Source organism: Rissa tridactyla, chromosome 6 (genome assembly GCF_028500815.1).
Source record: "Rissa tridactyla isolate bRisTri1 chromosome 6, bRisTri1.patW.cur.20221130, whole genome shotgun sequence".
Lineage (NCBI taxonomy): Eukaryota > Metazoa > Chordata > Aves > Charadriiformes > Laridae > Rissa > Rissa tridactyla.
This window is the reverse complement of record NC_071471.1, coordinates 28,363,306-28,506,115: the sequence shown is the minus strand read 5'-3', so window position 1 is coordinate 28,506,115 and position 142,810 is coordinate 28,363,306. Positions and strand designations below refer to the sequence as shown.

Sequence of the window (142,810 nt, the reverse complement as noted above, 5' to 3'; positions counted from 1 at the left end):
GATTAAAGAAAGGTCATTCTTCAAAGGCTATCATATGTGAGAGGGTCCCTTGAGCACTGGTAGCTGCTGGTACCTGGACAGGGGTGTCCCTCCCACCTTAGCTCGCATAGATTGCACAACGTCTGGGTCTGATATTGCGGGATCTCTCTCTAGCGGGGGAATATTTGCTTGCTCGCCCCGATGCCCTCGCACCTCGGCACCCCCACGGCGCGGAGGAGCCGGGGCCCGGCGGCGGCGGGAGCGGCGCGTCCATTTCAGCACCCTGGCCAGAGGCGCCGGGGCTGCGGGCCGGTGCTCGCCGGGGGCTCAGGGGACAAGGGGACACGGCTGGTCTGCCGTCCGCTCGGTTGGCTCCTACACCTCACGGCTGTGGAACGCAACACCCACGGCTGAAGCCCGCAGCTGTGTAAGCCTGGGGCCTCAGCCACAGGAGTGGGAATCAACTGCCCTCAGTTGCACATCTGGGTGTGCAGCTGCACCCCTGGGGTTTTGGTGGCACCTCTGGGACGCTGGCAGCACGTGCGGGCTCTCAAATGTGCTGCTAGACCCTCAATCTGCACAGCTGGAGGCTAGGATTCCTGGCCTGCATTACAGCTCCTCTAATGTCATATTTTGTGCCCCTGAAATTGTTGTATGTCTCCCACACTCCCGATTCCTGACCTCTTCTCTGATCATTAACAGGGAATAATGTGGTAGTGAAAGATGTTATACACAGAAACATTGTTTAATAAATAATTACTTAGAGAGCGTTCTTTGGCTAATAACAGCTTCTGAGACAGTTGTTGGGACTTTGAGCTAACGGTACCAATATTACAGCTACAGTTTGAGTGGGATTTTTTAATAAATCGGGGGGGGGGGGAATAGGGAGCTCAGACCTCCCAGATCTTTATGCCCCTACTGATTTTTATAATCTGTTGTTTGTGCACCATTATTATACTGATTTCCTTGGGCTGCACTGTGTGTAAATATTTAGCCTTGAAATAATTCAATGATGCATGACTAATGAAGCACAGGAATGACTGGAGAGATGGCATTTTAGGTGAATCACAGCTCATTCCACAAATTATTTATAGACTGCTCTCTCTTTATGATGGGATGTCAGCTACCTGGCAACAAGCCAGAGCATTTGTGAATCATCTAGTAGACTTATTGTGGCTTCTACAGGAGGGCAAAAGAGATTAAGGAAGGCTCACTTTGTATCTTTTCAGAAGCAATAAACAAACTCACATTCCAATGAAAAAATAGATCTCTCTGGTCCCAGCTTATGGTTACTTATAAAACTGCCCATGATCAGAAAGGGAAGTTAATAAATAATACAGCTTTACTTTTGGTGTCAAGTATAGCTGACTAAATAGAAGTTTTAATTCTTTACTCATGCTTTTTTTCTCTCATCTTCAGTCTCTTTATATGACATCGCAGTGCCATTTTACAATTCATCATTTTGGAGTCAACATCAGGAGTACCCAGGGTACTGTGATGAATCAGGTTGCCCTGGATCAGGATGTTCAGCTACCTAAGAAAGAAGGTATGAGTCTATTAAGTGAGAGAGCCTGATGCTGCAAAAATAACAGGGATAAAAAGCACAATGCTTCCCTATGTTCCAGTCACTTTGTAGCATGGAATCTATTTCTGGGTCAAAACAATAACAGATCACTGCAATATGCTGTGCAAGCCGAGGCTGAAATGGGCATACCTATGGCTGTTACGTCTTTACCTCTGTTGTATGATGATCACAAATTGCACCTCCTTGTGTAGCCACTTGTGCTTGTGGGGAATGAAGATCACTTTCAGTCCTCCAGAGAGGTGTGTAGGTGCCGGGTGCGGTGTTGTGCAGTGTAAGCAACAGCCACATTGTTTAATAGAGGCTGAAGGGGGCAGAAAGAATTGCATCAATTAGATGTTAAGTTTTATTAGACATAACTTAATGACACTGGTATAATTGACATTTACATACAATCACGGCCTTTTTCAATCACAAAAATCATGACCTTCAACATATTAAGTGTTAAATTAAGTTCCATTTCTATTAGAATACCTTTCTAAAAACATGGATTGTTTTAAAGTGTGCAGCTGCAAATGTTACATTCACATAATATAGCAAACAATCTTCAAATAAAAAAATAAAACAAATGTTAATACAAAATGGTTATTTACACTATGGTGATCAGCAGCATTATTAACAGAGAGACCTTTGCTCAAGCAGTTGTCTAAACCAGAGTTTTAAGCTTGCATGTGCAGGTCAGGAGCACCCATCAGCTGACAGGAGGAGCACCATGGGGCCCTCTGCCCAAATGAGCTCCAGTAAGCCAGGCTCAGACAGAAATCCCTGCCACAGGACTCAACATTTTCATGCTGAGTAAAATTGAGGAACCCACAGGAAAAGAAGGGGATTCATTCAGGTAAATTATTCATCGAGCTATTCACTTACATCTATAATTTATTTGCTGTGAGACAAGGTGCCAGTCACCCCTTTACAAAAGGCTGGAAAAGGTTCAAGCATCAGTTTGTTCCTACTGAAACCCTACTTTGTACCAAAGACCTGACATTTTTGTTCTGGCGCTCTGCGGGGGTAGTTCTCGCATGCAGTGATACAAAAAAGTGGAAAGGAAATGTCAAACAAGTGGAAAGCTTTTTCTTTCTTTAGAGAAACAAACAAACAAAACCAAAAAAAAACCCCAAAACTACCCTGATTTAATATTTGCTAACAGGACAAATATACTTATTACTGCTGCTGATTCCCTAGCATGGAAATACATAAGTAAAAGCATTCTATAGTATTAGAAAACAGATCTTTCCCTACTTATGTTTTACAGCTGCTTTGAAAGATGTGGCATCAACAGCTGCATTGATTGCAATCCTCTGGCCCCACTGTCTGTTCCCTGTGTGCTGTCCATCCCCCTCACCACACATACCAGGATCTCCCATCACATACTCATGTTAAGGTCAGGCATTTTCTAAACTATCACACGCATGAATAAAAGCTCCAGTGACAGGAGTATTTTCTTCAATGCTGCCTTACACAGTAGGGCAACAGGAGACTAATAGAAAAGAAATGAGTTGTTTGTAGAACAGGATTTTTCTTCTTTCATTGAAAAGCAGAAAAGTGTTACAGAAACGGTGGTCTTGTCTGACCTGTCTTCATCCGCTGGCCACATTTTTACTGACTACAACAAACCCCCCAAATACTTCTATTTATTCTATGTGGATTGTTTGTTTGGGTCATTGTTTTAAATCCAGTGCAAGAATGTCTACAATCGATTTTTTTCAGATTCCCTGTTCTGTAAGTCTGCCACATCACTGACTTTAAAGTAACTACCCAGAAATACAACGTTTGTTTACTTAAAAATCTTTTGGGAAATCACTATTGCTCCTGATGGAGAATCCCAAATACTGCAATTCTAAGGAACGAGAGGCTATTTAGGAGATATTTTTATCCTCTAAAAATAAAGGAATATCCAATTTTCTACAGGAAAATAAGCCACGGGAAGTCAGTCCTCAGTTATGGTTATTTTTAGTTAAGTACTTCCTTAATGTCACTGGGACCATTCTGAAAGCAAGAATAACCAAATCACTCTATTTCCTATACTTAGGCATTACACTACTGTAAATCAGAAAACAAAGGTAACACAAAACATTACTGGTGAGCTTACTTCAGGTCAGTTGACTTCATGTCATCAGTAGTGTTACTAAAAGTCCTGTGCAGTGCTAGAGCACCTTCTTTCCAGAGATTTTTAAAGCATTCTCAAGGTAGTGATGACCATAGCTTCAGCTCACCGCTGCCTGACAGAGACATGGAGAGGCAAGAGCTGATGCTGAAGGTTGTGGTTCCCAAAAACTCACTTTAACCCCCTAAGTGATGATGCGTCCCCAGCCCTGGAGAAACATTTCGCATAGGAAGGATGGGGTTGCAGAAGAAAGAGGAAGCAGCCCTGACTCTGGGCTGATGTTGATTGCAGATAAATCTGTGTGCTCTCAGAGATCAAGAGAAAAGAGGTCAAGAAGTTGTTCCCTAGAAATAAAATCTCCAATTTTACAAGTGCAGCTCTTGATGTTGCAAAAAAGCCCCATTGAAGCCACAGAAATGGCTTGTGAAGCCAGGAGTGGCTCCTTTTTACAAAGGCTTCCAACATCAGGCAGGTAAACATGGAAGAAAATCCATCAAAAGACTAGTGGGATGCTGCAGGCAAGGGGAATGCTTCCTTTGGAGAAGAAAGAAGTGCTCTGAGTGTATGTTACCCGCAGATGAGAAAATTTCTGCCACTAATCCACTTGGTCAGGGCCTTGTTTAGTGATGGCAGTGTCATTACAGCATCTCCAATTCTAGTTCCTGTTGCAGGGCTCGAACTTTTCAAATTCATTTTATCTGTCAGATAAAATACCTTTAAAACACAATGTAGTAAACACATTAGTCTCTTAATCACAGCAGAACAAAATCCCCTGAACTTGCTGAATCACTTGTAACTAAGTAGCCTCCAGGCTACTTAAGCAAATCCTGTTTATTTTGAGGCAGAATATGACAGCACCATGTGATTGCAGGTAGGTCAGCCTAGTGTAGCACACTAACAAATACCCATGGTTGCCTTAATCCAAGGCAATATGTGTAGCAGAGAGACACAAATCACTTGGACACTGCTGATTCTCCGCCTTCAACCTATGCCTCTTTTGTCATTTGTGGATATCTGTGAGAGAGGTGATATTTCCAAACTGTATTTCCAAAATGCTTTCCAGCTTGGTACATGGGGGAGTGATCATCAAAGCTGAAAGCACTCCAGCCTGGAAACTACTAGTTAACAAGGAATAGCTGATGATCGAAAAACTATGAAGAAAGTGAAAGCAGGTATCTCGACAAAGGCACAAGAGAAGTGGATCCAATGTGTACATTTGGCCCGGGGCAGATAATGGTCCACGTGCAATCTGGAGCCACATCTTTGAAAACCTGGGAGAGAATGAGGAGTGGGTAAGTGACAGAGTAGCATTTCACAGAGCCCAGAAGGGCTCATTTTTGATGCCTGAACCAGTCTCAAGCACAAGATGAGATGTCTGTCTCCTACATCCCCTATGGCTGACCCTTGATGTAGGTGCGTTATTCAGCCTGCTTGGGCACCCAGGTGAATCTCCATCCTCCATCATCATCCCTGCGCACGAAGGCTTGTCCTTGGTGAAAGGTGTGCGTTCTCACGTTGCGGTGAGGACTTAGGGATGTTGTGAAGGCCACTTCTGTTTTGTTGGGTGACAAATTGCCAGTCAAATAGGGCAAACCATAGGCTGGGAGGGAGGAAACGCTTGGCATTGATGAGGAGACACATGGTGCTGAAGAAATCTGAGGAAGGAAGGAAGAGTCCTCGCTGCATGGATGGGTACTGCTCTTAGTTGGAGGCACGTAGCTGCAGCTATACACTGCTGCTGCTCCATCACACTGGTTGTAGTCTATTACTTCAGCAGGGCTCAGGCAGTATGTGTTTTTTCCAAGGTCTGAGGACAGGGCACTGTAGTTAGCTGAAGTTTCATCAATGGTGTTGACATCTTTTAATCCCAAAGTCTTCAAGACCCAGCTGTCCACACCAGGGCTGGCTTGTTCTTCACAGGCAGTGAATTCATTAAAGAGGTTCCTTCTAGCTTTGGAAGTGTGTGGAGTTTCTTGAGGAACAAAGCAGTGGTCCTCTTTTAATCTCCTTTTGGTGCTTTTGAGAATAGCACAGGTTTTTTGGCCATGGCAGGATAGCAGTTTCTATTAAAAAAAAAAGAAAAAAGAAAGAGGTGGAGAGACAAGATTAAAATCTGAATTTCTAGTTACCTGGAAAGAACACGTTTCTGATCTCAAATCGTAGGTGGTCAAGATGGTTACTACTGTCCTTATAAAAGATACTTTATCTTCCACCTTGTGCTTAAACATATGGATGTGACTATTTTGTGCCTTTACAATCTCCACAACAACCCAGTCCCTGAAAGAGAAGAATTTGACCATGTCAATAAGGCCTGTGCTTTGACCACATTCTCACGCAGCACAGTGTGAAATGAGAGCTCCCTCCTGTCTGTACGGCGCTCCTCTGTGCTGTGGCTGCCAGCATCATTTGGCAGGTGAGCGGGGTATGGGGGGGAATGTGGCAGCCTGACAAAGCAGGAGGATGTGCAGGTAAGTCATCCTGGGGCAGGTGAGATCCTGGCCAGGGGGTCCTCAGAGCAGCAGACTGGGCAGCTTTGAGCTCGTTAATCCACCTCAGTTGCCATTATCCCAGGACAAGGGCCCTTCAGGCATCCAGGGATGCTCAAAGAAAGGCGGGAATAACAAGGAAGCTCCCTACCATGTCATGAATTCACTGCTCAGCCCACCTCCCGTGGCAGTTTCACACCGGACTCTCCTCCATGTGACACAGATGGGTGGCCATGTCTCCCTGCTGTGCCCAGTGAAGGAGATCTTCTACTGTAAGGAGCCAGGTCTTGGCATGGGAGGGGGGACATGCTTTTCACATCCTATTCCGAGTTGATGGTGTGGCAAGTCTGCTATTTTTTACAGGCCTTTTTACCTCACGCCCAACCCACAGAGCTGAGCAAATAATTAATAGTTTCATTTCATGGGCAAGTCCAGAATAGTAAAAAGTATCTTTAAGTTGACAAGAAACAAGTATCTTTACTTTCTTTTGGAATAGAGACAGGGAATCAAAACATTTAATTTAAAAAAAAACCTGCACATTTAGTTTAACAGCATGTTTCATCAAACTTGAACTCTTTAATTTATATTTCACCTTTAAAAATAGCACACAAATTTTTAATGAATAAATTTGAAAAAAAATTAGAAGATCAGTATTCTAGTGTAAACGAATAAAACATACCATTGGAAGATGACAAAACATAAACCAGAAAGCACTCAAAACATAAAAAAGGAAAATTTAATCCTTATCAAAAGGTATAATTGGCAAAACAGACACATTGAAGATGTGTATGTTCAAATTTGAGCTTTTCACTGAAAAAAGCTTTAGCTGGAATAATTTTACCTTGCTTATAAACTTAACTTACATATAAACTAAACTTAATTATGCCATAGGCTACCCTGTCTCCACAGTCAGAACGTGATAGGATGTCATTCCTGGGGGAAACTGTCACCTTAGACCCATGACCAGCAATTTGGCAGCTCTGTGAAGTTAAATAGATCTCACACTGAAGGCTGTCTGCCTTTTTAGACTTTCCACATATTTTAATGGCGTGTACCTATTCAATCCATTTTTTCTGCACTCGTCTATACAAGAGGTTTGAACACAATACCTTGGCTTTTTCTTCTAAACACTTAATCAGGGCAGAATTCAGGTATTGTCGGAGGTTATTATTTTCTTCGTGTAACCTAGCAAGTTCCTCTTCCTTCTGAAGCAAAGTATCTTGAAGCTGTGGAATAGAGATATTGATGAATAGATGTTGACTCTGTAACTTAATAGCAATCACCCTATGGTACACGCTGCTTGGATTTGATGATCTGTGTGTTTGCTTTGTGAACTCAACCCACCCTCTCCAGCCTCTTGTCTCTGTAAATCTAAGTTGCATGACTGTTTAGTTTTCACTTTTGACTTCCTTTGTTCTTTAGCAAGTGTTTGAGAAGATTAGTCTGAAAAAAATCTTTAAGCATGGCATAATAACAGAAAAGAAATACAGGTAACCCTTTGAACAGCCAGAAACCGTCATGGGCATGACAGCAGCTGCCAGATCTCCTCCTGAGTGGCAGTAAGTATCCTTTTGCACCCATCTCATTCTCATTTATAGTTGGCTGGTGGGGAAAAGGAGGAGGAGCTGCAGACTAACAATTTATGGGGGTAGAGTGCAAAAGGAAGACGCAGCTGCTGTTCTTTATGGTACAGTAGTACTCAGTGACGCCCAATCCTGAACCCTACTGTGCCAGTCCCAGTGCATATACAGAGCTAAGTCCTTATCCCAAGAGCTGAACAGGTATGTTTGATTTGCAGACATCTAATACTTTTCCATGGGAAGCATGGGTATTTGCAGAGACGTTTGCCTCTTGATCATAGCTCTGGAAACTCCCTTAGGGGGAGGACAAAGGGTCTTCTGCTGAGGACCTGTGGCATCCAGTGACCACAGGCTGAAAACCACTGGTTTAAATGAGTGAGGTAGAGCCAAACAAAGAGGTACACTGATGTCTGGAACTAGGGTTTGATTCCAGGGACCTTAAAGTTAGTAAATGTTTCCCTTGACTTCATTGCATCAAAATAACACTCCAAGGATTTTATCAGAGTGATCTCTCTGGAGTTCCTTCATCTAGGACTCTTCAGAGTTTCTCCTGCCCCTTTATGGGATTTATAAAAAAGGAAAGAAGAGAAAATAAAGTAACAAGGAAATGCTTGTTGGTCAAAATGGTTAATTCTCCATGTAAGTAGATAATTCTGGTGGACTCATTTCTCATGAAGTTAATCCTGGAGGATTCAGGAGGACACACACTATGTATTTTTAGTCAACAGCCTGGGGCTCTGCATCATCAGAACCTGAGGGACTCCCTGGCCATGCCCCTGGTCTTCTCCAGCACCAAGGCAGCTGGTGCAATATGTGGTAAGAGGGAGAGATGAATAGGGAACCCCACAACAGTTGTTCCAGCTTCATGGGACAACACAGGGGAGACAAATACCTCAAGCAAGGAAGAAAAACCATCCAAACAAAGTGGTTTGCCACCATTTCCCACATCTGAGCCAGTGGGAGGGAGACGTGCCATAAACCAACCTAGAAGGTGCGATACGTGATACAAAGTTCGGGAACCTCGGGGGAAGAAACTGAGGTTGCTGGGGGGATGCGCTGTGCCTTTACCTGCTTATTTCTGTAGAGCTGGGAGGACAGCTGGTCTCCCTGCCACGCCGCGTCCTGGCCACCGAGCTGCGGGCTGCAGAACTGGCCTGGGGGGGAGCAGACCCCAGGGGTTAGCCCGCTCCCGATTCCTCGCCCAGCCCGGCTGCGGGACCGCGGCCGGGTAGTCCCCGGTTCCCCGTCGGTGGCGGCGGTGGGAGAGCACTTACCCGGAGGCCGAGGCTCCCGCCGGCCCTGGCCGTGCAGCGGCGGCTCCGCGGCGCAGACGGCAGCCCAAGTCTCCTTGGAAACCCCGGCGGGGGCGGACCAGGGGCAGGCGCAGCCCGGGACCCCGGCGAAGTCCGGCTCCGGGCACGGCCGGCCGGTGCTCTGCGGAGGGAAGCGGCCGTGGCGATGGGGCCCTCGGCGGATGGTGTTTCCCTCCCCGCCAACTCCTTCCCTCCACTCGCAGCCCCCGGGCTGCGATGTCAGCTCTGCTCCGGCCCCGCCGCATCCCAGCGCTACGGGCTGGTCCCTGCTCCGCGGGGAAGCGCTCCCCTCCCGCCCCTGTCCCGCCCGGGGTGTGCTCAGGTACCTGTCGCAGGGGAGCCCCGCAGCCCCGCCGCCTGCCCCCGAGAGAGTTCCCAGCTCTTATCCGGGGGTCCGCTCCCCCCCTCAACTCGCCCGGTGGCGCCGCACCGCCCGGCTACCTCTGCTGGGGAGCGCAGCCCCCCCGGAGCAGAGGGGCTCCGAGCAGAGGTATGCCAGGAAGGCGGCTGAGTTTCCTGCAAGCCCTTGGGAAATACTAGGGTCCTGAGTGGGTTTAAGGTGAAGGGAGGACCCAGGCTGTCCTTGGCCAGTCCCTTCCTCCCACCTTGGGGGCTTGATTTAGCTTTAAAGCTGCACAAAGCCAGCAGAGTCACCTCCAGGCTGCTCGCACTCTCTTCTGCCCCTGCAGTTCCGCAGGAGTCCCAGACTGCACATCAGCAAAGCCTGGGGTTGTCTCTGGATTCACCCCTTTTCCCTCCTCCAAATAAGCCCTATCTGCAGCACCTCTGAATCTCTGCAGGGCTTGGAGCCTCAAGCAGGGAATCTGCTCGCCCACGGGAAGGCACAGGAGCAGAGACTGTTCCTGCAGGTAGAGGAGAGCCCTCTTCCTTCCCATCTTAAAGAGGATACAAAACCTACTGCAAGCCCCCAAGGCAAAGAGACCAGCTTCTCCTTTTCTGCCTCCAGGTCGAGAGAAATGCATAGAGCACTTACCATGTTAGTGGCAGGATGAAATGCAGGTCTTGGGAGCACGTTTCTGTTAAAGCCCCAGCGAGGTTTAAATGGCTCTGAAGGAGGGGGAGAGGGGGGAGACCGGGGAGGCGAGTTTAATCTAAAGGAGCTCCCAGTGACGCCTCAGAGCTCTCCTGAAACCCAGCAATCTGATTTGGTGTAAAGCTGTCAAACTTGTGACGTGAATAAACAGCAAACTTGCTGAAATCAAAGTCATTCTGGCCCCACAAATCAACACAAGGAAGGAGGGAAAAGAAAAGAAGGAGAGAGAGGGAAAAAAAAGCCTCCACACGCTTCAGGACAGCACCGAACTGGTGTGTCTGAGTTTCACTCCAGGAAATGAGCAGTGATCCAGGGAAGCATCCCACATGTTCAGAGCAGGGCTGCTGGTGTTGCTGGTGAGGGGTTTTTTTCTGTTTTATTTTGTTTTCTTTTCAAGCTTTGTTTGCAGTTGTAAAATCCAGCAGGAAGAAACAAGTTTGTCCAACATGCCTGGCTGAGAGAGTGGGTTTCCTGCAGCTTCCCAGGGGTGTGTAGAAGCAAATAGGAACAAGTGTGTAGAGCAAATATGTCCACTTCTGTGGACAGTTCTGAGGAAGAAAGTGCAGATTTCAGAACAATACAGTCTGCAATGACAAGCTCCTGCAAACGTCTCACTATATTGGGAACTAGTTTTCTGACAAGCCCCAGGCTTCCAGGAGATCTCAGGATATAAATGCTGTTGACAGTGGTATAAGATTTGCAGGGTAAATGTTGCAAAAGCCATGTGCAGGTGTGTGAAACACAGAGATTGTTGGCATATAGTCACCTCTAATTCACATTAGATTTCCACAGCAATTAAAATCCATGGATAAGCTTGAGTTTTTCCCAGAAAAAAAAAAATAAAACAAACAACTCTGCTGAGGGTCTGTCTTTGAATAGTGTAGGGTATGGTGGGACTAAAGCTAATAGCAGAGCAGTTGTTCAGTCAGTATCCTGCCTCCTGCCATGGTGAGGGCTATTCAGGGAGGTAACCCGACCTGCCCACGGACACAACCTGCAGCCAGCGGAGGGTGAGGCTGGGCCGAAGGCAGGCCAGGCTGGCATATGGGATGGTCTTTCATTTCTCCCCTGGAGGATGCTCAGTGCCGTTACCCCATTAGCAAGGCTCAGGGACAATACAAACCAAGAGGGCCAGTTGCCTTCCATTCTTTTATTACTGGCATATTTCCCTAGGTTGCTGCCCAAGGTGAACTGGCAGCTATGCCAAATTATGTCACTGCCATCTCCCACCTTCATTATGTGTTTTCCAACAGAGATATTTTGAAAAGAGCTCATGCTTCAAATCCACACCACACCCAGCCTTGGGTCACCCTTCGGCTTTCCTAAACCCCAGCTCTGCACAGTACATTTGATCATGGCTGCGATAACCCACTCCCCAGGTGCCAACCCCTCTCCTGCATGGAGCTGGGGGTGACATCTCTTGGCTAACACGAAACACAAGGTCTATGAAACACTTCCAAGGAGCACCAAGGCCCAGCACAGCCCTCCTTGGTTTGGTTTAGTCCCTTTGCCCTTTACTGGGTTGCCTCGAGGTGCTTCCCAGGGTGTGGTGGCACCGGTGGCTCCCTCACCCCAGGCACACACCCCAGGCCAGGACTGCCACCCTGGGGCCCAGCAGCCCGGTAACACACCGTGGAAGAGCCCGGGGGAGGCGGGTAAAGGCGGGACAGGCCGCAGCCCCGAGGCTGCTGGCACCTGGCAGGAGAGGCTCAGGGCCGGGCAGGCGGCCGGACGGCCTCTGCAGGGCCGGGTGGCGAGGCAGGCAACGCCAGGACAGGCTGGAGGAGCCCTCGGGCCCCGGAGCAACCCCCTGCGAGGAGCGAAGGGCTCAGGGAGCTCGCCCAGCCCCGGAAGCCGCTCCGGACGCCGCGGCCTCGGCCTAGGGCAGCCCGAGACAGCGGCCATCTTGGGGCTGCCTCGGAGGCGCGGGAGCGCCGGGCCCGGCCATTGGGGGAGGCGAGCGGCCCCGGCGACGTCATCACCCCGCGCCACTACCCGCTGTTGGGGGGGAAATGGCGGTGGGGGGGTGTTAGTTTCGTGCCTCCTTCCTGCTGGGGGCCGGGGCTGCCCTGCACCTTTCTCCCCGTCCACATGGCCTCTCTCTTGGCGTCTCCAGGCAGGGTGGGGAGGTGCCTGGCTGTCCCTGGGTAGGGTGGAGGCAGGTGCAGAGAAGGCTGCAGCGGGGAGGCCTTGGTGGGTGAAGGGAAGGGATGCCCTGTGCAGGGGCTGCCAGGCTGCCCCTGGGTCGCCTCCTAGCTCGGCTCTCAGGGGACAGAGGGCAGCCATAGAGAGAGGGGAGTTGAGCATCTAGAAGCATGTCTAGGGAGGGACAATGAGCGGGCAAAGTTTCCTTCCCACTTTGTGTGGATGTGGGTGTGGGGAGAAGCATTGCTGGCTCACAGCTGCTCCTAGACAGGGTCCTTCACCTGGCACAATGCTGGTGGTTTGCTCTCTGCTTCCTCTTGGCAGAGCTCTGCATGCTCAGGCACGTTATTTGTCTCAGAGAAGTGGTGGGAGGAGTATGGGCAGATTCGTGGAGTGAAAAGCAGGTATGGAGAAACCCCATGGTCACTCCATTGTTTCTTCCGCACAGCTGGTATCATTTCGTTTTGGGTTTTGACAATGCTTTGTATTCTAAGCTCAAAGAATTCACACCAACTCACAGTACCATGGTTTCTGTGCTGGGGAATGGAAGATGGTACCACCAAATCAGAGAGCCTCGTAGGTTTGGGGAGATGACTTTGGGTGACTTTCTGTCAAGGAAAGACAAAATGGTATAAGAAAGAAATAACTAGTTTTGCAAAATTGTCCATGTATGTCACACATACTGATTCAAGAGCATCAAGTTGTGGTAGCAATTACACATTAATGTATAGTGTAAACCAAAACCAAGTAACAGTCATCTGCTGATTCTTTTCCTGTTTGCCTGAGGCAGCCTCTCTTGGAGCTCTTACTGCTTTTTGTAGTTAATGATGCACTTCTTTAACTGGAAATAAAGTTCAGGGATGAAATGCTTATCAAGACTACAGTATTGCTTCAGTGGAGATTGGATTTCACTTTAAGTGTTACAGCAGCTCTTTTCCAAAGTTTTGAGAACACAGATGTACTGTGGTGTGTTAATTCCCATCTGTTCTTTGAACCTATAATTTCTTCTGTAATTTCAATGATTTTTCTTGTTTAAATGACAGTGATGAAGCTAATCCTTCAGACTAAAAACAAAAACAAAACCCCAAAATTGACAAACTTGGATTTTACATTTTTGTGTAGAAATGACCTTAAAGTTGTGTTTGTACGATTGTGAACTGGTTCTCAGAAGACATGGTACACAGAAGAAAAATAATAATGTTTACAAATAATTTAATTAAACTTTTTTACTGGACTGACTACAGTGTGTGTTGCTTTTCATGCTAACACCTGCACAGGTGTCCAGACCCACCCCAAATCCTCTTCGCTTATTCTGCCACGTTGCTGCTACACTGCTTCTTATCCCCCATAAGAATGGTTACTGTATCAGTGGCAAAATAGAGGCTCGCTTAATAAATCCACATACTAACCTGTAGTCAGGCACACACAGGTATCCGGTGCTTGCATGAATCTCTGATGATGTCTGTGAACTAATGGTGTGATTAGTTAAACCTGATGAGACTAATTTACAAGACTGCTTCTGACTGGAAGTTTCTGCAGATACAGGTTCTGGTTGTTCTCTGATCAGTCTTCCTCCTTGAACGCAGGACTAAAAGGCACTTCCCAAATCCAGTCCCCTGCTGTTGAGACATTCTTAAACTTTTCAATCTCCCTCTTAAAACTAATTAGGTTATTTTCCTTATGTTATTCCCACTGTGAGGCTACACCATACTCTGAGCGCTAGACACTTTCTAGCTTCCAGTCGGAATGTATTCATAGCAGGTATAATCCCTTTTGTCCTCGTGCCAACATCTTGGTTTAGTTTAGACACTTCTCCCTCTGTAGGGTTTAGCCTCGATGTCTTTGCAAAGCGTTGTCACGTATTATCTTTTCCTTTGCTTTTTAGGACAAATAAGGCAGGTTCTTTTACAATCTTCCCCTAACATAAACACCGCGGGAACCCATCTCAGAGAATATTCCAGCTGACATTAACCTGTTTTTCAGATGGATGACCAAAATTACTCAGTCTGCTGTGTAATGCACCAATGTTTTAGAGAAAAGCATCGGCAAAGCTTTTATGTCTTTTATCTCTTCCTGGTGCATTTTATGGTAATATGTACCTTTTCCATCACTCTCTCACACCAGTTCCTAGTTTTGAAATAGTTGTCAGCTGGCAATAAATACACCTGTGGACTTCACTTGTAGTAAAATGTGGTTAGTTGAACTGAGTCTTTAGTGCTGTTGGGCTCCAGCTCTCCTGTGCTGATACTGTCTAGTGCTGGGAAGTTTCAAAAGTATTTAGGAGCAAACGAATTAAAAATATGACTTCAAGATGGAGAAGCTGTAATACACCTTTCTGGGTTTACCTGCGGTTTCTCACAACGAGAGTGGTGAGTCAATACATACAGGCTCTGTCACCTGGGCACAATTCTTGTGGTGGCTTCAGTCGTGTCTTCTGGTTTGAAATGAAGGTACATGGGGCGTTTAGGTATATGTGATTTTGTTTCTGTGTTTTCTGGTACGCACTGTGTGACACTTGTCTCTGATGGATCCCTAAAATGGAATTTGGTGTTACTAGTGCCTAATCGTGTCTGTGTTCAGAAAAGGGTTGTTTTTTTCAAGGAAGCAAGTTGCATTTCAGCAGCAGTATGGAAAAGGATAACGCTTTATAGTGATCGAGAAACTTAATTTGAGTAATGGATATTATCTGGTGGATTTGTATGTGTGTGGTACTATGTAGGCTTAAATTAAATAATGAAAATCCAAATGAATATCTGTCATATTCAGGTAATATTGAATTGCTTTGAAACTATTTGTGGACTTTTAGAAAGTGTCTTAAGGTGCTCAAGGTGGTGAGAATCTATAATCCTTCAGATTTGCAGTTCATCTTCCACGTTTATTCTCTGAGTAGTAACTGTGCAAGGAGCTCATTATCTCCCTATGCAGACATTAAGATTTTTGATTCTTTATTGGACATGACTAATTTTGAACTGGAAAATCATATTGCAATTACATTTTCTCGTAAAAATGGGACTCCATGGACGTGCGGCTGTGCTTTAGATTTATCTGAAAAAGTCAAAGTTTTTATACGTGACCCTTTTATGTATAGAATATCCTTGCAGATGAAATATGTAAGGAGTATGTTTGAATAATGTGTGTGGCATGTATGTATACCACGTGTTGTGTGCACAAGTGCTCACCCATCTGTCATCACCCCTGTTCTGTTAACAGCTAATCTTGGTTCTCTCCTGTGACCGTTGTTTCCCAAGGGACGGAAGATCCCTGCTTCAAAGAGAGATCTATTAGGTAAAGCACAGCTAACTACCCAGGAAGATCTAGGGCTAGAAGAGACTTCTGGGTTGTGTTGTCCCTTCTCCTGCTTTACCTAGGCTGTTGGTTCATAAGGCTTCGGTGCCAGCCTGCAAATGCATTCTCTTGTGACACTGGTACTGCTTTTTACTACTTGACTATTAAAAATATTACTCTAATGTCTGATCTAAATTTATTCATGGAGATTTGTGGCTCTTGTGCCGTTTTGGAACTTTAGCTTTTCCTTTTTCATCCCATGTGCTTGCCATTTTGATGTGCTTGTAAACAGCAATTTATGCTGGTTTTGTGTAATCTTTTTCCTATTTTCTGGGCCACCTGTGAGGCCCTTAACACACCTCTAGTAGATAGACCTCATCTTTCATCAGTGCAGGTGAACACTTTTTTTTCCTGTGGTCCTCTAGATTGCAGTTCATTACACCTCCAGATACAGGAATGGAGGAATCATTTCCTGAAATGGAAAAAGTGCTGGTTTTCTGTAGCGCAGACTATGCTTTTATCATTGTGGAGTCTTCTTTTGAATATTTTCATTAATTCTACTGGGTTTATTAATCCTCTGTCTGAAGATGACACTTATTTCTCTGGTTTGGTGTCCCATGGGCATGTTAACTCAGAAAGCGTCCCAGTCCTTATGTATTCCATGTGTCTTGCCCTTTCCTTTTGAGTGGCTGGAATTGTATCATAAAAAATGAGGTCCTAAAAAGATACCGATCTTGGGTCTGGCTTTTGACAAGCTAATGGGTTCTCCTGAAAACTACAGGTGGGAATCTGTTACTGTTGCCAATCTGATTGGTGTATGGAAGAGAAATATGTTCCGTTCCTGGGTCTGATGTTACACAGTTTTATAACAGCACTTAAATGTGAGGTCTGAAACCTCAGAACATCACCTGCTGACTGTATGGACCCAAGTCAGTCTCTGTATCTTTGTGTTTCAGTTCTCCTGTCGATGAGGAATGGTGTGTCTGATTAGATTTTACAATTCTCTAATCAGAAATGTACGTATGTAGCCCCTGGCCAAATGAGGCCCTTTGTTCTTGGCTGTGACCACTAGGCTTCAGAAGACCAATATTAATTGTGAACAGAAAACTTTTTTTCCCCGAGTTGTGGGGGCTAATTGGATTGGGAGTTTTAACATAAACCTTGATGTAGTTTTGCAGCCAAAGCCTAATCTTGGTCTGGCATCAGCAGCTCGCTACTTCTGTGTTGATGTTCCTCCATCCAGAGGTAACCACTGTCATGCTGCAGCTAAGTAACATTTTCATCCAGAAGAGTGATTCAGCAGCGTAAACAAATGGTCTGAGGTAGTTCCATGGTTAAATAACGTGATAGAAACAGTTTCTCTTGACTATGTTATGAGTGTTGACTGTCACGGTTTGAGGGGAAATTGCTGAGTCTATGAGAGAAAGACCGGTGTGCTGAAAAACCATGTTTTTCTCCATGGTGTTTTCTATTGAAGTCAAACTATTTTGCAGGGAGACCTGCCAGAAAAGTTTAGCTTACGGATTTCATCCAAATTAGGATGAATTTTCATGGGACCAGATGCAGAGCCCCATGTCTAATCAGCCACTGATGTGTGCATCTGCCTGTGTCGTAACCTGGCCTGTGAGCTCCTCCGGTGCAGACCGTGCTGGCAATACCTATGTACTGGGCTTCACCTATTTAATAGTGCTTTTCCTCTTGGCTGGTGCTCAGGAGTTGGCAGTCTGGCTCCTCTCCATCTCTCCTTGGGTGTAGAGCTGGGCACTTTCCATTCTTGGCTGGCAGTTGGGAGGTTTGGCAGAGATCTCTGATCTGAGTAAATATATGTGAGGGCATCTCTTCCTTGCAGAGCTGTATGGCATTGCCTTCTCTAATCAATAATGAAAGAAGAATCCTAGGATGTGTGGAAATGTGTTGGGGGTCAGAAGGTGAAGGATGTTGTTGTCATGAGCTGAGAAAGATGTCAGGTTTTTTTGTGCACGCTATTCAAAGGCTGAGTTAAAACAGTAAGTCACTAGGGAGATATTCTAGTAAAACAGCTCTGTCTGTATACATAAAATTTCCAGCTCCTAGTCCATGCAGGTAGTGTTCGATGAACTGGTGATGAAAAGGAATTAGTTGGCTGGTAATTCATCTAAAAGATTGGCAGAGGATTTTACAGGCTTACACCAGAGCTGGCTGGAGACAATAATCTCTTTTCTCAAAGAATGCTGAGGTCCTGACGCCCAGCTCGTTGGAATGAAACCTGAATGCTTTTTAATTCTCTGTGAGAGATTTTTTTTTCCCCTCTTTGGTTTTTGTTTTTAGGAAGGAACAAAATGTTTCATTGTGATTTTGTCAATGATTTTGATATAATGGATTAAAAGAGTAAATGTCTTCCAAATCCCAAAGCCTTTTAAAAAGAAGAATTCCATTCAAAACACATCAGAGCTGTTTTCTCCCCTGAATTTTTGCTGAAATTTAATTTTAAGCAAAAGTTTACACACTTCAATGGCAGTGTAAGTTCCCTTGCAGCAATGATGTGCAGTGGAGAATAACTGCAAACAGAATTTTTTTTTGGTCCAGTTATACTTTATGCTATCCTGGAGGTGAAAGGGGCTGGGGGGGGAGGTTTGCATCCACTTGGCAGCCTCGTGCTGTGCCAAAGCAGTGTAAAAAGGCCTCAGAGTGAATAAGAAACAAGAGAAATCTGTGGGTTTTAACTGCCTCTGGATGAGAGAGCAGGATTCATCGATGCCTTACTGTAATTTTACAATTCCATTGCAAATTGTAATAGTACAACAGGGGAAGAAGGAAGAAGTCAGTACAGGGCAACAGAGCTTCAGAGAGGAGACTTTTTCCTCTTGGCTCGAGGTTCTTGTGTCTTAGTCACCTCATGTGACTGGAACAGAGACTTAAATGGCAGCTGTTGAGCTACCCAGAAGCTCCCTTGGGTTCTGTTTCACCTTTTCTCTCTAGTAAGGCAGAAATGAGACCATTTGCCATCCACAGAACTCCCAGTGACTGCTCTGTCATCCATGGCTAGCACTGAAGCTCAGCAGCCTCCTGATATGCACGTTGGGACCCTTGCTGACTCAGGTCAGCATTCATTGACTTCCCTCCTAGAGGTGGAAAGGTGTACTGTTTGAAAAGTAGCAGGTTCATCTGAAGTGAATTAATTTAATCTGGGATGCTACTGTTTAGCTGGTGGATGTTGTTTCGTGATGCCTCACGTTTCAAGGGAGTTTGTGTTCGGTGATAGGCCTTTAGACCTCTCTGTAATCTCCAGCGCCCAAGAGATACAAATCTACAAGGAAGACTCTGGGCAAGCACGCCTGGTGCCACAGGCACAAAGGAGCTGTGGCCCTGCGGAATGAAATACTTCACTGGGAAACTGGAAGGCTCTACAGTGCTCATTTCTGGGTTGGCTGCTGACCTGCAAAGTCTCCTCCAATAATTTGCTCTTATCTCTTTGTTTACCCCAAATATGTGATGAGGAAGATACTACATTAGATGTTCTTACTGAGGAATAGCCCTCTGTACTTGCTGGCCTTTTTATTTTCAAGACTAACACTGATTATAAAATTTATTCTTTCAAAGATGTGGTTTGGTACCATGAATTTGGAGGGATAGCTTATTGCTGAAAACGTTTTAGTTTTCATGCATTCCTGGATGTTGGTGTGTTTTGTAGAAGCATGCAAAGGTGGACACTAGAGGGCTTGCTAGCATCCCTCCGTCTGGTCCCACCAGTGCAGATCAAGACGGCTGTTCAGCAGAGTAAATCAGGGAGCCTTCATTCAGGTTCTTATAATTGCATTTAAGTTTTGAGGGGGTTAACTGAGCGATATAGAGGCATAAGGCTCTGCTCACCCTCCATCTCAGATGGCGCTGTGTTAAGAAAATTCTGATATTCCCAAATACTAAAGCTGGGAGAAAGGCTGGTTTGTTTCTGAGACAGCCTGGGGGCAGCAAGAAATTATCTTCCACTTATGAACTGAGCACAGTTATTCACTAGATTATTTCCCTAAATAAGTCCAGGTCTGTACGGTTTTTTCTTTTTTTTTTTTTTTCTCCCCACTGCTTATATTCTTTCACCAGCATTCTATAAATCTAAAAGAATTGCTTAATTTTGTCTAGTGACATAAATCTCTGTATTTGCCCTCACTGGAGCAAATCATCTCCACATCATCTGCAAGAGATTTTGAGGTATGTCTGTGGCTAGGAGCACTCCCGAATCCTGAAAAGGTGGTTGTGGAGTTGAGCATTTCCGAGATTGGGCAGTAGCTTCCGAGACTTTTCACAAGAACAGGCTGGACTTGTCATTGCGTCTTTTATACAGGCTTCTCTGGGGTTTGCTTGAGCCTCAGTTGCCCCTCAGGGATGTTTTGATTTCCTAGGATCTGTGTGTGCACATACCCGGTAGAGAAATGAAGAGGCAAATGCGAGCAACTCCGTTGCAGAGGAGGAGGTGGCAAAATGCTTCTGCAGTGATGGAGAGTAGGCTAAGAAGAGAGAGGCCTGCGAGCAAGAGCAGCCACTTTCTCCTGCAAAGCAGACTAAAGGGGCCAGGGCAACAGCAGGTTTTCTCAGAGGAGGGAGCAGTTATGGGAGGCAGCAAGAAAGCAGGTGGGATAAGCACAGCAGCCTGGGAAGAATCCTGGAGGGCCAGTACTGGAGAGACGAGGGGCTGGTGTGGAAAGAGCAAAAAACAAGGGAAAGGAATTCTTATACAGCTGCATCTTCACAGGCTCCATCAGCCCTGGGAGGACAATAGCACTTCCTCCACCTTGCGGCAACAGCCTTTTCAAGTGTGTCTGTAAGCAAAGAAATGTTGCCAACGGGAGCACTGCAAACAGAATTTGTTTCAGTTAAGCCTCCAGGCAGGTGGAGTGATTGCGCTAGCAGTTAACTACAGGCATTTCAGCATGTAGTTGTGGGTGATATTCAGGTTGCCTGAGTAACCGTAGTCCATGGAGGTGCGAGGACCTTAGGATAGGCAGGCTCTGGATTCAGCTGTTGTGAATTGCTTTTCTAGAAGTCTCCAGCACTCTCCATTGCCTGTAGGGAGTCTGGCTTAATACCAGTCAGGGTGACTATTGCCATGTGCTTTCCCAAATCAGGGGGAATATCTAATCTCAGTCTGGTATCAACAAACTGAAAACACAGGAGTCTTTTTAGTGTGGCAGGTCTGGACCATCACTGGATCTATTGTAACTTGCGCTCTTCAATCATGTATATTAAAAAAACCCCAAAACAACCAACCAAACAAAAAAACAACCACCAAAACAACCACAGCCCAAAAGAAACCCCAAATGGGTATTTTTTTTATAACTGTGTCTTCTGAGGTTCAGAGTGGAGCAGAGATGACCACCGTGTACTCTGCTGGAGATTGAGTTGTTTGCAAGATGTACCCGGTCGCGCCGGTATTTGCTGAAGTAGGCAGCTGAACGCAGTGCGATGTGCAGCACACTCGCCTGGGGAGGGTGTTTCCAGCCAGCCTGTCTCACCCTGGCACTGCTGGCTCTTGCTCCGCTTCACCCACTAACCAGGCTGTTACTTAACAACGTGTTTGACTGGTTTAAAAACAATTATATCGCTCAGTCCCCCCTTCAGCGTGTAACAAGAAACCTTCCACCACAGCGCTGGGGAATAAGAGGCAGAATGGCTTTGAAAGTTAACATGCTGCCAACAACCAGCCTTGCAGCAAAGGGTTAAGCGGGGACATCCCTGTAGACTGTCACTCACCAGACATTTTTTTTTGAGTTGACCTGCTAGGTTTTTTCCCCTCTCCTCCCACCCTTTCCTCTTCTCTTTCTTTCTTTCTCCTTATTCTTTTTCTCGAGTCTCTTTTGATTTCATGCTGGCTTTTTAAATTGAGGATAAAGTTAATTCGCCGCACAATGCGGCAGCTGGAATGAAATACGGCCAGTCGCCCGTGTGGAGGGGAGGGCTCTGTGCTGGCTGGGGGTGGCTCGTTGCATCTCCTAAGGCCACTACGGGCTGTCGCTGATTTATTGATAGTGCCTCTAGCGACAAAGCAAGAAGTTAACTAATTATGAACATATGGTTCAGCTCATGCTTGACTCAGCAGCCACCTTGTTAGCCTGGAGCTGGCTAGGTGTTCAGAAGCAGGAGAAGAGGAAAGTTTTGGGTGGAAGGTGTGGTCCAAAGTCCCACTGACAAGCCAGAGGGGAACTTGATTGATCCTAATCTATTCTTTTTGTTAGGAGGCAGCATGCTGCTGTCAGGAACAGCTTGGTAATAACAGATTTGTGGCCTCTAAGTCCTTGTGGTTATAGCCAGCACGCGACACTCGGTTGGCTCCTTGCATGCTCTGTACTTAATTGGTCTCAGTGGTGGGGTCTGAAATGAGACGGTAGTTCAAGGTGCAACACATGCTATACCTGAAATTGCAGCCTGTGAGCTGCCGCACAGATGTCGGCTTTTCACCAGTGGGCTTACCACTGGGGATCTGGAGCGTCCCTACAGAAAGGGACAAGGGATGTCTGAGAGGACCCTGCAGATTTTCAGTGCTTAATATGGAATTAATTAGAGGAAAATTTAGAGAGTGAGTGTGACTGGTAGAGGAACAAGGAGAGAGACACAGAGAACTTCCTAACAAGTTCATCAAGGTGGATTGCAATTCTGTCTGCATTGAGTGGTCAGCATGTATAGTCTGGACGCAGGAGAGTATTTAATAGGAATTGATACCAGCTAAAGGGGGGAGGAGGGTGTCTCTTTCTGTCCATCTGTTGGTCTTTCATAAGTGAATTGGGCTATGCCACAGGATTCAAAACAGTGTAGTTAGAGGCTATTTTTTTTTTTCATGGGCATACATGGTCTCCAGGAAGAGTGGCTTATTGCTGTCTAACTTTTAAAACAATTTTAGGGTTCTTACAGTTTGCTTAAGTGGAAATGCTGAGCATGGAAAGATGGCAATTTTAATAATAGGCAGCAGAAAGAACTCCAAGGATGACTGATTTGATGCAGCCAACAGGTTATTTTATGACTATCTAGACAAAGCAAAAGTGGTCAGAGAAGGCTATTTGTATACTGGGATGCAATTGTAGGGCCACTGTCAGCAGGTTGACGGAGATGGTTAGTGACCTCTACTAGGCACTGGTGAAATACTACATCTAGTTTTAGTCTTCGCAGCGCAAGGAAGATGTTGACAAACTGGAGAATCTAGCAAGAGGGCCACTAAGCTGGTCAGGAGGCTGGAGCACATGAGTGCGAGGGAGCTGGGTTTGCTCAGCTTGGAGCAGAGGGCTAAGGGAGTCTGATGGCAATTTTCCACTGCTGTGGGGGAGTATAGAGAAGGCAGAGGCCAATTCTTTTCAGACATGCACAGTGAAAGGACAAGGAGTAGTCAAAGCTGGGATGAGTTATATTCCAACTAGATATGAGGGACAGAATAAAACTCAAACATGATAAGCTAGAGAGGGGGTGGAATCACCCTTCCTGGAGGTTTTCATAACTTGCCTGGGCCAGGTCCTGGGCAGCATGATCTAAATTTGAAAAGGACCCTTAGTTTTTCTGTGGCCAGGCTGCAGCTGGAGCACAGCCCAGGGCCTGGGACAGAGTGACGTGGCTCACGTTCTGTCATGCACCGCTGTGCTGGCTGGCTCTCTGCTCCGATGTCGTACCACGATGCACACAGCAATTATCATTGTCATTCCTATAAAGTAATGAGGTAGAACAGTTAATTAGTGGGTAAACCTGTACACAACAGTTTGGAATAAAATTCAAATATAAGCAATAGCTTTTCTTAGCGGAGGCTGCGCTTTAAGCTGCGGTTAGCTGGTCAGAGCAGGAACGACTTTTGGGGCTAAGTAAATACCTGTCCCTCTGCTGTTTCTTATCACCTCCTGTGAGAGGATGCTGCAGCTGAGCTGGGGACCAGAATGTGAAAGGCCCCTGTGAGATCTCACGCCGCTGCTGAAGGTGGTTGGAGCTGACCTGGCTGACTGCACTGCTGCAGGCTGGAAGCACTCATGTAACCTGTGCTTACAGTTCATGATATAGACATGTTAATCTATAGTTAACAGTCATCTAGAGGAGCAGGAGGAATAAATTCTCAGGATATTGAAGTTACTTGTACAGTGAATTTCTGACCAAAGCCTTGCTTTGTGTTTGCCTTCTCTGTCTGAAAGCTTTGCCTGCTTTTGTAACCAAATAGGAATGCTTATTTCTCATTGAGATATGTATGTCAGCATATCTGTTGTGATATATATGTTAGACAAAGAACCGAGACTAAATGTTCAGGCTTAAATTCTCAATAAATTCTCACTTGTATCACTCTAATCGTCTGAAGGAAGCAGCACTTAAACCCAGCATAACACATTATTGGCGTGTCTGCGTGGTGCAAAGCAGCTTTGGAGGCAATAAAAACTGGGATTTGGTGCTTCCCTGTTTCTCTCAGGATCAGTCCCCTCTCTGTGTTTTACCCAGGAAAGCAGCAAAGAACAGTGGAAACCTTCTCAAGGCAGTGTCAGCATTCCTCACTGCAAAAAACAGCCGCTGCTTTGGTTTGTGGCAAGTGCAGGTTATCTCAAAAGATGAGCGACCATGTTCATGAAAATCCAAAGGAATTGGGCTCAGGTTTGAAAGGTTTGGATCAGTCAGTGATTTTGTACCTAACTCAGAAAGGGCTCTGAGGGTGAAGATTAGGATTTAGATCACAACCCAAAAATCCTGTAAATAGTCAGGAACATGCGAATTTGAAGTCCGATTTCAGACTTGCTGCCAGGCAGATGTCCCAGCTGCCAAGTTAGGAGGAGATTTTTCTGACTTTAGTTTGAAGTTGTTACTCCAGGGCAGGCCTGTATCTGAGTGGGAACAGTGATTTGGTTTAGCTGGTGCCAAATGGAAATTGAGTAGCAGTGATCATAGTTTTCTGGGCACCTTATTTCCTCTGACGTTGGTCAAAAGGGGAAAAAAAATCTAAGCAGAACTCCTAGTGCTAACAAATGGGACCAGCACATACATATCAAAGGTAGAGATGCTCTGTAGTCGGTCCCTTCAAAGTGAAAACCTGTGTTCTCTGCAAGTAACACCGTGTTTCTGCTCGATCGTGTGGGGGCCTTGAAGCTTCTTTGCTATGTGAGCGAATAAAATGACTTGTCTCCTGGTGCAGATGTTGCACAAACGTTGCTACACCTGTAATTTTACACTCAAAGACCTATTTCTTTGAGAGCGCTTTACATCACTGTGGACAAACTCTTTAGGTGCATTCCCACTCAGAATTCAACAGTATTTCCCCATCTGCTAATTTCCTTTGGCTTCCCAGCTGAAACCCAGATCCGTGTCACAACGCCCTTATTTCGATACCGATTGCTGCTCCCTTTCCCGCCAAATATAGCCGTTAGGGTGACTTGCATCCTGCTGCAAGCAATATGTCCGATCTTTACCCTACAGAGGTATTGTTTAAAGGGCTCTGAAGATTTTGAACAAACTGGCCTGGCAGGGGGACTTTCAACTTCCCCTCCCTTATGGGCGCAACAGCCTGTGTTTGTAAACAGAGCCTTAGAGGAGTAGTGGGAGCCACTAGAGGACTGTCAGCTAGTTAATTGGATGTCAGCTCCCTGCTGGGGATGGAGGCTAATGAGTCATCCTGCATAAAGGGAATGGCCCTGAGAGAAAGGCAAAGAATTGGACAGCAATAATCACATCTACAGAGGAGCCCAGGGCCCGCCTGTTGGGATAAAGGCAGAGCAGCATTTGGGGACAGAGGGCTTCCCTGTTTGGGTTTTGTTAAATAGAGATTAAGCAGGTTCTGAATTTGTAAAATTGAGATGTTATTGCTGGTGCATGTGCTTAAACATGTGCTCGTATGCCTGGGCAATGGTCTAGTATACAACATATATTCTGGTTGCCTTTGTTTTCTGAAAAATACATAATAATCCTTTAAAAGTAAAGAAATCAAAATGATATGCTAATGGGGCGTTTAATACAATAAATGGCAAAAAGAAACAATAAAAGGAACGTTGCAATCATTACTTCAGGTTAGGAAGTTACTCTTGTCTTGTGAAGAGTCAAAGATTAAGTCCATTTTGCTGAAAACTGTCTTCTAAAATGACGAGGCTTTCATTGAAAACCTAACCTTTTAAAAAATATATGGGTTTTTGTTACCATTTTTTTTGGTAAATTAATTTGGTGTAAATTAATTGGGCATAAATCAATTTTATTTCAAATAACATAATGATTGGCAATATTTATCAGTGTTGTTACATGAATAAATAGCGGGACTTTTATTTACATCTTATTCAAGAGGGAAAACATGAGTGAAAGATTGGATATTGGCATTAACTTGTATAATAAGAGCATATGTTACCATTTAAAACCATTTTGCCAAAGGAAGGAGTAATGAGACAGAAATTGTCCACCACACACGCACACAAAAAGGTAATATAGAGGTTAAAAGAATCATACAAAAGATGGCAGTAAGAAATCCTGGGAAATCATTAGGCCTATCTGCATGCTCTAAAATGATCTGTTCTTTACCTAAACTGTGCTTGGTGGCTGTTTGCCAGCACTTAAAAAAAGAGAAGATTAGAATATTCCTTCCCAATCAATTCCAGTAAACCACTGTTTTTACTGTGGAGATTTTTCTTGATGTTTAACTTAAGCCATGCTTGTAGCAATTTATGTCCATTGCTTCATGTCCTGCACTCCTTGGACACAAAACTAATTCCCTTTTCCCTTTCATCAGCCTCTTCCATAGTTGATACCTTCCTTAAATTTTCTTCAGTGCAAACAACAAATTATTTTCCTTCTCTTTCATGCTATCTAAATCATTTGTCTTTCTAGAATATCCCCACAGAACTTTCTCTAGTTGCTATTTATTATTTCCTGAGCAACCAGGAGAAGGCAGGGAAGGCAAAACAAGACCCGCTCAAAGACAATTTGTTAGCCAGGAGAACGTTGTAGGCAGGAGCTACTGCTCGTTGGAGCATCGGAGAAGTGGAGATGGTGCTGGATACAGCCAAGACGCAATTGTCATCCTTAAAGCTTCAACACTTTCAGTCCTCTGTGGCCCACCCTCGTCTTGTCCTCTGTAGCCCATAAGTAGTGTGCACCCTGATCCTATTATAACTCATGGCAGTAGCACCAGGAAGACCTGTATGCCTCAGTGCTCTTAAGTCATTCAAAAATGGCAATTCATACGGGCTGACAGCCAGCTGAGTAAATGAGGTGTTGGCGTCTCTCCAGATTTATGCAACGTGCTGGATTTTATCAGTGCTGCTCTGAGGTTTTCAGTATAGGCAAAAAAGCAAATAGGCAAAGTGGTGTTTCCCTTGATCTACAGTCCTCTCTAGATATGGTCCAAGACTGTTCTGAAACGGTTGAGGAAATACTTCGTCTAGTTTCTGGAATTGCTGAAGTATTGCATAGTGGCCTGGAACTACAGGACTTCATGGGTAGAGAAACTCTATTTTGAAGGCTGTAGGTGACTCGGTGGCTGTGCCAATCATTGGAGCTCCTGTTTGCCCTGGACTACTGTTTATGCCTTTTAGCAAGGTGGCTGCTTTAGAGATAAAGTTTTCTAATGAACGCGTATGTACAAGAAAAAAGACAGCTTGCAGAGAGCTGGAGAGATAGTGCAGTTCCAGTTACCCAAGGGAGGATGAAGCACCGTGTCACCTCCTTCCAGAGCAAGAGAGAGTCACGTTAGCTGGATGGTGCAGTGTATTTACCTGGCTGCTGCTCGTGTTAGATCTGATCCGTGGAGCAAAATCGAAAGGCTGTCAATCCTGCACCAAATTAAAACAGAATCATGAGAATTAACATGCTTTATAAATGCGGGTTAAGCACACTATAAGCACACTGTAATTACAGTCTGGCATAGTGCAATCCAGTAGCACTGAGTTTAGGAATTAAGTTGAATATACAATTAATAGGAGCTTATATTAAAGGCATTAGTAGAGTTACAAAAGCTTTGTAACAACAGTGTGTGACCCAGCCTTGGACACAGACAATGGGGTTTTGTGTGCTATAATTAGCACGCACAAAACCTCCCCATTAACTCGACAGTTTTCCATTTGTTCTTTAAATAATTGAGCAGTGCAAAGCACTCTCCCCATCAGAGATGGGAGCTGTGCAGTCAGCACGGAGGTGTCAGGGATCTTAACCTTGTCTCCCTTTGGGCAACTTGGGCAGTGCCAGCTCAGTGTCAGTGCTCAGCTGAGATACCTGACAAAACCATTTACCTACGAGGTCAAACTCTGCCCCCACACTGCCTCTGCACGCCTGAGTGACACCAGGACTGGCACACAGAGTTGCAACCAGCCCTCTGAAAAGCTGCACCTCCTTTTTCTCCTCCTTGCTCACCTGAAAGAAGTGGATCTCAGTGCAGAGAAATGTTTTGACCTGTTGCAGGAGCTGAGAGTTAAAGGAGAGGAGCAAATGCAGCAGAAGGGAAGGAATTTTTCTCATACGTGAGCTAAAGTATAAGAAATCATGCATTGAACTGAAGACCAATATGTCAGTATTTGTGATCTGTGAGCGCTGGCATCTTCGAGATCGCTCTGCAGGTCTAGGGCAGAACTGGAGAAGGATTGTACAAATTAAAGGTAACAAACTGCGGAGGTTGTGTGAAGGCACAGATCTATGTAGGACATCTGAACCTGAAGAAGGGGAGAAAAGTAGAACTTGGGGACTAATGGAAAGCCCTTTGGGGGCAAAGAATGTTCAAGAGCAGTTTATTTGTTTTGAGTCCCACATGCAGCTTAAAATTCAGATGACACTTAACACGTGGTCTTTTGAGGGCAAATTATCTATGTGACTAAGGTGGAGTCTGATGGTTAATGATGGGGAAAAAGATTCGTGTTCACCTGCAGTTCAGACATTGTGTAGCAGTGCTAATTAGCTACTGCCATACTCTACTCGTGAGACTTGCATCACTAGTGCCGCTGGGCACTAGTCTTTGGGACAGGGCTGGCAGCACGCACAGCCCTGTGGCAGCCAAGGACGTGGCAGTGCCCTGTAGTTGGTAGAGTTTAAGGGATACAGACCTCAGGTCTGCTCTCTTCCTCCACTAAAGGCTGATTTCTCCTCTTGCATTTCACTAGGATACCTGTGATAAGATTCTTTCCTACGAAGCAGAACTTCCCCTCTTAAGAAAGGAGAGATGGCTGAGATGCAGTAAAATGCCTGACAGGGTCTTTCTGTACTAGGACAAGCATTTCTGAAACTTGGTAGCCAGATACAGAGATCATCCAGAGAGTAGCACGTAGTACTGGCCAGCTACTGACTCTTTATTCCCATTTGCTGGAAGTAAAATACAGTCAATTCCTATCTGCAGGTCTCTCACGGGAAAAACTCTTTTGAGATTATTTCACACTTAGGTTGATACGTTTTTTCCATTAAGATTTGGCTTACACCTAATGCCCCTCCAAAGCCCATATGTATTCTCAAGGGAAGGTCTTCTCTGTCCCTTTTTGCTGTCATTGTGCAATTTTGGGGATAGGCATTAATCACAATGAATCTTATCTCTGCCAAAAATTCCCCACTGCCTGACATTGTGTGTGGACCCGAACAGCGTTGTGCTCACCTGAGACAGAAGTATCTGTTTTCGGCATCAGGTACCTCCTAGATAAGGTGATGCTATGTTTCCTATTTTAAAGAGCATCCTTCTTTTGCACCCAGGTTTCAAAATTTTCCTGCTTGCAGAAAAATTCTGTATATCCAAGTGGCTGCACACAAGATCAGAATCGCTGGATGAAAATAATTCCTTGTTGCTTCCTTTCTTTCCTATTAACTATGCAGTCTGTGCTGGAAGTTTTTATAAAGCACACATTACTAGCGGCTCTGGCTTTCCTGTAGGGCGCTAATATGTAATACAAATGACATCTGTCATGTTTGATTTGTTCTGGTGCTTAAGTTCGGGGAAGAATAGCTCTCACTTGTGATGGGAAGTTTTGAGTGTCTCCCTCTGCGTTGAACTGTCTTGCAATTTGTTATGGTCACTAAAGAGGGCTGTTCTTTGCTGAGGCTGAAATAGAAGTCCTACTAATGCACTAATTGCTGGTACTAAACACAAAGGCAGCACTTCTAGAAGTTCCTGAGCTGCAAATTCCTCACAGCTAGGAAATTATATGGCTGAAGTATCGCCCTGCTCTTGCATTCTTTCCTGGGCATCCTCTACCGGCTGCAGAAGAAGACAGGTTTTAGAGCTAAATGGTCCATTGGTGCTGTTGTATCTACATATTCATAAAGATTGATTAACTTTCACCCCCTTCTCCTCAAAATAAGCACAGATTATCCAGCTGTGTGGTGTCATCTTGCTTAATTTGTCCAATGTTTGACACTTCCCATCCTAAAGGTGGTGGTAGCTGGAGGGTTGGTGTGATCTGGGGTTTTCCCAGCGATGAGTTAGGAAAGGTGACTAAAATAAAATGTTCTGGCCTAGACAATTGGTCACAGTCTTATTGTTATCTTGAATGGGGAAAAAACATAAAACATCAAAATTCTAATGGAGTGACATTTTCAAAATCTAATTTCAAAATATTAGAAAATGTAATTAGACTTGCTTCTTGATTTGGTCCACCCTACAAATCAGCTCCAGGGTGTCTTAGGTTGTGTCCCTATCTGCCGCCTGGTTCTTGGCTATCTGTCACTTGTTACTCCCTGCCCAGTGTCACAGTCTACTGGGGCTCCAAAGGCTCTTTCCTGTGCTGTGCTTATCACCTGGGGCTTGTTTCCTCGTTATTTTTTCCCTTGAAAAAAAATTCTTTCATTACCTGAGCCTCTTAGTTTCTGCTGTTCTACCTTCTGTTCTTCGGTGTTGGCATAATTAATAATTTTATAAAGCAATTTGGCAGATGGTTTGCATGAAGCATAAGCAAATAAATTATTCTTGTTTTGCTTAGAATTGTAGGGGAGAGCAATGTTTGTCTACGTATACTCTGATGGGCACGTACTTTTTATTTGAACGGTCTATGTTTTAAATATATATATATGGACACACGCGTGCATATACCCGTGCTGTTTTATCACACACTTGTGTGCACTCCTGTTGTGTGCCCTGAGTCCAGATAGGTTTCATACACACAATCTGACTGTCTGGTGGTTGCCATTATGCTTCAGAGTATGTTTTCAAAAATAATTTCCTGCCGCATTCCTGACTGTATTTGTAGGCTGAGTTTATCCTCTTCCCTGCTGTTCCATGATCTGCCCCTAGGTTACTAACAACCCCAACAGACAGCCTGGCTCGTGCTACCTGCTGCTTAGATGCAGATTAACTCACTACCAGCCATATGGGCTACCGACTTCACAAATTCCTCTCCTTTTGCTTTCTGCTCTCAGAAAAGTTAATGGACAGTTTGCTGGTAAAGAAAATGTAAAACAAAACCCCAAACCTGGTGACATAATCACCTGGGCTTCACACAACTGGCCCCTCCATCTGCCTTTGCTCTGGGATTTGTGCACATAAAGCAGAATATGGTGCTGTGTGCGAAGCGGGTTCGCATTGGTGACTTTCCCGTATGGCATATGTACTTGTTTACAACACAATGGAATTAGACAAAGGCATTATGCATATATTGCACACACATAACCACGTACAACCTTAAATTCTTAAAAAGATCCCCTAAGGCTTTAATCAGTAGTGACTCTGGTATTGTCATTGGTTGCTTTCTCTGCTGCCGTCTCTGGCCTGGGCACTGGTCCTTGAAAGCTACATCACCTTAAGTGTTATTAGACTGGCAGGCCATGTTTCAAGGTGATTTTCGTGGTGAGTTTACAAGATACATGTTTGGGGAAGGGTGGCTGTGAGGCCATAAAAACAGAGATTTTCAGGAGGTTAAGATGCTGTGACGTAAGGAAGGAGAGGGCTAGAAGGAGGTCTGCGTTACATTACTAGTGTTGCCTCTCAAGATTTTATCAGAAACCTGAGCTCTAATGCCAAGTGCTGACTTCAGGGTGTCCTTTCTAAATATTATTTACTGTCTGTGTTTCAGAGATGGGGAGCCAGGCTGCTCAGGAATTACTGGGCTGAGTCTCAGAAGCGCTCAGGGCCAGCGTCAGCGAGTGTCGGTGATGTGCTCTGCCCCTCTTGTGGTTATGGATCCTGTCCAGGCTGAGCGCGCATCAGGGATGAGTCCTGATTGACTCTGCTTGGGCTTCTTGCCGACCGGGGCAGGTATGGACATCCAAAAGAGATGGTAGCATTAGTCTGTGCTCTCAAAAATGCGGCGTGCTGTCTGAGATGCAGGTGAAATATGCCTTAAGCCACCTCAGGCAATCACGACTCATGAAATATCCTTCTGTCACTGAGGCACTCTTGTATTTAAGACTTCGATTACAGGCACGCTACCTCCGGTCGCTTGTGAATTACAGATTATATCTCCAGTTTGTAGCATGTGTTTATCCACAGTATGTGTGTTCGCGTACAGGTAATCTGATACATATAGATATGTCAGATTATCATATTTATTACTATTGCTTGGCTACTTGTTTTTGCTAAAAGTTGGGTCCTTAATTTATCCCTAGAGTTAAGATTTACCATGCATCCTAGCTTGCAAGCGTTAGCTTACGTAGTCTTTATGTTCCTTTGCTAAAGGACTGAATGGTTATGAAAACGAGGAGGACTTAAGTTAGCGCGCTGATGTGCAGTGATACAATTTGCGTAACTGCTGTGCAAGTTCCAGCAGTGCTGGGTTTACGGGTGTTTATTTTCCTAAGTACTTCTGGAGTGGTTTGTCCTTTGAATATTTTTGGCAAATAAGAAATTTAAAGCTGTAGGAAGAATCAAGTGAAAAATACAATTTAAACTGTTTAAAATGGAAATAGGTGGGGGTTTTTTTTGTTTTTGCAATGTTCTCTGACCTCTGAATAGGGAATATAAATACTTTTACAATCTCTTTGACTTTCCCTTGTGTATTGGACTATAGAAATTCAAATTCTCCTTTTGGACCTCATCCAGCCCTTTGCAGGCTACCATTTTTTGTCATCCCTCCGAAAAGTTAAGTTTTGCTAACATTTTTGGGTTCTCTGAATTTTTTCAGTCTTTGGGGATGTGGAAAAACAGGAAAAAAAAAAAGAATGTTCCCAAAATAAAGAGCATCAAAGTATAGCTTCTCCAATGACAGAATGCAAATTGGCGTAGAATAAAAGAAAACGCAGAGACTAAATTATAGATAGTTCTTATTTTCCAAATGATTGAGGGTTTTTCATCAAAAGACTTCCAGTATTTCTTTTTAGAAACAAAACTCTTTCCAAACATCACAACTTGTGATTACTTTTTGAGCTCTGTTAATGAACATCCAGAGAAGAGGCAGGCATCATGTGTGAGAAATACTAAAGGGAAAAAAAAAAAAGTTGAGAATTTCACCTCAGATGGCGTACTCAACTTGTCTGATGCTTCAGTTCCTGGCCCGAGTTGTAGTTGTTTCTCCAGAAACTAGTAACATAAACATGTGGATTCTGGCTTCAATTTTAATTCAAGGGGATTTAGAAGTGATTTTTGAGAAGTGACGATTGTTCTGAAAGAGTATATCCGTTCTTATAGACTAGATCTTGTAATGTAAGTGCCTTGAAGTCAGAGACAAGTCTGTCTTCTGGTTGTGTGCAAGTTGTTAACAGAGAAATGAGATTAAAGGAATGAGCTGGTTCCCAGGTAGAATCACTGAGTGGTTCTGCTGGAAGTATTGATGCTGAGTCTTACCTGAATAGAGATGGGTAGAGCTATCCCTCGTTCCTGGGATGCTGGGGAACTAAATATCTGGGGACATCATCCTCCCCACCTGCAGATTCTGTCACCCCAGTATGTCATTCTGTGCAGCCGGATGGACTTACACGTGTGACTGTAGAGAAGGATCCTGACTTTTCTGCCTTTGATCTTAATGATGTAAATCCCTCATTTTCATCTCAAAACTAGATTAAACATTTGTGGTGTTATTTAACACGAGTGGGGCTGTCCTTTGACTTCCCTGTCTTGAGCCGAATGCATCTCACCCCCTTGGGTCTGCACGGCTGTTCTGTGTGGTTGAGGAAGAAGGGCAGAGGCGGACCTGGGGGCAAGATAGGTTGCGAAAGAGGGGATAGAAATGTCTGTCTTTAGTCTTTGGGATATGGGATATTTTTATTTAGTTCTAAGGTTTGAAATACCTCTTCAGCAAGGAGGGAAACCCAGACAGTGGCCCCAGGGTACCAGCCCATGGTGTGGCTCTGCAGCCAGTGCAGCAGCCCCCAGAGCTGGTGGGAGCAGGTGTGCATCTGGTTACCCCGCGTGAGAGCGGTGTGTGAAGAGAAGGGGCACGTTGCTCTCTGCTGTGTTCTGCCTGGCTTACATGCACTCTTAGATGACTGATGGCGTGGTCAGAGGAGGGGACATGATGTACAGTTGTAAGGTCCTTGCCTCTCTGATAATACACGTTCAGCTTGAGTCCTCTGTCCCATCCTTGGATAATGAAAATTTCTCAGCAGGATGGTGACTTGTACTGTGGCCCCAGGTCCTTGGGGGTGGGGGGGGGGGGGGCAGGCAAGGGGGATGGAAGAGATTTTTTTGTATCAGCAAATACCTTGGGATTGGATGCAGGATATTTAGTGAGCACGTGCAAGCCGCCATGAGAGCAACAGGGAACCAAGGTCTTAATGAAACCCTTTGACAGGAGGGTAAGGCTGGCTGGCGTGGTCACTGGCGCTTAGCTCTGGTGCAGACGCCAGCCAGGCCCTGCTGAAATAATCCTCTTAGGGAAAGAAAGAGTAGAAAGCGTTTCCATCTGCTGCATGTTCTCTTTGGATGCAGCGTTTGCTGTGTCCGAGTCTTCTGTGTTTCTTCCTGTCTTCTCTGTCTGAGGCATGGCAGGAGATCTTAGGAAGGGAGAAGCACTGAAAGTCGTAGCCTTCCTTATTTGGACCTGGATGTAACCATGGATATGGGAAAGAGAGTAATAGAAGTTGGTCTGTCTCCCGTGAATCACTTTGAGTATGGCCTGGCAGTCCCAACAGCCTGCCTTGCTGCCTCTGTTCTTACATCTCTGCTTTATTCCTTCTTTCTTTCTTCTCCAATGCTGATTCACACTGCTTTTCTCTTGATATGGTTGCCTCCTGAAAGATCTCATGTAGAGTCACTCTGCTTTCTACAAGCTGTCTTCTAAAGCTCTGCTGATGGTTTGGTACGTCTTGGGACTAAACAGATGCTGAGGTTGATATTCCAGGATACTTCAGTTCTGGTGCCAAAATCCTGAATCCTGCCACCTGTGTTTCAATGCAGAGAAGGATGCCCTGATCTAGGTCTGAATTTTGCTGGTGATAATCTGAAACAAATCTTCTGCGCTTTTTTTTAAGAAGGAGTTACAAAACCTGATTTCCTACCAAATTTGAAGAGCCTGAGCAGAGCTGCTCTCTGGCCACCGTGAAACACAGTCCCGGGGTGGTATTCGGTGCCTCAAGACTTTCAAAGGAATGTGTGATACACAGAACCCACGGGTAAGGGTTTGCCATCTTCAATCTAAAAAGACAGATCTCTGCATCTTCAGAGAAAGAATCAAACGTTCATACCTTGGTTTTACTTCCACTTCTGATTTTTTTGCTTAATTATTTTTTTAATCTCTTCCTTTTCTATGTTGCGTACAGTCTTTGACACTTACTTTGTGGCATTATATTAAAAGCTTTTTAGACTAATTGCATCCTTGGTGTACTGTGCGCTTGCCATTCTAGGAGAAGCTGGTCTTAGTCATGTGGGTTTTGGTCTTTGTACTGGCCAGGTCAGGTAGAGGAGCAGCATGTTTATTTCAGTATTAAGCTGTCAGGAGCTTATAGCAATATAGTGTAAGGAAAAAGAAGTTCCTGAACATTATTAAGTCTTTAGTTTGGGATTAGGAGGTTTTAAGACAGATTTAATTAAACAGAGCAGGGACACCTTTATGAACCTGAAGTTGGGGTTAATTCACTCCCCTAATGTGCTCCATTTCTTGATTATGCAGAGATGAAACAAATTCCATGTCCAACCTGGGGAGCCCTGGATGGGAATGTGAAGTTTCATCTCCGGACAGTTCAGCGGCCTGTCAGTGAGGCCATGATTAATAACCATGTCAGGGGACTCTTGGTGATGGAATGAGATGAAATCGAGCCATGTCTGACAGTGAGCCAGCGCCACACAGGGTGCTTTCATGGAGATGGTGGTCCTGGCTGAATGGACCTGATAAAAGAGGCCCTTCAGAGTTTCAGCGAGATGGGGGAAGAGGAGAGTAGGATCCAAAAGTTGTCAGGAGCTCATGATTAATGGAACCAGAGATAGGTGTTTATTTAAATTTGCCTTTGTGCTTGGCATCTCTTGGCCTGTGATGAGCCCCTTTCAGTAAAGTGGTGAAATGGGTCAGATGCAATTAGAGCTTACCCCAACTGCCACCTCCACGGTAACCGAACACAAACAAACCCTTTGCAGAGCTGTCTTGAATTTCTGATGGTTTTTCACTAGATGCTTCCCACTTCTGCTTATTTCTGGACCCCATGGCTCAGTGTTCAAGTGGCACAAGGTTTGCAGATGAGAATGCTGTTTGCATTACACCTGCTAAGCTCTTCCTCTTTAAGCCTCTATTCATACAGACATGGACCTTACATTTGTGAGTTTCATGCCAAATGCATGATAAAAAAACTTAAACATGAGAGTGTTTTATCAGGAGAAATGAATGAATGCATCTGGATACTTGGGGATATTGCAATGAATTTTGTGCTTTGTAGAATCATGTTTACAGAGCTTGAAACCCAAAAGGGACCACCTTGACTTGGACACCATGTAGCTCTGTCAGTTTTCTTCTTTGTTCTCTCTACACTGAGGTTTTGTATGCGATTAAAACAACCTCTCCCAAAAAGCACCGACTTGGGTTTGAGTTACTAGGGGAGGGGGTCCCTGTGTGAGAGACAGTCCCGGTGTTTAAATAACAACAGCAGTTAAAGTTTTCACCTTCTTTCCATTGTTAGCAGTAGCTTCCAGCTTTTGAATGAATGTTGTATGTACCTGGAACCGGAAACATGCTCACACATGGCTGTTGGTCTCATCCCAGTCTTCTTTTTTGGTAGACTGAACCCCAGCCCCCCTGTTTTTACACAGAACACCCTCCTTCTCTGCAAACATCTTTAACGTTAACTTTTTTCCCTTTTGTCCCAAGAGCGCAGGAGGAATTCATGTTGAGTTTCTTGCCTACTGTATTCTCCAATTCCATCTAAGGACCACTGTTGTCCAGAGTATTGTATTCTCCCTCAATTTTGCCTACGCAGGTAGTAAGATGAATTCTGTTTGAACGGGCCCGGCTCCCAGAGGGGTTTAGACCACTTTCTGATGTTTGTTACTCAGAGAGATCTGTAACATTTCAGTATCAGAGCTTTTATGTTTATTACCAGGTTATTGATAAAAATGCTGAGATGCATTGGGCCAATACTGAGCTCTGCAGGATGCTAGGATATTCTCAAGTCAGTCAGTCCACGTTGCCAGATCTTGAGATGGTGCGTTCTTTGCAAACCCAGCGCTCAGCATTTGAACTGCCTTTTGCCTTCTTATATCTCTTCTAGGCTTATTCCTCTGGTTTCTAGGTTTGAACTTAGTCAAGTTGTACTAGAAGACTGATATTACACAAAAAAAGATGATTCTCAATCCAAATACACTACAAATCACAGAATGTGATGAAATGTGAAGAAATGTTGGGCAAGATGAAGGAAAAGCTGGTTCCCTGTTTTGTAGTTTCAAGCCTGTACCTGAAATGTACAGCTATAAGCTCTCTTTTTAAAAAAAAAAAAGTTTCAAATCCTCTGTGTGAACTGAAAGTAAATGAACATGCAAACCAAGTTGCTGTATCCTTTGCAACTGTTTTCTCATTTCTTTTTCCAAGGATCTCTCTAAACCTGATAGGAGTTCCTGCTGTGGGTAGTAGCAGCTGAACACTGAGTCAAGGATACAGCCAGATTTTCAAAATGTTATTTTAGAAGTACTCTACAGTTAATGCACTATAAGCCTAATAATGATGCTTTCAGTCAGACCACTTTACACACACAGCATTCAGGGAAAATTTTAAGTTGGGGAGGAGTCGGGGTTTGGCTTTGTGCGGTATTCTGAATGCAGCTTGGTACAGACTTGATTTTCTTCTTGGTAGTGTTTTTTTTGTTTGTTTGTTTTGTTTCTGGAATACCAAACAGCTTGTTTGTAGCAAAGTTGTAGAACTATTGACTTGCAGATCTGGACTCCAGCCCTGCAGACAGTTAAGGAAGGGAAATAATGCCACCTTATGTCCTGAATTGTCACTGCCGAGCCTGATATTTGGTTCAAGTCAAATGCATTATGAGCAAGGAGTGCTGTGGACTGAGTTCCCCTTGCTTTCTGGAGTCACTTCCGCTTGATCAGAAAGAATATGAGCTGAATGTGAAATGCTTGGTGTGTTGGTAGAGATTTGGCTCCTACTTTGGATGAGTTTGGCAGCATCAAAGAAAGCAAGGAAAAAAAAAAGACAATTCAGTCCCAAAGCACTAACATCTGATTGGCTCTGAAGTGAAGCATTAAAGAAAATTGGTAAATATTCTGGATTTACTAGCCTTTAGAGTAAAGAATTAATTAAGTTGTAAATTAGTGTGATTTAGGTAAACATATCATTAGCAGCTTGGGGTTACAAACATGCAGTCAGTATGTGATCTTAGTGGCTGCTTTCTTCTAAGTCTGGGATACACCTTTGTAGTATTTCTCTAACCATGTGTGTTTCCGCCTGTGCGAAAAGGATTTGGGGACTTGTGGGTGGCAAATTGGTCTATGGCTCCATCCATACCAATCAAAGAGGTGGAAACACCAACTAACTCAAATAGGCTTTGGATCTGACTTTACCAGTGACTAGGACTGAGGGTAGGCATCCCCTTCCTCTTGCACGTCCTCCAGAGAGCCAGCTGCAGACAGTCACCCATCTGTTTGACAGCGAGGAGAGCTTTGTGGGTTTGGGTTTGTTGTTGGGTTGTTGTTTTTGTTTGTTTTTGTTTTTTTTCCCTTGTATGTTTGGTTTGGTTTTGTTTTCCTTCTCCAGGATCATTTTTTCCCTTCCTACCTTTTTTTGAGTGCAGAATCACAACTGACCAGCATGGTTTTTTTCAGTTTTCTAATGCGTCGCTGGATAGCGTGTATAGGTGCACACTCCGATGTGAGTTTATTTGGCCTTCGCTTTCCCTGCCGAGCAGCTCATTCTGAGCATGAGTGAAACATAATATAAGCAAAAAATGCACCTATTTATATAGGAGGAACTTTGTAACTTGTGAGAACAATTTTTATTGCTTTATTGGTTCTTGCTGTATGGAGAAGCCCTTTCTGCTTGCATGTTATTCTGTTATAGACTTGGGAAACTTCAGATGCAGCTGTTTGTTTGGCTGATGTTGACCATTCATACTGGGTGAAAAATAGCAGTGAATCAACATGGTGTTTTCCCCGAGTTTCTAATTGAGAATGACACGGAGGGCAATCTACTGAAAAAGCCATTACTATTTTGCTCACAGAAAGGCGTTGTAAACATACCAAGTGGATGGTGCTGAAGTCATTGGAACTTATTGAAATAAGCAGAAGTTGAATGTGATATGCTTAGAAAATGGATGGACAGGTGAAGCTCCTTAAAGCATGAGGCAAGACTGTTCTTCATGATAAAGACTTGCTTACCTTTGGTTCCAAGGTGGTTCTCCATATTATTCAGGGACATCGGTATGCTGCTCTAAAGAACCTCAGGTGCACTCAGATAGTAAACAGGTTTGAAAAAATAATGCAACAAGAAAATAGAAATACCAAGAAGCTAATGCTGAAGGGTACCAAATGGTCACAGCTACAACTTTGCATGTATGGAGCCTGCAGAAAGTATGAATTTGATGAAACTCCATGAAAGTTTTGGGAGCAGGCATGTGATCACACTGGATCATGGCAGAGGGACTTCTGCAAGGGATGGTGACCTTCAGAAAGGAAAGATGTGTTTCCCATAAGACAATGAGTTCAGTCTTGCAAAGGGACAGGCGTGCACTTGGTTACCTGCTACATGTGCTACATAGGGAAAATGCACCATAGATTTGGTGTCCATCAGCTTTTTTATATTGACACAGTAGAACTTATTAAAAATAACTATGCAGAATCATAGCTTTAGTGGTCAACTGAATGATCTTGCATGATTCTCTGGAATCGAGGCTTTATACAGGACTCTTAATTCAGCAGAACTTCAGAATAGCAGAAGTTGTCCTTCCAGTTACTGTTGCCTGCTCTTCCTTTTCTTTTCCTCTCTGTTTCCTGGGTGTTGCATGTTCAATATCTCACAGCCCATGGAGGAAATATGGTCCTTTCCCGCAGAAATGCGCACTCAAGGAGTATTTCATTTCTCTCAGCTGGTGGAAAAAAAAAACAGGTTTTGATCTTCCTGTTTTACTACAGCACGGATTTGTTTTTCCTCGTACACAGATTGCATGGTAGGGGGTTGCCGTTGTCTAAGCAACTTCTTTGTGATGGAATCCTATAGAGAGAAAGGAAAAAAGAATCCACTCACTCTCCTGCTTTTGTAATCTCGTTCCAGGATTTTGGCATCATCTCTCTGTGTGTCTGTTGTGCAGTTCAGAGAACATTTTACTCTGCCTTTGCTACCTTTATGCCCTCCGTAGGTAACACCTCCTTCTTGGATCAAGTTCATTTTGTTTGCTTTCCTTCTGAACTCTTATCTTCTTGGTTAAATAGAGTGCTGAAATAGTTGGCAAACTTTGGGCATCTTTAATTATCATTAGCAAATTGTTGAGAACACAGTGGACAATTGACGGTCTGGTCTTCAGAGTGCCATTAAAAGAGATTAGAAAAGGCTGTTTGTGTGCGTTGCACAAATTTGTTTGTTTTCAAGCACTGAGAGTATAATGAAAATGTCCCAGCCAGGCTTAGCTGTTGCCGTAGTACCAGCCAAAGCCTGGGACATACGAGTGAGGCATCATTTTTCTGGGTTACCCAGGACCTCTGGGTTACTGAAACTGGCCTGTCTGAGTGGAAGGCTCGCAGGGCAAAACGAAAGCCAAGTGCAGACTGACTGCCCTACCTCTCCTCAAACCTGCCAGGAACGTCTGCATGGCAGTTGCAAATGGATTAGGAAGCTACTTGTATATAATGACATCCCTTAATTTTATAAATCAAAAATGCACAGGGTAGATATCTCCGGTAGATAAAAGTGTCAGCTCCAGCAAAGATCAATAACAAATGTTTCAATTAAGAATGCAAAAAAACCCCAATATGGTCTCAATCATCCTCAAGAGAAATTTCAGTTGGAGGTAATGAGAGCTCAGCCTGTTCTCTCATACGCAGGCAGTTAGGCCTTTTTAAGTGTTTGTTTTGTCTAATATAAAAATATATTCTCATTTTACTGTGTGCAAGAACTCCTCTAAACATTTGGTGTCAGTAATGTCTTATGTCTGAGGAATTTCCCAGGATAAATCTTCCAGCACCAGAGCATGTAGAGAGTGTGTGGTGAAACGAGGGTCAGGAGGATGGGGCCCTGCTGCTGGCCGTAGGTCTTCTGGCTCAGTTTAATTTACTATAGAAAGCTTTTCTGGTTATGCGTGTCAAACAGGAGACATGCTGGGAAACATCCACATCCTTCACACTTTGTAAAAATTCATCTGGCTCTTCCCTCTGCGTTACCTGTGTGTTTCTCACAATGGATTTGTCACTTCGTTTTTGGATTCACACATGAGTTTGAAATATTGAAGTGAAGCTCGACAAAATGTCTTAAATTTCTCACTTTCATCAAAATTCTGAGTGGTTGTATTTCAAATCAATGATACTTCCAGGTTTCCTTGGAAAAGTGCTGACCTCTAGCAAACGCTTATAAACGCGCTGACTTCAAGCTTCTCAAGAAGTCTGGTGGGTTTGATATGATTTCTCCTAGTATTTTGATGAAAATTTCACAGTTGTCTTGGTTGTATGGATATCATCATCCAGGTTCTGCTTAGGTATATATTTTAGTGAAAAGTGGAATTAGCGGATGTCTGGAGAGGATTACCATCTCCTCCAGCAAAATCCACTCTGTGAGCTCTGGTGTTCTGTTTTGCTTAGCTGAGCTGCCTAATATGTGTTGCCACGGTTCATGGTATGAGAAAGTTTGGATATCGGAACCATCTCTCCTGCATTTCCCCACGTGTGAAGTGTTAAGGACTATATTCAGCAGAGATGAGCTGAGAATTTTGTTGGCCGTCCAAACCGCCAAATGATTATGTGCATCTCTACCTGGTATTATAAACAGCACCTGAAGGACCTTCCATATTAGAGACTGAGGGTCTCCTTGCCAAAAGATGTTGTAGAGGCTAAACTTTTACATGTGTTCAATGGAAGACAAATATATCAAGGGTTACTAATCATACAAAATGCCCCTCTGACTCCGCAAGTTCCTGGGATGAAAATAATTGGAGACTGGAGGAATTTAAGGGAGAAGTATCATACATGTGTGCTCTGTCTAGCAACTGTTGTGGTCACTGGTGAGGCTGGGTTGCTTGCTTAGGTAGGTATTCACTCTGATACAATGCAACAAACACTAATAGATTTTATATAAAACTTCTTTCTATTAACCTATTTTTCTCATAGCTTTATAGTCTAGTTATAGTGAATACTGAATTTTCAGATGATTTGGGTATGGCTTGGAATATTTCCATCTAGAGCTGAATGAATCCTTTGAAGCTGCAGACCATTGGACATACAAGTGAATCTATATTTGATGGGAAGTTTTTGCTTCCTCAAAAAGTACTTATTAGTGCAAAAAAAAAAAAAAATACTTAGTGTCCCATGAATTATGCCACCTCTCCTGTGTGGCTGCTATGCTTTGGGCTCCAAGGTGAGTCTCTGCGTGAATCCTACAGCAACAGTTAACAAAGCTACTGTGCCCTAGAAGGGCAGCAAATAACAAATGTTGAGCATTTCTTTTAGTCCCGTTGCCAGCCTAATATTAGTTAATCCATTGATTAAATCAGATTTGAGTAGGATACATGACTACCTATTGCAGTGACAGAGACGAGGGCGCGTTTCCCCTTTGCTGACCTGCTATGCAGGCAGTGTCTTCCAGCAGAAGACCTGAGTAGCTACTGGTCAGTGTGTACTAGCTCTGCTGGGACACCAGCTGCCCTCTGGGAAACCACAGCGAGCAAGATGGTAGAGAAGGAAGAATAAAATGCTTGCCTGGTGGCTTGATGAGATAGTAACAACATACATGAAAATATTTTAAGTTTTCAGTGACTTCATGTGGTTGATTTGGGCAGAGAAACTGTAAGAAGAAGGTTCAACCAAAACGGGTCGAGAAATGAGTTTTGTCCTTTCCTGTGGGTCTTCAGCCCCATCGCTGCAGCATGTTTTTGCCCGCGCTCTGGTGGAGCAGAGTGGCCATTTCACGTGGCGCTGCACATGATGCAGTTCTTCGGTCCTTCCTCTTTTTGACCCCCCTAATCAATTTTTTCCACTTTCATTTGGAAAGAAAGAAAAGGTTGGGGGGGAGGGAGAAGCAATTTCTTTTTAATTGCTTGTTTGTCCTTGTCTATTCTCCCATCCTTTCAGATTTCTCAGAGCGGGGTTGGGGGTGTTTTGTCTCTCTTATTTTCACTGGTACCGATGGGGAAGAATGACATTTTCTGCTTGGATAGAAACCAATCGCTTCCCCAGACCCCCTTGAAAAAGCTTAATTTGCTCAACTAGTCAGTATTCCGTCTTCGTTAAAAAGTCCCAGACTGGAATTTGGATTTAATCCTTTGACTCACGTTTTTCCTTCTCTCCCCTGCCTTCCACATCCCCACTTACACTTCCCAAAGTACTTTCCTCACCACCTTTTTTTATTACCGTGCACTCAAGTTACCCTTAGCTCAGGAGCAAAAAGGACCAAAAAAAAAAAATACCTCACAAACAAAAGCAAATAAAAAAGCCCCTCACCAAAGTAAATAAATAAGTAGACAGAGAAAACAGGCTGCTAGTTCATTTTCTTCTGCCTTTCCCTTAAGGCATGAGGTAATGCCAAACTATTCAGTGTGTGATGCAACTGCCTGATGGACATTCAGAGAATCCCAGCAGTGGCAAAAACAGAGTTTACCCAAGCGCGAGTTGGCAGTGAGACCAATCTCTCCAACAAGAGGCTATTTAAAGCCACAATGTGATGCATTTTTAACATTTTTATTCAGCAAAGGATTTAATTGCTCACTGACAAACTACCTAGACATTTGTGCCTGGGTGTTTGTGACTGGAATTGTTTGCTATCTGTGTATTGTTTCAGAGCTGTTCAGTCGTCAACTGAGAGTCTGAGGTGGGAATGAGAATTTGTTCCCTTAGCACTTGCTGTCTGAGATGGGTCAGGAAGGGGTTTACCCTCTGGTCATGTCTTGCCTCTTACATTTTTCTCCAGTTATTTCTTCCCAGCAACCTTTCCCCTTCTGCCAGCTTGCTCGTAAAGGGTGGTGGTGAACGGGATATGAAGATGTACTTGGCTATATTAGCTTCACCTGGAAATGAGAAGCTGTAGCATGGAGAGGTTAAATGTCTTGCTGAAGGATGCAGAGATAATCTGTGACAGATCAAGGAATAGCCACAGTTTCTGACTTGGAGCCACCAGGATGACTTGACCGTGCAGATGACCTTTACACTAGCTCTGCAGCAGCACAGCCTACCTGCCACAGCTCCACAGGCTTGCTCCCAGTCTGTGCCCCTATGGAGCACGCTGTTACCGCATCCACTGTAGCTATTTGATGATAGCTCATGTATATCCATGCACCTTGGTGTTCCAAGCCTTGCATGAATGTCACTGTATGCCAGAAATATGTTACGTATACTCCCCATCGACGGCAAACTATGATCCTCAATCATCTGTGCATTTCTGTCTATAATTCTTACCTACCTCTGGAAGTCTTGAGGTTGGGTTAATTTTACCACTTAAAAACCACTGGCACTTAAAAAATTTGCTGCATCAAAGTCATGTCATGTTGTCTCGTAGGACTCAAAGACATGTTTCAGCGTTCTGCTGAGCTGGGGCCTTGATATCTACTGAACGTCATCCTTGGCCAGGAGCAGCTTTGTGCAAGGCAGTGAAGGATGATGGAGCTGCACGTGCAGCTCAGCAGCTTTATTTCATTAGAGCTATCCAAGCAGATGAACCTTAGCAGTATCTCTTTGGAGGTGTCAGCAGTGAGCTGGTATTTTCAGCAACTAAAGCACCAAAGTAACCCTTTTGTTTAGTAGTGAGGGCTCATGGGAGGCACTGTATCTTGCAGTGCCTCAGTTTCCCCACCTGCTGAATGCCAGTAGTGATGGTTGTCTTCCTCTGCGAAGCCCTCGGAATCTGCTGATGCCGGGCTCTCTGCAGGCAGGCACTGTCGGCTCCCAGGAGGTCGCTGCGGGACTGACCATCTGTGTGTATCGGAGATGGGAGGAGAGTCCAAGAAATCCCAGGCAGTCTCACTCCCGGTAGCCACCCTCTCATCACAACACAACTTCTGGTACTCTTTGCTTAAGTATTAATTAACAAATGAGCCAATCCAGAAGCACTTAAATGATTGGCTTGGGTTGACTGTCCATTCCCTTGAGGCTTCTAGGCTCTTTTTTTTTTTTCTTTTTTCCTTTTAAATCAAGGCAATGTGTTAAATGTGGTGACTGTGTTGACATTGCACAATATAGAACCACCCGCTCCTGTATGGGGTCCTTTTGCTGCCTTTGCATAGGACGTTACTGCAGAAACATGTTGCCGAGACGTTGCCCTCTATGCCATCTCGTTGCATGGCAGGAGTCCAGGCCAGCACCCGGGAGTGAGTCAATGTATGAGATTAGTTTAATCCTCTCTCAGAATCCTCTGATGGGGAGGGGAAGGACAATGACCTAGTGCCAGCGTTTATTTTATCCACAAGTTCAGTTTGAAAAGGGAGGAGAAGGTGGTGGTGGTGGGGAAAGGAGAGGGGAAAAAAAAAAACCACCTTCCTGGAGTTCATTGGGTCTGGAGTGGTGCCAAACCCAGGGGGCGGCTACCGAATGGGGAGTGAAGAAAAGCAGGGAAAGAAGAGTGGAATGATGATTAGAAATCACAAATGAAAGAATCCTGAAGAGGGGGGGAGAAGAAAAAACAACAAAAAACCCCTCTGCCTCTCTGAATGTCTGTAGGGAGGAAAAAATTCCTTGCCTTTTCTAAGAGTCCTATTCATCAGCAGATGCACTTGCTTGGCTGCCAAGGGAAAGGAGCACCCTGACCGGTCCTCCCCTCTCTCCTTAGGAGGCACCTACTGGCTCAACCTTGGTCTGAGAGGAAATACTGTCTCTCACTGCTGAATCTTCTTTTGTGCTCCTGTTTCTCGCAGGGATCTTTGGTCTCTGTCCCGTTTTACTCCAGCCGCACCCTCACTGGCTCTCAAAGGTGGATGCATACATCTGTAGGCAACTCTGAGATTGCTAAAGACGCCTTCTCCAGTCTGCTTAGCAGTGCAGAATCACAGCGTGTAGGTAGATGCCTTCTAAAGCCTCACCTGTGCACTGCTGTCAATGGGGAGCTCTTCTATGTAGACCAGACCCCTCACATGAAATCACCAATGTGTAGTATCCAAATCCAGGTGGGACTCCACATTCTGTGAGCAGTCCTGGATGTCTGGGCTGTTTGGATGTTTACGTGGTCAGTAAACTACAAGCCTGGGTTGTGTGCCTGCAGATGCTCGGGCTGAGCGCTGCCTGGAAGAGCCATGCTTGCTCCAGCAGGGCAGGAGCACGTGCTGGGCTGGGTGCACCACGGCTCAGTCTGGTAGCAGATCATCTGGGCTCAGCTCTTCCTTCTGTGCAGGTGCCAGGAATGTGAGCAGTCATCAAGAGAAGAGCCAGTGGTGCACCCAGGAGGAAGCAGGTTGCAGGGCACTATCCACAGCAGACTTCAGAAGGGAGTTTAAGTGTCTGCTTTACAAGGGGGCTGCTTGTGGCCCTGCCTCTGCCACAGGAGCCTGTTTAAGAGCCAGGAGACATCTCCTCTGGTCTTGGAGCTATTTCCGTGCATTTTGCTCATATTTCTTTTCTACAGGACAACTGTCCTGTACACAAGCCCCGAAGGACACCCAAAGAAAAGCGCATCTGTAGCCTTCTGGGTTTAGCAGCATTTTATTTTTCCTCTTTATGTATCCTCCCAGCTCTTTCAAGACCTTTTAAAATAGGAAAGAGCATTACGCATATCCTGCTCCCTCCTTTATGCAAAAAGCAGCTTTTAGGTCGGACTGCTTTCCAGCTGGGCAAGGCCCACGGTTCCCCTTGGAGGTCCCAAGCCCCACGTCTCTCTGCTGCGTCTGACCCAGCCAGAGGTTCTGTCTGCAAGGTTCTCTGCTGGTGAATGTGCTCGTTTGTTTCTAAAGACAGATGCTCTTTTTTTGTTTCAAAACACACCCAGGCAAGGTTCACCCTCAGCTTTATGCTTTGGCTTTATGCTTTGGCACACCCCTTGGACATCTCTGCCTGCTCAGCATCCCATCTCCTGCCAGGGACTCAGCTGGAAGGTCTCAGCATCAGCAGCCAGCTCCCATCTACCTCTCCTCCTAGGTGAACCTTACCTTCCCGGTTACAACTTCCGCAGGAAAACTGGATTCTTATTTCTCGGGCAGCGAGACCACGCAGTTGGCATGCACAGAGCAATGCCTTCTCTTTGCTTCCTCAGGCAGTTTTGAAGGTGCCTCAGGGCAGTCTGCCTGTGTAGGTGGGACGTGACCCTCAGCGCTGTTATGCCTCATCACCGGCATCGGTGTGTCCCTTGGGAAAGCTTCTTGCTGTCCCTGTGGCTTCCCAGTCCGTGCGCCGACAGCCCCATCTTGCGGCACGACCTGAGCTCGCCCCGCGCGGAGCTCGCCAGCCACAGTCGCCCGCGGGTCATTTCCAGGAGCGAGTGGGTTTCAAGAGGACAATCTTTGTCTCTTCTGTGGCCTTAGGAAGAATGATCAAGCCTGGCAGTCCTGGGGAGAGAAACCCCTTCAACGGCTCTGAAGGCACAGGCTTGGACCCCTGCAGCAGCACATGGTGGAGGGGGGGGAACTCCTTAATATAGCGTATAAATGCTCCCGTGCCTTTTTCCTGGTTCCCCCAGTAACACACATCCCATTTTCTTTGAAAGGATTGCGAGGAAAGAAAGGAAGGAATAGAAAATACATTATCCAGGAAGACTATCAGCTAAAGGTAAAATACATTCTAGCCAGTGGTGTAGAACCCCAGGGGAGTGCAGATCTCTGTGTGTAATGTGTGTGTGATTTTTTTTAAAAATTATTTTATTTTATTTTTTCGACCAGATGTGATGTTTGGACCTGAATCCAAATCCGGATCTGAATTTCCTCACGGATCAGGTTTCTTTTATTCTGGGACCCCATTTTAATTTGTGGACAGTTAGGGAGACAGAAACACATGTTTCCTGGAAGCAGTCTGTGTGATGCTGGATCCTTAAGTATCAATAGAAATGACTGAAATACCACATGTGAGTGTTAGTGGACATGGTAACAATTTTGGAAAACTGAAGCCTTCTTCCTGGAGTGCTACAAAATGTAATTGTTTAATCTCGTAGGGCAGAGTAACTGTTTTTAGAAGCTGGAAGTCTAATTGATGTAGACCCTTTTTCCTGCTGTTCTCACCTTAGCGTGCTATTTATCAAGCATGCTTATTGCATTCATTTTTGCCTGTTCTTTTAAATTACTTTTGACTACTTTTTAACACATCACCAGGGCTTTCAGAGTGGCGGAGCTGCAGTAGAGTAAGATACCTGTTTAGTGGGAGAATGATGGAGGGGGAAGACCCCCCTGCTCTGCCCAGCCCCTGATGATTGCCCTTGCTGTGTTCCTTCTGATGGCAGCAGAGTACCAAGTTCCACGTATTGGCAATTGATGTCATTTGGGAATCAGGAGTGCAGGAGCTGCGTAATCCCAAAGAGGTTGTAGAGACTTTGCTACAAGCAAACGAGTTCAGGTGTACTTGACCATCAGAATCCAAACCCAGTGCCCCAGGATCCGCCATCCCCCGGCGATGGGGCCATGTGCAGTAATACTTAAACCAAGCGTGACAATACAAGACACAGTTATCCTGGGTTTTCAATTACTTTGCAGGAAGCTGTCAGGAAATAAATATTCCTGGCGCAGACCACTAAGTCTAGAGTTTAATTCCTCTGTATATTTTACTAACGTGATCTCAGATTATAACTCTGCAAGTGGAAATCCAGGGGGTGAAATCTGCTGTGCAGTTCCACGGTAAAGTATATGTGTGTGTGAAAGGGGTGGGGAGAGAATCCTGTGCGGCTTTCGCTGCTCAGCTGTCCACTGAGATCTGGCTAGGGTAAACATAGGTTTAAATTGTGTTTTTTTTAAAAAAAAAAAAAAAAAAAAAAGAAAAAAGTGATCAGTACTCAAACCTGATTCACTGTTCTGTATCTTCTGTAGGAAAAGCATATTCATTTTGCCTTACATTTACATAGCTGCGAAAATAACATATATTAAAATATAGATCAAACTGTATTAGAGTTTAACAGCACTTCCCAAATTATGGGCTCATTTTGCATACGTATAACTGCTAAAGCAAAATTCCAGGCAGTGAGGAATCACGTGCAGTATAAACACACAGGTTTGTTTTGGGGACTGATTTCAGATGCAGCCTTTACACGCAGTCAGGGTTAAATCCTGCACAAAAATCAGGGAGTAGCTTAATACAGGTGCTGTTATTTTGTCAATAACAAGCTTCAGTTATTATTAGCCCTCTCGCATGAGGGATACTGAGGCAGGGGCATAAGTCCGTTGTGTGCTAAGGCAGAGCAATGGTCTGCATTAGCCATGGGAAGGACACTGCAGCTTTAACCCTGCAAACAACATTTTGGATGTTTTACCTCGTAGATACGTCCAACTGGGGACTGGTTAAGTATCCAGCCCTATTTTCCTGCTTCCTTGCTAGACAGCCTACTCCAGAATGGAATAGTAGTTACAGCTGTGAGTTAATTGGCCTTTTCTCTGTGTGGCAATAGTCTATTGTAACATGTGTCACTTGTATCAGTTTCAGTAACACAAAGCATAATGCTTTCTTGGCCAGTTAGGCACCGGCAGACCTTCTAATCTAACACGGTAATTAAGACTTTGCCTCCATCCAGCTCTGGGGAATGACGGGGTATGAGCTCTGGGGCTGGGTGCAGGTGCTTTATTGCATACTTAGTTGATGAATGCCCAACACTATTTGCAACCACTGTCTTCTAGCGCTGTAATTATATTTAGGTTGTTACAGTGACTTACTGTAAGTCTGGTCAAGTATTGCAAATGGGTGTTAACAGTCACGTTGCATTTTTGATCGATACCTTAGATTTTGAAACACAAAGTAGCAGACAAATGCTGTTAATGTTACAGTGGGGGAAACTGAAGCACCACAGGTTTGTTTTCAAGATTGCTTGATGTTGGTCTCACTTGTAAAAGGAAGATGTCTGCACTCTACCATGGCTCGTGGAACAGAAACATCCACATTAGTGCCTTCAGCCACCCAAACCAGCGATGTGTGGAGATACAGCCGAAGTCTGAAAGATGAACGGCCAGACTGTCACAGTGCTGTGCTCGGGCAAATAAACCATAAACCCTGGTGTGTCTCTGCTGCCCCACTTCTGCTGTTGCTCCTGGTGGTGGTAGAAACTCTCTTAGCTCGGCCACCAGTTACGTGCCCCAGTTTGCATGCAGCATCCCTGTGCTGCTCACTACAGAAGGAAGAGAAACTTGGTCTCATAGTTTGGGTTTGGTTGTGTGTTTGTTTGTTTTTTGGTTTTTGTTTTGTTTTGTTTTTTGTTTTTTTTTTTTTTTTTTTCTGGTAGTGCTCTTTAAGTAAGCCAAGACCTAAGATCTTAAAGCATGGGTATTTAGGTTCACTACTTCTTTATCTGGCCAGGAACCAGCCAGTTTTCCACTGGGCATCTCTCCCTTCCACGAGAGCAAAGAAAACCAGCAGCGCAGCACTGCACAGTGTAGGACCATGCAGGTTTATTACTTTGGCATCTGTCCTTGATGTTTGCAGGCCTGCGCAAAGCCAGACAAAGGCACGTACGTGCTTAAGGGCTTTAGAGGGTCAGCATTGCTCAGCAGAGGCGGGCAGCACATTTACTGGGGAATTGTTTGGATGCTGGTTCTTCCGAGTGCAGGAAACACAGAGAATACTGACTGGGTTTGGTTTTGTTTTTAAAACAATCTTTTGCACATGCTTAGTGAAACTCTGATGCTCATTTAATATTTATTCAAACAAGCTGCTTTTGGTGTGACTTTTCTTTCAGCTGGCACTGGGATTTGTTCAGCTTTCTGCCCTAACCAGCTCTAGAGCCCATCCCCCCAATTTCAGCAACAGCACAATTTTTTTGTGCATAGGTACTTAACCAGGGTCTGTCCCTTCTGATACATTATCGTGTCTTTTAGCCACACACCTCCGCCTCTCCCACATACAGCAGTTAGCAATGGGTTATGTCACACTGGGTATGACAGTGAACTGTCTGCCGCAAGTCAGAGGGGAGACCCACCTGTGTGGTTATTAAGTCTTTCTCAGGCGCCAGAAACACTTGTGGGGGATTCCTGGCCCGGGCCAACAATAGCGGGAGTTCTGCCATTGACGTCAGCAAGGCAGTAATTTCACCGAAGGTCCCTAACGAGATGCGATGGACACAAACCAGGACTCTAGAACAAATTGTTCTGTATCCCATTACTCACCTCCCGCGCCAGCCCCTCTCCATGCGCAGCACATGGCAGAACCTCAGGATATTCTGCAACCCATGTGTACGCAGCATATCTTTCCTAGAAACTGGAGATAACTGCAACATCTTGGCTGAGTGACATCCCTTTGCACTGGGCCTGTCCTTCAGGCTTCTGTATCCTACGGAGCCCTCTGTACCACGCTCCGTGGTTTGCCTGCTGTTCCTTTTGGGAAGCACAGCTGCCAGCTCAGGCTGGGACAGTGTTTACATGCCCTCCTCTCTGCGACACCTGCTTAGATAACCGAGACAGACCCATATCTTCCTAACCAAAAAAGCACAAGCATTTATTTGAAAAGCAGGTCACTGGGGAGTGTTTATAAGGGGTCATATGGATTCTGAGCGGTTATAAAGCCCTTCCTAAAGCTCATTAAGAACCTGCTGCGCAAAGGGAGTCGCAGCTCTTTGACAAATCATCTCAGGACTGTCACACAAAGGCAGCTTAATCTGAACTGTCGTATGTTATTTAGGCTCATGAGTGATGGAGGAAGAGAAGTTCTGGAAATGAGAAAGGGTATTAAGCCAAGGGAAACCATGTCCTGGGCTTTTGGCCGGTAATGGGCTTAAGCATAGATCATTTGAATGTCAGGCTGTTAGGCTGGCGTTAGACCTATAGGCTACTTAAAAATAGGAGCATCTTAATAATTTAAGAGAGTATCAGAATCAATATGTGTGAAGCGATCAGAAATAGGCTGGTATAATTTCAGGAGCCTTCTGCTGCATGGCTGGACTTGCTGCAGGAGGAGAGGATGCAGGATATTCTTAAAAACTGAAAAACATCTGTAATGACTTACTTGTGGAAAGATTTTCACCCTGTATTGAATCTGCGTATATAAGCAGACATATACTCTTCTGTTCTGTTGGCACCAAAGGAAAAATTGATTTCTTTAGCGCAGACAGAGAACTGTCTATTTGATTTAAGGTCTGTTGTTGGGAGTGATAGTGTTTGCTCCCTACTGTTAAAATACATGCAGGCAAACATAGAATTATGTGGTAGACATGCTAAATGTTTATTAGTTTTTTCAAGGCTAACCACAAAGAGAAAATGAAAAACAGAAGGGGAATAAACTCTTGTTCTTCAGGCTTTCCTTTAACTAATGGGAAGAAATAGCTCTAGGCTGGTTAGTGATTTGCTGTCTACAATGGAGGCCCCAACCCAGCTTGCTGGTCGTGGTTCAAATTAGCCTTGAACTGATCAGATCTGTCAATTCCTGCTCTCTTTACCTGTCTCTCTTCCTGCTTGCAACCCCGTCCTCACCATATCCAGATAGCGGGAATGCACTTGAGAGTTCCCAGATGACCACCATGTCACACCCTACAGAAATCTGGGACAGTCCTTCATGGTCATCTTCCCAAAGCTGCTACTCCGGCTCAAAGAGCTACCTTTACTTCTGCACGTCTGGGCATGCAGGTATAACACCTAAAACTTTCAAAGTGGAGACCAAGAGTGAAATACAGGTTCTTCAGGTGCAGAAAGTGCCTAGATAGCTTGGATGTTTTTCTTTGCTACATTGGGATCTCTGACATATGGCTCCTTGCTGGATGTTCCTGCTGCCATCTGGCAGAGGGAGATGGTGCACATATGTGCATATGGATACATGCATATACCAACACCATCCCTTTGCAACAATAATGCTTTGTTTTGCACACGCAAAATCTTCTGTAAGAGGTGGTGTGCTTCGCATTTCATTTTATGTAAGTCAGAACAATTCATGACAAAGGGATCAAGAACCTAATGGAAAAATCAGTGTTGGAAAATGTTTATGTGGGAAGGGTTACTATCACACCAGAGGGCTGTCATTGCTTAGCTTATTAGATCCGCTAGTGCTTGGGAGTGATGGAGTGCTTCACCAGATCAGGAAGATTAAGGCAGATGAAAGGTTCAGGTTTCCCCCTTTGCTCATAGGTGAAAAACAGAGGAAAGAAATGCTTTATGGGGGGAGCAGCAAGATGAGAATTTGCTGCTTGCCAACATCAACTCTGAGAGGGATTTGACCAAAATAAAGGAGCACTCGCACTGGCAGATATTGGCTTTGCATTGGAGAGGAGTTAATTAGAAAGACAGAGCCAGCCTTGCAAAAATCATATCTGTGCTGTCATGTACACCAAATAACCCAAGAGAGCGTGGTTTGTTTCCGTAATAGTGACTTATAGGGCCAAATAACACTTCTTCAAACCTTTGGCTAGCAGCCATGAAGTCATCTTTAAACAGATGCTGTCAACATGAAAAATCATTATATATATTAGTTTGGAGATATATATCTATATTAACATTCCTAATGTGTATTACTAAAATAAACTCCTTTTGCTTTTTTTCTTTAAGCCTCACTGACTCTTTGCCATCTCTGTGGTCTATTTGCCTCAACCCAATTTTGTTTCCAAAATTTGACTAGTCAGTTCTCCCTCGATCCACAAGCCTTTTCAATGACAGCATCAATAAAAGGAAAAATGACAATTTTGTTGCCATGTAATCTCATGTGGGACCACAGGTACGTTTGGAGGCATTTTTCCCCTAACTGCAGTTTCAGCTTTCCACACGTTAGGAATTTTTTTCAGCTGACTCACTACAACGCTCTTTTTCTGTTGTTTTACCACCTGGTTAGGTGACCATTACTAGGTCTCTCTAATGTAGTTTATTCTAAATTACTGGGTAGTCATTACTGGGTTCATAGTATCATTTTATCTAGAATGCAAATGAGCTGTTGTGGGGGGCTGTCTTATTCATTTTGTGTCGTTCCCTCCCATCCCCTGTCGTGTGTGTCCCTCCCACCCCCCCTCTTTTGAGTGTATTTTCTTACTGAACCGCTAAGTCGAAGGCAAAAGCTACCTGGCAAAGGATATTTATAAAAAAAAAAAAAAAAAGCAAGGCAGAGCTTTGAGCTATTCAAAGCAATCACAAGCAACACTTTCTTTGGCATCAATTCAGGTAATTGTTGTGACATGTTAGTGACTTATAGTGAAAAAATCCAGGTCTGAGAGTGAGGGTGATTAGATAAATGTATGTTTATGATGGGAACAGACCTTGTTAACAGCTTGTGGCATTTATGTTCCTCTTAGATCACTGGTTTATGATCAGAAGCTCTCCAGTGGGAAACACAACTGCAGTTTCTCAATATACACCTGACAACACTTAGTTTCAATGACTCTCTCTGGCTCTGCTGCAGACTGTGTGTTTGCTTTTGGGCACCTCACTTGATCTCTTAGTGGTCCGCTTCCCATAAAGCAGGGATCTCCGTACTGTTTTGTTAGCTTCTGTGGAGGATCTGGGGAGGCTGGAGTGGATTCACCAGTGTGAAACAGCAAAGAGTATGTGCAAATAGCTGTCTTGTGTCTAACTGCAATTCCCAGCAAAGATTTCTTACAGAAAGGCAGCAAAGACCAGGTATGGGTTAACAAAGAAAGGTCTGGTATCTGCAGCAGTGCATGTGTTTGGATGGGATTGACCTCCTGGGATTCCTCCTGGTGCTTGTTTAATCTTGGATTCTGCGAAACCAAGAGTAATAGTGATGAGCATAATGATGCCATGCCCCCGGGTTCTCTTACCGTTACCATGAAGCAGTTCATAAATGGATTGCCTTGACATACTGGACTTTCTTCTTGGAAACTGAACTTGTCACAGGTTATTTACTATCATTAATTTTTTATGCTTATTTGAAACTCTTCAGTCACTGGGGATAGCCACAGATTTAAGAACTCTGTACTGCCACAAACTTCTTCACAGCTTGATATTATTCATATCCTGGATTTGGGGTAATATCTACCTTTAAGAACAACAATACGTGAAGTCAGTGAAATGCAAACAGTGATTTCAGCCATTGGGGAAGAAAATATTAATGAACAGTCCACGAACTCCCAAAGCTTTGGTTCAAGTTTTGGATAATGATTCGGCTCTGTCTTCTTTCTAACTGAATGCGCTCCCACCCTGATTGTGACGTAAAAATCAGATAGTCTCAGTGGGTAATTTTTGGTAGAATAAATTCATTATTGCTGTAGTATCTGATTGATTCGGAAAATAATTAAAGTTGGCCTCATGATTGGGTAGAGACAACACGAAAGGCTGTAAATCAGCAAGACCCAAGAGGGTCTTGCACTATCCATTGTCACTTTGGTTCTGACCACACACACTCTTGTTCTTATTTTATTTTTTACTACGATTATGTTTTTTTTTTTATCTCCAAGAGTTAGTTTATAGTTTCTGCTTTGTAGTCATTGTGATGAACTTGCTGAAGTCCATATTGATTTCAGATTTTCTGCATCAGAGCTGCTATCTCAAAGACACTCAACTACCTTTCTGTCTTGGCATTATATTACAAAGCTATATCTATCTTGGTGGAAACTCTAGTAATGTGAATAAGGGGGGGATAACATGTTTGGAGAGTGGATAATAACATCTTCACACCAAGAAATTAGGAGCTTTTTGTTCCTTAAATAATAATATGGAGTTGTATAAACTTAGCCTGTTCTTGTTTATAATCTTCAAATATTTTCTTGTACCTCTGTAATGCAGGAAAATCTACTATGATACTGTGTCAATATTAATAAAATGCATCTCTAGTTTTAAGAAGTTTTCTCTATAAATAATTATCATTTTTTTATTTTTAAACTGAGGAATGTGATGCCTTGTTAAATAGCCCTTTCTGATTATTGCTAAATTCCAGGGACTGGGGCTGGTACTGCAAGACCAAAGGGAAAAATAAAAAGCATTCTTAACTAAGAATCTGAATCCTTGGTTTCCCATGGTAGGCATCAGAGGGAGATCTACAATACTAGCCCAGAATGTTTGTTTTATCATAAAGCATAAAAAGAATTTTTATTTGAAGGAAAAGTAATTTTATCTATAAACAAATTACTTCTATAATATCTTATAATAAGAGAGAAAATGGATATCAACACTAGAAAACCCACTAGATCCTACACGAGTTTGTGTAATATCTCATATGACCGTAGAGGCTGAAGACCCTGGTCTTCCACCAGGGGTAGTGTCCCGTCGGTCTGAGTCATGCATTTGAAGAGATTATCAAACTACTGTCTTTGATCCTCTTTTAACTTCAGCTAGAAGGGATTCATTGACTCCCTTGGCTCAACCACGGTCCTGTCTGAAGCCTTGAGCCAGAGTTCAGCAAGGTTAATGGAGTTCTTTCACTTGGCTTAACAATCTTTGAATCAAGCCCATCAAGATGGCAAGATGAGGTGTCTGCCACACAATCCACAGAAGTAAATAAATATGCCTATTAAAAAAAAAATTAACAAAAGCTTGATTGAAGAATAAGTTGCGAAATACAATCGGTATTTCTCCATGTTTAGTTGTGTAACTGTCAGGGCTGTTCTTGTTCCTTTAAGCTTTGGTACAATCAGTTCCTTGTATGTTATCCAACAGATTTTAGGGGATTATAGGAAGTTTCAGTATCAATAGACAACATCTGGCTTTCTGACATTCACGTCTGCATGAAGTAGGATTTATTCTGCAATTCAGGAGCATCATTATAATATTTGTTTCAGTATTTCAAAAGTGCGTGTCTGTTCATCCTCAGTAATTCTTCAGGGATATGCGCTGTTTTCACTGTGTTTTTCAAGTTGCTGTGGTAACAAGGACATATTCTGCTTATTATTTTCCATGTGCCAGATCTGTGACCTGGCTATTGGCCCAATTCTATGAGGTATTTAATATCGCCTGAAAGCGTCAGAGTTCCATCAACTCACATGTAAATTAAAAGTTAGCGAGGTCATTTAGTCAACCTCACTGTTGTGAAAATGGTTATATGCCTATGGCTTCCATGGGTATCTTCCATGGAAGAATACAAATCTGATGCGCTTCTTTGGCTGCAGGTACCTGCCGAGTGATGCAAGTGTCAGCCAGACCCGCTGAACAAGATGTGGGAGAAATCAGGTGGAGTTGTCCTCTGTAACAAGAGAAACAGAGGGAAATCAGCTTCTACCTTACTATCTAGAGGTATTTTGTTTTTCCAGGCCGTATCCCATAATTTGTACCTATATTTCTTGGGCAGAATACCAGAAAGGGTAAATGTCAACTGGGCAGGTGTTGCTTTGTGTAGGATCTCTGCAGTTAGAGCAGATTTGAAACACAGAGGTAGGCTTCTCTGAGTGTTGTCATCTTTCACTATGTGGCCACATGATCATGGAATCATACATGCAGTAGCTGCTCAGGGCGTGCAGTGCACAGTGGAATAGGCACTTGTTCGAGTTGCCCCATTCCCTTGTGTTGCTGTCACAGGTCCCTTCTCAGTGATGTAGGGTTCACTACCTGAAGTTGTGTGGCAGAGCTTCCTGGGGATTAAATTATGCCATACCTAGGTGCACAGAAAACTACAGAGAGTCATATTCTCTAGAAATTTACACTGATTCCACTGTGTCCTGCCAGCCACTCACTGCCTGCTCTTCAGGGTAACAGTTTGCTACAAGACCCACCATCTTTGCATACAGTCAAAGTAAGACTGAACCTGCAACTGAAGAGTGTTCTGATGTTGCCTGAAGAATGTTATTTTGTTAGTGTTGCTGCCCCTTCCTAAGAGAGGCTGAGAACTGGCTCAAACCAGACTGCACTGTACGCCCATTTGCTGGGCTAGAGTAAACTGGAGAGAGCGCAGTATGGATTCATGCTGGAACTAGCAACTTCTAGGAGTGCTGCCATCACTTTTTACTTTCTGCAAGATCTGTTGAAACTTCCAAGTTCAAATTTTTGGAGATTCAAAAGCGATGGCTGTATTTTGGTTGAGAAAACATTGTCTAAAATGCACCTTTGAGCAGGCCATTGACTCATAGGAGGGGCAGGCACACTCTGTATAGTAGGGCTGGACTTCACAGGGAGCTCTCAGGTGCTAAGTTCCAAACATTAAGGAATATACGTAAATAATGAGGTGTCACATACCATTTAGAATATGCTCTAAATACTGGCACCAGACAATTCACAGCACCAGACAATTCATGGCCTCACATAACTTTGTGTTGTGATAAAAGCATCTGACTTCTGACTGATATAAATCACAGTTCTCTTAGTGCTTGATATAGGAGATTGTAAGTCTGAGCTACGCTTAGATGTGCATATGCTACAGAATGAGCATTATGAACCCAAATCTCACCAGAAATCTCAGGCTTGCTTTCTTCCCATTGATGACTTACCTGTGCAGAGGAGCTTTATAGTGCAAGGTGGAATAATGATTCTCAGTTATGTGAAGCTCTCCTATATTTCCCTTTCAAGGTATTGCACAAGTACTTTGATATAATGGAAAATCCAATGACAGAAGTTTTGTCTTGCAGAGGAACTGTCAGATTGAGGTCCCATCTAGTCCTGTCTAGTCCATGGCCTGCAATATGTTTATCTTTGAAGTCCAAGAAACCCTGCAGTGAACAACCATGGAATTAGCTATACACAGCTGAAAACTTATTTGTGTTATGATGTTAATTTCCAAAAAGTATCCTTTCCAAGGTTTGTTAATGCAAATCTTCTATTAATCTTCATTAGAACAGATTCAATGCTTTCAGGAGATGTTTAAATGAAGGATACCTTAAAAAAATCTCATGTTGGAACAATTAGAGAAATAGTTTTCTGATAAAAGGATACACCTGAATGTTATTTTTCATTATCAAATGAGAAAGGGGAATGTGGGCTTAGTATTTGAGGTTCTGGGAAAAAGTTAAATTCTGCACTCTCTTGTGCTTTGGGCTTCTTTTGTGGTTATGGGAAAATTGCTTGGATTTGGATAAATGCTCGCATTGCTGTGGCTCAAGAAATTACTGCATGTCATCTGAGTCGTGGTCGTTGTCTCGATGCAGGCGCTCAGCGCTCTCTTTATGTAAGGCCATGCTGCCTTAGTGAAGCTTCCTTTATTGCGTGCTAAGCTAAATATTACTACTTTGAATTGGCTGAGAGGCGAGAGCTTTCATAGAGGTGGCTCACCCAAACCGGGTGCTGCATGGTAGCTTACTGGTGCCTCTGGTCTCTCTGTGTGAAATGTATTTTGAGCATGAGTTCACGTTTGCTATGCCATGTGGCTGGAGCCAGATGCAGTGGAGCGCCAGCCTGAATATAAGGCAAGGTTGTGCCCTGTGTGCCTTGTGTTTCTCTGTCCATGTGAATCAGTTGAACTTCAAACTGCATCCAGAGCATGAGTTGTAGCTGTGTGGCTGATCGCAGCTTGGCCTTGAGTGTGAATCCTTTCTTTGGTTTTCCACCTCTAACTTGGGGAAGGTCACATATCCCCAGCAAACAGCTGAATTGTGAGGATAAGTGCATAAAACGTCAAGATCAGAGAACTGCTAAAAGTACTCTGTTGGTATTGCCGTGAAAAATTCATGCCATGCCCATGTTAGCTTATAGGCTAAAGAGCAGGTAGGAGTCACTCCTGGAGAAGTTTGGATCAAAAGTAGAGAGTTTTGGTTTTTTCCTCTGATTTTCCATACTAAAACTCTGACTTTCCACAGCCACTAACCAGCACCAAGCATTGGCACACAGAGATCATTTTATTCAGAAATGAAGGTGAATGCTTTGAAAAGAGAGCACCAGCTGCCATGGAAGGGAAGAGCAGAACCTGGATTTAAGACAGAATTGGCTGTGTTTGTATCTAGTCCAGTGTGTTTTATTGTCATGTTCACTTGGAGAAAGCATTGGATTGGGATACAAAAGCCCTGAACTGCTTCATTAACACCAGAGGATCCATCAATCGAGCTGGTCCTGCTCAGTCAGACCTTTTACATACTGTAGAGGGGATAAAGTCCCTGTGGTGCCTGAAAGGCATACGCTAGGGAAAACTGTTAGGGTTTTTCGTGACTCAGGCAAAGGCAAACTCATTCGTGGGACTGTTTTTGCTCAAGGACCTGGATGTACTTGGTGGGCGATGCTGCAGAATAAAGAAATTCAATGTCTACCTCAAGGAAATTTAACCCTTGGTGAGAATGCTCAATCCTGAATCTGCTATAATAGATGAAATTCTGTAATTACAAACTAAATGGACTTAATGAACTTTTGCATATAAAGATAAATCATAAATAACTGATCTGTGTATGTATCTGTACATGTATTTGTATATATTTGACAGATAAGAAGTATTAGTGACCTGAGCATGATGCAAATGGTATGGAATAAGGGGCGGAACGCCCTGGTTTGGGGGGAGGCAGAGCCAACTCTGCTCAGTGGGAGGCCCTGGCCCACACTCGTCGCTGTGGCAACCAGAGTCAGCTGACCTGGTTGGGAGGCGGGGACAGGTCAGGTGACCCAAACTGACCAATGGGGTGCTCCATCCCATCCGCCATGCTCAGTATAAAAGCTGAGGGACCGAAAGGTGGGCTCTTCTACAGTGGCTCTTCTTCAATGGGCTGCTTGTTCAGTGGCTCTCTTTCTTCAGTGACTGACATTTGAGGAGGACCCCGTCAGCTCATCTGACTTTTGATCCCGGTCAGTGTGTTCCAGTTCCCTTTTGTCACTGAGTCCAGTGTGGAACTTCCCCAGTGCCTGCCGGTGGCATCTCCCTGGGAGCTTGATATGGCTTTGTGTATATTTGTATGTATTGTATCTATTGCATTATTTCCTTTTTTTTTAATTATTATTAATAATTCATTAAAGTAGTCTAGTTTTTTCTAAACTCATAACTCTATTTCTCTTCTTCCTCCTTGGAGCGAGAGGTGGAGGAGAGCATCTATCATCTTGTCATTGGCCAACCTGGCCCAAACCATGACACATTTATTGGCTGTTCCAGACCAGGTACCTGATCTTAGGTGAGTCACATAGAATCATAGAATAGAATCATAGAATCTTCATGGTTGGAAAGGACCTTTGAGATCATTGAGTCCAACCATATACACACCAAAAAAAACCACCAAAAAAACCCACCAACAAACAATCTACAATCTCTGCCACTAGAGGATGCCCTGAAGTGCCACATCTAGACGTTTCTTAAACACCTCTAGGGATGGTGACTCAAGCCCCTCCCTGGACAGGCTGTTCCAGTGCCTGACCGCTCTTTCAGTAAAGTAATTCTTCCTAATGTCTGATCTAAACCTCCCCTGCCGCAGCGTCAGACCATTTCCTCTGGTCCTGTCATTATTCACCTGGGAGAAGAGGCCAACACCCACCTCTCTCCAACCTCCTTTCAGGTAGTTGTAGAGGGCAATGAGGTCTCCCCTCAGTCTCCTCTTCTCCAAGCTAAATACGTCCAGCTCCCTCAAAAAAACGCTAACCTCACAGGTGGTGTTTCCGCCCGGTTTCGAACCGGGGACCTTTCGCGTGTTAGGCGAACGTGATAACCACTACACTACGGAAACGCCCTGGCGCCCTCGTGTCTCTGTGTCCCGTGGGTAATTACATGCCACTGCTGTAAAGCGCTGTGAGACTGTGAGTGTTAGGTGTGATTCAGTATCTTTATAACAAATATACAGCACACGTTGCTTAGCATCACAGGTACTGTGATTCCAAAGGCTTGGCAGGCTGCCATTAGAGGTCACTGTAGCTCTTCGTGTACTGCACATAAAAAGCTACTCAGAATCACAACTATCATTGCTTATCTTCCATTTCAACGTATTTCATGGGTGTTTGCATAGGAAAGAATGGGATGGAGCTAAATGATACATAAGTTAGCTGAGATCACGTCTGGGAAATGCACGTGTTGAATAAAGATCACCAGTCTCCCATTTGGTTTCCTTAGTGATACTACAAATAGCAAAAGCAAGCCAGAGAAGATTGCACGAGAGTGTTAAACCTGTGCTTCTCTCCGGTCATGAGGATGTGAATCTGTCCAGTTTGGCATGCAGGTGTAGTTTCAGAAAAGCATTAAACATGACCATGAGAAGAGAGTAGCACAGATGGTCCTAGCTACTGCTGAATCCCCTGGGCTTGGGGCCTCTTACTCTGGACATACTCCCGTCTCTTCTGGATTTTGAGATAAACAGCGGAGTTTGTTGTGATTTGCGTTTGCTACTATCACATAAGAGAAATGGATAAATAATACTTTTGAAACTTTCCAGTAGGGAAAATGAAGGGAGAATGAAAAGGGGAATGGGAGAATGAAACACGAAATCTGCAAGAAATGAAGCATGGCTAATGTGGTTGGTGCCATACAAATTCCATGTATTAAACAATCTAGGTCTTAAGGAGGTTACAATACAGTGATGTGAGCAATTGTTGTTATAGTACTATTTGTACCAGTTTTTGTTGGCAGTAAACTGTAGTCAAAGTTTCCTCTCTTTACTTGAGAATGTAAGACATAATTTCTATGAATGTGTGCTTTTACTGTTTTGTATGATAAGCAACTGTATTGATCAAGAGGCATTTATTTTCTGCTAGTATAGCCACTTAGGGATGGGGGGGAATGGCATGGAGTTGATAAAAATGTTAAAACAGTGACTTCAGATAATGCCCAAGCGGAATAGAGCACTGATGTGTTATTCCAGATTCAGGGGCATCCACTATGGGACTGTGTAGCCCCGCATGGGTGTGCCCTCAGTATGCCAGAGCATTTTTCTCTCTGATGTGAATGAGTGGTGCTAAAGACGGTGCTGATCAGTAGAGATGAGTGTGGAGAATAAAAGTAATAGTGCTTGATTGGGTAGAAGCAAGCAGCTTGTGATGAGATGAATTATGCAGAGCCAAGTGATAAAACTCTGGGATCTTCAAGAAGAGATCCTGTGTGCAGAGCCCCAAGATGGGCAGTGTCCGTAGGTCAGATCAGAGTGAGCCTGATTGCATCCCAGTTTATAACAGCACAGAGGGGAGAGCAACGCTGTGCAGCACCACTGTGCCCCAAGCTGATCTATCATTTATATCACACTGCTTCCGTGTTCTTTGGGTTCTTTGCTGTTCCTCACGTTTTCTTCTTGGTGGATAACGTTCATCATCTCTTTGTTGTAAGACTAGTGAACCTATTACTGAAATTCTAACAAAGATTTGGGAAAACCAATGAAGTAAAGAAAAGCTGCTAGTGCTTAGTATGCTTTGCAAGCACACTAGTTTGGAAGGTCATTGCTAACAGAAGGAATTATTTTCCTCCTGTCAGTGGTCTGGCTGGAAGCTGTTAATGTCATGCAGCCCTGTGCTGGCCCGAGAGAAATGAGTGGTGTGAAACCTGCCAAGTTTTATTCAAAGGGTTGGTGTTCCTATCAGAAACCTTGCCACCCTAATGCACTTATGGGAAGTAATGAAAAAGGAGGGGGGAAAAGAATTTTTATGCAGTCATTTATGTGTGGCTGGGTTTTTAGCTAATTCTCTTTTTTTTTTAAATGAACTGAAATATCAACAGTGCAGCCTTGGATGTTCAAACATTGGTGATTATAGGATAGCTGTACTCTGGCAATGCAAATACAGCCCAGGTGTATTAGGCGGGTGACCTGACCTAAAACATAGGGATGTTTTAATGCTGCTGTACAAGGTACTGGTAGTAAACGATATCTGGAAATGGGGCTGCAGTGCACAGCAGAAAGGCTCTGGAAGTTATTTGAGTACAGGCTGGCAGTGTTTGGGATGGGGAATTACTGGGACAGGAAAGGATAACGAAGGAAGACAGATCTCAAGAGGAACCTGGGGCAGACTGAGAACTGATGCTGGCCGGGTACAGTTGCCAGTTGGGACACCAGCTCCTCCACTTGATCTGATCAATCTTCTTGAGCGACCAACTAGGCAGAGTAGGCTGGATGAGAAGACTGACCCTGTGGTGAAGAGCTTGAGGAACAGAGATTGGGCCAGAACCCAGGTAAAGGTAAGACTCTGAGAGGGTATAGAAGAGCATCATTACAGGGGCAGGAGGAGTTGGAAGCATGTTTGAGATCCCTGTGGTGTAAATCATTAATGATTAATAACTTTCTTAGTGTCAAAAGGCATTTTTCAGGTTGGGTTTCTCCATCCTGTGTTCTCTTTGTGGCGCTATGATAAATATCATTCCCTTGACCAAAGTGGGAAGTCAGCCTTGGATAGACCAACAAGACGGGAACAAAAATAGGAGGTGTGCAGTTCTCAGTTAGCCTGCTTTAGAGATGACAGCCTGTACAGAGTGAGTGTCCTCTCTGAGGCTAGTAGAGGTCTGTTTGGGCTCGGGGAGGTCAGTTCTGTAGGTCTGAGCAAACAGCTTGGACTATAAGTGGAAACAACCTCCCATGTTCTTTGTCACACAGTATCTAAGAAAATCTTACCAGAACACACTCATGCCATGTCGTTCAGAGTGCTGCTCTACTTCCCCTCTTCACTCGTGGTGCCTTTGAACATGCCCCAGACCTTTTGGCAGAAGACCTGAGAGATACTGCAGGAATGCCTCTGTGATGAGCTCCTGCCAACCCAGAGAAACAAGGGATGAGAGAGCCACCACGGTCAGAGCTGGGCTGAGCAGCTACGTTCTCTTAGACTGTAGAAACAGGACAATTTCCCCAGAACCCTGCAACCCAGCATCATATTTAGATAGTCTGCTGGGCTTCCTGTACACCCGTGTATTCTCACTGAGCATCTTGAAAGCATTTTGGCCAGAACCACAGGTAAAAGTTCCCTTCTGTTACTAATATTCTTTTTCCTGCATTTTAATTTAATTTCCTCTATCATTCCTTCTTTTTCCACTGCACGTTTCCCCTTGAAAGCTAAGATTGCACAAACGGATGTGTGTTCTTCCTCCCCAAGTGCATGTAGCCTTTTCTCTGCCATTTGAAGAAATTAACATTTGGGCTGCAATTCCCATTAATGTAACAGAGTGAAACCGACCTGCTGTTAGAGAGAAAGAAGCTCTGAACTCCCTTCCTCTGACAACAGATCTCAGGGGATGAAGAGAAAAAGACCCAGAAGATGGTAGGGAAATCTGCTTTCTAAGTAGCAGCTATACACAGGGTGTGCTGGCTGCTGATGGAGCCTGCATGTCCAAATCCTGCTCGTGTGCTTAAGCCTTAGCCTTGCCATTAGGTGCTTTGCTCTGAAGAGGCATGCAGTGCAACCCCCGCCCCCGCTGATTCTTGCTAGGGTATTTAGTCCTCTACTGGTATCATCCATAGATGTGTGACCCAGACGGATGAGCTAAAAACTTCTGCAAATCAAACTGTGTGTGCTGACACTGTGTAGAGTGGAGGAAAAGGAAAAATGAGGGGATGCCTTTTTTTGAGCTCACCTCTCATGTTGAGTGGTAGGAGGCGAGCAAGCAACTTCTGCTGTGGTTGTTCATGTCCTGGTTATCCATGTAGGGCATTTTGTATCTTATCCTACGGTTGCAGTTTAGGATTTCAGCGTGGACAGAAATACGTTACATACCAGCGAAGAAATCTAAAACAAAGAGGAGGCACACAAGATGAACAGTGAGCAAAGAGGAGGTTTGCTGCTTGCTAGTGCAATGCTAAAGTATAATTCTGGTTCCCTAATCTGGTAAAACAAATTAATTTCTGACAAAAACTGTGCTTGAAGAGCAATTAAAAAATAGAGGTTTTAAACAGTTTAAGTTCCATAGAATCATGTTCCAGTTAAATTATTCTTAGCAAAGTGAGTCCAGTTATTTATTAAGAATAATGTTCGTGAGGAAATAACTTGTCTATTTTTCCTCATCTATCTGTTCTTTCCTAGTATGCTTGTTGTTTGCCAAATAATTTGGACAAGCACATATGTAGCATGCTTCTGCTTTTGTTCGTGCAAGCTGTTCCTCGTTTGATGTTTGTAGCATATCCAGATGATAGAGTATTTTCCTTCTTTCTGGAAGAAGTGACTGAAGTGTTGTGAAACTGGGGCACTGTCAGTAAGGCTTACAGAAGAACATGTTAATTTGGATGAAGAATAAGACAAAGTCTCCAAAGAAGACCACGGGTTCCAAGCGTTTTGCCTACTGTGTCCTGTTAATAGATCAAGATCTGAAAAGTCACTGGGGACAACGGCGGGTGGGGGAAAGATGCACATGCTGTGCTATGCAACGCTTATCTAGACTTTGTCTTCCAGTAAGTCGTTACCTTCCTGCTCTCTAACAGGACTGTGAAAATCCATCTGGTTTTTAGCTATCTGGCCAGCTCTGGTTACTAAAGATAAAAGCCATGTATAGGGCAATATCTGTCTTATCTGAATGGTGGATCTGTTTTGCTTTGGGTACTGGAGGAGCTAACTCATGAGGAAAGTATGGAAGACTTAAGAAAGGACATGGCAGGTGATTGATTACAAAGTGGACTTAGACAGTCTTTTGCAAGGATATGGGAATTTTCAGACAGTCCTCCTATGCTATCTCATGTCTTGCGCTGAGAACATGAGGGCTGTGTGTTTCTTTTCAGTCCCTTGTGAGGTAGCTCAGGTTAATGACATTCCATTTAGGAACTCATCTCCTTCAGCTTCGGTTTCTCCTGAACCTTTATGTGATTACTACCTATTAGCCCCTATAATGTCCTCCTTTTGCTTTAGCCATTCTTTTCAAACCTCTGCTGCTGATGGTGCCTCATGATTGTTACATAAAAGGGTTGTGTTCTCTACTCTTCTCCATGGTGAGAGCCTGTGTGATCCGAAATATTCTCCTGGTTCCCCTTTCTGTATGCAGCTGGTAGATAGTGCTGCCTTTGCCAGGTGGAGGAGATCGGCACCTTTCACATCACACAACATATTCTCAGCTGTTTTCAAAGGGTGGTTCTTGGTGCTTTGTGCTGGCATTTCAGCTGGGGACTGAGTTCAAGACAGTCTTGCACATCTTCATGGTAGGCAGCAGTCTCAGGCTCCTGCAGCGCTTACCCACTTCTGGGCAGAATTCCAGTTGTATTTGCAAGATACTCTTCGCTGTGTCAGGCAATCAGAGGATTTTGTTTTGAAGGATAGGTAGGAAGATACTGAACAACACAGTCTTTGTGATTGTTTTATACGATGTGTATTCACGTAGTTTGAATTTCAGTATCTCAGCAGTTCATCTGAAAATTGGAAGTAGGCAGAAAGAGCACAGGAGGCTGCGGCATTGAAAGGAAAAAATGCAGAGCAGAATTTCGGCCTGCAAGATAGCTGGATTCAAAGTGTGTTTTTCTTTTTTTTTTTTTTTTCTTTCTTTAGAATAGGAAATGAATCCCAGATTCCAAACCGAATTCCTCATGTAAATCAGCAGTAGCTGTTAAAGCTGAATGGGTGTAAACAGGAGCAAAACTCGTCCTTCAAAGTTCAATAGGAATTGTGGCTAGTGAGTGCAGTTTGTGAAAACGCGGGCTTCCTGATATATCAAACTGCTGCTCGCTGTTGCGTTAGCCCTCTCGGTTTCGGGGACGGACACCCCAGCGCAGTCTAGGTCTGCAGTTCATAAGGCCTGGGCATTTGCAGATCCCAGCAAGCCAGAAAGCAGGATCTGCAAGGAGAACAGAAAAAAAGAATTGAGAACCAAAAATAAATCTCATAGTCCAGCTGGCAAATATTCCCAGGCCACAATTGTCTTTGGCACCTCTCCACCCCCCAAGGTCTCCAATGGTTCTGAGGCCCCCACCACAAGAAAATCAAGGGTTTAAAAATACAATAATTAGAGAAAATCTTGATGTCATTTGGGTTTGGGAGTCTTTGGAGGTTAGTGTTGTGTGAGTGTGTTTGCACATACGCACTCTGTTTTGTTGAAGTCTGAACTGTTCAATTACTGAAACCATCTGCCCTGGGGCTGAGGAAGGGTACTCTCACCTACATCTCCTCACTCTGAGGGTCTGGGAACTGGTGGGATGAAATGGTGCTTTTTGGGGGAGGACAGCTCAGGTGACAAGTCTCTCCCCTTGCTTTGTGCCAGCTCCCCCTTGCTTTGTGCCAGCTCCCCCCTGCTGACCTGCAGGGTTCTGGTACAAAGCTGGTGGTTCCTCTGAAGGGGGGAATAAAATGTGCGTTATGTTCAGCTTCACATCATGACATAGTTTGACCCGAGGGAAGTTACTTGTGGTTGCCTCAAATGTTCTGTATCTAGGAGCAGAGAAGTAATGGGGAGACCTGTGTCTGTATGTATCTTAATTTTTGGACCAAACCTGGGCAATACGCTTACCGGAGCCTCACCTATGAAAATAGGAGACAGCATCCACAACAGGACTGTTGATGTGATCTGTTGGTGATCGAGTCTCGTCTGCAGTAAGGATCTGTTCCTTCTCCATTCCATTTGCATCCATTATACACAAAGCAGTCTTGCCCCTGCCTCCCCATCCTTTCCAGACTGGACGGGGTAAGCAGTTACACTGAGTTTGCTCTCACCTTTAGGTTTCCAGAAGGTGCCTAGAACGGACTGTCCAAGCAAGTAACAGATGTGTCCCTTCTCTTTGGGAGGCCCAGGACTTCCCAACACAGTGGAATGTGATGCTGTTGTGATTGTTGTGTTTCAAGAAGGGTCACTCCAAAATGGTTGAGTTGAAGGCTGCCCATTATAACCTTAGCTGATTAGAGTTTAGGATGGGGCAAATTAAGTATGCAGAAATTAAAATGATGATATGGGACAAAATCACTTCCTCTCCCTCCCATGTTAAGGAGAGAATTCCCTTTAGACTTCTCTAGCATTGATTTCAAACAAAGTATTCCAAACCTGGTCTTCCCTGGCAGCAGCCTGCCATCCCTCCTCTGCATACCTTATTCAGGAAGAATATGTCTAGTTCAGCAGTTATCTTTTCGGCTTCTTTGGAAAGGTATTGAGAGTACAGCAGATACAGCTAATTCTTCTGTACTGATTCTTTTGAATTAATTCAACTGTTGCAGATACACTGAATCTACATCAGACAGCACCTGACAGTTTGTAACTAGCTAATTAAGAAGTATCAGCTAATACACTTTAAAAAAACTGAACTGTCTTATTTATGATAGTTTTCTCCCAGTTTAACAATTGCTTTCTTATCACTGGATGAAGCCTCATGCCTTACTCATCCTCCTAAAACCGACTAAGGAAGGATTTTCAAGGGAGTCTTTTCAAAAGAAAGGAGACAGAAACCATCTCTGAGGAGTGACAAGGTACAGCAAGCTTCTACCCTAAAAAGGAAAGTTTCAGAAACTATCATCACAATGCAGGATTATTACAATGGACATTGGTTTTCAGTCTGTCGGGGTTTGCTCACAATAAACTCTTTATTCTCCGTGTTCCGTGGCCAAGTGGTAGTGGTGCTGACTGGTGTATACGCTGGAATAAAATAGTCGAGCATTCTTTGGGAAGGTAGAGCACTGTGCAGCGTTAGCACACTGCTGAACCATCAGTGTTTCTGCACCGATGGAGTGAAGGGACTGGAGAAGAGCTAAGTTCTATCAAATACACAGTTCCTCTTTCCTTCATTGCAGGTGATGTATAGATGGGACCAGATCTTCAATTCTTTCATCTCTTGCTTGTATGAGCTTTAAAACTTTCTTGCTTCTTTCTTTTCGATGGTAATAGTAGTCACCTGCTGGTAGTTTAGAAAAGCCTTACAGCACATAATGGCTGACAAAAGCCCAAGCAAGGCTAGATCTTAGGGAATACAGCTACAGCCTGAGCTCCCCATTTCCCTGCTCCCTGAAGGGGAGATGGCCAAAGCTGCAGTCTCATTCTTTATGAGCAGTACTCAGATATCAAAGGGCAGGGAGGAGAGTGAGTAGCTGTAACCCTTCCTGCAGAGGGGCCATGCTCTCTGCTCCAGTGAGGTATAGCTCCCAGACCATTGCCCTAGAGGTTACATAGTGCTGGCACGTCACATCTGGGTCGACCTTGGAGCAGGTCATGGAACAGACAGCAAAGATGTGCACTGGGAACCCCGGTGTACAGACTGTAAGTCAGACAGCTACCTACCAAATGGTCAGGATTAGTTTTGTGTCTCTCAGGAAGGGAGTATTTCCCTCGTGGTGCTCACTTCCGCATCACGTGAGAGCAAGGTGAGCAGGTCTTTAATGTGCCGTCTTAGTGCTGAAAACCTTGCCCTGCCTCCTGACCTCATCCCTGCTTAGCTGCTGTGTGTTGCGGGATGCTGTCAGCTCATCTGTCAGATTGGAAGATGACAGAAGAGATAACTGAGCACAGCGGAGTCCCTTGTGGGTGGTATGGATGGGGACAAACAGTTGTCTCCCAAGGCCGTGGGGAGCTGCTGGGTTGCTGTAGCAGACCTCTAGGAGAACGAGTTCAGCCTTTGTTGCTGCTAATGGTTACAAGCAACTGATCTCTCTGTGGAAGTGCCATAAATGAAGAAGAGTAATTTTGCTATTAAAAATACTAAAATCTTCCATATGGAAGAAAGAGGTTTTGTTTTGTTTTGTTTTTAATTGCTATTTATTTTTCTCATTGTGCCCTAAATATACATAGTACTGTCCAGCTGGCTGAACCACAGAGCAGAATGAAATATATGCCCCATCTATAAAGGCACAGACCTATAAAGTGCAGATGACAGACTGAAGTCTCAAATCTTTGCTCCATTCACATATATGGAAGTTTTACCGTTGGCTTCAATGAGACCAGAACCAGGATTTGGCTTACATGAAAGGAGCATTAGCCAAATGAGCACAAGCACATGAGTCAGATGTTCTGGGTTGGTTCCTGCTGTTCCCACTGTTTGGACAATTTCTTCACTGTTCTCTGCCTCAGTTTCCCTTATTTATCAGTGCATAATAGACTGAGGATGTCTTAATTATTAAGTTAATTAAAGTAATAAAACTCACCCTGCATCAACTACTGATTTTGTAAGAGGCTTTTGAAACTTCACTAGAGGTGCACTTTTGCTGGCATAAAACCTATTTGTATCATAAGGATTATCAACTCTGTCTATGAGTCTCTCTGCTCATTCCCAACAGTTGTGTTTACAAAGGGACCGTGGCATCATTTAAACTGTAGGCATCTAGGTACAAAGAAGCCACAGTGACTGCTTTGAATCGATGTTTGATTTTTCTAGAAAAGGGATGAAAGTAAGGAGCTTTTCATTTCCCCCATGGATTGTAGGTTGGTTTTGAGAGGTGTCCAGCTACAGAAGCGCTGCAGACACAGCTCCAAATAAGACGGGGTCACCACTGCAGGGATTTTACTGTGGTTAGGACAGGCACCATTGTGACCATCTAAGGACTTAAATGCATACGCGTGGCTTACTAGATAAAGCAAAGTGGGAGAAGCCACTCGGTGGATATAACTTGGTGTTATTTTTGGATGATCCTAGCTTCTTTCTCAAATGCCATCTTTGTGCTTAGTGGATGGTTTATCTGACTGTATTGCCATGGTTAGAGTGCAATGCATAGGACAGCATCGTTTGTGTTAATAATAATAATTAATAAGAGGCCGGTATGGTAACAATTGTTGTCCCTTGATTCAGGCACAGCGTCTCTACTGTGAAGATAGAAGGGTTTGTTCTGGACTCCAGAGGCCTTGTGTCACTTTTCAAAAGCTTTATTTTCTTATTTTTTTAGCTTTATTATTTCAAGATCCTAAAGTCTCCTGCCAGGCTTAAATTATCTTTTTTATATTTTTTTGGCTTCCCATTGAAACCATCCATTCATCCAGTTTCCATAAAACCCCTAATAACTATTTTAAAGTTTTTGTTCTTGGCTCTTTCCAAACCTATAAATACTGGTTTGAAAACCCAAGCTGAATTCTGTGCAAATAATCCTCGCTACCACCCCTTCTCCTCTGGTTATAAGTGGGGCCTTTGGTATTTTCCTTCTCAGCACTTGTTAGTTATCAGCGGTCCATATGCCTCTTGTTTGGGGCGGGGGGGGGGAAGTAGTTATGGCATATGAGTAACCTGACAGACGATATCTCAGAGATGTGATGGTTGCAATTACAAAGGAAAATAGCAGCAGGTAAATTAGTTACAACGCAGTTGCATTCCAAATGTGTCTTTTCTTCCTGCCTTAGCGTAATCCCATCTTTAGCATATGTGTGCTGGTTAGTGAGCACCCCTGAGCAGGTGGTTATGCTTGTCAACAGCCCTCAGCTTCTGTGCGGCAAACCCAAACCAAGCCCAACCCTCACTAGCGAGTGCTGCTAGTGCATGGGGAAAGCCCTGAGAGACTCACAATTTGCCTCATGAGATCTTCCACCTTGTGAAATGTTCTGGTGAGAGGAGAAAGCATAGCCGTGCCCCGGGGGGCGCTGACCCGTGCTGCTGTGTAGCTTGAGAGACAGCGTGGAGGATGAAACAGTAGAGAAGTACCAGCAGAATATCAGTGCTTTGGGGAGATATGGTTGTTTAAAGATCTGGCTTTCAGATGAGAAGCCAGTCCTGATGTCGTTTCCTGGGAAGCAGGACTTGCCACTGATATCTAAGATGATGTCTGCTTGTTATGGGCAAGTTTTGTTGTTCTTGTCAGAAAGCAGACCCTTTTATGCAAAGCTAATCCCTACGAAGTTTCTTGCTACCAGTGGTGGTATGGAGCTAAATTGTCATGCAGAGAACTCACACGGACTTCATGCCAAGTCTATCAGGAGAGGATGGAGGTTCACTCTCTTGTCTTTTCTCTGTGTTGTGTTGGCTCTTTGTGTTGTGTGGGTCCTGGGATGTTGGGTCCTGATGGCAGTGGAATTGCCTTGTCCCAGCTTATGCAGCCACAGACACTAGATTTATTGCAGCTAACCAGAGGCAGCTCTTCACTTCGCAAGTGCCCCAAGCAAAGTGAATCAAATCCAAGGTCAGATGTCCATCTCATGTCCTTCACAGATGTTCAAACCAACTGGCATCACAAATGAAAGGCCAGACCTAGAGCTGTTGAACTCAATGGGGGAAAAATCCATATGTCTTCAGAAGCTTTGGATCCTCACAAGAGATAAAAGCAAATCTTTCAATATACTTTTTCTACATAGATGCACTGAGTGGGGCCTCTGGCCAACATCTGAAAAACCAGGGCCTAAAATTAGGTCCCTAAAATACCAAGAGCAGTGAGTGGTTCCAACTGATACCAAGTTAGGAAAAAGGGCCCGAAATAAACAGATTCCTCAGTAACCAAGATCCTGTTTTTGAGACAAGTGTTCATTCTCACAAATCAAAACAACAAGAAACCAAAAAGAAAAAAGAATGAAAACATCAAATCAAATCCCAGCAACCCGATGATACTATCAGCCAAAGCATGTCTTACTAGAATGTTTTCCAAAATTCCTCAGGGAGTACCAGTGAGCCATGAAGAGGATATTGCTCTTTTCTGATTGGGGTTTTTTTGGAACACACCACACTTATTCATGTGACAAATTTGTTCTTCTGTTAGGTCATGTATCTGCTGCATGGTTCGTTTCTCCTTGTGAGGTTTCTTCCTTTTCCAGGTTTATGCTATAAGATACTTATTTTTTTTAAAGCATTTTTCTTGTCATCTTTTTGGCTTTGTGGTGGATAGTGTGATTATTTGTCTTATTTGGCAGGTAAAGGGAGGAAGCAATTAGCAGCAATAAATAGTCTGTCAAGAGGATAAGGTTGATATCCAGGGACTATCTTACTTTGATAGGTGCGCGTACACATTGTTCAGTGCAATCCTGTTCCCTGGATGAAATTGTTGGGAGGACTGAAATATGAATGTCAGAAAATGTTAATAGGAAAGACGGCAATCCTGAGAACACTTCCAATTTCTTTAGAAATAGTACTTTGATCTGATTTTCAGCCCTCTTCTAAGTTTGTGTTGTTCCTTTCTGCATATGATGAAAGTGGCCATGATATTGTATTTTATTATGTATTTTCTGTCTCAATTAGGAACGTATACTTTATCACTTCAGGATGAACGCTTCAGCAAGAAGGCATAGGAAGTTTAACAAGATGTTAGGTCTTCTTTTTTAATTGTATACACAATTGTTACATTGTCTTGGGCATCTAGTTTGTAGTTATTGATGTACTTAAATTGCTGTATTGTCCCAGCACCCTCCTTGTCAGTCGAGATCTCATTGTTTAGTTGCACAACCAGAAGACAGTGTCTGATCCAAGAGATCATGTACCTGCTTGACTCCACACAAAGGGAGGGAGGACTCATACCAGCCTGACTGTGTAGTTCCCCAAAGTAAGTATGTGCAACAGTGCAGGCTGCTTTGGGCATCAACCGATTTTTTGGTATGTATCTGTAGAGAACTTAGGAGACTGAACGTGATTCCTGGCTTAGTTCTCATGCTTTTAATGCAGGATGAATAAGTAATATTGCTAAGAATATGCACCTTGAAATCCATGTGTGAGGAAGCATATAGAGGGCACCCTGAAATATGGAGCAAAGAAGAAAGGTGTGTCTCTGTGGCTTTTCGATACCAGAAATAGAAAGTCTTCTCAGTTCTGCATAATCTCATTTCTAACAAACTTTTTTTCTGTTCTTCCTGTTCTGACCATGTGAGTTCCCATTGGGTACCACACCACCAGACTGCCCTGGCAGCTACAGACAAGGCAGATGAGAACATAACTGAAGCACTCCTGGGGATGGCGAACTGCTATACAAGGCCAATAGAGAATCTGACCACCCTTATGAAATGCAGCAGGAGCTTCCTTTTTTGACAAGGCATCTGAATAAGGGCTGGGTTTCTCCTTGCACTGCAGTCCCTAATGTTGCATGTCCTCTCTCTGTAACTAGAGAATTCACTAGTCCCTACAACTGGAGAAAGGAAAGATGCTGAAGCTTCCGGAAGCTCTACTGGCTGCTTGCTTTGTAGTCTAATTTAGAGGGAGGTGGTCTGAAACTAGAGAGACTGGCGCTGTTGCAAAACCCTAGGTAGACCCTGACATAGAAAAAGGGCTTTTTGCAATGCTCTGCATAGCAGAGCCTTTTCCATTTGAAGTTCAAGTGCAGTCACAGTGGCAGCAGTGACTTGTTCTGTCCAGTGTCAGTTTATGATGGAATATAAATGTAGTTTTAAAAATACATATCGGGTTTAAATGCAGCTCAAAATGTCAGCATATTACTCTGTGGTCTTGCAACAGCAGTGTTCTAATAAAATCATAGCCCTTCAGCTTCTGGAAGACAACACAGAGAATGATACTCCTCTGGTACTGTAAGCTATATTTTCCCTTTACAGCTCTGGCAGGTTTCTTGAAAGTTCAGTGATATCCAGGCAAAACCAATCTTAAACAAATCTGAACTCTGCCTAGAAAGGAATCCTGATGTTACCTATATTTGGAGTTTCCTCCCTCTAACAGAATGCTTCGATTGAAGGGTTTTTCTTACGTGTGTGTGTGGCGAGAGGTGTTACCTTCCTCTCTTCCATCCCCATTCAGGAAGCATGCTATGGCCACCTTAGTAAGGAGATAGTTCCACAGGCAACCAAGGCACTTGTACGTGTACCTCAGCTACCATGTGGGGTAGTGCACTCCATCTGTCTCCATGCTGGAAGTCTTAATGGTGCCTCCAGTGCATTCATAGTGCATACTTGTGGATACCACCTCTCCCTCAGACCCTCTGCACGTACCTGACAGCAATACTAAAACAGCAGAACAGTTGTGTGACTCTTCAGTGGCTGTCTGCAGGCACCCTGTTACTCCAAGGTGTGTGGGTGCTCCTCACAACCACCGTAAGCTTAGAGAAGAGTACTGAAGATGACCAGATGAACAGAGTGGCTCCTTTATGAGGGCTGATGGGACAGACTGGGACACTTTAGCCTGGGAAAGAGACACTGAATGTGGCGATATGAGAAAAGCTAACAAAATTATGGAGCGTGGTACCACAGCTGTTAACCACTACCTCTGCCCAGCCTTGAGATTCAAAAGTCGTCTCTCTTTCTGCTTCCTAATATCTCTACATTTTCTGCCATCTACACCTTCTTCCCTCTCAGCTGGCAGTAGCATTCTTTCACCAAATAAACAGGCAGCTGTCTGGTGATGTTGATTAAGTCCTAGGGCAGTTCATGCTCCCTCTTTATATTAATTCCCTCTGTAAATGTCCTGCTCTCTTTTCACCATCTGCTTCAAAAAAAGGGTGAGAATTTTCCACAGTATGGATTTGTTGCCTGGCGCTCTCCCATTCCTGCCCTCTCCCTCTTCCCCTGAAAACATTGCTCTTCATCAGTGATATGCCTTGAGTGAGCTGCCCTCAGAACCTAGAACGTTGGGATGAAGGTTTTTCCATCCATGGGCCATTCGAAGTCACTAAGAATCCAGTATAAATCCTCTCTTGGTTAGGTCTTTAGGTCAGAGTCCTCACAGAGAAGGAAGGAACATTGAAAACCAGAAACTGAAGTTCCTGTCTTCCCCTGCAGGTTGCTGGAATTACTATCTGATTATAAAAAGGCAAATGTGCAAGTCATGTAAATCACATTAATAATCGACTCTTACGTGAGACTGATATTGCAGCTGCACAAAGTAGGTTTCTTATAATTTCCTTGGTTTCCTGTCAAGGGAAGTGCTGGATTCTTTCTCTTTATGTGTTCAAAATGGATGCTTCTGCTTTAGCCTAGCACAAGTTAATGGATGCTGACCTAGCAAAATGTAAACATTACCCGTGGAGATCAGCTTGCGATCTGGTGGTCTGATGCTCTAGGAGTCTCTTAATTCTTCAGAAGTTTCTCTCCACCTTCAGTAATGTACAGGCATTTTCCTGTTGACATCCAAGCAAACGTTGTGAGGTTTCCGTAGACATAACTTGTTGGGTTTAGTTTGGTTCTTTCTTTGTGTGGTATATGAAAATTAAATACAGTAAGAGCTGGGTTAAATTTTTCAGATCTTAAAGCTGATTAATGTGAAAATAAGTAAGTTTGTTTCCACAGAGGAAGGGAAAGTGTATTTTAAATCATTGCAGAAAACTTTGCATTATTTCCAAAATTTGGAACTTGCATTTCTTTTCCATTAAAAATAATCGCAATTTGAGGAAGTTATCAAAATTATTAGGCTACTAAAAATCCTGTGAGCCTTTTCAATGATAGGGCTATTTGCCTGCCACAGCAGATTACAACTTTAACTTCCAATTTACTTTTCCCTTCAGCTGCTTTAAGCATTCCTTGGACTCATTCTCTCAGTCTTTACTTTTATATCAACCCCAGTTTATCCTGAGATTGCAGCATTTCTTTGTAAAACTCCAGTTAAACACTTTGGAGTGTATCACTGAGGGAGTGCCGCACGTGAAGGATTTGTGCCAACTAAGATATGCAGTAACTCCCTCTGAAATAATTTATTTAACTTTGTTCAAAACGTAAAATGTATGTCTTTTTCTGCTGCTGGCATCATTGTGGCCTATGTATCAGCTTTCTTCTGCGAAGGTAACAGACACAGTGTTGATGAGTCAGGCTTCAGTAGACCTATGCTGATTCACACTGGCTGAAGATCTGAGCAAATTCAAAGTCGTGCGGCATTCCGAGTTGGAGCAGGAATCTTAAATCAGAGGTCTTTTCCATCTGTAACATGTGGGTATGGCGAGAGGGTTATCCATTGGAAGGCACATGCGGTGTCGTAAAAAGATAAGTGCAGCTCAGTTCCTCTGTCTTGTGGGTGCTGTAGTTAGCAGAACTCCTAACTCAAATGCCATGTTGTCTTCTGGATCCAGAGGAGTCGTGCAGACTGGATGCTTCTGTCCCTATAGAGAGGGAATGTAATGTTTCCTTCCTTTCTTCAGAAGCCTTGTCTCCATCATCAGCAGCGAGGAAAGACTGTCCCTTTGCCAAGTAGAAAAGGCAAGTCACCACATCAGCTTTTCAGCCTGGAACCAGTCCTGGAACTGGTGAGGCTCAAGCTCTGGTAAACCAGGAAGCATAAGTCATGCCTTCATTGCTCCTGAACGAGGTGGCAGCCAGTGTGCCAGCTTCAGACACTTCCCTGGCTTTCTGTTTGCTTTCTGCCACATGGGCGATGTCTCTCCTGTAACATTCACATCCTGTGTGTATTATTGTCTGTCTGTACATGTAGGTACCCAGACGTGCGTCTGCCTTCCAGAATTCAACACGTTCCCACATGCTGTCTGCCCAGTGCACTCCAAGCCCGGGGCTGCAGGGAGGTAGCCCAGCTCAGCTTAGTCTGCAATCGGAGGAAAGTTAAACTGAACCAGGTCACCCTGTTGTAAACTAAGAGTGCGCAAACAAGAAATACCACAGTCAGCTTAATGTAGGGTTAACTTAACTATACCCAAATCCTTTGACTGTAAGGCTGTCAAAGGACAGGAGAGGGCCTTTCTCTTCTGTTTATACAGCTCCTGTTACGGCAGGTTTGTGACCTGTATGTGGGACCACAGTGAGTGATAATCTAATCCTGTGTTTTGCTTAAAACTGCAGCCCATCTCAGCTCAGGTGCAGTATTTCTCTGAAGCTCAGAAGCTAGGGATAATAAAATACCTCATGGTCCATCTTCCTTGGATTTCGTGAGTCCCTGTAAGCCTGATTACACGGGGTTTCCTACCTTGTTGGTATATCACTTCAGGTGCTAAGGCTTTCCCAAGGTGCACATGGCCATGGACAAACACAGACCAACAAAGAGGTGCAACAAACCATCTTCATTCCCCTGCCATGGAGGTGGAGCAGAGCTTAGCTTCTAATGAGCACCTTGCTCTTCTGCATCTGTCATGCAGGCAAGATTGGCTTGTCACCTTCAGTTTTCTGCACAAAGAAGTTACATCCGTGTTGCCCATTAAAGCCCGTGTTCTTTTGTGGAGGCAGAGGAACCTATTCTGCCCTGCAAGTTACATTCCTTTGGAGTACAGGAGCACTAGTGTGAAAAACAGGGCATAAACAAGCCCAGAATCAGATGGCGACCCCACACAGTGGTCATGGGCTAGGGCTTGCCAGCTGAATACATGGCAAAGAGGGGGCACAGTCATAGTAATTAATTTATTGCCTCAGGGTGGAATAGCAGACTTCCTGCACTCACACATACACAGAGCCAACCCCTTTTTCCAAAAGACAGTGTGCTCACATTACACGGTGTTCAAAACTCCTTGCTGTTCCCAGAATATTTCCTTAGCTCGTTTGTCCAGTGAGGGGCACAAGGGAAAGCAATTACTGCGGCAAAGGTGGAAAATGGAGGTAACGGTTCAATCTAATCACCACCCCACCATGGAGAAAGCTACATCTCTCCTAACCACAGAGGAGGTGTTTAGTGCTCCGGCTCAAGGCAAATATTTCCTCATCACTCAGCAGCAGTTAGGCAGGATGTGCCAAAGCCCGCCAGGTCTATAAGCGTGAGGAAAACAAGGGCTGCATGGAACTGTCATCAGCAACAACAGTCCTAGAGTTTAGGCTTAGCTCTTCTCGCTGTGCTAAAACAGATGACAGGCCACATTACACAGCCGCAGAGATTGAAGTTGAACAGACTTGAGTGCGGAGCTGGTGGCTGATCATTGCGTTTAACTCTTTGAAGATTGTAAAGGACACTTGCACGCCTCTTGCTAGAGCCTGGTAGGCACCAACAAGCCATCCCTTCCAGGGACAGGGGTGGCTGGTGCAGAGGGTCCCTTCTGCAGCCCCGATGGATAAGATTCCTCTACAGCTGTAGTTGCACCGAGCTGCTAACTCAGTGCAAAAAGGGGCAGCCTTCCATAACCCACTTTCTCTTGGGATGAGTCCCTGTTCCTATGGAATGAGGGACCAGTCTGGATTTGATGTCTATCAAAGTCTTTGCGTCTAGCTGACAGAAGGGAGATAAACCGGGGCAGCCTGATCTCATTCAGATCAGCTTTACCTCAGTCAAAGTTGCTGGATTGATTCTCATGATGTTATTCCCTGTTTGCACTGAGGTCACGACACTGCATGATGGATTTATGCCATGAACAGGCATGACAATTATTTTCCTCTAAGTGCTTGTGTTTGTAAAGCATTACCAGGTGGCAAGAGGAGTTTCTTAGGAGACAGTTGCTGTAGCCTGACCATGTTTTAAAAAGATAAATGTGTTGACAACTCCAACATGCTATGGACTGTGATCAAACTCCTACCCCAGATCCAGTGGTGGGGATCTTGTGTATCCTTGGGATTACATTGCTTCAACTAATGTAATGAGTAAACCGAATGCACTGTGAGAGCCTGAGTTCAGACCTTAGAATGAAGATATGGACCTCCATTGCTCCATTATTTTAAGTGTAGTATAGCTTTTGCCTTCAGAAACGTAGGTCTGAAGGTTATCAAATCTCGCTTGCGCTATTATAGACAATTGCAGCAGTTCTTACTGTTCATGAACTAATCAGAACCCAAAGCAGAACTTTGCTCAGACCAGCGTCCTGTGTGTTGAACTGTGTTTCTGCTGGCCAGCAGTAATTAGGTTCTTTACAGTACTGCTACTACTAATTACTGCTGGCCAGCAGTAATTAGATTCTCTGGATCAAGTCCAAGAGGTAGTACTTTATTAATGAGTAAATTGCAACTTAAGTCCAATTTATGACTAAAAATTTGATGTAGAGCTTGCTGAAAGAAAACCATCCAGGTTGAGTCTTCAAGAAACTTCAGGATGAAACATTGCTTCTGTGCAGATTGATCTATAGATTTATGTACGCTGATGCCAAACTGCACTTTCATATAATGACTCTTCAGCGTGGATGCTATATACTGGCTGTTGGTACCCCGTATGCAATTTTCTCAGACATGTTTTAATTTTTAAGCCCCTAAGAAGTTATTAAAAAGATCACAATAGTTGCAAAGGAATTGTACAAGGACCAATTAAAAATGTTAGTTAGATATTTGCTATGTCAAACGTCAAGTCACATACTTTTTTTTAATTAAATCAGTTTCCAGTAGAGTTCATAACATCATCAATGACCTAAACAGTGCACCTGACAGCTTGCCTGCCATCTCGAGCTGTAAATCTGGGTAACTAATGGTATATCGAAGAAGAAAAGGTCAATAAATGCAGAAATGTGTGGAGGATCTAATCTTTCCCTGGCACTTGTTATTCCTCCCTTTTCACTCTCCTTTCATTTTATAATCTGTCACATTAAACTAGTCACGCTTGGCAAGAGCCTGTTCAGGACAAGTTTCCGATAAAGCTGCATCCGTTCTTGCCACACAGCATCAGATGGGCAAAGGCAATACGTGACTGCAGATCTGGGAACACACAAGGGGAAAACTCTGTTCTGGAAATGTAATTTAAGGAGGAGTCATAAATACACGTAGCTGTATTAAATTTGAGAAAGACGTGGAAGAGGCTACAGAAGTCGCCCATCTCTTCACGCACAATTAAAAAGGCTTTTGATTACTTTGGGTTTGTTTTGAACAAAACTGCTACTGTTGAGAACAGAAATGTCTTAGGCTTCTGAGCAGTAGACCTGGTAGTCTTTCCATCTGCCAGCACATTTTTTCCCTGCGGTGTGCTTAACACTTTGCCCAGTCCAGAAAGAAATGACTCAGTCAAAAGGACTTCCTCCGTCTCCCTTGGGTGATTACTCTACAGCCTATTAGGTCTCCCCGTTTGGAAATGTTTCCAATATCATTTTCCCTGTGCTTATTTTTAAAGCATCATTCTGTGACTAGATATTATCCTGAACAATGCTCTGCCATCATTAGGGCTTCCATTTCTTCTGTACTTGTCTACGGTTATCCTGTCCCCTCCAGCATTTCACTGGTGTTTAGTTGAGCTGCAGATGTTTAATGTATTTAACCTTTCCTTGTATGCCAAGCACAGGACTGGCACCGGGATATTTATACACCATTAAACAAGGGTGGTGCCTGTTAAATGTAATTACTTTCTTCTGATGCTTTCATGGTAGAGGTTGTGCTAGAGAACAAGGGCAGCTTCTATTCTAAACTACATGGAAAAGGTGCAACTGCTAAACAAGAATGACTTATAAACAGACTATATATAGTAATATATTAATTTAGTATCCAGCCTTGATTTAAGTCCACAGGGGAAGCAGTTAAATTTAATTGATGCCGACCTCTCAAACAAAGATATTGCATGTATGTGTGTGCATGAGAAATTCCAACTAAACTGATGAATGTTATCAGGTTTACTAGGATTCTGTATTTTAACTGTAAAGAATATCTCTAAAACCACTAGAGTCTTTTAGACTGTGGGAAACATTGCGAATGTTACCACACTATGTCTGGATGCATAATATGTATGTGTTTTTGTATCTCAGCATATTTGAGTTTCTTTGGACTTTAAGATGAGCTCTAAATCCCTTTAGTATAAAAAGCTCACTTCAGGGATAGTTGTATAATCGCTGTATTGTATATTACCCTAAATTGCTGATATGTACGGTCTACTTGAACTCCAAATATATTTTTTGAATTAAAGGTAGAGATGGTAGCTCCGTCTCTTATTAAAGTTGTAAACATTTAGCATTTACCTATTTTTGGTTGCTTATAAATTTTTGCCCGTGCCAACTCTGTCTGTCGGACACAATATGATATGTGTATATAAATGTTATGATGATTTCAGCGAATTTTTTTAGGAAAGGAAAATGTGATATAAAAGTGCAAGAACAGTCATACCAGGTCAGACCAGCCGTCTGTCTAGCTCAGGATACTCGCTCTGACAGTGGCCAGTACTGCGAGCATATTTGACACTTCCTTCAAATATTCTCCCAGCCTCCAACAATTTGTGGCTGAGGGATTTTAGAAGCAGACACAATATTTTGTACCTAATAGTCCTTAAGGGATTTTCCTTTGGTGACTTTGTTTTTGTATCTGTGTAAGCTTTTGGCATCTAGAATGTAATTTGGTGAGGAGTTCCACTGTTTAAATACACACTGGCTGAAAAGAGGTCCTTTCTGGTTTTTGAGCCTATTTCCTGTCTTTTGCAATTGAAGATCCCAAGCTGTTATATTGGAAGCAATCATTTTGAAGGCCAGCTTCTGCCAAACCCCTCTTGGTCCGCATTTTGGAATACAAACAGTCAGCTCAGAGCCCCTTGCTATGTAGGCAAATTGGAAGTATTTAAGATTGTTTCTTCCCATATGCATTACTTTGCATTTATTGACAGTCAGTGTCATCTGCCCTTTTTCTGGCCAGACACTCCATCTTGTCACCTTCATCTGAAATTTTCCATAATCATTCCTTAATACTTTGCATATCTGATTATTGGTAGCAAACTGTTTTGTCACTATGGTCTTTCTTTTCTAGATGATTGCATAAAGCTTATTTTTCTCCAGTTAGCAATTTTAACAGTTTTCTTTGAGCAGCTCTAGCCACTCCATATAATAAAAAAGAGGAAGTGGGAGTCAAGATTGTCAGGAAATTGTGTATTGCTATGCCCATGAGCATCCCAAAATTTCATGGGCCGTGTAAAAGGGAACGTAGCAGATGCTCAACAACGATTAAGGAAACTGGGGACGTTCAGTTTCACCTTTAAAGTTTCTCCTTTATTTAAAGGGCTGACTTTAGATACCAAGGGTCAGCAGATTTTGGCTGAAGAATTAAAGAGCAGACCCACCACTGACTGAAACTGCGAGTGAGACTTGCTTAGAAATCAGTAGGGTGTTGTATCAGATGTAAAAATGATGTTCCTGGGTTAAGAATGAATAGAAATTAGTCCAGGAATGCAATTAAGTGAATGTCTAACTGTACATGCTTGAGTAAATATTTTCAGTGGGGATACATATTCTGAAATTGAAAACCGTACTTGCGTGCTTTGCCGGACCCCTTGAGAAGTTATATAGCTGTCTGTAAATATTGAATATACATGAATTGTTTGAAATGTATGACCAATTTGAAAATAACCTATTTATCAGTGTGCTTCTGGCTGTCAACCTTGACTGATAGTTGTTTGCTTCTTTTTCATACATCTCTCCCAGATTCCCAGTGAGCTGCAGAATTTTGTGGGTCTTCTCTGGGCTCTGGTTTGTTCCCCACTGAAGTTAATAAGTGGCAAAGCTCATCAAAAAAGAGTATCAGCAGGAACTTTTTTCTTTTTTTTCTTTCAAAATAAAGTTTCTTAATCTTCTCCATTCCTTCCCCCTGTTCCTCTCCAGGAGATCTGTTCCACACAGCCCATGGAATTTTGGCTTCTCATTTATATTTGGAAGAAAAACAAATTTCAAAATGTTGGAATTTCTCACAGATCAGAAATTCCTTGTTCCAGATAGTCCGACATGAAAGGATCCCAGTGGCTTCTGTGGCACTTGGCTTGCCTGCGTAGGATTGTCAGGCAGAATTAGCAACACCTGGATAAAGGAGGAGGGACTGCACGGCAGCACACCCACCACCTTCTGCCCTAGTGGTGATAACTGAGCCTCCTCTTCTCCGATCCTGTGTTAAATCTGTTCCAGAATAATAGCTCCTTTGCTGAGTCAGTTTAACCTTTCCAGCTGCAAAGGTAGTGGATATCTTTGTTAGAGATGGGATTCTCAGAAGTTCCTAAGAGGCAACTGTCAGCTCTCAGCAGCTTTCACTGGGACACTTCAATCCTAGGCTGCCAGTAAGAGGGAATCCTGAAGTGTGCCAGGAGGCATTGTTCCTTCAGATGATAATTTTTCCCCAACTTAAAACAAAACCCAATAATAACAGAAGTAGGAGATTCCAGTTATTAGAAAAGGAATGAAAATAGTCCGAAGGGTCTCCTTTTACAGTCCCAGCAGCTATTGTTTCGCCTTTCAGTGTGTCATTTTTGCCCTCCACTCATCAGTCTCTTTCTGTTAAATTTCTTGGGAGAACAGAAGAGAGACAAATTTCACTGAAGTTCAGTAGAAACAGGGATAAGGGGAGGCAGGAAGCTTGTTTTACGTGGGATAAAAGAAGCAGAATATAAATTACCCGAGAAGAAATGTGTAGGGTGGCAAGGCACAGGCAGGGGGTGTGAGGGAAGTCCTGATGGGGTTTTGCTCCTCTACTGCTGCTGCGTCCTTTTGATACTGATTGTGACTCTGCACACGCAGAATTCGAGTGCAGATGGGACATGGGTCTTCAATCTCCAAAGCACGCATCTCTTGTAGTCATTTCCATGAGAATGAAGAACACGTAACAAGCTACACTTTCACTGTTTCTGACTTTTTGTCATCTTCAGTAGAGGACAATCAAGGTTTACCCTTACACAGATGAGAAAGGCACCAGAGCACATTGTAAAGCACTTTCTTCCATAAATGACAATGAATTACCTTTTCTGTGTTGGAAAATAATAATTAAAAGAGGCCTAGCTGATCTGATTTGTTTACAGCACCCTTAGTCCTATGACAAAGTCAGTCACAAAATGTTCTTACTGAAGTTGAGTAGTCAGGAAGGAATGATAAAATACTGGGTAATGGACAAAAAAAGAAATAAAATTATTTTCAATGTGTCTTCAGGGACAACGGATACCTCAAGGTTCAGTACTAAAATTTAACATATTAAGTTCTTGGGAGACTGGACAAATAGGAAGCTTGCAGAGTTTTGCAGATTTAACTTTATTTTATTTGGGTTAGTCATAGCTAGGGAAAACTATGACTAATTTCAGAGGGGTCCAACTCAATGGGGTCTCAATTCAGGGACAAGGTTCTGAAGTACCAAAGTAATGCAAAAATAGGCAGTAGGCAGTGGAAATAATTGGAGAAGATTTAGTTGTAAGAAAAAAGGAATTCCTCAGCCTTGTGTCGGTAGTGTCTCACGATATACCAGCACGCACAGGATCTCTGCTGGGCAGTGTGTTCTAAGTTCTGTTCTCTTAAGTCACTTAGTAACATGAGTCTCAGAAGATTAGGCGTTCTTCGTAGAGCCCTTTGGAACCCACGAAATCCCTTCCGCAGGGACTACAGTGCTCCTGACAGCCAGGTCCATGCTGGCACCGTCCATGTTCCTTGTGCAGCCACCCCGTGTGAAGGAGCTGTGGTGCCACCGCTGACACTTGCTGGAGGTTCAGGAGAGGCAGTGTCTCATTTGGAACACCACCAGCCCTCGTTCAGAGCATGCTCACGTAAGTGAAGTCAATTAGCTTTCTGCCTGCGAAGGGTGTGGACCTGTTCCCTTCAGAAACAATTTTTATTTGGTTGGGTTTTGCCTTTGTACTGCAGCACGCTCCGATCATCCCTTGGTTACGGCCGTTAGGGTATTTTGCTTTCTTCCGTGCCTCAGTGCTTGCAACTCCTGCCTGCAAACTGCAGGACCTGGGTGATGCATTCATTGGGGCTTTAGCTGTCCCCCAGAATCACACAACTATGTGTGAGCAAGGACATACCATTCTCATTTCTGCCCTGGCTTGCTCAGCCCTGCTATCTGTTTTGGGCATAAAGCCGTGCAGGCAGCAGCAGTGTGACCACCTATTTAGCCAGAGGTGTGGAAATAAATGGAGGTTCCTCAGATTCCTGACCTCACACATAGGGAACATAAACATTTTGACCTTCTTGAGCATCTGTGTCAAAGACTTAGCAGCAGTGTGTGAAGGATCTTGCACAGCTCTGGTAGTGAAAAGGAAATCAATCCCCTACAGTAGCAACTTCCATAAGCATTAAATCTAACTTTAAAAGCGCTCAGGGAAGAGAAATCAAGGCAAAAAACAAGTCCGATTCCCACAGAGAGGAGCTGAGGGATGGTGGAATGAAGGTATGTGCCTTTCAGAGCCTCAAAGCAAGGAGCAGAAGAGATTCTTTGGTAACGCCTTTCAGAAGCCCCTGACAGTATAAACACTGTTCATGGCACCCACCAGCCTGGCTGACTGCACTTGTAATGGGTCTATCTCAAAGCTGTCCCTGAGTGTGTGGTGTTTGAAAGGGAGATGAAGGAGCTTTCACAGATAGAGGTGGTACACCTCGTTGTTTCCCTCTATTCTTGTGTGGATTATCAGTGGAAAATGCCACTGCTGTAAGGCAGAAGCTGCTTTATATGGCTTAGTTCAGGCTTCAGTCTGCTTTCATCCAGGACTAACTCCTTGAATTTCAGTATTTTTTTTTTTTTTCTAATTGACACCAGTACAAAGGGGAGAAAATCAAGTGATAAAAATCTCTTCCAGTAAGCGATCGTGGAGCTGTCTTTGCCATTAAAGTCTTTCTTCGCAGCAGGGTCTTAAGAAAGTTTAAGGAATGCGTGTCTGTCAATTCAGGAACAGGCACAAGTCGTCTAAGCGCCTTCCTGAACCACTGCCTTAAAATAACTCCACCAATGGCCACTTGTGCAGTGACATTTTGGAAATGTGCACCGCCTTATTAGAAAACTCGACTGTGAATACCAGGCAATCTACTGCGGTTCCTGGGACGTCAGCCCAGAATCCCAGCAGCCTTCCCATCTCAGCATAGCTCAGAAAGGCAGCTTTTAAATTAAAATCCTCATGTAAAATAATAGACGTTGCGAGATGGGAAGCCTCATAAATTGAAAAATGTCAGTTGGTTTTGCAGAGGTTGCTTACTTATTTTCACCTCATAAACATTTCAGAAGGGATTCTAGCACTTTGTTAAACTGCTGCAGTATTGGAGTCTTCCATGTTTATTTATACGCACCTAGTAAACCCCCTGAAGTAGCCAAAGGGCCTGGTTTCAGCAGGCCCACGGCTGGTAACTTGGGCTTTTCATTTGTTTGTTGTGCTGGATTAATGTTCTGAGAGACAAATCTGAGCAAAGTGTGCTCATTAAATGCAGATGTTTGCTCGCCGCGGAAATGGGAGAGCCCACCAGCTACCCTCTCCAGTCCAGGTGCACTTGTCCAAAGAAGGCTGATGGTTAAACGCCCAACTTGGTGTATCCTTCCTTTTGCAGCTGCAGCCAAATCTCTCTTTTCTCTTCGGAGCTATTGGCTTGGCTATAGACTCCATCCCGACAGCAGCATACCTGTCACACTTGGCCCAGGTGGGTCTAGCGCTCTGTGCAGGACTTGTAGAGAACTTGTAAGGCAGGATCCCAGCCTGACATAGGTTGGCTTGGCTTCCAGCTGAGGTTATTGGCCAAACTCTCAGCTGCTGGAAAGTTTAGTTGATTTAAAGTCATTGTGAAAATCTGTGCAGCTCTGTACAGTGATTTGTTTCCACTTTCGGGGTATTCGTGCTCACTTCCCCCACTGGAAACTTGCTTAAGCTGGTGGAGTAAAGTGGTGTTTCCTCTGATTTCAGCTGCTCTCAGAGTCCTGTAATTCTCCTGGACCATATCTTCATTTCAGTTACACCAAAGTAAATGATACTGAGGACAGAGAAGCTATTAACACCAAAATAATCCTGTGAGATAAAAGAAACCTTTTACTTGTTTTTGTGACTTTATCCTTCACCCTGTGCTTGTGTGTCCATCACTCTGTCCCCGTGGAGGGGGATCAGCCCCAGTTTTCCTGCCCCGAGCCTCCCCCCTGTAGTCAGCCCTCTGACCCTGCCGGCGGGGTTCGCTCTGGAGCTCGCTAGCAGTGGTACTCAGGGTAGCCGTGCAGAACATCCCCCCAAGCATGTTTTCTAGGTAAAATCCAGTGGTTAAGCTTTCACCCGGTGAAAGTTGGCATGAGCCAACAAAGTCAGCGCTTTTGGGCCAGTGACAGGGAAGATAAGTGTCACGGGCTAAAGCCGCAGTGCAAAAGGTTTTCACATGGGTGTTAAGGGATGTGTTCGTGACAGACCCCAGGCTAGCTTAACCATCTGGACAACATCTTCTCCTGCATCTGTGGGTGTTTTTTGTTCCATTATTTTTGTTGAGCCATACACCTCCCTCATCTGGAATATCTCCATTGATTTTTTTTTTAGTTAATTTCTCAGGCTTTTCATCAGCACTAAAGAACTTTTAGTTCATTGCTCATGATGCTGACACTACCTCAGCCCTGCAAGAACTACAGCAAATAGGCCAAATACAAAGTTGGGGGAGGCAAGAATATCCTCCATTGGAAATTTTGGGGACAGATTTTGCAGTCCTGTTTACCTGTGCAAATCAGACCTAATCAGTGTGTAAGCTGGCCAGAAAAAGTGTCTGAACACGTGGGTGTGCAAAATAAACATGACTTTCATTTCGCTGGTGCCAGTGGGAGGTACTGAACAGCATAAAAGGAGAAGCGTAATGCAGGGTACGTGTGTGGGGATGTAGCTGTATGAAGAACAAGGGAAAATAAATCCTGCGCAGATTTATGTTATCTGTGGATCTAGCTGTTGGTATTGTGGTGAATCTGTTGTCGCTACCACAGCCATCTGGAGCATGCAAAAGGGGTGAAGCTTGTGATTTTTAAAAAGCATTTAGGAGAATTTCCTTAGTTCCTAGCTCTTTGGAGGGCAGTTTCTAAAGCAGTGCTTGTTGTTCATTGTGGGAGGGGAAGGAGCAAGTGACCTGCACCTTGTCTGCTGGGAACTCCCGTGCTGAGATGCTCGCCCTGTTGGCGTGCTCTCCGGAAAGCTGCTGACTTTCAGTGTGTTACAGTGGCTTTTCCCAGTCCTGTACCTCTATCCTGCCAGTCCTGTAATCCATGTTTGCCCCTCAGATTTAGTGTCCATCCTTCTGCTGTGCTGAGGACTGACTGCAGTGCAGGGCAAGGAGCATTCCCTCCCTCCCGCAGTAGGTGTGAGCTCTGCTGCCCGGGCGGAAGGGGAAGGGAATGTGTTAATGGCTCTGTAACTAGAAGGGTGATATTTCCTGGCAGCGCTTTTAGGTTTGCTTCCAGAATGTGTACAGTTATCATTTATGCTCCTTTAAATTCTTTCCTTTTCTCAAAAGAGGTCGGTGTGTAGAAAGAGAATTTGGATTATCAGGCTGCTGGCACTGGCCTGCATTTTCCACTGTGTGTGCTTGGAATACAGTTTGGTCTTGTGCCTCTCCTGATTTATTTACCTTTTCACTTCCCCTCTTCCTGCTTCCCCCCCAGTAAGCCGTTGGATTTCTCTTTTCATGACAAATATTTTAAATTTTATAAGTGAGCTATTAAATCACTTTTGCGATTTCTCTAAAAACCTTAAAATTGCACATTCCATCTCCTGAAGTGTGACGATCCCAGTGAAATGACCAAGACATTTTAGTGCTTGCGTCCTCAGAGCACTCAGAAGACACTGAATTTGGGTCCCTGCTACTGCAACAAGAGCCTTGAAAATGTCAGATCTAATCCTTAATCCAGAGGTGTCACAGCTGTCAGTCTAAACTGGTCTGTTTGCAGGTGGGGAAGTGCTCAGCACACAGTGGGGTGTCACACCCTGGATGGGTATAGGATGGGCAGCACCTCCTGGCTTTCCCTGTTGCTGCCATCTCTAGTGTGCTGCAAAGTCAAGCTCTGACTGTAGCAGGCAGCGAGCAGTCAAAAGAGAAAAAGAGGAGCAAAGGGACCATGATAGTGGCCAAGGGGACCTTCCTTCAGGCGTTTCTGTTCAGGGTTTCCGTACCCTTCAAAACAGAATGTGGCTGAACTGGACAGGGACAGGACAGGTCTGGATCAATCTGTGTTGTAGAGCTTCACACAAAAACGTTCTTCAACCCCTCTGAGCTTGGACACCTGTGGTTTGAGTATCACTGCTCCTGGCTTAGATATGCAAGTCAAGTATTGCAATTTGAAATTCTGCATTGTGGATTCAAATCTAGCCCCAAGCTATGGCGAGCACCAGTGATCACCATTTCATAGCCAGCTGATGGGTGCTGGGAAATGAGAACTCCTAGCCTGATCTTTTTGAAGCATTGCTAGTGTCGTGAAAAAGGCCACCCTGGTCTTTTATTTTCAGAAGGAAATGATTTTTTGTTACAAAGATAATTATAACTATGAAGTCTCTGTGGCGCAATTGGTCAGCGCATTTGGCTGTTAACCAAAAGGTTGTTGATTTAAGCCCAGCCCAGGATGGGTTCTCCCCTTTCATCTACCTATGGCAAGGGGGTTGGAACTAGGGGGTTGAGTCCTTTCCAACCCAAACCATTCTATGATATCGGGCTGTAGAGTTTTGACCATGCAAGGCTGTCTGTTGTAAAATGTGTTATATTTCTGCTGCCAGTTCCTAGCACAGGGGAGAAAAGGGGTTGTTCCCCGCACCCCCCAGTGAGCCCAGGGCTTGGGACTGGGGAGGCAGTAGAAATATTTCCATATGAAATGACCAGGGATGCTTATGATCGGATGATGAAAAGTTGTGGTTCCTGGGAACCAGTCCTGTTTCAGAGCAAGCAGCGGAAATAATGCTGCTTCTACTGCTGTTTTGCTCTAAAAGAAATATTAATGTAAAAATAGAGTAATTTAGAAATAACTATCTTCCTCCAGCTAGCTGTCATGGCAGCAAAAGCCCCATAATAGAGCCAGTCCTCAAGCCAAGGCTATTTCTAAACCACTTCTAGTTCGTGGAAACCAATTTGCAAAATTTTGAGTGGTTTGGGAATAAGAAAAGTCACTTTACAAATCATTGTCTGCTGCAGGAAAAGCAATTGTCATGGATCCAGAGCATAAAAACATGATTTTTTTTTTTTTTTTTTTTTAGTGTATCAAGTCATGTGACAAATTAGAGGGATACCAACTAACATAATTTCAACACAGTCAAACAGCTCATGCTCTGCTTGCATGGTGATTATCCTCTCAGTTTACACATATCTTTGCACTCCTGTGGTGCTTTAATAACATCACTTTAAAACCCTTACATTTGGGTAACATGAGGAGCAGCGAATACGCGCAGCACCTACAGTCGTCAGTCACTGTCAGCTCCGGGCTGAGGTTTCCCTGCTTTCGAAACATGTGGCTGTACGCTTAGCTTAAACTCCTTTTTCTGACACCGGGAATTTCCCAGAGCCCCCAGAAAACAACCTGGGAGAGTCTCTGGTTGGTGTGTCCAGCTGCCTGAAGCCTTGAGAGCCTGTGCAGACAACAGGCGAAGGGAGATGTTTGCAGTTCAGTGTCAAGTGCTGTTCGTTAACCCTGGCTGCTCCCGAGGGGGTGCTGCTTACATTGCGTTGTCCGAGTGGCAGCAGAGCGAGGGACTTGCTTGAGATGGAGTCGGGGCGGGGGGGGAATCACTGAATAATAAAAGAAAGCCTTTGGTCTGAGGAACTTACAGGACCAGGTGGAAAAAAGGGATGGAAGAAGGGCAGGATTGAGGTGCTTCAGGTCGTGGTTGCCTGTGATAAATGCCTTGAAGAAGAAGGGTCTGATTTTTCTCTCCGTTCTGCCTGTGCAGCCAGGCTTCGGTTTCTTTTGTGCTGTTGTAAATCACAGACAGCTCCACTGACTTCAGTGCAATGACAGCACTCTCTGCTATCAGGGCTGCTGACTTGAGAGCAGTTTTTCCACTTATAACCTGGCTGAATAGAAGCCAGTCCTCTATCTGGGATGGGAAGACCAGGAATGGCTGGTAGCTGGATGTTTTCCCATTGTTGGATCTCTATTCGGTCTAGTGAGAACCAAATTCATCTCTCAATGAAACGGGCGCTCCCTGCTCCTGACAGCATTGGAGGTCTCCAAGCATTTTGTGGGATTTACACCAGTGGCATTGCTACGTGGCCAGTAGTGTCTGTGTGCAACCAGTCCCGTGCTGCTCAGCAGCCTGGCATGCCCCAGCCCTATGGAGCCATGGCACGGCACCACCAAGGGCAGGTTTTCTGCCCCACTGGGTGAGCAGAACCAAGGTATCCGTGGCAGCGTGCAGGGTCTGTGGCTCTTTTTAGCGGCAGCCTTAGCAACCCACCTCTTTTTTGTGTTCAAAACGTTCCTTGCGTTATTTATCATGTATTGTTACTATTTGTAATTTTATTAGAGTATTTACAAAAAAAGTCAGCCACTCCTTCTGTGTTTGCCTTGAGCACATCTGATGTGCAAGGCACTGAAAACCTCACAATGTCATTTTTTTCCCAAAGACAACTAGGCTTTGCTATGGTGAGGCTGGGCTGTGGGGAGTGTAGATGCTTCAGACCCGTGAAGGATCCTATTGTGACGCAATGTCCCATCTTTGTGACAGTAGCCCAGATCCAGATCCTCTCCTGTCTGGTCACTGGAGTTTTGTGCTTGGTGGCAACGTGCTTGATTTGGGGCTGCAAGATGGGGCTTGGAGTGCTTAGTCAGTATTATCTGCTCCGTTTCATTCCACTGGTTGGTTGGTTGGTTGGTTTTAAATATATTTTGGATGCCTAATAATTCCAATAAGAAATTTCTAAAAGAACATCAGAAAAGCCATCCACGGTATTTAAATCACTATGTTAATGCGGCTGAGCTCATGCGGCTGAGAGATTGCAAATCATTTTCAGATGCCGTCAGCATCTTTTTTTTTGTGCTTGTCTATGTCCTCCCATGACCATTGCTTGGAGAGCCATGTACACACTCGAAGGATTTGCTTTGAGGGGAGGGCTCAAATATCAAAGTGGAAAAAAAGCATTCAAACCTAAAAGCTGACCATAAAGCCCAGCACATCATTTTCAGAAGCAGAACATTATTGTTACTCTGCTGACAAACTTCTTTTGAGGGCAGCAGCACGGTCCAGCACCATTTTAGATTTGTCTTGAAGCCGCACGTAACCAAAATAAATATATGGTTACATAAGAAACTATATTACGTTCTTGCTCCTGGGTTCCAAGTCTAATTGTAAAGTAAGCACAAATCCAGTATGTCTGCCCTTACGGAGGTAGAGGGCCAACCTCCTCCCACACGCGATCCAGTTGGTTCGCACCTGGGGCCGCCCAAGTGGAAGGAAGGTGGTTTTGTCCCTTCTTCTAAGCTCGTTGTGTAAGATGCGGAGGCCCTCTGTGGAGGTGAAGACAAGGGGACAGGTAGGGAGAGGCGCTGAGCAGGCTCTGGAGAGCAGCCACGTCCCAGGGAGGGCAGCACGTGGGTTTTGGACATAGCCCAGCTTGGTGTGAGTAACTGAAGCCCAGAGGATTACATTGCTCACATGAATCAATAATGATTTATACAGCTTCATTAGTATGCCAGCAGCAATGCCTATAGTTAAAGTGACTTAAAGCTGTGCATGGTACAAGCCTGCTTTCTGTGGCGTATGATTAGAGAAAGAGTTATGTTGCGAAGCTGTGACAAACCTGCACTTTTAGAGCTAGGCTTTGAAATTTGGCAGGGGATAATTGTACTTCTTTGCCCCTGAAAGTGTGGTGAAAATATATGAATCATTGTTTATTTCCAAAGTGCTTGGACACTGTAACTTCAAATGGGATAGAAAAATAAACATTCAGGAATCCAGTTTGCCTCAGAGCAGAGATCCTCATCAAAGACAAACCTTGGCCTGCAGAGGGGAAGGATCTGGCCGTGTGGCTGGCACGATGCAGAGAAGGACAAGGAAATATACAGCAAGAATAAGCAGGCAATGTTAGGAGCTTGAGCTTTCTGAAGTTGGCAGTCTCTCAGTTTTAATCAAGCACAAATTGTTCAGTTCCATGCAGAAGGGACTGGATAACGTTCACTGCCCTGCGCTCCCTATGGGAGCAAAATCAGGCTTTCCTCCTGGCTTCTTGGCTAGGCTAGGATACAGCAGGCACAGAAGGAAAAAAGCTGGTAAGATGAAAGGGCATTTTCCATGTCATAATGTTCTGAACAGGACTTTATAGCCCCTGGCAATAGGATACTACACAGTGCTCAGTGTTCTGTCTCCGTTTCTAGACCTGTAGTGTAGTAGAATAATGTGTATGTGTGTGTAAGCTCCTGAAGGAAGGACACTGCAGCAGAGAAAGTAAATTAAATAAAATATGAGGCACCTGGGCAGCAGGACAGTGATTTCTATAAGTGGAAGTGAACCCACATGGAAGTGAACATTGTCAATATGAGTGACCATGTGCTGCCAGAGGTTAAGATAGTTACTTATGAAGGACAAATGAAAGTAACACCTCAGATAACCAAAGTTTGAAATCTCTTTACAAAGGAGGCCACAATGCTACATCAACACTGTGGACAGTAGGGTCCAGAGAACTGAATCTAAGGTCATCTAGTCAAGGCAGAAGCGAAGCTGAGACTAACACCATGCACCTACATAGGAAAGCAGCTTTTAGAAGAGATCTGAAGATCCTGGTGGACGAGTTGTCCATGAGCCAGTAGTGCTCTTGCAACAAACAGCATCCCAGGCTGCTAATGTGTGCATGCACCTGGAGTGTTGAGCTCCCCAGAAAAAGAGAGGTGTGGACCTACTGGAAGGGCCACATCTTGGAGCATCTGGTATATGAGCAGAGGGTGAGAGAGCTGGGATTGCATAGCAGGGGTGATCTTATCAATGCGTATAAATACCTAATGGGTGAGTAAAGAAGATGGAGCCAGACTCTTTTCAGTAGTGCCCAGTAAAAGTACGAGAGGCAATGAGCACTGAATGCAAGAAATTCCATTTAAACATCAGAAATTTTTTTTTTTTTTTTTTGACTGTGGCAGTGGCTGAACAATGAACAGGCTGCCTAGAGAGGTTGTGGGGTCTCCATCCTTGGAGGTATTCAAAACTTGAGTGGGGAAAGCCCTGACCGAGCTGCTGAAGTTGACCCTGCTTTGAGCAGGGGTGTTGGACTAGGCAATCTCCAGTGGTCCCTTCCAGCCTCCCCTGTGCTGCAATTCTGTAACAGAACACAGCTCTCCTGAATCCCAGGGTAATGTTTGCAATAAAATGGTGACTGGGATCCTGGACATCTGCTCTATTTTGATTAGATGTTGCCAATGGAAATATATGTTCAGGTATTGGGCTACACACGCGCAGATGGTCTGTGCGTGTGTGTGGATACCTGGAGAATCCCTCCATATGCAGGCAAGCCAGCGCATCTGGACAGCCTGCCAGAAGAAAATGTGAAAAATTGCTGAATTCCACCTAGACAGAATTTCCAGCTGGAAAAGAGGACGTGTCTGGGGAAACCTGGCCATAAGCTATTCCTGCCTCCAGGATCTTGCGCTAAGTCCCTGTACTGTAAAGTTTCTCCTAAAATAAATACTCACCTATTCAAACGAGGTCTTTGCACACCAAAAATGGTATATTAATCACTTGATTATATAGTGCGTTACTTGCTATTCATCACTCTTTATAATCTTCCCTTTAAAACTTCTTGGCTATTCCAGTCAAGGGAAAGAAATGAGAATGCGTAGTTGCGTTTATACATAAAGGCTTGCTGCTTTTGTCACACCAACACATCCAGCTTGTGTGGACACAATTAATTCATGCAATTGTGCCACTGGTTTAGTTTATGCACATTGCTTGAGAAAAATAAGCTGTAAGAAAAGAGAAGTTAGCCTGGGGGTTATTTGTACTGCTTTTCTATTACAGCTATGTCATATAGCTAGCTAGCTATCTGTCTGTTTCACTCCTCTCTGCAGTACCATGACTGCAAAATACACGAATGCAAAATGCTGCAAGTTGGGTGACCTCCCAGGGAAGAGAGGGAAGGAATAATCGAGCATCTGACGATCAGCGCTCAGTAATTTGTTCCTGTAACGGTACGCGGATCGACCCTAATCAGCAAATACCTTCCTTCTGCCGCATACAGAAGTGCTCGGTCTGTCAGATGATTCATTTGCAGCAAACCCAAAGCAGCTCTACCCGCAATGTGGCCACCTCTAGAGGGCGGTGATTGACTGATTAATGCTTGTGCTGTAATTGAAGATGATTACTGGTTTATCCTGGATTAATCCAGTTGCGATGCTGCAGCTTTTTAGCAAACTACAGCTTTGTTGCAGAAAGGTGCAGAGTCTACCAAGGAAAGACTTCTGTCCAGTTGAAGTGATAGAGGAAACGTGGCCAAGTAATGTAGCAGAATTTGGCCCAAGCATTAGAATGAATTTACAAACTGTCATGAGATCTTTAATTCTTAGAAATACCAGAGATCGTTTCTAGAACAGCAGTTGTTTGGGCTGTTCCTTGCAGGAACCAATCCATAAGTACATTTAAGTACATTAAGTACATATTAAGGAAATCAAGTCAGTCAGCATCAATTGCTCTAACCTCCCAGGTTTACACTAGCAGCTTGCTCTGGTTGGCTTCCAACACAGAATGGTCCCATCCCAGAGATGGACTTGCCAGGAATGGGGGGACGGTACCTTTCTTATTAACATAATTTAGTGCAGGAATTGCTTCCAGGGAGAAACAGCTGCCCAGCCTCACCTTTCACATGACTTCATCTTCCTCTACCTGCATCTCGGGTAAGAAACCAGCAGCAACATTTCCTGCAGCACCCTCTGAAGTTGTGAGCGGTCCATGCGTGGCCCTGCCCAGCTCACACACCACTGGTTTCTGTCTGAAGAATGTCAGTCACCTTCTCCTTTTCCCCCAGACCATTGTCATCATTTTGCTGCCTAGCTGCTTTCTTTAATTCTTCCATAGCCTTTCCCCTGCTGCCAATGAACCAGACTCCCATTTACTTCTCAGCTCTGCACAGAAAACGGTGATCGGTTGTGTGAAAAAAAAAGTGTGAAGTCAGGACAGAGTTTCAGGACAGACACATTTTTTCTTCTTGTGAGCATGTCTTTGAATTTAAGTTGCTGCTGTGCATTCAGTGCTGTGCTACGTTACCACATTGGTAATTAGCTCTGGAGCTGAAATATGTGCTCCGCAGCCAAGATGCACACTTTGCTGCTCTGTGCTTTATGTGCCATGCTACAAGGGTTCATGGGTCAAAAAGAGTTTATTTCAGTGACAGGCGACATCAGGATATGTGTCTTTGACAAGGGAGGCAGTGTGAAAACACCAGCACCTCTCCCTCGCTTCCCTCTTGGCACAGAAAGATGGGGCTGGTTCTCAGTTTGTTATCTTTATATTTAGCATTGACTCCAAGTAGCGTAGCTAGAGGGGATGGAAACACAATCCACTGATTTTAATTGATGTGTTGCCAGTCTGAATTAGGATCAGGCTCATATTGGCCCAGAATTATTACTATTTGCTTAGTACTTTGAGACCCCTTTGTATGGTTTCATTGCCTCTCGTCTGTTAGCCTGTGGACCCCTGTATCCATAGCACAAAAGGCCCTGTCACTCTTCTTGGCCATCTTCACTCCTCACAGCCATCTTGGGCTGGGAGCCAATGGCATGGCACAAAAGATAAACTGTCCTTTTCATTTCCAAACACATCCTTCTGCATCATAGCGTGACTGTTACAAAAAAAAAGCTTGCATTTCAATAAACCGTCCTTGTTTGGGATTTTTGCTTTGTTTTGCGAGTGCTTTTTATGGATTCTTAGATGTCATGACCCAGCTCCTATCACAAGCACTTAATTCTAGCACAAAGGACTTTTTAAAAGTACATATATAGAAACTGCTAGTAGGAAGCCTAACATTCCTGAAGAATGTTACTGTCTTCAGTTTTATATGCTACCTTCACTTAGTGGGTTTTGCTTCTCAACATCTATGTAGCTGCAAGGAGTCATCTTAAATGGAAGTGACACAGCAAAAGCTACTTTGATAGCTTGCAGATTTTAAAATGACTGTCTTAACATAGTTTTTCCTTCCAAGGTAGAACGTACCTTTAATTGGAAAACCTGTGTGCACATTGTTAATGCAGGGTCTCTTTTCCGTAGTTCTGTCTTACAGTGAGTCATCTGCTCTCTGGCTCTCTATATCTATATGAAAATAGGTGGAAATCAGCTTGGTTTCTGAAATTCCCTCTTATATATTGACTAAAAATTTGTGGTGGTTATTTTAAAATGTTTCCCCTTCTTTAGACAAGATATGAGCATACGTGCACAAAAGTGATGTTGGACGTTCTCCCTGAACCAGTCACGGAGCTATAAAATGCTGGGTATTGGTTAGGCTGGTGGAACAGTAATCCACTTTCAGACTGGTGTTAGAATTGGGCCAATTTTATCAGGAGAGTTTATTGTCTCAAGAAATAAAAATAGATTGAAGGCATCATAATTTGAAATATGTCAGTTGTTTATCTCAGAGCCACATGAATCAGTATCAGCTGAGCACCTGACTTGTGGAGATCAGCTCTTTATAAAAAAATAAAAATAAATTAGGGTTTTCATTTGAAAAGAAAACACTTCTTGGATTATTTCTTGGAATTTGGGGGCAAAACTTTCAAAACTTAAACAAAAAATCCACTTTTTCTAGCTGCAATGTTGGCTTTATTTCCCATGCTAAACCCAGTACTAAACTATTTCTAATGATGCACTGAAACTCTGAATAATCGTAGCAATCAGAACGTATCAAGTCACACGCCTTTACTCCATGCCAGCTCAATTAAAAATTCATGATGAGAGGTCTACTACTTTGTCCACGATGCTTTCTGGACCCCGCACTATTCTTGTTGATTTATAAATGACAAATATGCAACCTTGTGTGAGCAATCAGTGATCAGTGGAAAGGGTGATGTAATTTGAAGAGGCTGGAAGGTGGAGTTGCCTTGGGACAACTTAGAGACAGAAGGGGTTGACTTCTGTGACTGAGACCACAGTGACGTAACAGTACTGGTACATGTTTTAGTGGAAGAAAAAGATTAAAAGTATGGTGCAGCAAAACTAGCAAGTGCGTGTCACCATATTCATGTGTCACCATATTCCTGTGTTATTCCTAAGGTTTTAAAGACGAGGTGTGACAAACCCAAATATAGTTTCCAGAGGCAAGGCTGACGAAGAGCAAGATTGCTCAACACTTACACAAGTGAACCCTTGCTAACTCCTGCTCTCTGAATAAGAACTTGTCTATGAAAGGAATTAAGGAAAACATTGAGCTAACTCAATTGATTTGCAAAAATATTGAAAGAATTACAGAAAATAATTGCAAGAGCATGAGGGCGGCAGGGAGGCAAGCTTGTCTTTCTCTTGGATGGTAACAAAAAGAGCATCATGGCTTGTATCCTTACCTCCTCTGCTTTCTTTGGTTTTGTCTTCATAGTTGAGAAAATCACATTATGTTTGTTTATTCATTTATGGTTGAGACAATAAAGATTCCTTCCAAACTCTTGGTTGCCCTAATTTAGTTATATTGTAAGTATAATTAAACCACAGTAGCATTGAGGATGTCTGTTCCTTGTGCAGTCTGCCAGCTAAGTAACCACCATATACTTTTTTCATTATCTGGGAAGCTTCCTTAGCCTTCTCTAGAAGTTGTCCAAAAGGTATCTATAAGTTCTTGCTAAATCTAAGTCAATGCAGAGCAAGAAATTAAATGTTAACACTAACACTCTATTCTTTTTTTTTTTTTTTTTTTTCCATAAAAAAACAGTGTGCTGGTAACATATGTTCTATTCTAAGGTCAAGTAGCAGTCCATGAAGATGGCTTATTATTCAGATACGAGTCTTTCACACCTAGTCAGAGATGATGATAGTTGTGTCTATCAGCATCCACTTCTGAAATCCTTTAGATTGTATGATTTTGTAGGAAGAGAACGGTGATAAATTCATTTGGAAATAGAAAAAGTGTGTATTACTTACCTAACAGGAAAAACTACAACCTCACAGTAGGTCCAGGTGGTACAAAAGTGGCTGGAGCTTTGTTATAGGATCACCAATCATTGGAGGGCCTAAAAGCGAATTTTAGCACCAGGTCTTAGACATCCTCTTCGAGTCAAAGATGACGACAACATGGCTGCATTTCTCTTCCTGCTTTTTCTGCAGCCCACCACCACACTCACTCTTGTGAGGTGCTAAGCTTCAGTTGGCTGAGTCTTGGCCATCCTCCAGGCTTCACCCTGCGTTGTGAAATACTGAAATGCCTACTTTACCAGCATTCGGTTGTCTGTCATCAGCTTACTCACTGTGGCACAGGCCATGCCTCCTACCAGCTTCATCAACGCTAAATGTGGTGGCAGAATGGAGCCTTACAGAGGTCCTGCTCTAAAGAGCTTGAGGTAGGACTTGGAAAAACCTCCCAACAGGAGTAGATGCCTGCGAGTTCTGCCTTGTGTCTTTCCAACACAAAAAAAAAAAAAAAAAAAGAAACTGAGCACGCAGAACTGCAGTGGCTGGTCAGCAACACCTCCTGGTCATATGTGGCAGATGTACCCCATAAATCTAATAATATCTTGTGGTTAGATCATAGTTCTCTTTTTTCCTGAGATCCTGCTTACATGTTTTATACAGATCAGGCAAGTACTGCTGTGTCCTTGGACTTCTAGCAAGAAGCCTCCATTTAAACAGAGGCAGCACTGTAAAATGGAGCATAGTCCAGTTCTCCTCCAGTGGTAGAGTTTTTAGCTGTGTTTCAGCCGTCTGGCATTGTTTAGCTCTGCTCTTTTGGTTCTGCTGCGGCTGTAGTGTCCACAGAGCCCATTTGGACCTCTACAGCTGCCATCCCTGTCCTGTTTTGCCCTGCAATGGACAACAGTCCCATCCTGCCTGCTCCAGCCTGAGGTGGGTGCGCACGTGGCTAATGCGTATTTCTGCAGCGCTATGCTAGGCCATAGTCCTACACCTGCCTGCACTGAGAGATGCTGTAGAATTACTTGCTTTGCCTCTCCTTGTTCTCTGGGGCTGTACATCTGTGTTGTGCTCATGATCAAAACCAGGCTCTCATTCTCCATTGACTTTCCCCACCCCCCCCATCTCTGATACCTCAGTCAGGGAGTGTGGCAAAAACATGCTTTGCAATGAACTTTCCTGATTTGGCACTTTAAGTCAGCTCTGCAAAATTCTGTGGCCATCTTCATCTGGGAAATGAGCTGTGTGATAATATGATTAAACTCTTGTCTTTCTCTAATCACTCTGATCAAGACAGATGTTGAAATCAAAGCATTTGCTCCTTGGCTGGCAAATTTTTCCCACTTATTGCAAAGCTGCATTTGAAATTTGCTTTTACTGTCAGTTGCTTGTAGGAAGAGCTTTTGGCAAGTTGGAGTGAAAACTATTTTGACAGTACTGTGCCTATCTGTTGAGAGAATAAAGTCACTATGAATTAACTGTTAAGGAGCCTGCACAGGTTGGAATTTTAGACCCCCAAATGGATCTACAATTGCTGTGTGAATCAATTAAAAACTGAGATTAAAAAAAAAAAGAGGGCAAGAGAGAAGATAGACGTATCCTAGTGAGGCAAACAGGGGAAGAAATAGGTCTTCTGGTACCGCCAGGGAAGAGAAGATAGGCAGCTTCATAGCTCACTTTACAATCATTTCAGTAACTGAAATGAAGTGTCTGAAAGACTTAAGTTCTTGTGGCTTGCTTTACAAAACACACTCCTTTTCTAATGCTTATCTCACAATAGTGTTGGTCTAGTAAAAATGCACTAATTAATTTCTTCCTGATGTTAATGCCGTCCTTCTAAAGTTATTCCTGTTGTCCCAAAGAAATAAAGCTCAAAAAAATAATAAATCAGGACATCAAGTTTCTGTATTACAGTTTGCAAAAGTGAGAGGTTAGAGGAATGGTGATGCTGCTGAAAATCTTTCTACTCCCATGACTGTCTGAATCTTGAAAGAAAAAAGAAAAAAAAAAAAAAAAACAAAAACCAACACAAAACCCTAGACCTTTAATTTTAACCTAATCATCTTGATCAGAGCAATAAATATAACAAATGTGAGGCAAGTATGTGTGTGAGAGTGCAGGACAGAGAAAGGTTTAGGGCAAGGATCAGTGGAAAATCTTTAGAAATGATGTAAGAGAAAGCAAAGGCAGGGATTGGAGTTTGTAGCCTACAGCAGAGACTATAAAAACTCTGAAAGCAAGCTGAACATTAGGGATAAGTTAGGGGGAAGAACATAGCAGGACTATTAAGGTTGGAATTGCTTGTATCCAATGCAAGGTAAGAGGAGTGAGGACAGAGATGGGTTGGGGATGTTTTGTGTCTTCTGCTCTGTTTACAGAAGCTTTCTTCCCTTCTGTGCTTTCTTCCTTTTATTTTTTTTTTTTTTTCAAGTTTTTTTGCATTAACAGGCATGCACAAGGTATACACATGCCCATGTCTGACGGGAAAAGCACAGCTTCTTTTTCCAGTTTGAGATTAAGATAATAAGATGCCTATCACCTAGTATTTTTGCTACTAAAACTGAACTAATAATATTCAGTGGAAACATTTCCTTCAGTTAATCAGCCAATATTTGAACAAGATGTGTCAGTGCTTTTTACCACGGTGACTAGTTAGTTTCATGCTTTTGCAGTGCTTTGTAGTAAACTGCTGTCTGTATATATTGTTATGGATTTTCCTCTGTATATGTTATTGTCAAATGCATATTACTTCTTAAAATAAGTTGAAGAACTATGACAGAGTAGTTCCTTTGCATTACTAAATACCATATGTGGTAGACAAGTTGGCTGCATATAATATATTTTAAAGCACAAGATAAACCATTTAGGAAAATAATTTATGGTTCTGCAAAAGGGTTTTATTAGATAAGTGTAGATCCAGATTCTGCCACGTTCCTACAATAATAGAATAACCCTGCAAAAACATTCCTACACTAACAGAGTAATTATCATTATCCAGTGATCTGACTACTTCAGCTTTGTACCACTGTAGATAAAGGCAGATTCTGATTCAGTGATAATCATTGTAATTTCTCCATTTGGAGTTCAAAACTATTTCAGTGGGGATTTTTTGCCTCCCAGACTGGAGTTGTACAAGTAAATACATGTGAATAACCTTTGGTTTAGATGTCCAGAGGCTACAATAAAGTTCAGAATCCACTAATTTTTGAAGTACAAGCTCACAATGCCTTTAGCTTTCCTTACGTGGCTTTTCAATTCGGAATGGCTGTCCTCTCCTGGGGAGTGCAGAGCTGGAAGCAGAGGAACCGCGGGGACATTTTGTGCCCCTACCAACTGATTCACTCAGGAAGCCTGGAGCAAATTATTACATTTATCTGTCTCTGCCCACCTGTATTCAAAATGCAGCTCAACTTACTTTCCTTGTAAAATACTTTGAATATCAGGGAGAAAAAACCCAAACAACCACGCAAATCTATGGTGTTAATGATGGGAAAGCAGCAAAATATATCTGGCTGGACCAGGTGTTCTTCATTATTTACAAATACCTGCTGCGCTGATTTCAGCAGATTAGGGCTGCATTTTCACTCTTTGAGTGAATGACAAGTATACTTCCCTGGGCTTCTTAAACAGCAAATTTAAAAATTTGAACCATACAACAGTTGTAAGAGCTGTCTTGATTGACCCTGCCAAAGATTGCAAGTGATTGCAGCTTTCCTTTTCATCTTAGTCAGCCCAGAGAAACAGATTACTCCCTAATTTCCATTTGCAATGCATCTTCACCAAGCAATTGACTTTGCTTCTTCAGTTGATATCCTTGATCAGAACATTTAAGTGTTTATCCAGTAAATCTGCATCGGTGTTTGATTCTCTTGTTAAGAAATTCCAATGCCATTCTTGTCTCCTAAGAGCTTATCTTGAAGGCATATCTTGAAGGCTATTTTAACTGGCCTTTAAATGGGCTATGTATTTATATAGATAACATATTCTGATAATACACTCTTCATACCAGGTATGAAGAACTTCCACGTATCACTCCAATGCTGTTGGGAAAGGAGATGATTTTTCTAATATAGAAAAACACAATATATTTCTTGATTTTTATTGATAGAAAGGTTTCTTATTTTTACTTTAAATGCTGAAGATGGCACTCTAACAATGAATAGTTTTTAGTTCTCATGCTAAAGATGAAGGAAGGAAGCTAAATGTAAAGTTGTTAGAAATGTTAAGAAAAGTTGTCATGTTCAGTCAGTGTATATACGTAAATAGTATAGGGTTGAGAGTCTGTTGGCAATGAAAAATAGTCTAATAATGTTTTGTTTTCCATACACTTTATCGTGTCCTAATTCAATAGTTCCTAGGCTTCTAGATGGGTTTTACCACTTCTGTTTGTGTCTCCTGCTTCATGGTTTCCTACTTTTATGGCATTGAAGTGAGTTTGGGGTTTTAAATTTCTAAAATCTGTAACTAAAAATGGTTTTATTAGACAGTGTAGTCAGTTTTGCAAGGTGTCCAACTTGTCTCCTTCCTGCCCATTCTAAAGAGAAGCTTCCTTATTTGTTCTGCATGGCCATTTGGTTTCATGCTCTTTATTCAAATGAGATGAGGACAGTGACTGACTAGTCTTCCACAAGTGTTGGTGCACGTGTGACAGTTAATTGTTTCTTGATTCATGCTTGTGTCTGTTAAAAGAATGCGTCCCAGTAGGTCTGTGTTCCTTTGTACAGTTTCTGTACTCTGCATGGGAACTCGAGTGCCACACTTTCAGCATTTCTTCGTACAAGCCGTGCGATCTGTGTGCTGCTCCCGCAACCTTTGCTCCTTCCATGGGCAGGGTCTTGACTCTAGTCAAGCCCTGCAGGGACTAAGCCATCGTTGAATCTGTTTTATCTGAGCACAGATGGTAGGAACAGTTGTATACTTGAGCATCTTCTGACCGCATTTGCGTCTACAAAAGGTGCAGCTATCAACAGCTGAGTCAGCATTTACAATAGATACTTCAGTAAAATACGGGCAAAGATGACTGTCGTGGTCCTAACATGTTTTCATATCACCAAACACTGGAAATTATATCGTTACAGTGAACACAGTTATTGAAATGAAAGCTTTGAAAAGCAATGACTAATCTGAAGTGCCTTCCTGAGAAATCTTATGGGAGCTTCATTTCAGAAAGTGGAACATCCTTGGCCTTGAAATACTCTCAGACAAAATGTTTAATGTGGGACACAGAAATACCTAGACATTTTCTCAAAATCACTAGTCTTATGCCTCTTGCATAACTTCATGAATTCTAAGTTCCCTCTGTTTACATCAGATGAAACCTACCTGCATCTATTTATCTACATAGTCAGGAAAATGAAAATAGAGGGAAGTTTATATTGTAGAAGTTGACAGTGTCAGTACCATATATCTCATAAAATACATGGTACCATACATCTAATAAAATATATGGCATTGTTTAAAAATCTACACCTACTCCAGAAAACACATTATTAATAACACAGAGTGTGTGACACTGCTTACATTTCATTTTGTCACTAAGTCCCATGCTTCAATGTCTTGCTTCAGTATCTTTTTAGAAAGCACTATGTAAAAAGCGTTCCATATCTCGTCTGTGGGATGAGAGCAAAAACACCACTCTAACCTATTTTTGGACTCTGCTTTTTTATTTCTAAGGGTGGGATTTTTTTTGATTTTTCTCCCTTTGATATTTACATGACTAGAAAATGATACTTGAGATATACAGGGTCCCTTAAGAGCTTCTGAAATCACCAAGACTGCTGGTATGCGTATATTTTCAGCTTTGTGGTAACGAATACGCTCAGAGTATCCATGCTACAACTTTTAAAAGTGGAAAAAAATTGTTTCAGCCAGAGCGGACTTATTCTCAGAGCTTTGTACAAGCTATTTATAAATTATTCTTTTGGTAAGATACTCATCCATCATAATTTTATTGGCCCTAAAGTAGAGTCCCATCAGGTGTCCAATCCAAGCCTGGTGAGGCCAGTTATGACTCAGTGGTGCCTTTGATTAAGATAGGTAGCAGCAGTTAATATTCTATTTTGTGGCTTTGAAGCAGCAACAGAATATCTCAGAAATGGGCTCGCAGACACAGCCGTGATTTCCCCCAGCTGGTTGGAATCTGTGTGGTGTGAGAAACCCTCATGGCTACCAGGTGATGGAGGCTCGCCAGTACCATCCCAGTGCTCATATAGCAGAAGGACTGGAGTCCTAATGAGTGCTGCCAGGAGCTTCCCAGTGCCTATGGGACAGTCATGCCTTGGCTCTGCATCGGGTCAGTATCAGAGCACGCAGCACAAAAACCCAAGGGTTTCTAGGCTCAGCCACAACGTGCTTATTGCAAGAACAAGGTCCTCATTTGCAGGTGAGCTCCGGCATGTCCCCTGCTGGTGTTGCAACAAGCCGAGCAGAGTCATCAATACAGAGTGGCAGCTGAAGTGAAAGATTACAGTGCAAGGCATGATGTCTTGCCTCAGCTCTCTTGCTAACAGGCCAGCAAGAAAAATAAAGCTCTTGTGATTTATACTTGCGGAGTAATCTCCACAGTAATGTGAAATATGATAGTTCAAATGGGTAAGAACAATGACAGCTGTTACCATTTTTGACAGGCAATGGGTTTGGAGCTTGGTGATGAATTGCACGCTGTCTGGGGTTTGTTCAGCCCACTTATCTTCAGGATGTCATTTTGGGTTTTGTTGTTGGTTTTTTTTTTCTTTTAAAGAAAAACATCTTTTAAGTCCTTTGGTTTGATGTCAGACACTTAACAGTTTCTGTTTGGTAAAGAATTTTGTTTTCTTGTGATCTTTTCTTGGAAAATGGCTCTGCATAGATTCCTAAGAAAAAGTTTTGAATGTTTATCCTGCTTTGATAAGGTAGAATAATGTTCTCTCTTTTATCTTTAATTTTATTTTAATTGGACTTGCAACAAAGATACCTAATTATATGAGGAATTTTAGTTTTGACACATTTCAAGCTCAAATATCACTAAACCACATAAATATGTCTGAATCTCAGACTTGCAGTTGCATTTAGTGAAGGGTAAACCATATTTTATGTCAGATAACAACAGACCCTGAGATATGAAAGAAATGGAATTATACCCCCATCCCTTGACCTAGCTCTGTGAAATTTGTGATGAAGAGTTTTTTCAGAAGAAAGCTGGAAATTCAAGGTTTCTCAAGAAAGAAGGTGGCTGTCAGAGCTTTGGTTGTTCTCCTTCAGTAACAAATACTGCCAAGCTTTGCTGTAGGTCTCTCTTGGAATGGGGCAAGGTAAAACGTGGATGGGGTGAAGCAATAACCAGGGCATGGCTGGGAAGGCCCCTTTTGGCAGGAGGGCTCTGCTTACCCAATTGCAACAGATGAGCTCAAGGAGAAAAAGCAACGACTGGTTGGAACAACAAAGAGCCTATGACATGGCTGAAGGTGGAAAGCAAAGTGCCAGACTGGCAGAAGACGTGTGTTTACATAGTCCTCATTGCACTCTTAGTTTTGCAAATGCTTTTCTAGAGCTAAACTGCTGCACTAGACCAAACCTGCTTCTTTCTCCCACCTTGGTCACAGTACCATGTGAAAATCAGCACAACAGGATCTTGCTGGACTTAAGTTTTGCTCCCTTTTAAACCAGTGACATTGCTTCTTAGCTACTTATTTCCATGGGAACTAGAGCCAACCTTTAAGTCCTTGCAATTTCCTCTGCTTCTAATTTCGCTGGCGTCAAGTTCTGACCAGTTAATCAAATGTCTTTTGTGTTGCAGGTGCCTTAATGTTTATTTTGATTAGTGTACCAGTTGCTATTTTTATCTCTTTGGTCTTTGGGTTGAATGAATACCAGCATAGACCTTAAATCATAAGAAACATGTGTTTTTAACCTTGCCATTTATTTTTATGTCTCTGTGTCCAGATAATCAGGATGTGGTTACCTGTGAAGGTAGTAGACGACTACTTCAAATTTCAATGCACACCCACATACAAAAATATACATTGTAGAGGGTTTCAGCTTTAAAAACATCCACACAGACCCTTGTCTGATGTTAATGGCTGTTGCCATCGGACTGAGAGACAGCGGTACCACCTGGCTTACTGCTTTGTCTTTGTCCTTTGATTCCAGTGAACTGTGTCTGCTTCGCCCCTACAGAATAACCAGCAGCTTTCTTCCTCGCTGCTGATCCCTCATGGACAATATTGAGGGAAAAAAAAAATCTATAACGGGGTAACCAAATAACAGAAACACATGTAAAAGCCAAGCAAGAAACAGAGTTTCAAGAAACAACACTACAAATGTCATATCTTCACTTCTTAAAACTGGACTCCAAACACTTTTGTGGCTTTTCTCCTTTGCAGGGTGGGGAAAAAGTACAAAGCCAAATGTTTTTTACCATGTGTTTTCTGCCTGATCGAATGGGAAATTTTCTATGCAGAGGGTAAAACAACTATCATACATCACAGAAATGTATTTATACACTCTCTCTATCTCTGCTTTTGCCAAGCAGAGAGTCAGCATGATCAGGCTTGAATTATAATCTGGGGCAGGACCTGGAGAAAGAGTAATCAGCAAATTAGCAGATGCCTTTGGCACTAGAGGTCCCAGCCCAGTTCTCACTGACATCAGTTCTCCAGCTGTGGGACATGGTCAGAACACCACCAGTCCGAGCAATGGATTCCTGTGTCAGTTTTTCCCAGGTGTGGGAGATGAATCACTTTACCCCAGGATCCCAAGAAAATCCTGGAAGTTGTGGATACCATTAACTCACGTTGAGAACTGGTGAAATGTAGCCTTGCTTTCAAAATGTTGCTGGGGAGGTGCGTGATTTCTGTAACAGTTTCAGGCACCTGTCGAGCACGCGAGGAGGTCAGGGTCAACCCGGGTGGCTACAAGCCAAAGTCCCCTGCTTACAAGCGAGTGTCTGGTTCATCTGCTTTTAATGCAAGTTTGCATTCATCACTCTTACCACTGCAAGGACTGGGCCGTTGTGCAGAAGAGGAATGAAAAGATCCACAGGGCTGTAAAAGAGCAAAGAGGAGGGAGCTGATTCTGCACCCAGAGGTGAAGGGCTCTTAACTGGCACTATCTGGGATTTACGGAGTGGCTCTGTAAAATAAAGCATATTAAGAGCCATGGGAACAGAATGTTCCTTTGCTTGCACTTCTTAAAGACCTTTGGAAGAAGGTTTCTCCGGGAAGTTGGGAATGCATCTGTGAAACCATTAATAGATTGTTCTCTTTTGCAGATGCTGCAGTTCCAGCTTGTCGTGGTGCATTTGGCCCTTGTGATTACCCTGCTGCAGTGGCATTCTAGCTCAGTGCTCCTCGCGGAGGCAGCGCCAGAGGTAGGTGAATGTTTCTGGTCGTTGTCACATAAGGCTGCTCTTCCACTGGTTATTCTTGGCCACAGAGTGTGGAAGACACCATGGTCTCCAAACTGTGCCGCAAGGTCAGTATTGACTCTGTGAGGGCAAAGCAGGAGCAGGACAACTTCCCCAGTGAAAAGAATGATGCAAATTGCATGTCTCTGGGAAGACAGACAGAAGGAAGTCTCACTCACATTCACTCAACCTCTCGTGAAGCACCGTGGGATTTTCTGTGTGTTAAAACATTGTCCAGTGACTTTGGATAGAAAACTTCCCGAAGAGGGGAAGGAGGTGATGGAGGGGGGAAGCAAACTCTTCTAACACTGAAAGGAAGGTTTCATTTTTCTTAAAGATAAATAATAGCAGGAGAAGTCTGCAGCTTTCAGAAGCCATGAGGAGATCCCTGAGAGAAGACCACCTGCACTAAAGTTACAAATTAAAGGAGACAGAATAGACCAGGAAAGGGAAGGTGCAAAATAACTTGCCTAAACTTTGAAGGAAAGCAGCAGATGAAATGGAAGAACTGTCTCACGTTTCATCCAGTATGATATGCAGATGTTGCACCTGAAAAGGCTTCTAATGCATTTTCTTTTTTCATGTCATCTTGACATAAAGCAGGTCTGACAGGAAAGGTATTTATGTAACGGTTTCATGCCATAAAAATATCAGGAATTTAAAAGTTTTACCAAAGTAGGACTGTTTGGCTGAAGGGTCTTTACATAGGTTTTTAATATCAGCTTAAAGTTAAATGCATACTGAAGAATACTGATGGATCCTTCTGCCTTGCTCTCTGTCTTCAAGTGAGCGTGCCCTAATTGTACAAAATAATACTTGTTATAGAAAATAGGGCTTGGGGGAACCACTCCCCACAGCAGTGCTGCAGCGGCTGCTGTTCCGGTGCCACAGGGGTCTGGTATCCTGTCTCTATCAGTGACAGATTTTTGTGAAAAAAATACAAGAACATCTTCAGAAACTTCCTGATCCAGAGACATGCACTGGACCAGGGCATGTTTTAGCTGCTGATGGGCCTGAATTTGTCTTTGAAACAGTTAAAAATCTCGGTATCCATGACGTCCTTTGGCAAACACCATGTGCTGTGTTTAAATGTAGCTCCTTATATTTATTTTAAATCCACCATCTGGTGACTTCACTGGGTGGACTGGGGAGCTCTTTTTCTTCAGGAAAAAATTACTAGTCTTTATTCACCTCTGTTGTTTGTAAGTTTACAAACCCTCCACTTTATCCCCTGCACCCCACACTCATGTCTCTGCTTGTCTGTGAAGTCGTGCTTTCTTCAGTGGTTCACCATGGGAAAACTGTTGTCTACTTCTGATTGTCATTTTAACTGTATCTTTATAATTCTCTTATATCCTTTTTAAGACAAAGTAAGCGGGACTGCACAAAGTACTCAAGAGCAGAGGCTATTTTTTACCTTATAGTTTCAAGTGTTATTGTAGATATTTATCCCCACTAACCAGAGGGGAGAGTTCAGCCTTTTTTAAAGGCATAATTTTGTTGCAAACCTCTATGAAAGTTTTATAACCCTGAAAGGGAACAGAAAGGATTGTTCAGTGCACTTGAGGCTCGTAAAAAGTAAAGTCAGATGACAATATGAGATTCTGTACAAAAGAATTAACAGTGCGACATCATTTGTATGATCATCGTGGGCATATGCTCTTCCTTACGTAAAGATCACAGTTTTATACACTCCACCACCAGTTATGCCACCCATCAGTAGTGGGAAATGTCGTCACCACAACTATGGTATGGACCCAGTAGATACAGGCATATTACATCACCCGTGCAATGGCTTGCTTTACATTTGTACTGAACTCACTGTGTATGAATAAGAAAGTTAGCGGTGTGCTTCTAAAGATAGAGGAAAACCTGCTTCAAGGCATACAATAAAAGTTTTGATTAGAAATTTTTCTCTATTTCCATGAAGATGAAGTGGAGCAAGACAGCAAACATTTCGTCTGAAGAGAGAATGATTTGAGCTTGACGCCTGCTTTCATAGACTAGCTGCTGCCCTATATTTTTCTGTCATTTGCAAAGCAAATATTTCACTTTGACTTGTTCCATTTCTCTCTTGATAGACTCCAATATTCTCAGCTATTCTGGATAGCGAAATCTAGTTTGGTTTTGAAAAGGTGTTAAGCCTAATGTCATAACCAAGGTTCAAAATTCTGTGTTAAACCAGCATACTGTTTTTTCCTTTCCTCCTCCCCCCATAGTGTTACTGCATAAATTCTTTAAATGTCAGTGCTGAGTAAGTTTATCTTGGGATATTTTTTGCATAACAATTCATTAATTTGTCAGCTTTGTACGGAAAGTTCTGTGTAAGTTTTCATTACTATTTATTAGCATTAAAAAGTGAAAATCAGTTTTCTGAAAAATATCAGGACGGATATTGGAGTCTGGTAATGGTGACTGCATTTTTAAAAAGGATTAAATTACTCAGCTCATGCTATAACTGATACTCATCACACTGCTGAGAGAGGGATAGTGGGCTGGTCTACAAAAACAGGCTTTGTGAAGCAATACATTTTGATAATTCTTGTAATAATAATGAAGATGAGTGTAATTCTATCAAAAAAATATCACAACCTTTTATGGCAAACTCCTGTGAGTGGAAAACGGCCACGTTTCACAGAAGGAACTTTGTTTTAAAGCATTGGCCCAGGTTTAGCATCCTAGTGATTCTGTATTTATAGGACTGCTGCTGTGACACTGGTTCAAATGGTTTTTCTGGAACTTGGGCAACAAGCAAACACCTCCCCTTTCTTTTGCAGCCTTTGGAACCTTCTGCTGCTCCAGGCATGGGAGCACATCCCACTGCCAGTGAAGAGAAGTCAGCCACCAACCTGGCAGCCAAACTATTCCTTCTTGATGAGCTGGTGTCTCTGGAGAATGAGGTGACCGAGACCAAGAAGAAAAGAAGTTTCCCAGGATTTGGCTCCCCGATTGACAGGATTTCTTCAACCTCTGTGGATGCTAAAGGCAAACAGAGGTAAGTTCTTAGGTGCTCCTACCAGTGATAAAGTTGGCAGAAGGCCGTTGGTAGGTGTCCTGGAGACATATGGGTTAGCTTTAGCCACCAGCACATTTACTGTTGTTGTGAGGTGCCTCTTATCAGCGTACCAGATTCTCTACAGAAGCCATTCTGGTTGCGTGGTGTGTAATCCTTCAGCTGTGATGAATAATACATGCACTTGTTCATTTATCCCTACGGTGCCATACAGCTAACAAAGGACATTCAAGCATAGGCATTTTTAGTGCATTTCTTTCCACTGATGTGAGCTAACATTCAGTTCAAAACGGCCTTTTTGATCATGAGATTATTTCAAGCAAAAATATGCCTGAGGTTCAAAAGCAGAGGGGCAGGGCTAGGTGTTCCCAAGGCTGGGGTGAAGAACAGGTATGGTGTGCACGTCTTGAATAGCAAGATGAAGAACACACTGTGAAAATGGGCAGACGGTTAATACAATGGGCTTCAAGACCTTGGTCAATTTATGATAAGCCAGGGTTTGATCAATACAGCAGTACAGCAATACCGTCAGAGTACAGGTTTGAAAATAAGCATGTTTATAACAGGGCTGAGCAATGACACTTGATATGGCTGGGGAGAACCAGTGAGCTTGGGGTAAAGCTCAAGGGGCCATTTGCTATATCTGAAAGAGCTTAACTGTCTTGTTCCCTTCTTCTGGTAACTGTCTTCTTTTGGATGGAATCCCCAATGCCGCAAAGTATTTAATAACATGCTTAAAGCTTAATCTGGAAGTGGAAAGTATTCACAAGAGCCAGTCAACGTTACAAGTATTTTTTTTCAGGCAGAGTTTTGCAATATTTTCTTGTTGTTTTTCCATTTATCCACCCGGTCTGCTACTAGGACTTTTTGACTGCAGCCAAAAAGTGATAAAACACGAAATTCTTAAAACCTTGGGTAGAACTATTCTGTTCTGTATATGTCTTCAAGAGATCAGGATCAGCTCATTCTCTGTTTGCTTTTTAGCATGTTTTCCCTTTTCAGGGGAAGAAATACAAGGTCATTTTTGAAGCTGCAGTGCCTTTTTTGCAAAAGTACGTGGTATTCCCCCTTTGTGTCACGCTTTTTGGGTGGAAATCTTGTTTCATTCTACGTGCAGTACAAGAGAAAAAAAAAACACGGAAAAGGGAAATTGTGGCGAAAATTGTCTAAGTTTTCTAACAGCTTCTCTCTGAACAATGAGCCTCATGCAAATGAGCGACACACTGCACAAAATTCCTCCTTTCCCAGCTTCATCAGCACAGTTGAGATTGTCACTTTGGGGGAGCTGATTAGCTTTGGAGTTTGGGGTTGACTCATCTGTTAGAACCACCTGAGCTGCCTTGATCACCGCACTGGTAGTCAGACACTACCATCAGCACAGGCCGCAGATCAGATGAGCGCTGTGAAGCAGTGGAAAGGCTCTGCCTTTTGGTGGAAACAGGCAGAGGCTGCTGCCGTTAGGGGAAGAAAGCAGAGGACTGAGCACCCCGTCACTGTCGTGCACACAGTGGATAACGGCCCGTTCCTGTACCAGCTGAGAGGGTTACCTTTAGAGACCAGAAAATGACTTTTGAAGTGTGAAAGCTGTTAAATAGATTCAGCCCCCTGGATTAATACAGCGTGTGTGGTGCCTGGCAACACAGCAGAAACTTTTGGAAAAGTACAGTTGAAATATAAGTTCACTTAACACATCGTTGTGGTACCCAGCAGTTACAGGAGGGTCCAGATCCTAATCTTGCTCATCAACGTTGATTTATAAAGCTTTGAAAGCATGGGAAAAGCATGCAAGAACACACAAGTCTTCAGAAGATGTAGAAAGATCCATAGACAGACGGAAAGGAAGAGATTCTGGGAATCTTAGAAAAGGATGTTTTAAATAGAAAACATCACTCTGTCGCCAGTAAGTGCTGAAATAGGCACAGTCTGGTTTGGAAGATGGGAGGGAGCGGTGACTGTCCTGTCGTGGCTCGGGATGGCCGCAAGAGGGGAAGCTCCGCTGCACAACCTGCCTGCTCAGCCTTTCCCCTTGGCACGGGGTTACAATTTCTGTCTCTGTTTAACTACAGAGCACGGCGATGCTACAACTAATGATGCGGAACCCACCCCCGATCCAATCTGGGAAATTAATTCCCCTGTATATCAAGTCAGGCTCAGTATGAGTCCAGCAGCCTGTCCCCACCTGCCCCCCACCAGCTTGTGCCTACACCTGGGTGGGGAGTAAGAGCGCTGGCCTGGAGGGAACAGACTGAGGATCAGGGATCAGCCTGGTGCTTTCTTGCCCTTTGCTTAGCGCAACAGTGCTGGATGATACATAGGTGTTTGAGGAAGGGACAGTGAGGGCTACAGAAATGTTTCCCCTTCATCTGCGATGTTCTGCAGCTGCTCCATCATGACCCCTGTGGTGCTCCCTGCGTACGTGCTACACTGTCAGTTCCTGTTTCTTCACCTCATCTGAAAGTAGCTAGAAAAGGTGCAGCGTGAAATGGGCTGCTGATGCTGGAACGATGCTTCTGGGCCCATGCCCGAGAGGTGTGAGGGAAGGAGACTGCTCGGAGGAGACCATGGACTAGACGGATAGTCCTGGAATGGTGTGCAGAGCCTCCAAAGCCACAGGCTGAGTGAGCACGGGAGTGCTAGCAGTTAAAGTTGGACTCAAGTGCACCATAGCACGCTCTCCTGGTAGTTACTTTGTGTTTGCAAACTTAAAGAACAAAATTTCTTATTTATTTTCCTTGACAAGGGCTGATAGAGAACAGAGTTTGTTTTCCAGGGTTTCTCTTGGACCTGCATTTTTTCTGGCAAGTATTTCCAAGGGCAAAAGTTGAGGTTATTCTCAGCTGCAGAAAATCTCACCGTTTTCACAATTAATTAAAATAAAACTTCTGCTGGTGGAAAAAATGCTCAAAAATCCTGAATTAAGATGGGAAAACTTCTTTTTTGTATTAAAAAGAAATCATAACAAAATATTCCTGCAGAGAACTTCTTTCACACTTTCCTCATGCCCTCATTCATCAAATCATCAGGAAGTGTACCATATGGAGGAAAAAAAAACCAAAACAAACCCTCCCATTTTCTATCTCATCGAAGGGTTGCTACTATACAATTTTGAGAACAGTGCATTTCAGGAGACCCCATAGGAAAATCCTGCTAGGGCTCCTCCGACGTGTCCCCTCGGTTACTGTGCGACACTTTCTACCTCCCTGCTTACCTTGGCCTCAGTTGGCCCTGGAGATTTCGAAGACCCACGCTAATGGGTCACTTGAACTATATGATGCTACGCACAAAACAATTCCTCTTTATACATGCGGTGTATCTCCTTTCTTTTATGAACAGCAGTTAACCTGAGAATTGTTTGCTGCCAAATAAAAACAGGGATAGTGGATCAATGTCAGCCAGTCTGTAAAATGGGTGCAATCTTGCCTACTCTTTTGTAAGACATGTGAAGCATCTTATTTTTAAACACTCGCATCTCTGGCTGCTCCTACACAGCTGTTCTGCCTCAACAATAAAGTTTTTAGTGGGGTGAATGGAGGAATCACAGATGTAGTAACATTTTGATTATTCCTATGATGTCTTTCCCCCATTCTTTCCCTCCTTCTTTCCTTTTTTAACCCATGCAGGAAAGCGGTTGAGCTGCCTAAGAGACGGTTTGGAGTTCCTCTCGACCGAATCGGAGTGAGCCGTCTCGGCAACACCAAGGGTTAGCAGTTCCTGCAAGTAAGCCAAAGTACTCCCGGTGTGGGCAGGCTCAGAGAACCTCCCCCCCTTCTCAGTTATGTGGAGGTACTCAAGTCATGCCAGTAGGTCTTGGAAAAGATGGTTTGGGGAATGACGGCTTCTTACAATGTAGATTGTGACCGTCAATTTAGTTTGAATGCCCTAAATTAGAAACCCCCTGCAAGAAAACAAGTATTTCTAACATTTTCCATCTCCCGTAGATCACCTTACAGTGTGTTTTATCCAAGCCTTGCATTTCTGGTATGGGAAAATGTAATGTTTACTGATTTTCTGCCTACAGGTACTTCTGCTCGGAATGATTGATGCTGTATTGGAAACATTTCAGGAATACAGAAGATGCATCACAGCATGTCTTGTCATTGACTAATGATTCAACACGCAAGGAACTGACGTCCTGCAAAATCTGTTTCACGTTGCATTTTACAAATGTTGCATTTACAAATAATAACAAATTCAGTTCATCAGGTCAGAATGCTCTGACAGTTGTGCACTGTGCCACTGATAGGAGGGAACAGAAAATATGTATATAGTTTAGTTGCATGGCATTTATTTCTTAAACTAGCAGAAGTTCATTATCCTAGCAAGGACTGTTAGATTTTTTGGATTGAAAATAAAACTTCCGGAGATGCCAACAGCAGTCCATGAAAAGCAGACAGTTTGCTTTGCACGTTTCTTTCAAGAAGGTGTTTGTGTGGTAGATGAAGGGAGGATTTAACAGTTATGGGACAAACCTAGAATTATTTGAACTGCTGTTTGGGAGAAGATGTCTACTGACTTCACTAGGAGTTTGAATAAGAACTATGACAATACCTTAGTATTTGTCCTCGTGATTTAGTAGTCTTTCCCTTATCTCTGCACCATATTTAGACATGTTTTCATCGTATGGCAGATCCTGAAATGTGGTGAGACTTCTAGTTTCCTCCTCTAAGCTGACGAATACATTTCACTCCTCCCTAGGCATAACACAGGATAGCATCCAAATATGAAGTCATCTACTTCCTAAGCCATCTGCATCATATGCCTTATTTTAGCCTCTTGATGAGCGCATGGGGCACAATCAGACGTCCAACTCTTAAAGTTCAAGAATTTCTCACTCTGGTAAAATGTAAACATGTCCTCTCCACTTCAGAGTAAAACAGGTTATCTTAAATCCTGTTTCATGCTTTTCACTTATTTCCAGATTATAAAATATAGCTGAAAAGAGCTGTTTGCTGACATCTCAATGCTCAGATTCCTAGCTGACATTTTCTAAACCTCACATGCTTCTTCTTGGGCTTTGATCGATGTCAGCTAAATTCCTTGGATTGCTATTCTTAGGTATAAATCAACCTTAGAATTACCAAAGAAGATCCATTGAGAAAGGGATTATGCAGCACTAAGAAAAAAAAAAAAGATTCTTGCCAAGCACCCTGGGTTAGGCAGCCAGTAAGGCTGAAGATAGGACGTAAGTGTTAATTTCCTGATCTTCTGTGAAGCACAAAGCACCTGGCTGTTGGCTAGCAAAATGGGTGAAAAATACAGTCAGCTTCTCAGTCAGCTACAGAAAAGGAGTTGGGAATTCAATGAGTCTTTGAAGTTAAAGTTGCTCTGAGGAGTAGCTTTGGAGCAATTGCTCCTGTTCAGGCCATGGTGGGAGGTGAGGATCCCTCTCAGAAGGGCAGGTAGCATCCAATACATGTCTGAGAGGGGCAGTGCTCAGCCATAGCAGGGACCTTTCCCATTTTCCCTCTTGCTTAGAGCCCTGCCCTGAGACCAGGACTGGCCCAGCCAGAGAAACTTTGCAAAAAACTTTGCTTTTCTTGACATCTCCGATATAGGCTAATGCTGCTGACAGCAGCTTCACAAACCAGTGAATCCCATCAAACAGAGCACTCTCTAGCTGAGTTAGGTGAATTGTCATGCTTGCCGTGAGGGGAAGCACTGCAGATGCTTTCCAGACCAAGATCTTGAAAGCTGTAGAAAGAAAGAAGAGCTGTAAGTCCATGGTCATCTTGAGGTTTTGCTCCCTGCTTTTCCGCTGGTCCCACTGCTCGTTTTCTGCCTTTAAGCTTGCAGGTGAAGGCTCTGAGAGCTGGATTGAGTGGGTGCGTGTAGACTGGCTGATGCGAGACAAGATTTTCTGTCCATGCTAGAAGCAAATTGGCAAATGCAGACAAGCCCAGACCCTGTCCTCTGCAGTGCACTGCCACCACCTATGCCGAGCCCGCCCTGCGGTTTAGTAAACAGTTATCTCATTGCACTGAGCTCATCCAGCTAGTCTGAAAATAATCTGCTTGTAAAGCAGCCATATGTATGGGGCAAGGGCAGATTATGGAAGTGTTGTAGACCTGGCCATTTATACAGCTGTCTGTCAAAAGCAGCACGGACAGATTCATTGCCTGACATATTTGGGGAGACTCAGATCAGAGGAATCCAATGCTGACACAGCAGCTTTGCAAAGGCATTGCTGGATCATAAAAGTATTGTAACAGTTGGCAGGTGTTAGACTGGGCTTCCAAATAAAGTTGGGTTTTAAAGCCTGTAGTTGCGTGCAGAAATGCCCTCCATCTGAAGGGTGATGTGAAAGCAAAGCAGGACAGAGGTGTCTGTGATGGTTTCGCTTGGGACTGGGAGATGGAAGCGTCAGTCCTGCTCTTGGCTCCCACCTCACGGCATGGATTACTTGGGAGAAAGCAGCAGCCTTTCTGTTCCTCTGCTCCATCCGCCGCAGAGCACACTGAGACCTCCTGTGGCTCAAAAAGCGCTCTTTAAAATCCATAAATTGGCAGATGCTCTTTAAAATATGATGGTGTCTGAAAGGCTGAAACCCACAATTTGTTTTCATAGATGATAGCTTCAGTCAGCATGCATAGCATGAAAGTCAACAAATGTGAAATGAGGATATACTCCAGCATCCGTTGCACGCTAGATTTGCCCTGTGCTGGCTGTTTGCAAATCCATTCAGATGCCTGTGAGGATTTTATGCTAATAAATCAACATGGTCTACTAGAATGTCTAAGGGAAATCCCTTTAATTATTGCCTGTGGGTCATTAACTTTAGCAAGAGTGACTGCCCAAGCATGGGTGAGGTGTGAGCAGCCATGATGTGGAGGTGGCACCTGAGGAAGAGTTTCTGTTCTGCGTGTTTAGGAGAAAGGACAGGACCCCTCCAGTGACATGCTGAGAATGAGACTAGAGAGCGCATCCCCGCCTTTGCTCCGAATTAATAAATGAATTGCATTCAACACCCATTCATCACTCCAGCAGAAGCAGCTAACACAGCAGCATATAGTGACTGTGAGGAAATAGCCAGGTAATTTGGGTACCATAAGCTCTTAAATAACTGCTGATAGGACATAGCACACCATGTGAGATAAAAATCACTGCTAAGCAGCATGGTGCATATCACTCCAGGGAATTCCTGTGTTCAGGATCAGAGCAAGCTGTTATATAGCCACAGACCCCATATTCCTTTTCCTGACTCACTGATGAGTTGTCACACCAGGTCAGGAAGGCATGGCTACAGCTAGCAGGTGACAGATGGAGCCTGCTGCTCCAGCCTTTCATTGCGCTGGGATTTCCTGCAAGCCGAAAGAATCTGAGCTGAACACCAGCTTGGGGCACTCAACACAGCTTTTGTAACACACCTCCCTTTCAGCTGCAGCACCGAAATCTTAAAGAAAGAGAGACCCTTCTCTTGGCAATAGGCTATAATTTTCCCTGAATTTGGTGCTGTTGAGAGGATATGTGAAATTATGCTCCCGCATACCTTTTCACTTCCACAAAAGCAACAGAAAATGGTAAATGTGTTTTGGAAATAGCAAAGAATTAATGTTAACAGCAAACTGTATTTTGCATGTCATGAGACCTCACTGATATAATCAAGCTGGTTTTACTCCATAGATGCCAGCTTTGGCCTGTAATAGGATGAACAGATCTCCTGTTAATGAAGTACATACAAGGTACTGCTGTGGTGTATGCACATCTTGCCGGAGCCCAAGGCAATTAATGTAACATGGTAATTACACCTTTGGGAGAGGTAAAGTTTTGAAGAATATGTAGCATGCAGGCTACAGTTAAATAGCTCAACAGGGCTGGAGAGACAGTTCAAATCCAGTCAAAATCAGCCCACACATTCACAGTGGCTACCGGATTCTGCTCTCATTTACACCACTGGAAACCCCAAAGTTACCATCAGTGGCCTTTAGATTTATTCTGAATTTACACCTTTGGGAACATGGTTTGTTATTTTTGCAAATAAATGTAGGCAACGTGACTTAAGATGAACATACGTAGGAACCACTAATGGATTGTAATCTCCCTTTTGGACCGGTGCAGACGTAATTCTGCAGTAGAAAAAGCCAGCTAGCATCTGCTCTGAGCAGCCAGGCGAGCCAAAAAACTCTTCTCAAAGCATCTCTTTGGGTGAGTAGGTAGAAATCAGTGGGTCTGCCCCAGTCCTACGAGGACGGCAGCCCACACATATCCATGGGGAAGACCAAACTCTCATTCCTAGTTCTGGTCAGAAGGAAGTGCCTTTTCCTCAGGCACGTTAAAACAGGCCTGTGTTGTTATAGCTAGGTGTTTAATGGGAGCCTTTTTTCCATTGTAAACTTCTCATGAACCATTGGGTAACAAGACCCTACATCAAGGGAAACGCGGCTGCCCCTTGGGCCTCTGCAAGAGGTGAGAAAGAAAACAGCACATGCTTCTGTGCAACAGAAAATCTTTATTGGAAAGATATCCAAAGGATCCAGACTTCCGTGCCTGTCTTCCCACAAACCTACTGTATATGCTGACAGGACACAACGGGGAACAGCTGTGGCTCAGCAAGCCGAGGCAGGCAGCCCTTTGCCCTTCCCATTACACCCAGTCTGTCTTCCTGTCCCAACAGCGGGCCTTAGGTCATCACAGACCTGCTCGTAGGAGGCGACGGGAAGCCCAGACACCACCATGAGCAACGTCTGCAGATGTGGGCAGAGGCCCAAGCTCCAGGGAACTGAGTGTTTGGTGCCTGTGGGCACCTGGTGAGAAGGGGAAGAATGTACAGTGGCAGCAGACTGAATGGCACACGCAGGACAGCAAGGAAAGTTGGGAAGCATCTTCCAAGTAGAAGATCATGGCAGGTTAAACCTGGAAGGGAAGAAAGCTGGAGAGTGGTAGCGGGCTACCTGCCACCATCCTTGTAATATTTGGCTGTGGTGTGATGGTGGAGGATGGCATCTGAGTTAGCAGCACAATGAGAGAACAGAACAAACTCTTAACACAGCAAGACAGTTTGGGGAAGGGCTCATCTTCATCCTCTGGTCCTCGCAAGCCTTCATATGCAGTATTTCCAAAAGCAGGCTGGGAAAGGATACAAGAGAAGGATGTTAGCATCCAAGGGACTTTTTCCAGCTTCCCGCTCTAGCCCTGCAGTGGGTTTCAAAAGCCCTGTGTCTTGAGAGAGCTGGGGTGTGAAGCCAGCATTGTGGCTTCTGGGCACATCTCAATAACCAGCTTTGACTTCATATAACACTTTTAGAGGGTGTTTCTTTTAGCTGCTTATAGTGTAAAGAAGGGGTCTAAAAGTTGTTTCCGTGTTGCTTGATTTACAAGGATTTGCTCCTCTTTTTGCTTTACTTCAGCAATATCAGGAATCAGCTTTTCCTTTCCTGTCTACTGGCCAGCAGCGTTGCTGCCTCAGAGATGCGTGCAGGGTTTTTCACCTGTGGCTGACTGGAAGAGCAGGATACTGACTTGGAGAGACAGGATCTGGTCCTTACAATTTTTTTTTTTAAAAACCCAGTCACTCTATCGGTCTGCCGCTAACTGTCATCCAAACAACACTCATCTCTGTGGGATCTTCTAAGAAGAACAGATAGGGGAAGGATACACATTTTGGTGCTGGAAAAAACAGCTGTACCAGCAGCATTCCCTGTTCTTTGAATCCTGTGTGGGTCTCCCGTTGTCGAGTATGAGAAGAGATTTCTGCCCGATTTTTGAAAGCGGGATCTTGGGAGGAAGCTTCTACTGAATCAGCAGTGCTCATGCTGAGACACGAGCTCCTGCCAGACTGGAAGGACTTTAGATGAAGGCGAAGGTTCTCTGCTTTAATTTCTGGCAGAATGATTTAAACCTGGCAGAGGGAAGTTGTTTTATCTATGTTTGAACCTTTCAGACTGGTGGGGGCATGAATTAGATTAGCCAAATTAATGACAGCCTCCAGGCTTGCTTATAAATTGCAGATTGCCTAAGGATCACCTCAGCACTTAAGCAAGCCTCGCACAAAGGGATTTTCTCTTGGCTGTCTGGCAGGTTGTCAGCTTGCACATGCACAGAGCGTGTGGGGTAAGGGCAGAACGAGCTCTTTTGTTTTTAGGCGAGATCCGTCATCAGTGACTTCTGGTTTACAGCTGCCAGTGCTTTGTGGAGGAACGCACTGATAGCCAGCGTGAATGGCGTTGTCCATGCGCTTGTCAGGAGCAGCCTTGCAGGAGCACTGGTGCAATATGCCCCTGAGTTGCTGGATACAGGCTGGACAAAGCTTGGAGACCAACTGGGGGACCTAGCAGATCTTAGCTCCCTGCATTCTTGGTTGATTTCCACATCCTTTTTAGCTGCTTTTCAGCAGCACAAACAAGCTCTCCTTTTCAGTCTGTAGGAAGGCAGTGACCTTGGCAGCGGGGAATGCATGCACTCCACATGCCTCATTATGCCTCCAGGACTAGCTTTGTGCCCAGAGCGAAGTGAGGATTCCACTGCGGGGACGTGTTCCTACAGAACTCACCTCCTCCAGGACAGGCACTAGTTGCCCATATAGCCCCATGTTCTGCTGTGAACGGGGGGATGAAACGCTGACTGCCTCCAGTGGGGTCCTTGGTGAGCAGACCCGGTGGATCTGCCCTGACAGCGGGCAGGGCTGGGTACACAGTCCTCCTCACCAGCTGCTAAACCAGCCAGCCATTAATAAGAGAGGGTCAGGACTGCTAGAAAAGCTGCCAACCTGTTTTTTCAGCATATTTGGGGCATGTTTACTGTCCCTGTCTTTGTTGCACAAAGGAAGCCCTGGAGATGAGAGCTGGACAGGGTGGCTGCAGGGCTCTAACCCAAAACGTACCGCGTTTTTTGGGCTGGGATGCGGAGAGACTTTCCAAGGCGTAGGCCACCTCTGACCCTTCCTCAGTTGAGAGCTGATCCTTCAATTTCTCCAGCTGTTTAAAAACAAACACAGCAGTAAACAAATGCCCCATCATGCAGGAGGTACAGGCAGCCTGGCTGCCAGCAGCACCACAAGGGACAGGATTTTCCGTGGAGCAGGATCATTCCAGGAGGATCTGCCGTGGAGCACGTGCTCCTTCACTGAGCCACTTGTTTTGTGGCAGCACCACAGGGTGTAGGCACCCATTCCTCTTCCCCTCCACCCCAGGGTGCAAACCCCTGTGGAGAAGAGGCTGTGTAGAAGGATATTGCACTAGTAAGAGTCGAGTCAGTGCTGGGGCAGGAGGTCTCCAGGTATCCACCCACTGCAGCAGACAGCATCGCTTCTCCACTGCTCTGGGTTGTCCCTCCCCTTCCTTCCCCCCAGCCCTCGCTGACTTCCCTGGGTTATAATGCGGAAAGTCCACAGTATTTCTTCTCTATCTGTAGCTACTCTTTTCTAGTAGACTGGGAGCATCTGTGGCCATCATCTAGACTTCTGCTCTGGCAGCATTTCTGCCAGGAAGCCACAGCCTCAGCACTGGAGCAAGGGGCTAGGGTAGGAGCTGGCAGCCTTCCGTCTGGCATGCCGCACTGTGGATTTTCAGTTTGAAGTGAAAAGTGCCAAGTGGAACCCAGCAGGACCTTCAGGATCCATGCAAACAGCTGGACCTGGCTTGACAAAGGGGAAAAAAGGTTTCCACTGCCTGCGGGGTTTGGGGCACGGTGGGGCCCGTATCAAGGTTGCTGCGCACCTTTCCCTGTTCCTGTGAACGCGGTGTGGGATGGGGCTTCCTCTTGCTATCTGTGTCTGTGCACGCTCCACACAGCACCACAGGGCTCTGACCCCGGGCAGCGCCTCCCTTACTAGTGAAGAGCCCAAATGAAAATCAGTCTGGATGGAGTGTGCAGTGGCTATCCCTCTAACTTCAGCCCGTTATCAGATGCATCCAGCTGCTGCAACGCCTAGGAAGGCAGCAAGACCTCCCCTTCTCCCTCTCTTTTCTTCCATGGAGATTTCCTTTGGCATCTCTTTTTTTCCTGTCTTAGCCTTTGCTAGCCTTTCACTGGTGGCAGAGGCAAGAGCTGCCTCAGCCTTTATTGCACTGGTCTATAGTCTTACTTGCTTCTTATCTTTTCCAGCTTGCACAACTATTTAGCCCAAGTTCTGCTTTTCCCTTTGTGTGATACACGCTTACATTACAGCTGCAGAGTGAAGAGCAGCAGGATGTAAAGACAGAAGAATAGGGCATAAAGACAACATGCACAGTTGTTTAGCTATTCATGCAACAGTATGTATATATGTGTCTCTGCATTTGCTCCTCTCACCTGTTCAAGCTCTTCAAACTTCTTTGCCAGCTCCCAGTCTGCAAGAAGGGAGAGAGTAACATCAGCGTCTGCATTGCTTCCCAAGGTTCAAATCCAAAACAGTTTCTTCATTTAAGCTCTTCAGTTGTTGACAAAAAAAGACCTAGTTACCATTTATTTCCTGATGGTGATCTCCAAATCTGTGGTAGCAGAAACAGTGGCAGAAAAGTGTGCTTTTTCTACTGAATTCTATGGGACTTTATCCTAATTCTCCATTACAAGGGAGGCTTCTTCATCATTCCCCAGGCTCTAGGGGAGTTGGCCCAACAAGGTCACATACTGTGTGATACCAGCTCAGGTGAACCTCTCTGCTGCTTTTTGATTTTTATCTTGGTAACAGCAAATCCCTAATGCTGGCTTTTCTGTCACTGGCCTTTTATATCATAGAAACATAGAACCACAGGGTTGGAAGGGACCTCTGGAGATCATCTGCTCCAACCCCCCTGCCAGAGCAGGGTCACCCAGAGCAGGTCACACAGGAACGCGTCCAGGCGGGTTTGGAACATCTCCAGAGACGGAGACTCCAGCACCTCTCTGGGCAGCCTGTTCCAGTGCTCTGCCACCCTCAAAGTAAACAAGTTCCTTCTCATGTTTAGGTGGAACTTCCTATGCTCAAGTTTGTGCCCATTCCCTCTTGATCTGTCGCTGGGCACCACCGAAAAGAGCCTGGCCCCATCCTCCTGACACCCACCCTTAAAGTATTTATAAGTGTTGATAAGATCCCTCCTCAGTCATCTTTTTTCCAGACTGAAGAGACCCAAATCCCTCAGCCTTTCTTCATAAGAGAGGTGTTCCAGTCCCCTAATCATCTTGGTAGCCCTTTGCTGCACCCTCTCCAGCAGTTCCCTGTCCCTCTTGAACCGGGGAGCCCAGAACTCCCATTTATATGAACTCCCATTGCTTCCTTTAAGACTTGTTTATCCTCACGTCACCCACGCAGTCAGAAGTCAGAAGACACAGATTTAGCCTAGCATAACTTATTGCTTTATAAGTAAGCAAACATCAGGGTTGGCAGAGTGGAACAACAGGAAAAGTAACATAGCAGTGAGTGCACCGACTCCACACTTCTAAATGTTAGGGGAGCACGGGGGCCTGGGGACCAGCTTCATAGATCAGACTTAGAGATCTCAAGGTGGAGCAGTACTATACTAGATGATTGTCAAAAAACTGTGCAGATGGATGAACAAACTGCCCTGAGATATCCCATCCAGGACAAGGGGAGAGTTAGGTGCCTGTGAATGGGATCTAAAACCTCTGGCTGAATTGGACTAGCAATAGGGAAGGCTGCAGGAAGGGATGGGGGGATTTCAGTCTCACTCCTCTTGAGGACTGGGGGACCTTATTCCAGATTCAAATTGATGTCAAAAACAGGTATTTTTCTTTTTAATAAGATAGATGAAACAATGGAAAGCACCGTGGCAAAATGAGCTCAGTCAAAACTGAGTGACTGGACTACAGCAGTTCTCCTAGGAGGGGAACGCAAAGTGATCAGCTGGCTTTAAGTGCCAGTTTGAGAAAAAAATGCACTAAAATAAGTAGAAGAGCCAGAAAAGAGCTAAAGAATGTCTCTGCTGGGCCCCACAAGAAAGCCAAAAACCAGCCCTGGAGCTGCCTCCTTTGTCTGCTCTTAACGTGGCAGCAGGCGTTGGTCTGCATCTCCGAGGGGATTTAGGATATAATTCCCCTTGATTTCAGATAAGACTTCAGATAAGATAGATAGGTTTCAGATAAGACCGCAGCACACTGACACATTGCCAGACTTGGGCTTTTTTTTTTTTTAATGTTTGAAACTGAGCAGGAGGGTGCCAAGAAAGAGCTGCCTCCGTCTCAGTTGAAAAATCCTGAGTATTTTCTGACAGATATTAATCCAACAGAAAAAGTAGCAGTTCCTAAACAAATCTATTGCATCAGGGCTCGGTTTGAGAGACAGGATGGGGACGAGGATGGGCTGGGAGTCAGGAGGTGGGGGCTCTGTTCCTGGCACTGCCAGCAATGACCTCAGGCAGATTCCTTTTAAGCATGTCTTTACATATCCGTAAGACAGAGGCAGCCAGGCCTGCGTATCTGCAAGTGAAAAGTGCTGCTTAAGAGATTATTATTATTATTTTTTTATTATTATTATTATTATTATTATTATTATTATTATTATTATTATTATTATTATTATTATTCTACACATTTTTACCTCTTTCAGAGTTTCAAGTGCCGATTTTGGCTCAGCTTTCCACAAACCATAAGCTTGGCCAATGACTGCTATGAATAGGAAATGATCAGCGGTCAAAATTTGGAACAGATTATCTCAGGCAGGGGGAAGGAAGTTAATTTATGGATGAAGCCTTGAGAAACTGCCTGCTGTAAATCCTCTGTCTGTGCTCTGCTCAGAGATTCATTATATTCAATTGTCTGGCATAAAATGCAGCCTTTCCTCTAGGACTAATAAGTGCAATAATCCATAAACCAATCATAAAAATGTTATTTTTTGAATGCATCCCCTTTGCAAGAAGAATGCCTTTGTTAGTATAAGGACTTGATTTATTTGTGTTTGTTTATTTGTCCCAGGATTGTCTAACCACTGCCTCACTGCATTAACAAGGGGCTGGAGAAGAGCACTGAGTGATTTTGATGAATGGATTTTCATAATAAAATTTTTGCCGAGCCCTATTCTCGACTGTTTTCACAGGAAAGAGCAGCTTCCCGCTCTGAGACCACCACATATGGTCCAAACCCTCCCCAGGCTGTGGTGGCCGTGGGAATAGCTGACCCCTGTAATCCACATGGTGCTTGTGATGGCTGTGCGTATTGTCATGGAAAGCCCAAATTTCTCTTCAGCGGGTCTGAGTTTAGCCACGTGTGAGTGGCTTTAAATTTGGTGTCTGTTCACAGAGCACAGACAGGAAAAGCCTCCTCCTCTTGGCTGTGTGGGAAAAGCCCGTTGTCTCAACTTCTTCCAGCAGTAGCGGAGGCTCTGGCTTAGACAGGAGCTGCCACCACCCTTGTCCCAACTTACACCTGATCCCAAGGGATCTCAGCCATACGATCTCTGCAAAATCTTGATGCCGCCGCACTGCCCTGTGTGCTCACAAGATGCTGCTGGTTTTACCAGCAAGACACTGAGCTGTGTCTCAAAGGCGCATGGGGCTGTACCGGGTGTGGGTGGAGAGGTGACTCCCAAGGCTGACCCATGCCCCAGGCATAGCATAAAACGTCTCAGGGGTAGCAGAGGCACAGGGACTCAGCAGCATCTCTTCTTGCTATTCTGTGGACAAACATGCTCCCTTCCCAGCTCGGTTCCCTTCCCAGTTCAGTGCTGAGTGTCTGAGGATCTAAGGTACATGGTTTTGGGCAGTTTTACGTGGCATTGTAAAGGCAGGTCCAGGATCCTCGTGATGGAGAACATCTGACATTAATCATGTGTAGGCACCATGCTGGATGCTTCCACTTTCTGAGCAGCTGGTATTTCTGAGGAACCTGAGGAGCAGGTTCCTTGCATTCATGCAAACACAGATTCAAGAAGCTGAAATCTCCCATCCCCTTCTCTTACCAATATTTTCCGGTCTCCGCCATGCGAGTTTCTTATTAAGAAGCAGAGTCAGCAGTGTGTCCTCATGATTTGTGTCTTCTCTCTCCGGAAGCACTCGGTTCTCTGCAGCACATAAAACACACCTTTCTCAATCTCCAATGAAAAAAAAAGGGTGCACCCTCCAGCCCCCAGCATTAAAACAATAATGAAGAAGGCGAAGAAGTGGAAGGGAAAAGTCTCCTGTCAGCCCTTTGTCAGGGTGGAAGGAGTCTGGGGGAAGAGGAAGATGTGTGAGAACAGAATGAAATGTCCAGGCAGTGAGGGCTGCGCAGTGAAAGGCTGCAGGATGGGGCAGCCATCCCTGCCAGCTCTGGGCTGCTGGCCAGTCTCACTGCAGCCTCATCAACATGGCTGGCTGCAGAGAGACGGAGACATCACCTTGATTTAGAGAGTCCTGACTTCTTCTGCAAGGCAGATGTAGCCGATGCCTCTGCAAAGCCAGACAGCGACCCACGAGATCCTCTTCTCAAAACTGCAAATGTTCCTCCCACTCAGACCATCCACCTTCCCGGGGCCGACAGAGGTGGGAACTCGCTCCTCATGAGGGCTGATGCGTGGGTACCACAGCTGAAAAGCCCTACAGCCCCACAGTCTATTCTCGCACTTACTCAGCCTTGGGGCTGCTATAGCTGATTGCCAGTGGTATTAAAGGATTCTTCCTGAACAGAGCCAAAGTGTGGAGGAGTTTAAAGCGAGCGTCTTTATCCCCAAGGAAGCCTCTTACAGTAGCTGTAGGCCACACAGAATTTTTCTGTTTTCCAGGAAAAACCTCCCCAAGCTGCTGTGCTAAAGCAATTTGGACCTCTCTATGAGGCCCCTTTAGGGAGCTTTCTCAGTGGTTTTGCTTTAGTGGTTGTGGCTATGCCCTCAAATGAATGGTTGTGAAGGTCAAGGGTTCAGCAGAAACCAACGGACACAGGGGATGGGACTAATCAGAGCTCCGAAGGCTCTGAGACCCACCCAGCTCTGCTGAACAGATTTCCAGAATTATCTGAAACTTGAGTATTGCATTCAGTTTTGAGAATGACAGAATGGGAGCCACACTTTACAGAGAGAATGACCATTCCCCAAAATCTTTGGTCTGAACACTCCTACGCTACAAAGCCCTAGAAGATGCCAACGGAATCCATGGAAAAAACGAGGAAATTATGCAGAAAGGCTTATTTTGTCTTCTTCCGGGATCTTTAGGGCTTCCTCTCACTCCCTTCAAGGAGGTGAAAAAGGAGAAAATGGTCTCGTATAGCCATCAGCCCTACATAGCTGTGACGGGATGAGTGCAATTATTTTTGATACACTTGAGACAAAACATTGTACCAGATGAGTTTTAAGGATGCTCAAGAGTATGTGGGAATCAGCTCCGTTAGCTAAAGTCACATAATCAGCTCCGTTAGCTAAAGTCACATAAATCTGCAGAAGCGGAGGGGCTCTGGCCAAAGTGATGCTCCAAGAATTTGCCCAGCCTCAACCCTGCCTCACGCTGCGGCTGAAGCCGCTGATCCTGATTGCGATCTCTGGAAATAAACCTGAGGGAATTAGCAGAGCTACACACTATGTAAAACTTGCAGTTAGCGTGGAGTGCTGTAAACCTCATTCCTAAGTCTGGAAGACAGTTATGATTTTAAAATAGCTACTTTTAGTCATTTGGGGGATTTGCTACAGAAAAAAAAAAACACCCCATAAACACTCTAGTAAAAACTAAACAGAAGCAGTATTTAGATAGAGTGGCCTCAGGAATGTTTTGGTTGTCATTATGAAAATAAATAGGTGATATAACGGGAAAAATCATTTGAAAAGCAATGTTATTTTCAAGCCTATATTTAGCTGCTCCTTTTTTTTTTTGTACTGCCAAGTCTCTTTAAGAAAGAAGATTAATGATTGACATTTCCCTGCAGAATAAGTTCAAGCTAAGATTAATTTAAATTATGGGAGAAGAACATATAAAAAGAAGTTTTGTGAATAAAAAAAGTTCAGCAGCACCCTACTACTGACATTTATGAGCTGTCAAATCTCATATGGTGTATACTGGAATTGCTACTCTCTGATATTTTAATGTTTTTCCTTGGAAATTTTCTTTTGGGAAAGAAAGAGCTACCCTTACCAGATTTCACCAGATCTGATATTTTTACTGATTAGCAGAATGTGTCATACGACCAGCTGCAGACCAGAAGGACAGCTTTAGCTCATGCTAATATGAACCAGTCTCTGGGTAGTACCCAAGTTAATTGATTGTTTAGTATAGCTCATTTTCTTTTCTTTTATGGATAAGGAAGTGTTGCACAGCCATGACAAGCAGCAAAGCAAAGCAAAAAGATAACCACCTACCTGTGTCATCTAGTCTGTATTCCAGCTTACCTTGTAGTAAAAAAGGCTCCCCATGTGTAGATGGGAGATACGCAGTCATGGTCAAGATGGTTAGCACTCCAAGGGACAGCTGGACAGACCACATCTTCTCCATGTTCCCACCACCCAAAAGCATTCTTCCTTCAGGCACAGTGGAGGACTTCAATGCAACCCAGTGCCAGATGAGCTCACTTTTAAGAGGCAGTGGATGTGCCGTGATTGCAAATGGCCTTTGGAGGAGGGGAGAAAAATATCTCTTGAGATATAATTCAACCTGTCAATATGATTCACTCCTTTGGGAGTGGACAGAACAACCCAGTAACAGACGTCAGATGGAACCTGTTCAATATATCTCATATCAGACTGATTTAATGAATTCTGATGTTCCCACAGGCATGCACGATCCATGCACACGGATATACATTCCATACCTACATACATTAAAAATATTTTTTTTGGGGCTACTGCTTTAACAGAGTTCAGACATGAGGACTCCCACATTAGCGAGGAAGATTTGTCTAACGTACCAGTTGCTGTATGTCACCAGTTTGGACAGAATCAGGTTAATGGGTTTTTGTAATATATCATCTCACTTCCTAGTGCCTATATTAATTAATGTGAGACATAATGAGTGCTGAAGTGGTGGGAAACAGAGGGGGAGAGCTCTTTTCATTGAACTGATTGGAGGATGTTGAGTGGGTCTCGCTCACCGTGACTTATGGCTTTGTCAACGGAAAAGGCATCACACCCTATTTTGGGATTGTGTCTGAGAGGGGGAGTGAACATTTGGCAGCAGATATGGAATACATCAAGGATGGGCAACAGTCTTCATTTTTTCTGGGGGAAAAAAAAGAAGTGGAAGGTCAGATGCTGGCTCTGGCTGCACAGACATATTTTATTAGTTTAGAGCAAATTATTGAGGCACACTGCATGTATTCCATGCCTTCTCAGGTCACAACCACTTGTTGGTTTGGCTTCTATTTGTTGTCTGTCCATCACTATTGATCAGGGACCTGCTGCTAGTTTTCTATTACAACCTTACCAAGAAAAATGTTGTAACAGTAACAGCGCTAAACTTTGTTCTTCACTTCTGCTTCTTCTGCAGAACTGAATCATCTGTACCACACTTTGGCCAAGCTCTGACTTGTACATACACTGCTAGTGACTCACTTCGTGTGCTTTTTTGACACCACATCATGCCTGATTACCCAACATAGCTTAATCTGATGATACCTGCACTTCATCTTAACTAAAAGACGATATAATTTCCATGTTTGGGCTTTTGGCTTCCAGTCCCCAGCTCTCCCTACAACTTGCTGTGCACCTTGGATAGCTAAAGAATGACTAGCCTTTTAATATCCCTTTTAATATTTACTTTTTACTGAAAAATGGAGGGGTGGAGGCTCGGATTTTTTTCAGGAAGTGGCTACGAAAATGAATGCATTTCTTCCATTAAGGAATACTTCTCTACTGAGGAAATATTCCAGAATTTTCCCTGCAGATATAATATGTAAAACTAAATCAAACTTGTCTTTTCCCTCAGTCTTGTGAACCGGTGATTAGCTATCTGAAGTACTCCCCTTTCCTTCTTCACAAAGTTCTGTTTGGACTGAAGGGCATCTGTGTCCTTGTTCTGTTTTACCTCAAACCAGGACAGTCCTACTGGGAACACTTTTCCAGCCCCCTCTGTCTCCCTAAGCTGCCTGTTTCAAACTGGTTGGTAGTGAGCACCCCCCATGAAGCAGAGACCATAACTTGGTGAGCAGCACCTTGCACCGAGTCCAGGGTGGACAATAGTAGCTCTGACTCAAAACCATATTCTTAAGGGAAGGTCAGGTCCATTTTTACTTGGTATTAAACGGCTTTCCAGGTTCCTACCAGTATGTCTTGAGATCTGTTGTGAAATTGGCTTTGCATTGGTATAGAAGCTGGGTTTTCCCATCTCCTCTAAGTTTATGCATAATCCACAGATCTCTGAGTGGTTTTTCCTACTCTTTCCTATAAGGCATCATGGGCTATTAGCAGGCTCTTTCGGGAAGATGAGCTATTCCCTGAGATTTCCTCTTTCACTGCAGAGAAACTTTCGTTTTGGGTCACTGCAACTGTTCAGGCCCCAAAGCAACTCATGTGTAGACTGTGCTAGTGAGGGCCCAGGTGAAGGTGAGGGACTGCCATTCTGCATTTACATACTAGAAGGGAGATTACTGGATGCTGTGAGAGGGTGGATGCGCTCAGCGGGTGGGTGGATAGATGCCTGCCAGACGCTAGTGGACTGTTTGCATTTGTTGCAGTTATGAGATGGTTGATTTGCAGTAGCAGGCTTCTGTGAGGCTCCGACCTGGAAAATTCCTTTGCTTTTAGCCCATTTGTCCAAGTGCTGGAAATACTATTACATTTTCTCATTCTTATGTACTTTATTCTCTATAGAAAAACAACATAGTCCCCATATTCTTCATATTACTTCACTCAGTGATAATGTCTTCTACATCACCCACTGAGCACTTGTGTCTAGAGCTCAAAGATAGTGAGAACGTGTAGACCTCACATAGAGCTCCATCTCTACCTCCCATGGTCCTAGTCTGTCTAAGCCTCTTCATGTAGAAGTTTCTCTTTTCATAGAGCTATGCAGACTTCAGATAATCAAACACAATCGAACTGGAAATCTGACAAGGGTGGAAAAAGACAACCAGCCCAGAGGGCAGGAATGGTAAAGACTTGACCCAAGCAGCTGGGATGCCGCTAATCTCAGCTGCACCAGCTCTGAGTGTGAGAGACATTACACGTGAGGCCCCTGAGGGTGTTAACAGTCCAGAGCAGCCTCAGCTGGGGCCTCCACCCACCCTCTCTGCCCATAGGCCAAGGAGTCCCATTTAAGCTCAGCCCTGGGCCACCTCTGTTTCTGCCTGAGGTAGGTTGGAGGGATGCTGGTGTACAGCTCAGCTCTGTTTTTGCCTGGCCATGGCCCCCACTGATCTGGACCCAGACCTACAAGTTGACTTCCTGGCTTGACCTCAGACATGTCCCATCAGTGTAGACCTGTCTGGTGTTCACTGGACTATGTTTGACCCTGGTTGCTATTATCAGGCCTAATGCTGACTAGTGGATTGATTTCCAGCTTGACCCTGGATTGACTTCATCGTCGTGGGCTTCCTTAATCGTTGGGACTCTTGGACACTGGGACACTAAACCTGGCTGCTGTTGCTGGGTCTGCCCTGCTTGCACCTCTTGGGATGGGTCCCTGTCCTGCTGGCAGCTTCACTGCATTTGGTTCCTTGTTCCCTAGGGAGCTGCTGGCCCTTGCTGCTCTTGGACATCATCTTCCTCAAAATATTCAGCTTTCTGTGCGTTGACTCCCTCTGCCAAGCAGACTACTAAATCTTGGAGCAGAAACGGCTTTTGGGTATGTTATATAAAATCCTGATTTCTCTGAAGTCACTTTGGGCTTTGTTGTTAGCTCTAATGAAGCTAGGACTGCCTTTAGAAGAGATGTAGTCCCCAAATAACATAACCTTAGTTTAAGCCCAAAGCAGTAACCATTACTGTTTCAGAGTAAGCCTCAGACAAGGGGCATTCAGTGTGGCTTTTGAGTGACTTGTAAGATGCAGGAGGCAGTGCTAAGCTGCTGAAAGCAGAACATGAAAGGGCTACTTTCCAGAGCCAGTTTGGAGTGGCAGGTTTCCAGACCACTTTGTATGCTGTACATTTGGGGTTTGGAGAGAGGGAGGATATTTTTTCTTTTCCAGAGCTTCCTGAGAACACACGAAAACATCACATGCATCATGTATTTCAGGTGAGCCTCAACAGTATCCACAGGCTTTGCTGTGGTCTTATGGTCTCCATTTAACCAGAGCTGCTTGGTCCCAAAGCAAACAACCTGCTGTGAGAGGACCTGTCAGGGGAGAGCCTTTGCTTAAGGGTGGGAGAAGAGGCATATGAACTGAGCTGCAACCTCTGCACCAAGGATGGGACTTGGCTGTGACCAGGTAGTCTAAGAGGGCAGATACAGGATTTTATATTGTGTGGAACATAGGGGGAGACTTGTGTCTCACTGTTTTCTTGCCTAGAGTATTTGTACAAATAAGATAAGGATGGGACATGATAACAAATTTGGCAGTGAGGAGGGGACATGCTTTGTAGAAGGAGGAAAGGCAGAGTAGGGGCCTAATAGCCCTAACAAAGTGGGGAGTTGTTGAGCTTTTAGCATGCAAGAAAGGGGATATATATGGTGTCAGAAAGGCACTTATCCTGCTCCCCCATCCTGGGCAGTGACTTGCAGTGCACTCCCCCATCCCACTATGTGTCTCTATCCCCTCTGTCAATCATGTGTCCAACAAACTGTTTCCCCCTTTGGCAGCCAAGTCGCTTCTCTCTTCCACAGTACTTGTCTTTCTTGTCTGTATCACCATTGTAGACCTGATGCCATTTGTCTCTTCTGTCTGCATTCCTTTTGCATCTATCTGCTCTTCTGTCTCTCCAACTGTGCTTTTCTGTTAGTGATCAAAGTAGCAGATACTGAAAACCACCCTGTTGTCTTCAGCCTTCATCCCTTACACATTTAATATCTGATTTCTCCTCTGCCGGTGTCACTCATACCCTGGGGTGAACTTGAAAACAAAACCCACTGGTCCTGTTACTTAAAGTACCTCTGGAAGGCACTCAGATACTCTGATGTGTGGTGCAAACTCCCTGACAGAGCAGCTTGGCTGCAGAAAGGAATTAAAATAATGTGCACATAAGCCAGGAGAGCAGCCCCCCTCACAGCTCCCTGAAAGGAGGGAGTGCATAATGGGGAGGGAGATGTAGTTATAAAATGAGATTCTCTGTTCCTTAGGGGACTGTTAAAACCAGTCAATATTTATTAAGCTTTTAGTCTGACTCATGCAATTTGTTCCCCCTTCTATGTGCTTGTCTTTTGGACTCAGCTGTTGCTTGGTCTGTTACTGCCATAAAATTGGATGCTATGGTTTAACTGTATCCTTGCTTAGTGAAAGAAAAGGGAAAAGTCCAAGCGTGTAAAGCAGCTTAAGTTGCCACCTCACTGCAAGCAATCAAGGGAGCACACAGAAGCATCACCAGTTCCCATCAGATGGGCATTGTGCTAAAGAGAAGCAGTTACTCGTGGTTAAGGCAGCGAAGGGTAAGAAAGAGGTGCAGCTGGGCTGCCTGCCTGGCTTTCACATCTGCTCTGGCAGCTGTCGGGAAACCACTCAACTTCTTGGAGAACAAGCCAGCTCCAAAGTATCCTGGAGTGAGGGGCTGAAAGAGTAATTCAGGAATGTGAAAACATGCGATGTGGGAGGAGGCAGTCCATGGAGAGAAAGGAGGGACCAGAGGCAATTATTGTACCATTCTCACCTCTGCCTTTTAATCTTGAGCTGGAGCACCTGCTCTGGACTCGGTCTCCCATTCCTGCTGACTGGGGTTACTTGGCTGAGGTTCCTGGTGAGGACATGAAGGCACTATAGAAACCTTTTCTGCGTTGACACATGCTGTGACCTGCTGGACTCAAAGTAACTTCCAGTGATGCTCCTGAATGGTAAACATTGGTGTAGGGACTAATCTGACCCCTGTGCAAGGACAGTGTCCTGAAGAGGCATGATCTGGAATGACCTGTTTATACCATTGGATTCACCCTGAGCTTGATCCCCCTCTGTTCTGACTCACCTTCTGCAAGCCCTGAGCCTGTGCACTTGGCAGGGACACCGAGTGCTGAGTAAGTGATGCTGTGAGGTGTCTTTGCAAGAGTAATGTCACTCATACAGAAGCTAGTCCCCGAGTAAAGGCAGTGAAAGTATGAAAGCTGAGCGTCCTTTGAAGCAGCAGTCTGTCTGGTTTTCTGGAGGTCCTTTGCCCTCTCCATCATTTACAGGACATTAGAGAACAGCCGCTTCTGGAAATGGTAACTGAGGTAACAAAACAGTACATGGCCAACAAGAGGTGAATTCTGGAGCTGGGACTTCTCTTCCCTAAATGTGGTTACAAGCCGATAACCCCATCAATAGTTTCAGATTTTAGCTCATTCTTTCTGGAGAGTGGATATCAGTGGTCATCAACACTTATCCTGTGAGCACAAAAAGCCAGGAGGACCCAAAGTGGTGGTCTGGCATGTGGCTTTTGATGGAGCTTGCCGCTATCTAGATGGAGAGAAAAGGTGAGGAAAACCAAGCATGAGATGTGTTATCTCTACTGAGTAGCAGCAGGCTGTGCTAGGCTACCTGGTCTTGTCCTCAGTGAGCTGATGCATCTTCACAGCAGGGTGGAGACCCAAGCCTGGCTACCGAAAAACCATGTTAGTGTGGCACTTGGATGTGTTAATTAGCCTGGCTTCTGGGTGAAATTGCCAAGGTAGCTGTGCTGGTTCTCGGTAGCTTCTGTAGAACTAGCACATCTCCACAGGGCACTGCCTGCCTGCATGGAGTTGTGTCTTCAGAAAGCCTGAGTTCCTCAGCACTTCCAAGGCCACTCAGTGAAGCACTGTGTCCTCTAGGCCATGCTGCAGCCACCATTTGCTGGGTGCTGTACAGGCTGATGTGGACTTGGCCCCTCCCAGTGTGACCACAGAGGAATTAGCTGCCTCTTGATTTTTCTTGTTGCAGGTGTTGGGCTGAAGATGCTCAATGCTACCTGCATCAAGGACCTCTGCAAGGATCCTTTGGCATGGTCAGCAGCCATTGTATGGGAATGAGTTTGAGCACTCATCTGTCTCTGAATGTTTCCCCTGAATTTTGCACACCTTCTACTTCAGTTAGCCACTCTCAGTAAGAATGTAGCTTGTACACATACTACTTTTGGTAACGTGGCCGTATAGACAGGGCTGGGTGATTTCCTGTTAAAAATGCTGGTTGGGGCACTTTTAAGGCTGTGTAGGTCAACCCTGCCCGCTTTCATCCTGTTGTTCCCCTTTTTCCTTCTTCCTCCTCTCAGTTCTCATCATCTGGCCTCTGGGTTTACTGCAAAATGTTATCAATTTTACTGAAAACTCTCACTACTGGTCCCCCAAAAGAGGACTTAGAGGGTACACAGATCTGTTTTGTTTTGAGGAAACTTGCACAGATGAGCATAATCCTTGCATTTCTGGAGAGCCTGTTGTCTTACCTAGCTTTTCATTTGCACCCAGGGCTGCTGAGACTCTGATAGCTTGTGAAAAATAGTGTTTTGTTGAGTGAACACCAATGCTTTGTGGATGTAAACTTGCATATACAAAATCATGACTAGAAATGAGGCATCCAACGGGAGACTGTAGGACATATCCATCCTTCAGCTTTTGGTCTGCTTGCCACCCTGAAGCTTGATAAACAAGGCTGGCAGAAGTGATAACACGGATTATTTTTTTATTTTTTTTTTAACCAGAAAAGGATGGGCAGGTAGAAATCAAAAGATGTGGGTTTAGGTAGATTGAGAATTTTTTCAGAGTGGAATGTGGCAAACTCGCTGCTAGGTGAGAATTGAACTGACTTCAGCCCCCACCCAACCGCCTCTAACAACATCAATATGTTGAAATTTCACCCAGGCAATAGTGACTGTGAGAACCAACCAAGACAATTCACCACTATCTGCCACTTTTATTAGGCTGCTTATGCCTCCATTGTGCAGGCTTGCAGGCAGCCCTGTGGAGCACTAAGTGAATAACAAATATCTGTTTTGGGGGTTTCTGTTCTTCTGACCTGTAAGAGTAAAGAAGAGATGCACAGCAGATGAGGGAAGAGGAAAGTGGCAAATTTATAGTGTTACTTCTCACTTTTCGTGGTAAAGGAGATATTTGGAAGGCCTTTGCTCTCTTTTGCTGATGTGAAACTTAACACTCTCTCACTTGGGGGTAAAAAACCACCAAAACTACAATCTTTGCAAATGTGTATGTAAAACTGGGGGTAGAGATGCAGAGCTAACTTGCACCTTGCAGTTTACAGGGTAGCCCTTACAAACATCTGTTCTGTGCATGTAACCGAGCTGCGAGCAGCATCATACCTGACTTCAAATTGCATGGGTTCCTCCTCCAACTTGAAAGTCAACAAAAGCCCTTGTTCCGTAAATGCACAGCTCGTGATTTTCCTAGTGCCTCTCGTTATGTTACATGTAAGCACAAGTTTAGTTTCCTCTTTGTTCATTCTTTGCAATCACCCCATTCATTACTCCTGTGTGCTTTAAAATACCTTAATCCTTGCAGGCTCCCGCTCTCCTTCTCCTTCAGGGAGCCTGAATTCCCACAGGCACCATTCAGCTACCTACGGAAATTGCACACCTGCTTCTTGGTGCTCCTTGCCAATGCTGTAATGTTTGCTTCCTCTCATCGGCCCCTTTTGGCACAGGACTTCAAACCTCTCTTAAAGTGCAACTTAGCTTAGAAATGCAGGGGGGTGAATGACTGAACTGAGTCAAAGAGGAGAAAAACAAAAGCATGTGCGTGTCCCCATCTCAGGTGAGAAGGAAGGTCAGTGCCTGCCATGAGTCATCACTGACCCACAGGTTTTGGACATGCGTTTGTGAAGCACCTGATATCATGAGACACCTAGAACCACTTTTTCTGTCCCTTTGCATTGACCATTAACCGATGTGCACATTCCTGCCTGTAGGACCGTTATCCTCTGTGTCTATTCCCACAGGAGCCTCACCAGTTGGAAGTTAGCCTTGCCATCATTAAGGAAACTTTAACAAAGATTGTACTGTTGAGAGTGAACATCTTGATGAGGCCTAATTTATTTCACAGTTGTTGTTACCCTGTTGACCTAAAATGACAGCAAGACACTTGGAGAAGTGCCCAGTTCATTTAAGAAGAAAGCACAAAATTGTCTCTCCCTGTCTGCAGGAAGAACTTAGCAACATAAGGCATTCCTAGCTCCTGTCCCAGTGCTCTGCCTGGCAGCTCCTGTCCTAAAAGCTCTCTGTGGCTTTTTTTTGAGCGCCAGTCCAGATTGTATTGCTTTTATCTATTTTTAACAGTTCCAGCCTTTGCTTTGCACATCCCCTCGGGAATGTTTTCAGTGCTGTGAGCGGTGGGAAAGTGGTGTGTGGTGCACCAGGGTGACAAACTGGGTATACCCCAGGAGTGACGTGTCTTGGGGCAGGATTAGATGGAGGGAAAGTGCCCGGTCCTGGGGCTCCATGGGCTTTAAGACCTGTCTGGTGGCGCAGTCCCAGCTACAGCCCCATTTCTGAGCCTTTGACCACAGCTGTCTGTTGGAGCACGCCCCTCCCCGATCATGGTGTGCCTGGTACTCCGTGGTCTGCCTTGGCACAGAGCCAAACAAGGCACACAGTGAGAGGACAAAGGGCCAACACAGTTTGCAGCAAGAGCAAGTCCACCTGGATAGAAGGAGAGAAATCACAAGGAGCCAAGAATGGAACAGGAGCTCAGATATGGTATGATCTCCAGCCTTGGAGATCTTCAAAACTCACCTGGGCAAGCCACTGAGCAACCTCATCAGTTTTTGAAGCCGGTCCTGATTTGAGCACGGGCTTGGACTAGAGCCCTGCAAATTCCCTCCTGAGTGAAGTTACTCTGTGAGAGAAGAGTTAAAGGTGCATGCTGTGCACTTCAGCTCAAATTCTGCATCAGCTTCCCAGTTGCTTTTGTCCAGAGAAATGAGATGGGCTTGTCTTCCAACAAGATGCTCCTGTGAGATTAAGTACCTGCTTTTATAAAAGATTGCCGTGTCATTATCTTCAATAAAAGAAAGTGGTTAATATTCCCAGCTTTATTTGGATTCACCTACCCACTGCAACATACACCATTTGTCAAGCTAGATCCTGTACAATTTTCACAGGAAAAGCCGATGTTGGTCTAGCAGAACAGACAAACACATTCTGCTTCTAGGCAAAAGGCATGGCTTTTAGACATAAGTGAGAGTCGGGAGGGTGACTTGAGATCCACCACAATGAGGATCCCTTTGGGAGTATAAGATGTGATGATGCTGCAGTGCTAGCATTACATCAGTAACTCGTTCCCTGGATCCTGTTTATTTCCCTCTCATCCTCTGTCCCCCTGTGGTCTCTTTTGTGTTTTTTTTAGCTGCCTTTGAAATCTATAATCTTCAATGCCATCTTCCAATTTCAGAGATTTCATCTGAATACATCTCTCAAAATCAAGCTAAGATGAGGGGGAAGTCCAGTATCAAGAATCCAAAGAAAACACTTTGTTGTGTAGGACTTTGCCTTAGGGAACAGTGTTGACAAATGCTGGTCACTGTTTTTGCTCGTGTTACTCCTCCCAGGAACCTCTTCCAGCCTTTCTATGCTCTGACAGCTAGAGATGTTCCCCTCATTTCCAGCACCAAGAAAATGATGTCACTTGCGCTGTCTGCCTGAAGTTTCTCAGGTCCTAGCAGAGCTCACCATCCAACTGCTATCACTGAGCTTCAGCAGATCACAGAATGGTTTAGGTTGGAAGAGACCTTAAAGATTATCTAGTTCCAACCCCCTGCCATGGGCAGGGACACTTCCCTCTAGACCAGGTTGTTCAAAGCCCCATTCAGCCTGGCCTTGAACACTTCCAGGAATGGGGCAGTCACAGCTTCCCTGGGCAACCTGTTCCAGTGTCTCACCACCCACACAGTAAAGAATTTCTTCCTAATATCTAATCTAAATCTCCCCTCTTTCAGTTCGAAACCATTCCCCCTCATCCTATTGCTCCACTCCCTGATAAAGAGTCCCTCCCCATCCTTCTTGTAGGCCCCCTTTAGGTACTGGAAGGGGCTCTAAGGTCTCCCCGGAGCCTTCTCTTCTCCAGGCTGAACAACCCCAACTCTCTCAGCCTGTCCTCATAGCAGAGGTGCTCCCGCCCTCTGATCATCTTTGTGGCCCTTGCAAGAACAAATATATTCACGTGATTAAGGGAGCCACAAGAAGCCACCTAATTTGGATAGTAGAAACTTGAACCCAGGAACTAGTCTGCTGTGACTCTGAGCATCAGGTACCAGATCTTGCTTTAGTGAAGCTACACATAGCGAGGCACACAGCGCTCTCAACAGCAGCCAGAATCACATCAGTACAACATGGTATCTCCTGAGTGCAGTGCAGATTATGACTAATTTATGTTGCTGGTTTTGGCCCTAGCCAGACAGCTTAATATGGTTCAAATTCATTACTGAAGACCAGAGCAGAGAGCTGTGTGCATGGAGTAATATGCACAATCACTGCGATGGACAGCTTAAAAGTTGTGCTCCTAAATGTAGGGCTCCTGACCCTTTATGACCTAGTTGGCTCCGTTGCATTAAAGCTACTGTGTAAATGTGAATACTTCAGGCTTTCAGTTTCTGCTTTGTATTGAATACCTTATACTTGGAGAATGGCAGCAGAAAACCATATTCCAATTTTGGGAAGCGGTGCCCTGTGTCAGATCAGTACGTTCTGTGCCACTTCTCCTGTATCTTCCTGGTTGCTTGGCATCTTCTGTCCTCACTTTTGACCCATAATAAGTGCAGCAACCAAAAAAGCTTGATTAGTGGAGGGTGAAGGATGTCCAGAGGGATATACTGACTTCAGGAAAACCCAAATTTAGGAGAAACTAGAAATGGACTTTTAGACCCTTCCTTAGCATGGAGCTGGCCATAACCACCAGGATTATTTGAGAGCGGTCCAGTTGTATTGCTGGAGTGAATGGCAGGGGGATTAGAGGGAAGAGCTGGGCAGATCTGGGACTGCGACAGGAGATAATCTCTGTGAGCTGCCCCTTGGAGGGACAAAACCCCGTGACTAATCCCCATCTGTATGATCCGATGGAGTACCTGTGCAGCTGGGGTCATCCTGTGTACTACTCACCTCAGTAACAGGGTACAACAGCCTTCTAGGCAGAAGGCTCATCAGCCCTCAGCAGGTGTTAGCACACAGGAGAAGTGTGTTAGATGCGTGTAAGTGAGAAGGGATTGTAAATATAGACAATTCAGGGACTTTTTTTTTTTTTTTTCCTGGAAATGGGTGAGTGGTTCAAGGAAAGGTAAAGGCAGTTATGGTTATGTACAGATTAAAGACAAAGTGTATGCATACCTCAGCAGGGATGATGAAGCATCATTTGAAAGGGGCAGGATTAAGGACAGGCAAGTCCTCAGTTTTAGAAAACAGGACTGGAAAATTCTGGAATAGCACATGGCTAACCCTCTGGAAATCACTTCCTTTTCACACTCAGTTTCTTGAATGTCTTTACTTTTTAGGAAAATTGAGATATAATTCCCTTTGCCATTTTATCTGACATCTGACATCCCATAGTGTCCCGTCCCAGTTGCCCAGGGCACAGAGCTCCCTGG

General features: G+C 44.2%; 3 protein-coding genes and 1 non-coding gene across 7 annotated transcripts; 1 reads left to right on the top strand and 3 right to left on the bottom strand.

Annotated features, from left to right (window-relative positions):
• Positions 1-5,083: 5,083 nt before the first annotated feature.
• On the bottom strand, positions 5,084-10,041 carry GMNC (geminin coiled-coil domain containing). Its single transcript, XM_054205378.1, has 5 exons — positions 9,964-10,041; positions 9,006-9,165; positions 8,800-8,885; positions 7,261-7,377; positions 5,084-5,728 (listed from the first exon to the last, which is right to left on the bottom strand). Exons 1-5 carry the CDS (start codon positions 10,039-10,041, stop codon positions 5,084-5,086), a joined length of 1,086 nt encoding a protein of 361 aa, XP_054061353.1.
• A 37,551-nt stretch (positions 10,042-47,592) lies between these two features.
• OSTN (osteocrin) lies at positions 47,593-117,343 on the top strand. 3 transcript variants are annotated; one of them, XM_054206560.1, is made up of 5 exons: positions 47,593-47,635; positions 109,243-109,341; positions 112,155-112,372; positions 116,011-116,090; positions 116,409-117,343. In XM_054206560.1, the coding sequence occupies exons 2-5, from the start codon at positions 109,243-109,245 to the stop codon at positions 116,429-116,431; spliced, it is 420 nt and encodes a 139-aa protein (XP_054062535.1). In that variant the 5' UTR covers positions 47,593-47,635; the 3' UTR covers positions 116,432-117,343. The 3 variants fall into 3 exon arrangements, with proteins under 3 accessions (XP_054062535.1, XP_054062533.1, XP_054062534.1); XM_054206558.1 differs by lacking the exon at positions 47,593-47,635 and adding an exon at positions 64,508-64,667; XM_054206559.1 differs by lacking the exon at positions 47,593-47,635 and adding an exon at positions 102,267-102,312.
• Positions 61,403-61,475, bottom strand: TRNAV-AAC (transfer RNA valine (anticodon AAC)). Its single transcript has one exon. It is a non-coding gene; the product is annotated as a tRNA-Val (tRNA).
• A 4,084-nt stretch (positions 117,344-121,427) lies between the features above and the next one.
• UTS2B (urotensin 2B) lies at positions 121,428-130,710 on the bottom strand. 2 transcript variants are annotated; one of them, XM_054206578.1, is made up of 5 exons: positions 130,557-130,710; positions 128,196-128,297; positions 124,616-124,653; positions 123,207-123,300; positions 121,428-121,453 (listed from the first exon to the last, which is right to left on the bottom strand). In XM_054206578.1, the coding sequence occupies exons 1-5, from the start codon at positions 130,708-130,710 to the stop codon at positions 121,428-121,430; spliced, it is 414 nt and encodes a 137-aa protein (XP_054062553.1). The 2 variants fall into 2 exon arrangements, with proteins under 2 accessions (XP_054062553.1, XP_054062554.1); XM_054206579.1 differs by having other exon boundaries at positions 130,587-130,710.
• Positions 130,711-142,810: the final 12,100 nt, after the last annotated feature.

What these genes read in the sequence shown, in the direction of transcription:
- OSTN (XM_054206560.1), top strand. Translation starts at nt 109,243, where the DNA reads ATGCTGCAGTTCCAGCTTGTCGTGGTGCATTTGGCCCTTGTGATTACC. An exon ending in TCGCGGAGGCAGCGCCAGAG is followed by an intron (nt 109,342 to 112,154) that starts GTAGGTGAATGT and finishes TTTCTTTTGCAG; the next exon opens with CCTTTGGAACCTTCTGCTGC. An exon ending in GATGCTAAAGGCAAACAGAG is followed by an intron (nt 112,373 to 116,010) that starts GTAAGTTCTTAG and finishes TAACCCATGCAG; the next exon opens with GAAAGCGGTTGAGCTGCCTA.
- UTS2B (XM_054206578.1), bottom strand. Translation starts at nt 130,710, where the DNA reads ATGCTTTTGGGTGGTGGGAACATGGAGAAGATGTGGTCTGTCCAGCTG. An exon ending in GCGGAGACCGGAAAATATTG is followed by an intron (nt 124,654 to 128,195) that starts GTAAGAGAAGGG and finishes CCCTTCTTGCAG; the next exon opens with ACTGGGAGCTGGCAAAGAAG. An exon ending in ATCCCAGCCCAAAAAACGCG is followed by an intron (nt 121,454 to 123,206) that starts GTACGTTTTGGG and finishes ATCCTTTCCCAG; the next exon opens with CCTGCTTTTGGAAATACTGC.
- GMNC (XM_054205378.1), bottom strand. Translation starts at nt 10,041, where the DNA reads ATGGTAAGTGCTCTATGCATTTCTCTCGACCTGGAGGCAGAAAAGGAG. An exon ending in CTTTGCCTTGGGGGCTTGCA is followed by an intron (nt 9,166 to 9,963) that starts GTAGGTTTTGTA and finishes TTCCCTCCGCAG; the next exon opens with AGCACCGGCCGGCCGTGCCC. An exon ending in GCGGGAGCCTCGGCCTCCGG is followed by an intron (nt 8,886 to 9,005) that starts GTAAGTGCTCTC and finishes GCTCCCCCCCAG; the next exon opens with GCCAGTTCTGCAGCCCGCAG.